General features: G+C 35.5%; 1 protein-coding gene and 1 long non-coding RNA gene across 4 annotated transcripts; one reads left to right on the top strand and one right to left on the bottom strand.

Moving 5' to 3' along the window:
• Positions 1-43,454: 43,454 nt before the first annotated feature.
• PLSCR5 (phospholipid scramblase family member 5) lies at positions 43,455-58,556 on the bottom strand. Its single transcript, XM_059165059.1, has 7 exons — positions 58,394-58,556; positions 56,045-56,208; positions 51,735-51,777; positions 50,490-50,710; positions 48,125-48,286; positions 45,785-45,946; positions 43,455-43,554 (listed from the first exon to the last, which is right to left on the bottom strand). Exons 1-7 carry the CDS (start codon positions 58,554-58,556, stop codon positions 43,516-43,518), a joined length of 954 nt encoding a protein of 317 aa, XP_059021042.1. The 3' UTR covers positions 43,455-43,515.
• A 6,003-nt stretch (positions 58,557-64,559) lies between these two features.
• Positions 64,560-133,963, top strand: LOC131825031 (uncharacterized). 3 transcript variants are annotated; one of them, XR_009351093.1, is made up of 8 exons: positions 64,560-67,840; positions 80,861-80,964; positions 81,753-81,846; positions 100,882-100,967; positions 111,979-112,106; positions 117,027-117,157; positions 130,554-130,678; positions 133,016-133,963. It is a non-coding gene; the product is annotated as an uncharacterized LOC131825031 (long non-coding RNA). The 3 variants fall into 3 exon arrangements; XR_009351095.1 differs by lacking the exon at positions 100,882-100,967; XR_009351094.1 differs by lacking the exon at positions 117,027-117,157.
• The last annotated feature ends 4,209 nt before the right edge of the window (positions 133,964-138,172 follow it).

Below are 138,172 nucleotides of genomic sequence, written 5' to 3'. Positions count from 1 at the left end.
CATATCTCAGTGATTTGCAGAGTAAAAGAGAAGACAATAAAATATAAACAATAAGTTTAGGGTTTAAAAAACAAAAACTACAATTACTGCTAACCATGCTTAAAAGTAATTGTGATCAAATATCAAGATTATTAACTATGAGGATGTAATAAGAGACCTAAAGGAGGGTCAGGTTCATTGGACTAAACCTTTGTTAGTTGAAAGCGTAAACTTTCTCAGGAGCAAAAACAAGAGAAGAGACATTTTTATGAAACTCTAGGAACAATTTGAAACCCTATTAACTGAAGAACTTAATATTCAGATTATAAGCGTTCATGCTTATGAAGTACAAATATTTGGTTACTGAGTCAGAGGCTGAACTTGCATGTCATACTTTTTTATGAGTGTCAAATGTAAACAAAACAAAGGAAGACATTACAAATAGAGACCAGCAGAAGGTCAACAGTGCCTTCAACTCTTCAGTAGGTCATTATAATAAGTCTATCCTATGTCAGCCTGAGTTTGGCATATAGATTATATATTAAAAAGGTCAATGGGGGGACGCCTGGGTGGCTCAGGTCATGATCCCAGTGCCTGGGATCGAGTCCCACATCGGCCTCCTTGCTCAGCAGGGAGCCTGCTTCTCCCTCTGCCTCTGCCTGCCATTCTGTCTGCCTGTGCTCGCTCGCTCTCTCCCCCTTCTCTCTCTGATAAATAAATAAATTCTTAAAAAAAAAAAGTCAATGGGTAAAACCTCAATTACTTAATTACACTGCGTCATGTTTGCCTTCTGCTTGGTCTCTCATGTCCCTTTACTACTTATTTGTACTACCTACAGTCAAGTTACCAGTGGAATCAACATTGATAACAAGTAGTAACAAGGCAACCACGTATCATGGTTTTTGTTGGAGATTAGTTTTACTTTCCCCAGTTCAGTACTGGCGGTGATTCAACATTTTAAATATATATATATATATATATATATATATATTTTAGTTTTATTTATTTGAGAGAGAGACACAGTGAGAGAGCATGAGAGGGGAGGACAGAGGGAGAGGCAGACTCCCCATAGAGCTGGGAGCCTGATGTGGGACTCGATCCCAGGACTCCAGGATCATGACTTGAGCCGAAGGCAGTCGCTTAACCAACTGAGCCACCCAGGCGCCCCCATTTTAACTATATTTTTAAAAGAAGAACACTTTAAACTTGATCTTTCCAAAAATAATATGATGCTATGTCTTTTGTAGAAAAAGGAAGAAATTGTTTGTTATTTGATGTTCAGTGTAGGCTTGTAAATTCAGATGGTGAACTAAATTCAATTGCAAGGCAATGTTTTAAATTCATACCAGAGAAGGAATTACATTTATTTTTTTGGTCATATATTCATCTGTAAAGAGATAATAGTGAAGAAAATTTTTCTTAGACATGTGTGATAACTTAAATATAGTGATATTTTAAGGAATGCAATTGTACTTATTAGCCTGGTAAAGAGATTCCAAACCATTCCTTCATTGAGTATTGAATTTCTAATTCATTCTTTAGACTTACAGGGTTAATGCACATTGGAGCATTAAGCAGGTGGGTTTAATCTGGGTTGTGTAGGTGAGGAATTCAAACAAACAAGGATAGATGTTAGATTTTTAAAAGCTAATATTGGAAGGAAATCTTTTAAATGGATTTAAATATTCACTTATCCCTTTTTTCTTTCAAATAATTTTATGAAGCTAAATTATCAGGTAAATTTCAGGGTCAATGAGCTTGATAATTTTAATTCATCAATTAATACATCTTGCTAAAAAACTTTTCAAAAGGATTGTATCAAATTTGCTTCCACCTGAACATTTGTTTGAATTTCTACTTACAGAATGAACTATTTTTTTAAAGAATAGATTTTCTAAGTTAAAAATGATATGCATAGAGTTATTAAGCTTTAAGTTAGATGCTGAAATATAATTTTAATGACATAAGATAGTTTCGATAGGGGTACCTTGGTGGCTCACTTGGTTAAGCATCTGACCCTTGATTTTAGTTCAGGGTCCTAGGATCCAGCTCCATGTTGGGCTCTGTGTTCAGCAGGGAGTCTGCTTATCCCTTTGCCCCTCCCTCAGTTCATGCTCTCTCTCCCTCAAATAAATAAATAAATAAAATCTTTAAAAAAATAAAGAAAAAAAAGTTTTGATAAATGTAGCATCCCTATATAATCATTTAAATAATTAATATAATCAGAAATTATTTCTTATAAACATATATACAAACCTTATTTTGTTATGCCAAATGTTATTATCAGGCAATGATAAAAGCACAAATGTTTTGAAAAGGAAAGTTGCAAACCATTTTATATGGTTGTCATATACATAAGGATATTACTTAAAATAATAGAAGGAAAAATTAAGATAATTTCCCAATGCTTTGTGTTCTTGTATTTACTTTAAAAAAAATGATTTAATTTATTTAATTGAGACAGAGAGAGGGATAGAGTGAGCACAACCCTGGGGGAGGGGCAGAGGGAGAGGGAGAAGCAGACTCCCCACTGAGCTGGAAACCAAGAGATTATGACCTGAGCTTAAGGCAGATGCTTAACCGACTGAACTACCCAGGTGCCCTTTGTTTTTACTGTATTAACTGTCTTCAAAACTCGTGTAGGGGTGGGATGGAAAACCAGAAATAATATCTGTTGTGATTTAAGAGATGACATGCTTGGTGTTCAGAAAATGCTCATGAGGGATGTATGCAGTAGTGACATTAAGAGAAAAATAGCAAGTGCCAAATCCAAGTGATGACTCTAGGGAGATTTATTATAAAACTAGGGTTTTTTTTTGACACATCTTATTCAGATGTTCTTAGAATTTTTGTATTCGAAGAGACGTTAGGCCCTTTGAGTCAGTCCATTTATTTGGAAAATGAGGAAACCAAAGTGCTAAAAGTTTAATTTGGTGAAGTAATATATAGAATTAGTGGCATATGGATATGTAGCAAATCAATGCTACAGATTAATGCTTGCTTTAAAAAAAATCAAATTGTAAATAATATGAGTATTTTATAAAATATATAAAAATGAAAAAATTACGAATAAAAATCAAAGGATAAATAATATAGACATTTTATAAAATATATAAAAATATATATATTACTAATAACTATCACATATTAATGACCACTATAACACAATGTATTTGTCTCCAGTCTTCTCTGTATGTACAAGTATTTTATATTTATAATAAAATTAGACTCAGTTGGTACAATTTAGCATGTCCCTTTCATTTAATATATAATTATCCTTTAAAAATTTATGGAAGGGTTGCATAATATTTCATGTAATAATTGTACCATAATTTCTTTATTATTAATATATATAATGTTGCGAACAATCTCCTACATCAAACGTGAGCTTCTAGAATGCTTTGAGTGTTATAATCTTAAATATGAAATTATTAGGCATCAGTGCTATTTGTCCTTGGTTAAATATGTGTACAAAATGGGTCTAGTCTGCATAGAGAAAAAATATTTGGGCATTTATTTTTGCATTATTTAGTTATAGATACAGTGTAAGAGGATATATGCACCACACAACTTTCTGTATTACAGCAGTTAATTGGACAGTAACAATAGTTTTAGGTAAAACATTACATGGCATGACCAGGGCCCATATCAGTGGTTGTGTGATTGCAGGTTGCTGCTGTAACAAATTGCCACACATTTATCAGCTTAAAATAATATAACTTTGTCATCTCACAGTTCTGCAAGTCAGCAGTCTGGGTTGGCTTGTCTTAGTTCTCTGATCTGGGTCTCACAAGGTTCAATCAAATCTTTGTCAGCTGGGTTCCTAATTGGAAGAAATCCATTCGAGTTGTTGGCAGAATTCACTGTGGTTGTAGGCAGATTTCAGTTTCCTTGTTGGCTGTCAACTGGGGGCCTGCCCATGGGGGTCCCTAAACCTCAGAGCTAGCGATTGCCCATTGAATTCTTCTTTTGCTTGAAACCTTTTGGACCTCCATCTCTGCTGTGCCTTTGTAACTGTCTCTTCTGTTTTCTTGTGCTTTTTAGGCCTCATGTGATTACTTGGACCCACCCAGATAATCCAAGAGACTACCCCTATTTTAAGGTTGGTTGATCAGTAACTTTAATAACTTTCACAGTAGTACCTAGACTCCTGTTTGATCAAGTAAGTGGAAGATGGAAAATTGGGGGGGGGAATCTTTATAATTCTTTTTTTTTTTTTAAAGGTTTTATTTATTCATGAGAGACAGAGAGAGTGAGAGAGAGAGAGAGAGTGGAGCAGGGAGCCCCAGGTGGGGCTTGATCCCAGGACTCCAGGATCATGACTGGAGCCGGAGGCAGATGCTTAACCAACTGAGCCACCCAACATCCAAACTTTAGAATTCTATCCACTACGGGACCTATTCTGATTGCTTGAGTACCATGCCATGCCAGTTATACTTTTGATTTTAATTCCTCAATATAATCTAATGCTGATAGCAAGGAGTTATGTCAGAACCTTGGCTGTTAGCCCTATTCCTCTACTCACTATTACTGGTTGAGGAAGCACCAGTTATTCCCCTGCATGACTGGGTATTGGGGTCCAAACCTTGCAGTTATAGCTATTTTATCCTGTGGACCAGTCCTGACTTCCCCTTGGCACTCTACCAGGGGTTCCATGAGGCTGACTCCCTCTCCCAGTGGACAGCCTCTCAGGGGTAAATCAAGTTAAACTTTACCATATATTGTGCCTATAAAAATAGTTAAAGCTTTGGGGTTTGGGAAAACGCTGCTTGTTTATTTGGTACTTATCCTTGGGCTCATAGATAATAAAAAATATAGGTCTCTTTAGCTCCAAATGAGATAGCAATAGGTCTCAGTATGGTTTGCTATGGAAAGACCTTTTTTTGATTAGAGTGAAAATTCAGAATCTATTCTTCAGAAAAGTTTGAGGCTTCAATAACCATAGAATTAGCTCTGGATGTGGGATACAGAGAGATTTCTGAAAAATAAGAGTATTACCTCTTTCTCCCCCTTCTTCCTCCTTCTCCCCCTCTTCCCCTCCTTCTTTTTAACAGAGAGAGAAGTGCAGGGATGAGGTCAAGGGGCAGAGAAAGAATCTCAGGCAGACTCCCTGATGAGCACAGAGCCCAACTCAGGCTCCATCTCGCAACCCTGCAATCATGACCTGAGCTGAAATCAAGAGTTGGACACTTAACCGACTTAGACCCCTAGGCATGCCTCTCCATTTATAATTAGAGCTGAGCCATTCTTTGCGAATAATACTTCAAGGACTCTCTCACATATTGTCTGGAATTATCCTTTGCAGAAGAGATGGATCATTTTATTCAAAAAGGAGTACTCATGACATGTGAAACGGAACACCTAGATTCAGGCAACAGGTTCAGTTATCTTTGTCCTCTTCCCTCCCTCCATTCTTGGAAAATGCAAAACACAACCAGATTAGTTTCCTTTGGAAAAGAGTAGCCTGTTTTTTTTTTTTTTTTCCCATGCATCCAAAACCAGTTACAAATGTTACTTCTCATTTTAATGGCTATTTTTAAAAAAATATTTTATTTATTTATTTGACAAAGAGAGATCACAAGTAGGCAGAGAGGCAGGGGGAGAGAGAGGAGGAAGCAGGCTCCCTGCTCAGCAGGGAGCCTGATTCAGGGCTCGATCCCAGGACCCTGGGATCATGACCTGAGCTGAAGGCAGAGGCTTTAACCCACTGAGCCACCCAGGCGCCCCTTAATGGCTATTTCCTAATAGGAATATCCTATAGGATATTCCATGTTGTTTTCCTAATAGGATATTCAAATTCAACTTTTCCTCACTTGCATCCTCTTTTTCTTTCTCTCCATCCTCTCTGCCTCCTCTTCTCCTCTATTTTCCTTCTCCTTATTTTTTGTTTGTTTAAAATTCCTGAGATTTTTCTCCATTGATCTTTTATAGCCTAACCTAAGTTAAAACTTTTGCTATTGTCTTTCCAGCTGCTGACATTTGCCTCACCATGTTCTTCCTTATAGTTTTCTGTTCTTATTTTGTAGATTGTTTTTATGTCTGGGAGGATATTGAATATGGGGTTTGGAGTCTACTTTTTTTCAGCGATGTATCTGTTTTTCCCAAGTTTTGATTTTCTTTTTGTTTGTTTTTATCTCTCTTATCTGGGGCCTTCCTCAAGTATCTGATGATATTTAGATAGCTCACAGACACAGATGCCAGGGGGAGGAAAATAACGGATTTCCGCAGCAGGCCTTGTTGTCGCTTTGCTTTACTGTATGGTAAAGGAGTAGAAAGCTGCATTTTTTTTTCTTTGAGGTGCCCCCCAAATCTAGTTTCTTTTTCTTTGACCCTTCTGTTACTTTGACCCTTTGAAAATTTTGTGACCATCTGCATATTGTGAAACAATTACAGCTTTCTTGCATCTGGATGAGAAAGAGTAATTAGAAACCTGAATTTATGTACCGTACAAGGGAGAGAGAGTCTGAGAGAGGAAGAAAGAAGGACATGAAAGAGAAAAGTGCATTTGGATATCCTGTTAGGTGAGGACCACAGGTTTACCTTGTTCATTAGAAGAAGAAATAACCATCACAACCAGGTTTGGATTCACTGACAGGCTAGGCTGCCTAATTCAGACGGTAGTATCCTTTTCCATAGACAACAGTTCAAAGTAGCTAAAAACTAACTTCTATGTAGGTTCTGATCATTGAAATCATAGCCAAACAAAGCCACCAAGTAGCACACCCTCAGTCACACAGCACTTCACACTGAGCCGCTAACCACCACTGAATGAAATCCTCCCATTTTCTAGGACAGGTATATATCTCCAGTACAAGCCTTTATCAAGCATTTACCAGGTCCAAGGTTACCTAAACATGGAAACAGCCATAAATCCTCTCTCCAACATCTGGCTGTCACAGTTGGATTTTCAGAGAGCTGTCCACAAATGCCTTCACTGTGTCCTCATATTCCCAACAAACTTTACTCTGAGTATAAGCAAAACACGGTCTTCTCTTCTCCATTTGAAAGAACTACCTCAGACTCCAGTGCTTAACACAGCTAACTGGAGAGTGAAAGAGATAATGATCTACATCTATAGATTTGTGGAAGGGCAACAATTGAACTACTACTTCTATTAAGACTCCTGTTTCTGCTGCTACTATTTTTATAATGACTATTTCCACTACTACTAACTGGTTTTAATAGGAGTCTAGAGGTTCCTTTTTTTTTTTTTTTTAAGATTTCATTTATTTATTTATTTGACAAAGAGTGAGTGAGAGAGAGAGTATAACCAGGAAGAGCAGAGGGAGAGAGAGAATCAGGCTCCCCCCTGAGCAGAGAGCCTGATGTGTACCCATAGTACCCATGGGTACCCATAGTACCCATGATCTGAGCTGAAAGCATAGCTAACCTACTGAGCCACCCAGGCGCCCAGGAATCCAGAGGTTCTATCTTAATTACATAATAAAATGAGAAATGTCATCATTTTATCATATTACTGAGAGTAAAAAAAGTTATAAGAGCTTCTCATGACAGTCTTGGTCCCTATTCAAATTCAAATTGTTTATTGCAAAATAGATTATGTTGGAGGCTATCTACATTTGGCTTTATGGCATTTGTTAATAACGAACTGGAGAAGAGTTACCAAAAGTGATATAACTCATTTTATTGGGGTTAGTGAAGATAGCAAAGATAAGAAATGGAGGTGAGCTTTTGTACTTTTCTTCCTTCTACTAGTTATTTGTCAGAATAGGCCTCTAGTCACATTACAGATTTTTGGTTGTCATTTAGAAATATCACCAAATTAGTGAGCGTATATTGATGTAGGAAAGACTTTAGGGTTCAAAGCCTGTGGCCGAGAAAGAATTTCCTGAGACGGTCTTTGGTTCAAGAAGGTGGTTTACTAAAGCACAGCAACAGGACATGGGCAGAAAGAGCTGCACTGGGGTCATGGAGAATGTGGCCCATTATGTACTTTCAAGTTGGGAGGGAGCTAGGGATAGTGTAAGCCTCCCCTGTATTTTGGAAATAAGGTTTCCAGGATCCTGAGGGGGCTAGCTACTGTTAAGAAAAGGCCATTTATTACTGTTTAGTAGAAACTCAGTCATGAGGCTCTTCAGATGTATATTGGTGGGTCATGTGCTTGGAGGGTGATTGCCAATATATATTGTAGGGTTAGAGGTAAAGGAAGTTTCCAAAGGAAGTTTTCTATGTTAAAGTAGACTTATAGAATCCTGGGGGTCAGGATAAGATTGCCTTTTACCCTCAGTGAAGTATTAATATTGAGGTAGCTGAGTTCCTAGAGGTATGTCACTCTGCCTGTTTCAAGGACTTATCAATGGGTTTTATGTAGTAAGGAAATGTAATCATTTTTCTTCTACCTTTGTTTCTCACATCACATATCATTTAGTCCTCTTCTATGACAGTTACAATAACTGAATAGAAATAACATTCACTAGTTAAAATTGGTTTTTTAAAAATGATATATTGAGGTGTGATTGAAATATAAAAAACTGTACATATTTAATGCATTTAGCTGTATGAGTTTGAGCATAATGTACATCCATGAAGCTGTCACCACAATCAATGCCATAAACAAGTCCATCACTTCCAAAAGTTTCATCCTGCCTTCTTTATCACTATTTTTTATAAGAACACATAATATAAGATATACTGTCTTAGCAATTATTTACTATACAATATAGTGTTATTAACTATAGGCACTATAGTATACAGTAGATCTTTATTCATCTTGCATAACTGAAACTTGCACCCTTTGCCTAATAACTTCCTATTTCTCCCTTTTCTGTCTCTGGCAACCATGATTCTATTCTCTGTTTCTGTGAGTTATACTTCTTTTTTTTTTTTAAGATTTTATTTATTTATTTGATAGAGATCATAAGTAGGCAGAGAGGGAGGCAGAGAGAGAGAGGAGGAAGCAGGCTCCCCGCCAAGCAGAGCAGAGAGCCCAATGCAGGAGTCGATCCCAGGTCCCTGAGATCATGACCTGAGCCTAAGGCAGAGGCTTTAACCCACTGAGCCACCCAGGCACCCCGTGAGTTATACTTCTTTAGATTTCTCATATAAATGGTATCACATAGTATTTATCCATCTGTGTCTGGTTTATTTCACTCACCATTATGCCATGTATGTTCATCCACACTGGCACTAGTAACAGGAACTCCTTCTCTTTAAGACTGAATAATTTTCCATTGCATGCATAAACCACATTTTCTCTATCAATTTCATCCATCAGTGGACATCTAGGTTTCTTCCGTGTCTTATCTATTGTGGTAGACAACAATCAGACAACAAAGAGAAATAAATACTGCATTGAACATGGGAGTACAGATATATCTTTGAGATCCTGATTTCAACTCCTTTGAGTATATTTCAGATATAGGCTTGCTGGGTCACATTATTTGTGTGTGTGTGTGTGTGTGTGTGTGTGTGTGTGTATTTTTTTTTTTTTTCCCTGAGGATACGACATACTATTTTCCATTGTGGCTGCACCAATTTACATTTCCACCAACAGTATACAAGGGTTCTATTCTCTCCACATCCTGGCTAACATTTCTTTTTTTTTTTTTTCTTTCCCTTTTTAATAGTAGCCATCTTATTTGGTGTGAGGTGATATCTAATTGTGCTTTTTTTTTTTTTAAATTAATTTATTTATTTTCAGAAAAACAGTATTCATTATTTTTTCACCACACCCAGTGCTCCATGCAATCCATGCCCTCTATAATACCTCTATACACCTCTATAATACCCAACACTTGGTACCCCAACCTCCACCCCCCCCACCACTTCAGATCCCTCAGATTGTTTTTCAGAGTCCGTAGTCTCTCATGATTCACCTCCCCTTCCAATTTACCACAGCTCTCTTCCTCTCTAACACCCCTTGTTGTCCATGATATTTGTTATGCTCCACAAATAAGTGAAACCATATGATAATTGACTCTCTCTGCTTGACCTATTTAACTCAGCATAATCTCTTCCAGTCCCGTCCATGTTGCTACAAAAGTTGGGTATTCATCCTTTCTGATGGAGCATTTGACAAAATCCAGCATCCGTTCCTAATTAAAACGCTTCAAAGTATAGGGATAGAGGGAACATTCTTGAACCTCATCAAATCTATCTATGAAAGACCCATAGCAAATATCATCCTCAATGGGGAAAAGCTTGCAGCCTTCCCGTTGAGATCAGGAACAAGACAAGGATGCCCACTTTCACCACTCTTGTTCAACATAGTATTAGAAGTCCTAGCAACAGCAATCAGACAACAAAGAGAAATAAAAGGTATCCAAATTGGCAATGAAGAAGTCAAACTCTCTCTCTTCCCAGATGACATGATTCTTTATATAGAAAACGCAAAAGACTCCACCCCCAAACTACTAGAACTCATACAGCAATTCAGCAATGTGGCAGGATACAAAGTCAATGTGCAGAAATCAGTGGCTTTCTTATACACTATCAATGAAAATACAAGAAGGGAAATTAGAGAATTGACTCCATTTACTATAGCACCAAGAACCATAAGATACCTGGGAATAAACCTAACAAAGAGGTAAAGGATCTATACTTGAGGAACTACAGAAAATTCATGAAAGAAATTGAAGAAGACACAAAAAGATGGAAGACCTTTTCATGCTCTTGGATCGGAAGAATAAACATTGTTAAAATGTCTATACTGCCTAGAGCAATATATACTTTTAATGCCATTCTGATCAAAATTCCACACGTATTCTTCAAAGAGCTGGAGCAAATAATCCAAAAATTTGTATGGAATCAGAAGAGACTACGAATCGCTAAGGAAATGTTGAAAAACAAAAATAAAGCTGGGGGCATCACATTACCTGATTTCTTTTTTTTTTTTTAATTTTTTATTTTTTATAAACATATATTTTTATCCCCAGGGGTACAGGTCTGTGAATCACCAGGTTTACACACTTCATAGCACTCACCAAAGCACATACCCTCCCTAATGTCCATAATCCCACCCCCCTCTCCCAAACCCCCTCCCCCCAGCAACCCTCTGTTTTGTAAGATTAAGAGTCACTTATGGTTTGTCTCCCTCCCAATCCCATCTTGTTTCATTGATTCTTCTCCTACCCACTTAACCCCCATGTTGCATCACCACTTCCTCATATCAGGGAGATCATATGATAGTTGTCTTTCTCTGCTTGACTTATTTCACTAAGCATGATACGCTCTAGTTCCATCCATGTTGTCGCAAATGGCAAGATTTCATTTCTTTTGATGGCTGCATAGTATTCCATTATGTATATATACCACATCTTCTTGATCCATTCATCTATTGATGGACATCTAGGTTCTTTCCGTAGTTTGGCTATTGTGGACATTGCTGCTATAAACATACGGGTGCATGTGCCCCTTTGGATCACTACGTTTGTATCTTTAGGGTAAATACCCAATACTGCAATTGCTGGGTCATAGGGCAGTTCTATTTTCAACATTTTGAAGAACCTCCATGCTGTTTTCCAGAGTGGCTGCTCCAGCTTGCATTCCCACTAACAGTGTAGGACGGTTCCCCTTTCTCCGCATCCTCGCCAGCATCTGTCATTTCCTGACTTGTTTATTTCAGCCATTCTAACTGGTGTGAGGTGATATCTCATTGTGATTTTGATTTGTATTTCCCTGATGCCGAGTGATATGGAGCACTTTTTCATGTGTCTGTTGGCCATCTGGATGTCTTCTTTGCAGAAATGTCTGTTCATGTCCTCTGCCCATTTCTTGATTGGATTATTTGTTCTTTGGGTGTTGAGTTTGCTAAGTTCTTTATAGATTCTGGACACTAGTCCTTTATCTGATATGTCGTTTGCAAATATCTTCTCCCATTCTGTCAGTTGTCTTTTGATTTTGTTAACTGTTTCCTTTGCTGTGCAAAAGCTTTTGATCTTGATGAAATCCCAATAGTTCATTTTTGCCTTTGCTTCCCTTGCCTTTGGCGTTGTTCCTAGGAAGATGTTGCTATGGCAGAGGTCGAAGAGGTTGCTGCCTGGGTTCTCCTCAAGGATTTTGATGGATTCCTTTTGCACGTTGAGGTCCTTCATCCATTTTGAGTCTATTTTTGTGTGTGGTGTAAGGAAATGGTCCAATTTCATTTTTCTGCATGTGGCTGTCCAATTTTCCCAGCACCATTTATTGAAGAGGCTGTCTTTTTTCCATTGGACATTCTTTCCTGCTTTGTCGAAGATTAGTTGACTGTAGAGTTGAGGGTCTATTTCTGGGCTCTCTATTCTGTTCCATTGATCTATGTGTCTGTTTTTGTGCCAGTAGCATGCTGTCTTGATGATGACAGGTTTGTAATAGAGCTTGAAGTCCAGAATTGTGATGCCACCGCTTTGGCTTTCTTTTTCAATATTCCTTTGGCTATTCGAGGTCTTTTCTGGTTCCATATAAATTTTAGAATTATTTGTTCCATTTCTTTGAAAAATATGGATGGTACTTTGATAGGAATTGCATTAAATGTGTATATTGCTTTAGGTAGCATAGACATTTTCACAATATTTATTCTTCCAATCCAGGAGCATGGAACATTTTTCCATTTCTTTGTGTCTTCCTCAATTTCTTTCATGAGTACTTTATAGTTTTCTGAGTATAGATTCTGTGCCTCTTTGGTTAGGTTTATTCCTAGGTATCTTATGGTTTTGGGTGCAGTTGTAAATGGGATTGACTCCTTAATTTCTCTTTCTTTTGTCTTGCTGTTGGTGTAGAGAAATGCAACTGATTTCTGTGCATTGATTTTATATCCTGACATTCTACTGAGTTCCTGTATAAGTTCTAGCAGTTTTGGAGTGGAGTCTTTGGGTTTTCCACATATAGTATCATATCATCTGCGAAGAGTGATAATTTGACTTATTCTTTGCCAATTTGGATGCCTTTAATTTCCTTTTGTTGTCTGATTGCTGAGGCTAGGACCTCTAGTACTATGTTGAATAGCAGTGGTGATAATGGACATCCCTGCCGTGTTCCTGACCTTAGTGGAAGAGCTTTCAGTTTTTCTCCATTGAGAATGATATTTGCGGTGGGTTTTTCATAGATGGCTTTGATGATATTGAGGTATGTGCCCTCTATCCCTACACTTTGAAGAGTTTTGATCAGGAAGGGATGCTTTACTTTGTCAAATGCTTTTTCAGCATCTATGGAGAGTATCATATGGTTCTTGTTCTTTCTTTTATTGATGTGTTGTATCACATTGACTGATTTGCGGATGTTGAACCAACCTTGCAGCCCTGAAATAAATCCCACTTGGTCGTGGTGAATAATCCTTTTAATGTACTGTTGAATCCTATTGGCTAGTATTTTGTTGAGTATTTTCGCATCTGTGTTCATCAAGGATATTGGTCTAGAGCTCTCTTTTTTGATGGGATCCTTGTCTGGTTTTGGGATCAAGGTGATGCTGGCCTCAGAAAATGAGTTTGGAAGTTTTACTTCCATTTCTATTTTTTGGAACAGTTTCAGGAGAATAGGAATTAGTTCTTCTTTAAATGTTTGGTAGAATTCCCCCGGGAAGCCGTCTGGCCCTGGGGTTTTGTTTGTTTGGAGATTTTTAATGACTGTTTCAATCTCCTTACTGGTTATGGGTCTGTTCAGGCTTTCTACTTCTTCCTGGTTCAGTTGTGGTAGTTTATATGTTTCTAGGAATGCATCCATTTCTTCCAGATTGTCAAATTTGTTGGCGTAGAGTTGCTCATAGTATGTTCTTATAATAGTTTGTATTTCTTTGGTGTTAGTTGTGATCTCTCCTCTTTCATTCATGATTTTATTTATTTGGGCCCTTTCTCTTTTCTTTTTGATAAGTCTGACCAGGGGTTTATCAATTTTATTAATTCTTTCAAAGAACCAGCTCCTAGTTTCGTTGATTAGCTCTATTGTCTTTTTGGTTTCTATTTCATTGATTTCTACTCTGATCTTTATGATTTCTCTTCTCCTGCTGGGCTTAGGGTTTCTTTCTTGTTCTTTCTCCAGCTCCTTTAGGTGTAGGGTTAGGTTGTGTACCTGAGACCTTTCTTGTTTCTTGAGAAAGGCTTGTACTGCTATATATTTTCCTCTCAAGACTGCCTTTGTTGTGGCCCACAGATTTTGAACCGTTGTATTTTCATTATCATTTGTTTCCATGATTTTTTTCAATTCTTCTTTAATTTCCCGGTTGACCCATTCATTCTTTAGAAGGATGCTGTTTAGTCTCCATGTATTTGGGTTCTTTTCAAACTTCCTTTTGTGGTTGAGTTCTAGCTTTAGAGCATTGTGGTCTGAAAATATGCAGGGAATGATCCCAATCTTTTGATACCGATTGAGTCCTGATTTAGGACCGAAGATGTGATCTATTCTGGAGAATGTTCCATGTACACTAGCGAAGAATGTGTATTCTGTTGCTTTGGGATGAAATGTTCTGAATATATCTGTGGTGTCCATCTGGTCCAGTGTGTCATTCAAGGCCTTTATTTCCTTGCTGATCTTTTGCTTGGATGATCTGTCCATTTCAGTGAGCGGAGTGTTAAAGTCCCCTACTATTATTGTATTATTGTTGATGTGTTTCTTTGATTTTGTTATTAATTGGTTTATATAGTTCGCTGCTCCCACGTTGGGGGCATAGATATTTAAAATTGTTAAGTCTTCTTGTTGGACAGACCCTTTGTGTATGATATAGTGTCCTTCCTCATCTCTTATTATAGTCTTTGGCTTAAAATCTAATTGATCTGATATAAGGATTGCCACTCCTGTTTTCTTCTGATGTCCATTAGCATGGTAAATTCTTTTCCACCCCCTCACTTTAAATCTGGAGGTGTCTTCAGGTCTAAAATGAGTTTCTTGTAGGCAACATATAGATGGGTTTTGTTTTTTTATCCATTCTGATACCCTGTGTCTTTTATCAGGGGCATTTAGCCCATTAACATTCAGGGTAACTATTGAGAGATATGAATTTAGTGCCATTGTATTGCCTGTAAGGTGACTGTTACTGTATATGGTCTCTGTTCCTTTCTGATCTACCTCATATCTAGTAACAAAGATGTTACTTGCCTTTTCCACTCTCTCTCATATAATTATACAGTGGAAATTTCTAGAGGTTTGTGGTATGTGATGATAACATCATCACTCTGACAACTAATGGAATGTGAATTTGTACTTTTTTTTTTTAACAGTTTCTGTTTTAATTTTTAATTCTGATAAATGTCAGTAGGTAGAACCCATGTAATAAAAAGATCTTTGGAATCTTCATTGAATCTGGCTTCTGTTGTTACATTTTCAGATGCCTTAAATAGCTTCTCTGTGTCCAATCCAGCTTTTTTTGTTTGTTTTTTAAAGATTTTATTTATTTACTTGACAGCCAGGGATCACAAGCAGGCAGAGGTACAGGCAGAGAGAGAGGGGGAAGCAGGCTCCCCGCAAAGCCCAGGAATCTGGGATCTGGACCTGAGCCCAAGGCAGAGGCTTTAACCCACTGAGACACCTGGGTGCCCCTGTCCAATCCAGGTTTTATGGTGCTATTAAGCAGGAAATACAGGATGCATTGTAGTTAATCAATATTACCTGGACCTGGAACCTTTGTAGTTTTTTTTTATTCTATTCTTTTTATGATATACTGAATATTGTATGTGTTGTGTTCATATATGTGAACATTATGAATCATGCATCATGTAAGTTGTTTAACCAGGATAAATTATAGGTATAGATAGGTTAAATATTTGTCATTTGTGAGCAATTATACTTTGATAATTTTTTTAAACACTTGCCATATTTACTTCCAATCTTTTAAAAAAATTATAAACTATTTCAAACATAGGAAAAATACAGAGAATAATATAATATGTATAATATGTATAATATAATAATATATAGATACATACATATTGAGGGGGCTAAGAGCCTTCATTCTAGATCCAGGCTACCTGGCTCTGTAGTGTGACATCGAGGAGGTTAGTTAACCTCTCTGTTCCTCTGTGATTTTTTTCCTCCTTATCTTCTGAGATAAGATTAGATCAACTTACGGAAATAGGGAGATATGACCTATCAGTATACTCACATCTGAAGTATGATGAGGATATCACAATGCAGGATAAACATACTTAGAGAGTTTCTATCTTTTATATATTCCACTGTGTGTGTGTGTGTGTGTGTGTGTGTGTGTGTGTGTGTTGCATTTTCTTTCTTCATTCATTCTTCAACAGACACTTTGGTAGTTTCCATGTCTTGGCTTTGTGAATAATGCTGCAATGAATATGAGGGTGAAGATAGCCCTTTAGATGGAGATTTCATTTCTTTTGGCATATACTCAGGAGAGGAATTTCTGGGTCATATGGCAGTTTTATTTTTAATATTTTGAGGAATGTTTATAGCATTCATTAGTGGCTATGCCAACTTAGAGTTCCTTTTCCCCATATCCTCACCAGCATTCCTTTTAATTTGTCTTTTTTATTATAGCCATTCTAACAGGTGTGAAGTAACAATCTCACTGTGGTTTTGATTTCATTTCCCTGATCATTACTGATATTGAACTTTTTATGTACTAGTTGTTAGGTTGCATATATTCTTTTGAAAAATGTATATCCAGGTCCTCTGAACATATTTAAACATTTAACTACATAAGATACAGATTCAGTCATTCCATCCACTACCATAACATTCCTGTTAGCTTGTGTAGTTACTAACATTCTTAGAAATATGGTGATTGTCTTTAAACACTCATCTGTATGCTTTATGGAATCATCACATCCATTCACTGAAATATCACTTTTTTAAGCATGTTAAGTAAGAAGCACACTTAGAAATATATGCAGTGAGAAGCACATCTGTGAACTGATATAACACTGTTCTCTAGTGCTGAGCTTGAAACCTCTTAGACTCACAATCATCTCTTCCATGAGGTTTAACAATCCTCTATGTCCATTCCAAAACAGTCACATCCATTCAATAAAGTTCCATTCCAATCAAGTTACGTTACTTACCAAGCAAGTAGTAGCCCCATTATTTTTTCTCTTTAAAAATTTCTTCATGTTTTCTTCTCAGTCCTTTCACCTATTTCTCCCACTTCTACTACCACCTGATTCTGGCAACCATCAGTCGTTTTCTGTATCTCTGAGCTTGGTTTTCTGTTTGTTTATGTTTGTTTTTTTGCTTTAGATTCCACAAAAAAGAGATAACATGGTATTTGTCTCTCTATGTCTGACTTACTTCACTTACCATAATCCCTTTGAGGTCTGTCCTGGTTGCTGTGCATGGCAGGGTTTCATTCTTTTTATGGCTGAATAATATTGTCTGGTACACATATATACCACAGTTTCTTTATTCATTCCTTCATTCACTGATGTTTGGTAGAATTTACCAGTGAAGCCATCTTGTCCTGGACCTCTGTGTTTTGGGATGTTTTGAGTACTATTTCAATATCCTTTCATGTAATTGGTCTGTTTAGATTTTCTATTTCACCATGTTTCGATCTTGGTAAGTTGTGTGTTTCTAGGTATTTACCCATTTCTTCTAGGTTGTTTAAATTGTTGGCATATAATTGTTCACGATAGTCTCTTATGACCCTTTGTATTTCTGTGCTATCAGTTGTAAAGTCTTGTCTTTCATTTCCAATTTTAAGTCCTCTCTCTTTTTTTCTTGCTGAGTCTAGCTAAAGACTTGTCAATTTTATTTATCTTTTCAAAGAGCCACCTCTTAGTTTCATTGATCTTTTCTATTATTTTTGGTAGTTTCTTTTCCATTTATTTCCACACCGATCTTTGTTATTTCTTTCCTTATACTAACATTGGGATGAATTTGTTCTTCTTTTTCCAGTTCTTGAGGTGTAAACTTACATTGTTTATTTGAGTTCTTTATTATTCCTGAATGTAGACATTTATTGCTGTGAAATTCCCTCTTTGAACTGCATCCGGTAAGTTTTTGGTATGTTTTATATTTTTTTCATCATATATAAGGTATGTTGTATTTCTATTTTCATTTGTTTCAAGTTTTTTTTTTAATTCTTCATTTGATATTTTTCTTTAATCCATTGGTTGTTTGGTAGCATATTGTTTAATGTTTACATATTTGTGAATTTTCCAATTTTCTTCTTGTAATTTATTTCTATTTCATGCCATTGTGGTCTGAAATGATGTTTGGTTTGATTTCAGCCTTCTTAAATTCATTAATAGTTGTTTTGTGGTCTAAAATATGCTTTGTCCTGGAGAATATTCCATTTGCTCTTAAAAAGAATGTCTATTCTGCTGCTTTGGGATGGAATATTCTGTAAAGGACTATTAATCTTTCTTAATGTAAAATTTCAATCCAACAGTTCTTTATTGATTTTCTGTCTTGACGGCCTATCCATTGATGAAACTGGAATATTGAAGTCCCCTACTATTATTGTGTTGCTATTTTTCTTTTTTTGACTTTTGACATTTGTTTTATATATTTAGTTGCCTCTATGTTGGATGCATCAATATTTGTAAATGTTTTATCTTCTTTTTGGATTGACTCCTTTGTCTTTATGTAATGACTTTCTTTGTCTCTTATTGCAGTCTGTCTTAAAGTTTATTTTTTCTGATGTGGGCATAGACAAAAACTGGGTGCCAGACATGTGTTCAAACTCCTTTCTGGGATGCTGGTGACTTGGAATGAGGCAGAGGGAGAGAGCCTAAAGATGGTGCCTGCTGCCTCTCTGTCAATGGAGACTGTTGCAGCTTGCCTCCTGGTGTGTGTTAAAACAGAAGCCTGCTCCAAAGTCCCCCATAGCTATTGTGATAAACTAATAATCCTCTTTCATGGAAAGATTGGGCAAGATTCAGTTTGTTTTGTCTGCATTGTACCCTGTGGAATTAGCCATGGTGAGTCACATGCGCCCTTTAACATCTGTCTCTGAACTCAGTATGGCTTTGTGGGTCTCATGGCTGCAAGCCCTACAGGCTTTTATTTTTATTTTTATTGTTTAAATATTATTTCAGAGAGAGAGAAGCAGAGGAGAGGGAGAGAGAGTCTTAAGCAGAATCTGTGCTGAGCACAGAGCCAGACATAGGAATCACGACCTGAGTTGAAACCAAGAGTTGAATGCTTAACTCACTGTGCTACCTGGCACCAGTTCTACTGGCTTTTAAAGCTAGATGTTTTGGGAGTCCATCTCTCAGGTAGAAATATTAAAAGTTTGGTGCAAGATGTAGGGTTCAAACTCTTCACTCCTCAGGGAGAAGCTGGAAGTTGTGAGTTCTCTCTTGTATTTTTGTCCCTGCACTAAGAATGGGATTTATGGTAGGATTGTGTCATGTCTCGGCCTCTTTTACTTGTTTCAGTGTGTGTATGTGTGTGTGTCTCATTCATCTCATGTGTAAGAGTTACTCAGTGATCTTCTGGATTTCTTTTAGAGGGATTTTTTCCATATATAGTTGTGGTTTTGTTGTGTTTGTAGGTGAAAGTGAATTTAGGAGGCTTTTATGTGGTCATCTTGAACTATAACCCCTCAGTCTTAATCTTTTTAATACTTCTTTTCCAGATATCCTCCAAATTTCCAGTGTTCTTAGAGTTTGGAATCTATTGGTATAGTGTTTATATGACCCAGGATAGAGGATTATGACCCACATAATGCCATAGCTACCACTTCTGTTATGGACATTATATTCCTATCAATTCTTCTTCTTCTTCTTCTTTTTTTTTTTTTTAAAGACTTTATTTATTTGACAGAGAGAGAGATCACAAGTAGGCAGAGAGAGAAAGGAGGAAGCAGGCTCCCTGCTGAGCAGACAGCTTGGTGTGGGGCTCGATCGCAGGACCCTGAGATCATGACCTGAGCTGAAGGCAGAGGCTTAACCCACTGAGCCACCCAGGTGCCCCTCTATCAATTCTTCTTAATACAACTTTGGTTTTTCAATAGTTGCTCAAGCTTATATTTAAATAAGACCCTTATTATTCTATTATGTGAAATTACAGTACAATCTCCACTTTGAATTCTCAAAGATAATTTTTACTCAAGTCTGATACATTACATGTATCTGTTCAAAATTTTCATTTATCCCACAATAAGAAAATATTTTTCAAAATTAATACATATAAGGCACAGTGTTTTTTGTGTCACTGAGGATAGATACAAAAAATGGTTCAAAGGCAGAGCTTCCCATGAAGGAACTTATAGTCTAGTAAATAATATGAATCACAAACAGAAGGCAAATAAATGTCATTCTAAAATGTACAGTACAATGTGCTAATTTGCATAATATTGTTGACATTATATATTGACAGGAATAGAATGGAGAAAGCAAATCAGACTGAACAAAAATTAGAGAGCAATTTTGAGACAGAAATGATTTTGGCATTCAAAAATGAAGAGCAATTGGACAGACAGAGAAATATGAAAATGTGCCATGGTGAGGGAAGAGTATAAGTAAATGTAGAGAAATAGAAGTACCCCAAGCATAGCTAAATCTGGATAAAAGACATCAGCCTAAGATTATGAAAAATCTAGATGTTTTCATTCTTTTTGCTTTAAAATTAAAATCGAAACACTTCATAATGGTGTTTTAACTTCTTAACAGTGACATTTCACTGTCTCCTCCCTTGTGAAGCTAACAGATGTATAGTTTGTTTTGTTTTTGTTTTTATAATTGTCCGCAATGATATAAAGTGCAAGAATCAAAGTCTGCCACCACTGTGATGATTTTTAATGCCTTCCCTGATTTCACTACTGTCCCATTTACTCTCTGAGAAATCAAAATATTCCATACTGCAAAAAGATTAATATTTTGGCATCCCCTGGAAACTACAACCAGTCATAAGCCAGTGAGTGATTCATGCATGCAGATGCTTTCTGCATTCATAAATGCACATAGTAAACCTATTCTATTAGAATGGGAGGATAGAACTATAACAAATATATCAAAAATAGAAATATGTTTTATTTCCCACAATGGAGTCATAAGACTTTGTAGTATAGAATTTACTTTGGAGCCAATCACTATATCCCTATTTTAATAATTATTTAATGCACAATTTTTATATATTAAACCTTTTGCCTGGTATTTATTATTGTAAAAATGTATGTTAATTATAATAGAAGACAATATAGTAATGTTTTTATACATTTGACTCGTAATAATTACATAGTTAATTCATTCATAATGTTTATTAAAAGTAGGTAAAGAGAGAAATTATTATTTTTCTGTAGGCTACAAAATTTATAATATATTTGTTTGTAAGAATTTTTCATTTCTTCAGAAAGAGAAATATTAAAATATAAGAAAAGAACTCGTGGTTTGTTAATTATTTATATGGATAATTCATATATATTTATAATTTTTCTTCTTTTCTAATACTATGATATAATACAGAAAAAGAATTAAGCCTCTTTTTTTCTTTTGCAAAAACACAAATGTGGCTCCTAAGTCTTGTGCCAAATTACACCCTGAATGGTACATTTATGAAGCATATGGAAACCAACAAAAATTTGTTTTAATATTTTATTTATTTATTTGACAGACAGAGATCACAAGTAGGCAGAGAGGCAGGCAGAGAGGCAGGCAGAGAGAGAGAGAGAGAGGAGAAAGCAGGCTCCCCGCCGATCAGAGAGCCCAATGTGGGGCTCGATCCCAGAACCCTGGGACCATGACCCGAGCCGAAGGCAGAGGCTTTAACCCACTGAGCCATCCAGGCGCCCCTGGAAACCAAAAATTTAACAAAGTATTATATATCTTTGCTTACCCTTTCTCATTGTGGCTAATGATATATTTATTGCTGTTATTTACCTTCATATGAGAGTTGAAAGAGTTAATATTTAATATTTTCTAATTAAAACTGGCAGTAAATATTTTCTGGAAAAGGAACTACAACTCTTAGTTCAAATAGAAAAATTCAGATTTTCTTTAGATTATAATACTAAACCACAGGGGTCCCAGGAATATTGTAATGTTACTTTCCAAGAATTTGAAAATTCATTTGTTTTCACAGCCTGCTATTCTTTAGTGGATGTATTAATTTTTCCAATTCCTCAATATACACTGTTGTTTTGTTTTAGAACTCTCTTTTGTGTTCTAGCATGTATTTGTTTCCTCTTTGTTCAGCAATTTTTATATATCTTTGTTTTCCATTTTGTTATGTAGCTGGTAGTCTTAAGTTTATTCATATTTAAGAAAGGAAGGTGGCTAACTGTTTTCATTTTTGTTTGCTCTTGTATGCTTGTTTCTCTGTTAGCTCTCTCTCTCACCTTTAGGACTAGGATTAGAAGCTCAGAACTGAAATAATGCCTGTAACCCATAGGGCAAGCAGATGGGGAAACTACCCTGAATGCTAAAATGAGGAAAGGTTCACTTTGTGGCACTGGAAGCCATCTGCAGTATTAGAAATCACGTGCTTATGCAGTTAATTAAAACTATTCAAGTGCTGTTTTTGGATATCTGGAAATATAATACTGGGCTGAAATGCTCAATGTACATGGCGGAAAGGGATGGGTTAGAAGTGAAGTGCGTGTGGGGCACCTGACTAGGATACTACTTCAATAGATAGACTTTCAATAAACTCTGTTTTTAAAGAGCTTCTACTCCCACCTTCCATGACCTTACTCTTTGAGCTAGTTACTTCCATGGGATATGGCCTTTTCTCCATTGTAGACTGTTCGTGTGTACACTGGGCTGCCTTTTGCTTATTTTGTTTTTCCACCACTATCTTCACTTGCTGTAATTTTATTAGATACTTAGGAGAAAGAGGAGATAAGTTCTTATTTTTAGTTGTTTTGAACTGAAAGAGACATTTTGAGACACTTGTTTTTAAAAAACAATGAATTAATTATATGGAGAATGGATTGAAGGAAGGAAAGGCTGATGCGCCAAGGACATAAGTAAGTGGGTTTAGGAAAAAAATTAGTGATGGTAGAAATGGAGATGAAGAGAAGTTAAGAGGTAAAAAGAAGACAGAATTTGTAGCATTGCATTTCAGCTTCTCCTTTTGTAGGACCAATTAGGCATAATTTTTTATTTAATCATTTATCTGACAGAGAGACAGCAAGAGAGGGAACACAAGCAGGGGAAGTGGGAGAGGGAGAAGCAGGCTTCCCGCCAAGCTGGGAGCCCGATGTGGGGCTTGATCCCGGAACCCTGGGATCAGTACCTGACCTGAAGGCAGACACTTAATGACTGAGCCACCCAGGCACCACTAGACATAATTTTTATATAAAAACAATATGTAGAACTCCAGGCTACATGTCTCTCCAGAATTATTTTCTAACTGTATACAAAATTAGATTCTAAGTAATTAAAATTAGATCTACTGACTTTAAATGATACATTTATATTTTCTGTAACCTAATATGGAGCCAAAATGTTTGGATTTACATGTAAAGGGTATGAAGCAATTCACTGAAAAACAGGAAGCCATTTTCTAATTTTTCCACTATTCCTCATTTCCTTTCTATAATTTCATAAAATAATATCTGGTGCTCAACATTTTAATTCGTATTAATCAAACATTTATGGTTTTGATTCTGGAAGAACTACCTCACTCTTAATAGAACAAGTTTATCACCCTGTTTTTGGTGTATTATTTTTGGTGGATGATTCTGTGGGCTTTGCTTACATTGTTACTTTCCATAATGCTTCTGCAGGATAATAAGTCCTACCTAACAGACCTGACATTGCCACCCTCTTCCAACCATCCTCAAGGTTGCTGATATTTGCTATTACTTCCAAGTTACTTCTGTTACATTAAAGAAAACTCTTCATTTTCTCTGCTTCCTATATTTTCATCATGCCCAAATGCACTAATTTAGGACTCTTAACAGAAATCATTTAATACTACCTTCTTTAAGACCTGATAATATTTGAAAAGCTAGATCCAAAGAAAATAACTAAACATGTCTTTTTTTTTTTTTTTTTCCGTAACTCTGTAACATTGAGCATGCTCAATTACTGCTCACCTCAGAGCAGTCATTTTTTCTCTTAATTCTTATAGAATTGTGTTCTTTTTCCTGCTGGCCTCTAGGCAGTTCCACTCTATCCATTGTGGATTCTTCTTTCTTTTTGTAGTTTTGAAGTATGGTGTCTCAAGGCTTTCTTCCACTTTTAACACTCTTCTTCTCTTTATGCAATACAATTTCCATGGGTTAAGGTCATGCACTCATGGCTAGAATCCCCAAATTTATTTATTTACTTTTTTAAGAGTTGAACAATGGAAGTTTAATCTTAGACTGTGCATATCATATGATGTTTCTATTTTATTTTATTCTACTTTATTTTTATTTTAGTATAGTTAACATACAGTGTTATATTAGTTTCAGGTGTACAATATAGTGATTCAACACTTCCATAAATCATCCAGTGCTCATCACAAGTGCATTCCTTAATCCCCATCACCTATTTCACCCATCCTCCCTCCCACCTCCACTCTGATAACCATCAGTTTGTTCTCTTTCATTAAGAGTCGGCCTGTTGGTTTGTTGCTCTCTTTCTTTCTTTCCTCTTTGTTTGTTTGTTTCTTAAATTCCACATATGAATGAAATCATATGGTATTTGTCTTTCGTTTGCTAACTGATTTCACTTAGCATTATACTCTTGCTTCATCTATATCTTTGCAAATGGCAAGATTTCATTCCTTTTTAGGGCTGAATAATATTCCATTGGATATACATGCCACAAACTTTTTATACATTCATCTATCACTGGACATGTGAACTGCTTCCATAATTTTGCTATTGCATTTTCCCCAAGTGTTTCTTTAAATTCCAGTTAGTTAACATGCAATATAATGTTAGTTTCAGGTGTAGAAATTAATGATTCATCACTTACATACAATATCCAGTGCTCATTACAAGTGTCCTTAATACCTATCACCTATTTAACCCATCCCTCCACTCCCCCTCCCCTCCAACAACCATCAGTTTGTTCTCAATAATTATGACTCTGTTTCTTTGCCTCTTCCCCCTATTCATTTGTTTTGTTTATTAAATTTCATACATGAGTAAAATTGTATGGTATTTGTCTTTCTCTGACTGACTGATTTTGCTTAGTATAATACTCTTTATGTTGTTGTTGTTGCAAATGGCAAGATTTCATTCTCTTTGATGCCTGAGTAATATTCCATTATATATATATATATATATATATATATATATATATATATATATGCCACATCTTCTTTATCAGTAGATCCTTGGACTGTTTCCATAATTTGTCTATTGTAGATAATGCTGCCATAAACATTGGGGTGCATGTATCCCTTTGAATCAATATTTTTGTATCCTTTGGGTAAACACATAGTTGTACAATTGCTGGATTATGGGTAGTTCTATTTTTAACTGTTTGAGGAACCTCCATACTATTTTCCAGAGTGGCTGCACCAGTTTGCGATGGGCAGAAGACATGAAAAGACATTTTTCTATAGACGACATATGGTTGGCTATTGTAAATAATGCTGCTATAAACGCAAGTATGCTTGTATTCCTTTATTTATTTTATGTTATTTTTTTTAGTGTTACAAGATTCGTTTTTTATGCACCATACCCAGTGCTCCATGCAATACATGCTCTCCTTAATACCCACCACAAGGCTAACCCACCTCCTCACCCCGCTCCCTTCCAAAACCCCCTGTTTGTTTCTCAGAGTCCATAGTCTCTCATGCTTTGTCTCCACCTCGGATTTCCCCCAATTCACTTTTTCTTTCCTTCTTCTAATGTCCTCCATATTATTCCTTATGCTCCACAAGTAAGTGAAACCATATGATAATTGCTTGATTTATTTCACTTAGCATAATCTCTTCCAGTCCTGTCCATGTAGATTTCTGGTGGAGGCGTCATATTCCATTGTATATGTGTGCCATATCTTTTTTATCCATTCATCTGTTGAAGGGCACCTTGTCTCTTTCCACACTTTGGCAATTGTGGCCATTGCTGCTATGAACATTGGGATACATATGGCCCTTCTTTTTACTACAACTTTATCTTTGGGGTAAATACTCAGTAGTGCAATTACAGGGTCATAGGGTAGCCTTGTTTTTGCATGTATTCCTTTAAATTGATGTTTTTGTATTTTTGGGGTGGATACCCAATAGTGCAATTGCTGGATATAGGGTAGTTCTATTTTTAAATTTTTGAGAAAAACTTTATACTGTTTTCTAGAGTAGTTGCACCAGTTTGTATTCCCACCAACTGTGCAAGAGAGTTCCTTTTTTCTTCACATCCTCACCAATACTTGTTGTTCCTGTGTTTATGATTTTAGCCATTCTGATGGGTATGAGGTAATATCTCATTGTAGTTTTCATTTGCATTTCCCTGATGGGGAGATATGTTGAACATCTTCTCATGTGTCTGTTGGTCACCTGGTTGTCTCCTCTTCCTCCTCCTCCTTCTCCTCCCCATCCTCTCTCCTCCCCCTGCCCCTCCTCTTTCCTCCCTCCCCTCCTTATCTTCCTTCTTCTTCTGTTATATTAGTTATTTTAGAGCTCAACACTCCACTCTCAGCAATGGACAGATCATCGAAACAGAAGATCAACAAAGAAACAAGAGCTTTGAATGACACACTGGACCAGATGGACTTCATAGATATATACAGAACATTCCACCCTAAAACAACAGATTACTCATTGTTCTTGAATGCACATGGAACTTTCTTCAGAAAAGACCACACACTGGGTCATAAATCAGGTCTCCACTGATACAAAAAAATTGAGATTATTCCTTGTGTATTTTCAGAACACAATGCTTTGAAACTGGAACTCAATCACAAGAAAAAATTTGGAAGGAATCTCTGTGTCTTTGAAGAAATGTCTTTTCATTTCTTCTTCCCATTTTTTAATTGAATTATTTGTTTTTTGGGGTGTTGGGTTGCATAAGTTCTTTACATATTTTGGGTATTAGCCCTTTATTAGATATGTCATTTGCAAATATCTCCTCTCATTCTGTAGGTTCTCTTTTAGTTTTGTTGATTATTTCCATCACTACACAGAAGCTTTTTGTTTTGATGTAATCCTAATAGTTTATTTTTGTTTTTATTTCCCTTGTCTCAAGAGACGTATCTAGAATGTTGCTACAGCTGATGTCAGAGAGATTACTACCTGTTCTCTCTTCTAGGAGTTTTATCGTTTCAGGTCTCACATTTAGGTCCTTAATTCATTTTGAGTTTATTTTTTTGCATGGTGTAAGAAAGTGGTCCAGTTTCATTCTTTTGCATGTAGCTGAACAGTTTTCTCATCACCCATTTGTTGAAGAGATTATATTTTTGCATTTAATATTCTCTCCTCTTTTGTCAAAAATGACCATATACTTGGGATTATTTCTGGGTTTTCTATTTTGTTCCATTGATCTGTGTATCTATTTTTGTGCCAGTATCACACTGTCTTCATGACTACAGCTTTGTAATATAAATTGAAGTCTGGAATTGTGATACCTGAGCTTTGCTTTTCTTTTTCAGTATTGCTTGGGCAATATTGTAGTTCCATGTAAATTTTAGGATTTTTTTATTTTAGCTCTGTGAAAAATGCCTTTGGCATTTTGATAGGGATTTCATTAAACATGTAGATTGCTTTGGTTAGTATAGACATTTTAACAATATTTGTTCTTCTAATTTGTGAGCATAGAATGTTCTTCTAATCCATTTGCATTGTCTTCAGTTTCTTTCATCAGTGTTTTATAGTTTTCAGAGTACAGTTCTTTCATCTCTTTGGTTAAGTTTATTCCTAGGTATCTTATGGTTTTTGGTACAATTGTAAATGGAATTGATTCCTTAATTTCTCTTTCTACTACTTCACTATTGGTATAGAAATGTAACAGATTTCTGTATGTTGCTTTTGTATTCTGTGACTTTATTGAATTAGTTCATTAGTTCTAGCAGTTTTTTTTTTTTCATTTCAAACGTTTTTTTAAAAATTTTTTATAAACATATATTTTTATCCCCAGGGGTACAGGTCTGTGAATCACCAGGTTTACACACTTCACAGCACTCACCAAAGCACATACCCTCCCCAATGTCCATAATCCCACCCCCTTCTCCCAAACCCCCTCCCCCCAGCAACCCTCACTTTGTTTTGTGAGATTAAGAGTCACTTATGGTTTGTCTCCCACCCGAATGTTTATAGCAGCAATGTCCACAATAGCCAAACTATGGAAAGAACCTAGATGTCCATCAACAGATGAATGGATCAAGAAGATGTGGTATATATACACAATGGAATACTATGCAGCCATCAAAAGAAATGAAATCTTGCCATTTGCGACAACATGGATGGAACTAGAGCGTATCATGCTTAGCGAAATAAGTCAAGCAGAGAAAGACAACTATCATATGATCTCCCTGATATGAGGAAGTGGTGATGCAACATGGGGGCTTAAGTGGGTAGGAGAAGAATAAGTTCTAGCAGTTTTTTTGGTGGAGTCTTTTGAGTTTTCTGTATATAGTATCATATCATCTGCAAGTAGTGTCAGTATTACTTCTTCCTTATCAATTTGGATACCTTTTATTTCTTTTTATTTTCTGTGGCTACAACTTCCAGTATGATGTTACATAAAAGTGATGAGAGTGAATATCCTTTTCTTAGGGGGAAGGCCCTCCAGTTTTTTCCCACTGAGAATGATGTTCACTGTGGTTTTTCATATATGGCCTTTATTATGTTGAGGTACAATCCCTCTAAATCTATTTTTATGAGGGCTTTTATCATGAATGCTGTAAATGCTTTTCTACAAATGTTTTTCTACAAATATTGAAATGATTTTATATTTTTTATCCTTTCTCATATTGATGTGACATATCATGTTGATTTTGATTTGCATATAGCAAACCACTTTTGAATCCCACCCAATCATGATGAATTATTTTTTAATGTATTGTTGAGTTCTGTTTGCTAATATTTTGTTGAAAATTTTTGCAACTCTGTTCCTCAGAGATATTGGCCTGTAGTTCTCTTTTTTTGTGATGTCTTTATTTGGTTTGGTATCAGGGTAATATTGACCTCATAGAATTAATTTGGAAGTTTTCCTTCTTTTATTTTTGGAATAGTTTGAGAAGAATAGGTATTAACTCTTCTTTAAATGTTTGTTAGAATTTGCTTCTGAAGCCATCTGGTCCTAGACTTGTACTTGTTGGGAGTTCTTTGATTACTGATAGAATTTCCTTGCTGGTCATCAGTCTGTTCAGATTTTCATTCTTCCTTCTTCAGTTTTGGAAGGTTTCTATGTCATTTATTTCTGCTCTAATCTTGATTATGTCCTTTCTTCTGCTGGTTTGGGTTTTGTTTGTTGTTCTTTCTCTACCTCCTTTAGGTGTATGATTAGGTTGTTTATTTGACATTTTTCTTGTTCCTTGAGGCTGGTATTGCTATTAACTTCCCTCTTTGAACAACTTTTGCTGCATCCCAAAGGTTTTAAACTGTTGTGTTTTCATTTTTGTTTGTTTCCATGTACTTTTTGATTTTTTTCTTTGATTATTGGTTGACCCATTCATTGTTGAGTAGCGTGTTGCTTAACTTCCATTTTTTGTGGTCTTTTCAGATTTTTTTCTTGTGGGTTATTTCTAGTTTCATAGTGTTGAGGTCAGAAAATATACATGGCATGACTTTTTTTTTTTTTTAATTTGTTGAGGCTTGTTCAATGGCCTAATATGTGATATATTCTGGAAAATATTCTATATGCATTTGAAATTAATGTTCTAAATATATCCGTTAAGTACATCTGGCCCAGTGTGTCATTCAAAGCCACTGTTTCCTTAATGATTATCTGTTTGGATGATCTGTCTATCAATGTAAAGTCCCCCACTATTATTGTATTATGATCAATTAGTTTCTTTATGTTTGTTATTAAATGTTTTATGTATTTTGTGCTCCTATGTTGAGAGCATATGTATTTACATTAGTATATCTTCTTGTTTGATTGTTCCCTTTATTACTATATGGTGTCTTCTTTGTCTCTTTTTACAGACTTTGTTTTAAAGTCTATTTTGTCCAATAAGTATTGCTACTCTGACATTTTTTGCCATTAATTTGTGTGATAAATGTTTCTTCATCCATTCACTTTCATGCTGCATGTATCATTAGGTCTGAAATGAGTCTCTTATAGGTAGCATATAGATGAGTCTTCTCTTTTTTAAAAGATTTTCTTTATTTATTTGACACACACACACAGAAAAAGAGATAGCAAGAAAGCATGAACAGGGGAAGGGGCAGAAAGAAGAGGGAGATACAGATTTCCCACTAAGAGCAGAGTCTGATGTGGGACTCAACCCCAGGACCCTGAAGTCATGTCTGAGACAAAGTCAGACACTTAACCAACTGAGCTACCCAACTGAGGACACCCAGGTGTCCCGAGGTTTATTATTATTATTTTTTTAATCCGCTCTGTCACCCTATGACTTTTGATTGGAGCATTTAATTCATTTACTTTCAAAATAATTATTGATAGATATGTATTTATTATCATTTTTATTACTGGTTTTGTGGCTGTTTTTGTAGTTTTTCTCTGATCTTTTCTTTCTCTCTTTCATGGTTTGGTGGTTTCTTTAGTGATATGCTTGGATCTTCACTCTCTTTATTGTTCACATATTTATTACCATTTTTTGATCTGTGGTTACTATTCGGTTTATATATAACATCTTATGCACCTATCAGTCTATATTAAACTGATAGTGACATAATTTTGAACTCATTCTTTACTCCTCTCCCCTCCATGTTCCAGATATTTGGTTATCATATTTTACATCCTTTTATTTTGTGCTTCTTTTTATCGATTTTTATAGATATATTTAATTTTATTTTGCTTTTGTGCTTCCTATTTTTCTTACTCTTACTTATGGCTTCTGTTTTCCACTCACAGAGTTCCCCTTAACATTTCCTGTAGATCTGGTTTAGTGGTCATGAATTTTTTTTAACATCTGTTTGCCTGGACACTTACTCCCCTTCTATTCTGAATAATAGCCTTGCTGGATAGAGTATTCTTGGCTATAGATTTTTCCGTGTTACCACTTTGAATATATTGAGGCACTTCTTTCTGGCCTACAAAGTTTCTGCTGAAAAATTATCTGATAATATTTTGGGGTTTCCTTTTTATATCTATCTTCTTTTCTCTTGCAACCTTTAACTTTTTAAAATCACTATTTGTTGCCATCTATCTATTTATTTATTTATTTTTGCCATTTTTGTTATGTGTCTTGGTGTGGACCTACTTGGGTTGAATTTTTGGAGGGATCTCTGTGCCTCGTAAATCTGGATCTCTATTTCCCTCCCCAGACTCAAGAAGTTTTCAGCTATTATTTCTTGAAATATATTTTCTGCCCCTCTTTCTCTTTATTTATTTATTTTTTTTCTTTTAGGATCCCTATAATGTGAATGTTATTATGCTTGATGGGAGTCACTGAGTTCTCCATGTCTGTTCTCCTTATGCAGTATTTGTTTCTCACCTGTTCATTCTGATTGCTTTCCATTACTCTATCCTTCAGGTCTCTGATAGTTTCCTCACCTTCCTGAAGCTTACTATTTATTCCATCCATTTTGTTTTTAATTTCATTTATCAAGTTCTTCATCTCTGATATGTTATTTTTTTTTTTTATCTCTTTGCCAAGGCTATCACTGATGCCCTCAGTGAAGGCAGTCTTTTCTGAAGTCTAGTGAGTATCTTTATGATCATTACTTTAAATTTCTATCAAGTATATTACTTATTTCTGTTTCATTTAGGTCTCCTGCTGTGAGTTTGTCTTGTTCTTTCATTTGGGACATATTTCTTTGTTTCATCATTTTTTTCTACCTCTCTTTGTCTATTTGTGTGTTAAGGAAGTCAGTTACATCTTCTGCTCTTGAACATAATGGCATTATGAAGAAGAGGTCTTATAGTGCCCTGAAGTGCACTGTCCCCTGTCCATCAGAACTTGGTGCTTTAGGGGAGTCTCCTATGTGTATTGTTTTCATTTGCTATTATGTCTGAGTCACTTTTCCTTTCAGTCTAGGCACTTACATGGACTCTCTGCCTGTTGTGGGCTGTGCTTGCTCTCTGTGATGTTAGTGAGACCCAGGCCAGATGGCTCTGAGGGGACATGGCTGCAGGAGAGCTCATGAGTGGGATGGTGGTATTAGCCAAATTTGCACTGAGCCACTAGTCCTTGGTTGGATCCCCTGAAGAATGATGGTGCAGGGTGTGTGTGCAGAGTTAACAAAATTTGCACTGAGAATAAACACAAGGCCAGTAGAAGAATTCTTCTGTGGGGTGCATGGGTAGCAGGACAGTTAACAAGTACCTTTGCAGTGATACCTCTCAGAAGGTGGCCCTGTGTTTATGCTTGGAATGGAGGGATTAAAATGGCACCTGCCAGCTCCTTTGTTCCCAGAGAATTCCCCAGTGTGCTCTGAAGTCAGACGTCCCTTCTGTTGTGCAAGCTGTTGTTTCTATGTTGTCTCACTTTGGGCAGTTGTCTCTTTAAGGGTGGGGCCCAGCTATCATTTGTCCGGGTTCACCAGGGCAGAGTCAGCTGATTTTACAACTCCAGGTTCCAAGTCCAACTGGTTATATAAACTCACAGAATTTAGCCCCTGTGGTTTTCAAGGCCAGAAGTTATGAGTATTCATTTTTACCCTGTGGGCTCCCTGATGCTTTCCTCTCTTTATGACTGCAGTTCTCACCCTCCTTTAGGTCGCTTCTTTTCTACATTTAGTTTCAGAGTTTGTTCTGCCAGTCTTCGGATCACTCTCCTATTTGTTTACTCAAATATGTGTGATACCTAGTTATAAACATGGGACAAGGTGAGCTTAGAACCCTTCTACTCTGCCATCTTCACAAATATCTTCAGGTCCCAAACTTAAACCTTTGAAATAGAGCTTTCTCCTGACAGATACCTGTCTGTATTTTTCACTACGATGTCCCATAATCACCTCAAAACTCACCTCAAATCACCTCAAAACTAAACCAGTAAGAGATGAACTTCCTTCCTTAACTTCTCTTCTGTCTGTATTCTTATATGGATGGAAAATAAACTAATAACAAAATATAATGTATACTAATAATAAATTAGATTCAAAGTTATTTCAGAGTGTTAAGTTTTGTCCTATTTAGTAATTTGACCCAAGGATATTTATTTTTTTCCTATATGCAGGGCTCGCATCATCGATGTCATCTCAAATCAGACTATTATTGCATTAGGTGGAAGGGAATATTGACAGCCTAGAATTAAAATATGTTGGACAGGGTCATAGATCCCAGGAAATCTGATTTATGTTTATAGGTTAGACATTATGACAAATAAATCAATAAAAAACTGAAATAGATATGCATAAAAGATGGACTCAATTTGAACACAATTGAAAAGATTAGGAGTAAAAAAAGAAAAAAAGTGAGTTATTCTTTTTCTTAATTTTAATTCTAATATTTTCTGTTGTATAAATTCAAAAACTGTCACTAATTTTCTTTTATGAGGCAAATCTGAATAATTTCCTTTAAAGAGAGTTGCACTTTAACTATTGTATGTGTGTGGGTGAGAGGTAATTACATGTATGTATGCATGTAATGGGTTTTGTTCAAACATTTCTGAAATATATAAGGTAATAATTAATTACCTTGTTATGCTGGTCCCAACTCTGAAATAATCACTATTAAAAATTAGTTTTCATACAGATGTAGGTCTATAAGATAGACCTCCATTCTGGCTGTCATGCTTTTTAAACATATAACTAAAAATATTTTGTATGACTTTTATGATTGCATACCTGTGCTTCTGCTATAGCAAATAACCTTTAAACTTTTGCACTTCTCTCTCTTTTGTCTTTTCACACCGACCTACATGTAATTATATTTGATTTTATAAAAAAGTGACCATAATTCTGCATACTTTTGCAAAGTAGCTTGCTTTTCCTTCACCTATTATAATATAGATATTTTCTATCCTATCTGTCCATATATCTATGTATTTATCATCCAACAGACTTACAACTTAATTTTAAGACGAGAGAATTCCATTCTATGTACACATCATAACCTATTAATTCACCACTGTTGAGCATTTTACATATTTATTAATAGTCTTTAAAGGTAAAATCTAATATGATAAAAACATCTGTGGACATGAAGTAAAGAAAGTCATTTACTTTTTTTACTTCTCATTTTCTATAATTTTAATATGGGCGAGTTTTACCTGGTCATCTCCAAAGTTATGCACAGCTAAAGTCCTCTGTTTTCTTGTGAGGCCCAGCTCAGGTCATTCATATGTGTGGGATTGCTTTGAAATACTCTAAAGAATTCTACCAATATATAGCTGATATTACTACCATTATTATGATTTTGCAATCACTCAGTGAATTGGAAACTTGGGTTAAGGACAATAGACTAGGCATCTGCTCAGGCATCCCAGAGAAACATGGCTGTACTCTAAAGGACTCAGACTAGTGGTAGGTTTATATAATAAGTAAAGCACAGACAGATTACTGAAGATTTTGAATGCCACATTTGGGATTTGGACATAAAAATAAAGTATATACTATTTTGTTAGCTTTGAGAACGAAGTTGTTTGCAACACTGGTTGTGTATTTGTACTACTGGGAAGATTTTTAATAAAGAACGCATAACCCAGAACACACGCCTAGGGATTTTGGTCTAATTAGTCTGGAATGAGGCTGGGCATTGGTACTTAAACATTTCTCCATACTGGTATTTTTAAAAATGTGATTTTTACATTCAGACTGGATTGAAAAATCACCCTTATAAGTTGGTTTCTTTATATTTTACATTGCATTTCCCCCAGTTCTGTTCCTCTCCTCGCACCACTCTGGACAAAATATTCATTATGACTTCTGTGTCCTATTGCTTTATTATCTGAAAAGTCTATTTAAAAATGGTGGAGCATCCTTGAGCAGACCTAGTCACCCTTGTGTGATATGGAATCACCAAAGCTTGAAGAAATTTGGTCCGTGTATGTGCCTCAACTTTGCCCATATATTTCCTGTGAAGATGATCAAGATGCAACATGCGAGTTCTCAAAGTGAGGAGATTTCCTGCATGATTCTAAATAATTTTAGATTTTATGTAGTGATCATTTAGCTTTTATTTATTTTTAAAAATTTTTTTATTTCTTTTCAGCATAACAGTATTCATTGTTTTTGCACCACACCCAGTGCTCCATGCAATCCGTGCCCTCTCTAATACCCACCACCTGGTTCCCCCAACCTCCCACCCCCCTAGACCATTTAGCTTTTATTTTTTATTTTTTATTTTTTTAGACCATTTAGCTTTTAAATGAGGAATAGCAAATCAAACTTGAGAATCTACTTTCAATTATATGCTTAATCTTCATGGTTGCCTTTATTTAACTATTTGATAAGAGAATGTTACTCAGTTTCCTTGGAAATATAGGAATATATGCATTTACTGTATTAATTGAAAATGTATTCAGTCTGTTCATCAAAAACAGTAACTACTAAACCTTTGTGTTGCACGTAATGCATATATAAAACTAACTAGGGTGCTTGGGTGTGCCTCAGTCAGATATGTGTCTGCCTCTCAGTGTGCTATCAGTCTGGCTCCTTGCTCAGCCGAGTCAGCTTCTCCCTCTGCCCCTCCCCCTACTTCTACTCTCTCACTCTTTCAAACAAATAAATAAAATCTTTAAAAATAAATACATAAGAACCTGTCCATTTCTTGTTTAATAAGAAAAATGACATCAAATTTCACCCTTCTATATAAAAAAATCAGTGCTTTTTTTTTTTCAGATTATAGAAAGAAGAAAGTGAATACTCAATAGAAATTTGTCTTTCCATGTGTCTGCTGGTATAGCTAAGCAGAACTAATAATGTGAAGCGTTGCTGCCATCTGCAGCATGAAAGACGTATTAAAGGCATGTTCCCCAGAAGTATATAACTGGGTTTTGAACTGCTTATTTAAAAAGTAAGAACTGTTCAGTTTCTCTATTAGTCTTTCTATGTATTTTCTACTGCTAGCTTTAAACCTACTTAAAAATGTAATAATGTATTTTAAAACATTCCAAGCATGTGTGAACTTGATATAGGTACCAAAATGAATACTGACATTATATTTGATTATGCTGAAATTAATTTTGAACAAGCAGTTAAATGATAGACTAAAATAGCCTTTATCATTCATTGATACCAGGAAATATTTTCTGAATCTTTTGTTTCACAAAGTTTTATAGAAATTACTCCAATAAAATTTAAACTTTTTTTCAGGTAGGTTTTTTTTTTTTTTTTTTTTCCAGGTTTACCCATTTCTTTCTTAATTGTTATATAGATTAGTAATACAGGTATCCACAAAGAGGACGCCAGAGTTATACTGTCAGGGAATGAAAGATTTTAAGTTGTTGTGTAGATGTTGCTTTCCCAAACAGAGATAGCACATAGTGTTGAAAATATTACTGAGGCCTTAGGGTGATGACAACATTTCTCTCCTAGGTTTCTAAATTCTCTTTCTCTGTATTAAAAAATTGTTCTTTGCCATTTCTTGTCCACTCGTATTCTCACCATAGAAGGTAGCAAAAAATTAACAGCACTGTGAAACTTGTAAGTTACTTAAAATTCCTGAGCATTAATTTTCAGACCTGTGCTTTTGTGCCTATAATAAACATTTTGTTGTGTTGTTGCACTGCAGTTAACTGAGAACTGAGTGTTAGAAGTTGAGCATATTATCTACAACATGCTCATTAATGTTAGCTTTTGTGTTTTCTTTAAAAAAAAAAAAGAATTTATTTATTTATTTGACAGACAGAGATCACAAGTAGGCAGAGAGGCAGGCAGAGAGAGAGAGGGAAGCAGGCTCCCCGCTGAGCAGAGAGCCCGACATGGGGGTCAATCTCAGGACCCCAAGATCATGACCTGAACTGAAGGCAGAGGCTTAACCCACTGAGCCACCCGGGCCCCCACAGCTTTTATATTTTCATGAAACAAATCATTTAGTCATGTTTAGTTGTGTCCAAGAAAATAACAAATTTTCATATTTTAAATATCTTATATTTCTATTGTAATTGATCATTATAAACTTGATATTTATAATTAAGTAGAAAATGCCAAGGAAATGCATTTTCAATTATTTTGATAATTTCAATTATTTGATAATTATTTGATAATTTGGTATTTGGCAGATAGTCATAAAATACTGACTCAATCAACAAAACCTAGTATGATTATCTCCTTTTCTTTGACAAGATTTTTACTTTGTTTTTTCTCCTTAAAATAAGTCATGGGTTCCTTAAATTACATAAATTAAATTACTTGAATCTGTGATGCCTCAATTGAACCCCTGGACAGATGGATAAGCTATAATACATGTCACTAAGTACAATGATAATTTGCTTTTTGACCAAAAAAGTCATAGCATAAGAAATGAACAAAATCCATTTGTATTCAGCAAATTTTTATTAAAAAGGCCTCTTCTTTTAAGATAATACACAGATTCCAGATGTTAGAAGAAAAAATAAATAAATGTTTATAAAATAAATAAATGAAACAAAAAAGAAAAAAGAAATAAATGTTTATAAAATACATAAAATAAATAAAAGAAAAAAACAGAAGAAAAAATAAAAGTTTATATAAAGAAAAATTGCTAAACTTGAGAACTCAAAATATTATAAACAATAGGTTCTTCCCCCCCTCATTTTAATAACCAAACTATAGCAGAATGTTACAATAAGAGTCAATTGTGAAGTATTAGTACTTTATATCATTCACTATGCTTGATTCTCATTTTGATACCAAACAACAAATCTAAATGTATATAAATAAACCTCAATGAATGAGAATTGTAGTGAACTGCTTTGTACACTGCTGGGCTATACTCTGATGCTTCTGATCACCTATCAAAACCTCTCTTTTGTAGGGAAATGCGGGTCACTTATCTAATGAGTTTTAATTTCCTACCTCCAGGATGTATGGATAGGGAAGGATATTCAAGGTTTTTGTTTCTGTTTTGTTCTGTTTTTCTCCAGTACCTGTTGGTTCACTTGGACTCAGTTTCTGAGTTCCGTCTAGCTTGTAAATAATTTTTAATACCACCAAAAGATGCTTTGGTCAAGTATAGACAAAACAGATCGAGGAAAAGCTATTCTTAGAATCATGATGTAGCACTACTATGGGAGGACAGTTGCAGCACAGCTGAGTGGGAAGGGGTGACCTCATTGCCCAGGGCCAGTCTCATTACATGCATCCTCAACTCATGGGGCCTCTTCATTCGTTTTTTTTTTTTTTTTTTTTTAAGATTTTATTTATTTATTTTAGACCTAGAGAGAGATTGAGGTGTGGGCAGAGGGATAGGGACAAGCACACTCTCTGCTGAGAGTGGAGCCTGATGCAAGACTCAGTCCTATGACTCTGGGATCATGACCTGAGCCAAAATCAAGAGTCAGAGGCTTAACCAACTGAGCCACACAGGCGCCCCAGGGTCTCTTCATTCTTGATGATAATTACCCTATTTCTAACTCCTTTGTGTTTGTGCTGTGGTCTTGGTGTAGCATTTTTTCTTTCTTTCTTAAGCAACTCTACACTGAACATGGGGCTCTAACTCACAACCCCCAGATCAAGAGTCACGTGCTCCCCTGACTGAGCCAGCCAGGCCCCCTGCTCTTGGCTTGGGATGTTCTCTTGGGTGTTCACTTCCTGACTTTGACCCCACCTGGCCAGGGGGCACACACTCATCTCATACATGGTTATCCACTCTTTAAGAGCTCTAATCTCTCACCCTAAATGCATTAAGTGCTTCCTCTTTTTGTGCCTGGATGTACATTCTTTTATCATTGCACCTGTAATACTGTATCGTACCACTTATGTGAATGGTGTGGCCATTCCTTCAGCTTCCTACAACAGAGACGGGGGCTGGGCAGAAATGGGGACTTATCCTTGATTTGTTAATACTCCTTACATCTCATGTCCAATCAAGTGCCAGGTTTTTTTAATTCCTCTTCTACACTTTGCCTTGCAAGGCTTTGTATGATCTAGCTCCTGGCCACTCATACCTTAGTTGCACAGACTACCTGGATTTCTCAAAGTTGCTCTATAGGCTCTTTCTCTGAGCCCTTGAACTCACTTTTCCTTCTGCCTCGAACTGTTTTTCCACATATTCTAATGAATTGCTGCTCTTTATTCCCCTTTCTCTGCTCAAATGCAACAGTAGCTCCATTTTTCTCTATTTCTCTTTATTCTGAATTACTTTTCTTCATGAAAAAACTGATTGTTCATCATAGCAATGAGTAACAATCAAAACCAGTATTAAACCTGTTTAATCAGTGATTGATTACAAAAGTGCACACATGTATGAAAAAAATTCAGTAACATTCCCTGCAATCTACTTTTGAAAAATCAGGTAATCAGCCACAGCTTTAGTCCAGCGAACATTTTTGAGAGTCAGCCAGTCAGAAACAGTCTTACTCTGGGAAAAACATTTCTGTAGCTAAAGGTAACACTCCAGCTTCTATATCTCACACTTTTCCAAAACCCTGTATAAGCTTTCTCCTTTGCTTTGTAAGCTATGTCTTATAAATTCAGCACTCCATGCTCAAGCAAGCAATAAATTCACCTTACTGTTTTAGATATTGAGTGATGGCCTCTATCAGTATTTATGATCACCTATAATTATGTGGTATTTTTTGCTATCTGTTGGTTTATTGTCTATTTGTATTAGTATATAGGCTCCAAGAGGGCAGGCACCTTGTTGGCTGGAACTTCATGCTGGTGTCATGCCTAGTACATAATAACAACATCATAAATATTTGTTGAATGTATCTTTAGAGTAGGAATAATTGCCACTTAGCATAGTATCTCCATTCTCTAATATAGCACCTAGTATATAGAAGGAACTCTGTAAAATATTAGTTAATAAGTGAATGAATACACTCATTGACCATGCATGTTTTAAAATAATTTTTTAGGGGTGTCCTTGAAATAAATAAATAATTATTCAGATCTCTGTGGGTCTCTGTATATGTCTTATATACTCAACTCTCTCTTCAGAAGTACACTAGCTGAAAAAATGCCCACTGGCCTATTTGCTATATCCTTTTGGAAGACTTCAAGGAATGACCAAATCAGTATGTTTAAGTCTGCTCTTTATCCCCAAACCAGATCCTCTTCTTGTTTTCTCTGCGTCAGTAAGTGGTGTAAGGCTAGAAATCCCCTTTCTTCCTCAAATCTTCAATTTCCACCCAGTATCAAATAATGGTGATTTTGTCCCCTAAATATATCTTGAATCTGCTCACTCCTTTCCCTTCATGTGAGTGCCACATGTCCTGGCTACCAATAGCCATCACCTAAACTACTTCAGTAACCTACTAATTGGTTCATGAACATCCTTTCGTACACTCTCTCTAATCTAATGTTTAATCATTTAACTCTTTTCTTATGAACTTTCATCAGACACTTTGCTGATGAGACAGAGTCTAGGATCTTTCACATGGCTTCCAGGCCCTGTTCATCCTCGTCTTGTACCATATTCCACCCCATTACCTAAAGTTCAGTCACTGGCCTTCTTCAAGTCACATGAGATTGTCATGTCCTCCTCCTCCCCCATCACAGAACTTTTGCAAATGTTAGCACATAAGCCAAACACATTCTTCCTTCTACTCCACTTATTCTTTGTATATTAAATCTCCATTACTCCCTCACAACCTGACCAAATCAAATACCTCTGCCATACTTAGCACCTTGTCCATCTCCTATAAATACTTATGTTTTAAGTCTAACCTTTGTGTGTGCCATTTTTGGATTAATAATGATCTCTTTGAACTATAAACTCCACCAAAGAAGGTGGTACTGTATTTTTGGCATATGGGAAAGGGCCAGTAGATATTTATTAAAGAAAGAAAGAAAGAAAGAAAGAAAGAAAGAAGGGCATTTGAAGCTGGCCATGTCTTTCCTAGTACATCTCAGAGTAAACAGGGTTGGAGCCTGTGTTCTGAGAGGGTAGTGGGGCCAAGGGAAGTTAGTAAGCCAGAAAACTGTAATGTACAGAGGACCTTCCTCATTTTAGAACTACATTTTTTTTTTTTTTTCTGAAAATGTTACTGAAGAGTGAAAGTCTTGCTAGTCTCTCATGGACTCATGTTTGGTGGGAAAGGAAGAAGAAAAAGCACGGAAAACATGTAGAGATCAATTTCACTTTTAATGAGGAAAGGAGATGGGATGGATCTTAATCTGTTGCAGTGGCCAATTCAGGAGCAAAGTACCTCAGCGGGTTTTTGTTATATAATATATAATATAGCCAACTTTGAAATAAGTGCTACATTCTAAGAAAGATTTTTATCTTTAGGGAGTCTTGTTAGAAGTAGACACTTTAAACTTTTTACTGATTTAGGATTCATTTCAATATATTTTTTTTAATTCAAATGTTTGCCATGTTAAAATGCAGTATTTATAAGTAGTGTTTTTCTCCTATTTTGCCCCACCATGAGAATGTCGAATGCTGCTGTTTTGACATAAATTAGAAATAAAAAGAAATAGTTTAGAAATAAAAAGTATAAGGGGCACCTGGGTGTCTCAGTGGGTTAAAGCCTCTGCCTTTGGCTCAGGTCATGATCCCAGAGTCCTGGGATTGAACCCCGCATCGGGCTCTCTGCTGGGCAGGGAGCCTGCCTCCTCCTCTCTCTCTCTCTGCCTTCCTCTCTGCCTACTTGTGATCTCTATCTGTCAAATAAATAAATAAAATCTTTAAAAAAAATAAGAAAGAAAGAAAAAGTATAAGAAGCTATGAATGCAGGTTCATCTTTAAGGAGAAAACTTGGGGAGGGGGAAAGATAGGGTGCCAGGCAGGCTTCCACATACTGCCCGATTTTCCTTTGTTTTTACTGCATTTTGTTCCCCTACCAGGAATTCATATGAAGCGTTGTAATAAGCCCTTAGAAAATGCTGGCTATTTTTCTCCATCTTATTAATTAAGAAGCATAAGCTTTAAAAATGACACTTCCTTAGGTGGCTATGAATAAGTCACACACACATTAAGATAGATCAAGGGGAAGGAGAGGAATCACTGCAGTACTTTCTTAGTACCAGAAAGCTGAGAAGGTTGAGAAAGACTATAGGACCAATTTACAGATGCATGGTTAGCATTGAGCAAAGTTAGACACAAGACAATGGCTATCACACACAGGATCGCCATTTGCTTCTGTGACTGTACTGTTCCAACACTCAGGTCCTCCCCGTGACACTGAAAGAATGGATGGGACCACCAAGAGAAAGACTAGGTTTGAAGCATAGTTATTTTTTTGGTGTCAGTGCTTATTAAACTATTTTGCTCTACTAGTGAAACTTTTACAGTTTGTTTCAGCGTGTCAATGAAGGGCACTCTCAGAAAAGGTGATTGTTTTCCTTTCCATCTTCTACAACCTAGAGCCCTGACCCCAGGACTAAATTGCTATTTGTTGGCAGTCTTGGAACTTAACTGACACATCCAGTGTTTTTTCTAGATGAGAGATTTCTAATTCCAAACAATTAACTTAGTAACAGATACTTGGAACACATTTCTGTAACCAAGTGGGGGATTGTGTGGAGTTTTTTTAAACATCTTTCTAAGTGGATAGAAATTTGGGTAGTATTTATATGACTCTAAATTAGAGTCCAAATGGCTACATGTTGCTTTGCTTAAAAAAAGTACGTTTTCCTCATTTTGGAAAGGGAAAAACTATAATCATTCTTAAAAAGAAATTCTAAAAATTTCTTCTTGTGTGGGCTTTGGAATGAATAGATAACTAGATATAGTTCTCTAGAGGACTCCAAAAACGTTAAAGCAGAAGGCCTTAATTAATTGAGTTGACTATATGCCCTGACTTCTGCATTTGCCTCATGTGTTAAGGTTTTATTTCTTTGTTTTTGTTTGCTTGTTTTTAAGTCACAGAATTGTGCATTTTTCAGAGCCTTACATCCCTTTCTTGACTGAACTCACTGTAAACAGATAAAGTTCCTGCTCTGTATCACTGATTTTGCTAACTGAGAAGTCTCTTTATATGCTTATTTAAATCTCCGGTGTGCATATGTGTTTACAGCATACTTTGGTTTATAAATATTGACTTCCTTTTGGAAATATTAGTTCCTTACCACTAGAACAAATTGATTTCATCTATCTCACTCCTCATCTTTAAGCATGTTACTTATCCAACTTTCAGCTTTTCTGATATAAAGTAAAAATGTCTCACTACAATAAGATTAATAAACAAAGTCAAAATTCTGTTTATGAAAAAATATTTTAGAAATCCAGTCTCTTTGATTAGTAACCAGCCTTAGTACCAGAAAACTTCAAAGTGTTCTCTAAACATTGAATTTTCATCAGTGATGCTGCAAGCCTTAGTTCTCATCTTTCATGTTTACCCATGCAATAAAAAGAAGAATGACAACCTCTCAAAGCAACACTGTGCTTGGCCCAGTAATCTTGCCATTAGCTATCATGCATATACAACGAGATAATTGCTTCATTGCATTATACTTTAATAAATACAATAATTAACATTTGTTACCAAAAAAAAAGCAAATATGCAAACCATTTAGAAATGAAATCCAGAGCCCAAGGGATTTCTAGAAGAAAATGAAAAAGAGTTAGACAGCGTCAAATATAGAAATCTTCAAAGGGAAAGAGATCATTTAAAGTTTACCTACTGAAATAGGTTCTTGCATATTTTATTGTTTTTGTCATCTTGCTTGTTATAATCCAGCCAGTGAATGTTCAAAGAACATAAAATCCTACAAATAAATAAAGTGTATATGAGTACATTTACAGAAAGGCAACAATTAAGACCTGGAGTCTCACATGTAAGCTTTGATTATATAATGCAATTATGTTTCCCAGAGGTCTTGCAGCAACATGCGATTTAGCAGTAGGAGGAAAATAAAACAGTTTTAAGCTCAATGATACTTTCTAGTTTTCAGAATACAAGCTACTTGGAAGTCTTATCTGAATCAGCAGGGTATCATCAGCCAAAATCTTGGGGGATCAAGACAGTGCAGGCTTTGCAGGGCATTGTGTCAGTGCAGGACGTTGCAACAGACACTGACTCTTGAGCAAGTATTACATACATCATCAAGGACTATGTGGTTAGTAACTAGGTAGTCATCTCAGAAGTACTGAAAACTGTAACAGGAGGATTTTGAGAAGGGGTAGTTAGAGCTATGGGTTGTGGAATGGTAGCATCAAATGAGAGGAGACCAAACATTAGGTTAGTACTTGTGAATCTTGCTGTTTGGATCAGTGAATATTCTCCCATCAGCACTTTTCCAAAGGTCTCTCTGTCAGCACAAGGTAACAAAATGGGGACACCATTTAAAAATTAAAAATATAATTCTTCCTATCGAATTATATGTAGAAGTAAGTAATTTATCTTGGAAATACATGAAAGAAATTGTTTTAAAAGCTATATTGCACCCCACCCCACAAAAAAAGAGGAAAAAAGAAATGTCTGGGAACATTCAGTATTCTCAGTAAATCTACTTCTCTCTGAGACAATGGAGTTAAAAATTTATTTTTTTGATGACTGGGCTGTTATCTGAATAAGAGCTTCTCCAATTTATAGTGCATAGCAAATTGTTAATACATTTTTACTGTCAGCCTGTTAGATAATATAAGTGGGTAGGGCAGATTAAAGATGATCTGTTTTTTAAATATAAACATTAAGTGCATAGCTTAATCAGAAAGGCCAAATTAAGGTGTTGGAAAAAGAGCCATGTGTGTGTGTGTTGTGTCTGTGTGTGTGTCTGTGTTTGTCGGTGTGCATGCATGTTTGGAGGGATTGGTGTTGCAGTGCTGAATGATCAAAAATGGGAAAGGTGAGCAGGAAATGGAAAATTAAAAGCCCTGTCACCCGGATATAGAGGAGAATAGGAATGGAAGAAGTATTAGGTCACAGGCAAGACTGACTGGAACTGGTTAGATTTATAGATGCAAATGGGAATTGAGGGTAAGTGACTACTTAGTAAGTATTAAAAACCTAGCACTACACATATACGAATTTTACCTTCTACCAATGATAGGGAACCAAAATAAGTTTAATTCCTGGAAAAATATATATTCTGTATTAAACTCTAAGTATCTATCAGCAATGTCACTAGGGAATTACTTTTAGTTAATCTATTTCCCAAGTGTCTTTAGAAAAAGCTGAGTAGATAGAGCCATTTTTTCCTCCACAACAGCACACATTAACATAACCTTAAGATTTAGGATCCTAAAATGCTGAAGAACAACAAAATATGAGAGAAAGAATGTAGGTTTTTTTTTTTAAATTCCATGACTTTTTGCAGAGCATTGACCATGATATACAATGAGGGAGATATTAGAGGAATAATGATGAACAGGAGATGGCCAAGCATTTGGCACAGGTATCACTTGAATTCTGTTCTCCTGTCACTAATCTCCACACCAAGAAGAAAATATTTTTAATGGAGTTTTAAGTTAGAAAAAAAGGGACAAAGACATGATATCTCTGTAATAATGGAAGCTGATATATATTAACTCACCCCATTGAATCCATGTATCCATGTTTATATTGGAAGGGCAAGACAGCTGTTTTTTTCACATTCTGAATGTCACTTAATTCATTGTTAAACAATGAAATGGTCCTGAACTTTACTCAGGATAAATAATGTGCTATTTACATATTTTTCAGTGAAAGTGAAAATGAGTGAAAAATATCAATTGGAATTGAAAGAGAAGGGTAACTAAGGTTTTGAAGAAACGGTGAATAGGATGTAGCAGGGCACTAGTTCTTGAGGGAGAGGGTGTATGAGGGCCAGTGGAGAAGGGCTGCCTATTAGAAATGCCTGAATTCTGACTTCTGAAGACTTGGTCCCAAATTAGCCTTCTATGCATACATAATCCTCCTTGGGGGTAAAAGTGATGCTGTGTAAAATGAGATTGGCTCCATACTGATTAACAAGAAAAGGGAAATAAATCACTCATACTCTTTAAGACCATACTTACAAAGAGAAAACAAGCACCTATCATCGCTGCTTTGACTGTTACATCTAGATCTGCAGGAACATGAATTCCGAAGTTGTCAGCATTGGTGAAGACATCATTGACAAAACCTGACCAGTATTTCGAAATCTTCCCAATTGTAAGCTTTTCATTAATGGTCTTCACCTTTGAAAAGAAAATAAGAGATGTTAAATCTAAGAGTGAAACAAATGGTTTTAAGTATGTTTGTTTCAAGAGAGAGATGAATTATTTTATTTATCATCAGTGACAATTCCATGTCATTCATTCCTTTATAGAAGCCTAAGTTTGTAGACTTAACTTTATAGTTCACTCTTCAGGAATATTGCTTTTCTGACAGTTGTCTAATTCATCCTAATTCCTTTTTTTTTCTTTTTGTATGCAGATTGAGAATATAATAGCTATAAATAATCAAGGCCAGGCTACCACAAGATGGCAGCAGGTACATAGACTCAATTACATGGTCTAACCTTGAAGGTAATTCCATTACCTGAGGTCCAGATTTCAAACCTGAATTCTTCAATTATTAAAAAAAAAAAAAAGAAAATATTTTTGATAAAGATTTTAGATAAGATTTTTAGAAGAAACTTCTAGGTATAATTTGTAAACTTAAAAAAAAATATTTTGTTTATTTAGTTAACAGAGAGAGAGAGATCACAAGTAGGCAGAGAGGCAGGGAGGAAGCAGGCTCCCTGCTGAGCAGAGAGCCAGACGCGGGGCTCGATTCCAGGACCCTGAGATCATGACCTGAGCTGAAGGCAGAGGCGTTAACCCACTGAGCCACCCAGGCACCCCTAATTTGTAAACTTTTAAATTTTTCTTGCTAAGATCTTATAACTACTAACATACTTAAATATTATCAGCCATTGCTTAATCTCATTTTTATATTATACTAAATATTTACCAGGTCATTCCTTTATTACTAACTCCAAGTCCTATTTTTCACTAAAAAAGAAAAATCCTCTGGGCAAATATATCACACAGGAAATGCAGTTTGACATAAAAAATCTATAGTCCTTCTCAACTAGAAGGCCTCTACAATTAAACTTTATCAACTATTTTGCTTGCTCTGATTCTCGTGCAAAGGCTGAAAGTGATTCAGTATAACCTTTCACTTTCAGTATGGTGAGAGAAGATAGAAAATAGAGAAAGTTACTTAGGACATTCATTACTACATTTACTAAAACTTTTTAAAATTTTTTAAAAAACATTTTATTTATTTATGAGTGAGAGAGGATGAGAGTGAGCGATAACACAAGCATTGGGAGGGGCAGAGGGAGAAAGAGAAGCAGATTCTCCACTGAGCAGGCAGCCTGACCTGGGCTCAGGCTCAATGTGGGGCTTGATCCCAGGACACTGGGATCAGGACCTGAGCAGAAAGCAGATGCTTAACTGACTGAGCCACCCATGCGTCCCAATACTAAAATTTTCAAGTCATAATCATAGGGCATATTTTTATCCTTTAGTTTTTTTTTTTGTTTGTTTGTTTGTTTGTTTGTTTTTTAATTTGAGAGAGAGAGAGAGAGAGCACGGGGAGGGAAAGAGAAAGGGACAAGGAGACTGCCCACTGAATGAGGAGGTTATCCTTAATCTTAGGAAAGTCATGCTAAGTCCTTTTAGAGTGGAGTGGAGTTAGAACAGCTCACTTTGCAGAATTTACATCATATTCGGGGTGAACAGTGTTCCCTGAAGTCCCTCAAACTGAACGAACATCCTAGGTGGGATATACATGAATATGTAAAGAGAGAAGGAATGAATAGCAAATATACCCTTTAAATTCAATCTGTTTTGCCTAAAATGTATTTCTAGGAAAAGCAGTTAAGATAGCTCATATTCTTACAACCAAATTTGAAACTTCCTATTTTTTTTAACATTGCGTTTACACAAATACGTTTATGTAAGCGTAGATTATTTTACAAAATGAAGCTAGCAGGTCTTCTGGCCATAGCTTCTAAATTAGTGATATTTTAATGGAATGTGATTTTTAGATGAGATCTGAACTGGGATATGTAACTACCAGAGCTACAGGAAAGAAGATATAATTTACGGTGATTCTAAACTATATGTATTTGCTTTGTACCATGGGTGCTGTAATACCACACACATCAAAAAGTTTTAGCATGTTTTTTAAAAAAAATTCTTAATATCTCTCAAATTATGAGTTATTATTGGCATGTAGAATATGGACTTATTACATTATTTCACAAGTATATTGTCTTCTAAATTTATTTCAGAGATATTTCAGGATTTGAATATCTTAAAATTGAATTATGTGGCAAAAAATCAGGACCTAATTGAAAACATCCTTCATTCTGTCATCCATACCTCAAAATCCACATCGCCAAAACAGCCACATGGTGCACAAGGACCAACAATCTTCAAAATATCTTCTTTGTTTGCATTTTGGATTGTGAATTTAGGCAGAAAGGGGTCCCACTTCTGTGCAACATAACCAACTATAGTACCAGGAGGGGCTTGGATTTCTAACTGTAAGAAGAGATAATAATAAAATAAGATTTTCCTAGGGTTATTGTATTTTAATTTTAAAATGTCAATTTACTTCTAAAACAGTAACTTTTATACAATTATTTTTGTATTCTACAAACTATTCTGAATATCTGCTATAAGGAAACACAGCAGTGGATTTTTTTTCCATTATTTTATAGAAACAAAGAAATGCACTCTCTAGATATGCTTGGCATTATTCACTGAAGGTACATGTCTTTAATCTTTCTTCCTTGAAGAGAACCTATCCCAGAATTGTCTTCTGACCCTGGACACTGGCTTCTTTGCCATTTTTGTTCTGAGTGTGGCAGTTGGTCAGGCACTGAAGCTGTTTCCCATGAGGTATTTCCAATCTACTCCCTCTCCTGTGTTGCCACAACACACATCTATTTTTATCCCTCACTTACCAATTATTAGCTATTCATGATTGTTTTCCCTTCAGGCTGTCAACTTCAAGCTTCTCTGTGTTCAATTAAAAACAAATGCTTCTTGTGAAGGTACCGTTTTACATACCAGTTTGATTTCTGTTTCACTTCTTCCAAAGCGTTACAGACTAACAATTGCATTTTCAGGCTTTACTTTAGTATTTTACCCCATTACCTTCATTTCCTTAATTTCTTTATTTTTCATCATATTGTACTTCAACATATTTATGTAGTCAAATCAAATCCATTGTGAAATAAACTAGAGGTGGGTAAAAATAATGAAAATTGTTTGCTTTTAAATCAAACCAACTCTTATAATCTGTTTACCTTTTGTCTTTTTTTTAATTTATTAAGTTCATAGTCTTATGTGTATGCATTTGGTGTTCTTGGATCACCAGAGGTGGTTTCAATGAGCGTGCTTAGAATTATGTAGATCTGACTGGTTCAATCACTAACTTGTACAGCTGATGGTAATGTAACATTGTGTGTCAATTATACTTAAATTTAAAAAAAAAAAAACATTGAAAAGAAAGAATTATATAGATTTGTTCTGGGGTCATTTTTAAAACAACTGGTTTGATTTTGACCACATTTTTAAAAATTATTAATGGGTATCAAGGTATACCTTTTCATTTATGTGACATTGGACTACTATAAAATAAAACATCAATTATCAGAAACTTTCAAACAGATATATTATACTGACCATACCATCTTAGAGCATATTAAATCTTAAATATCCTCAGTAGGAGGATGAAGATTTGGACTCCATGTATGACTACCTTCTCCATTTTATCACTTAACCAGGCAACTGCCTATAAATAGTTGGAGAATTAGTTTCAATATGTATTACAAGAAACTTCCTCAGTTCACCCCCATTCATATTAATATTTATTTCTCATCATGCCAAGTAGAGTACTTAAACATAGGTCTTCAATAGAAAAACTGGTTTTTTTCCTTTTTTTTTTAGAAACTGGGCTTTGAATAAGGACAGTGGATCAAGCCCCATTCATAATATTTCATGGATGTGTAAGTTACTTCCAATGTCTAAGCCCCAGTTTTCTCAGTTGCTAAATGTGGAGAGTAAAACGTATTCTTTCTAGCTGATACAGATGTTATGGTATCAAAGAGAATAAGGTAAGTGAATGTTCCATATTGACTTAACTGCATTATGTCAATGAAAGTTATTATTGTAGATCTATTAGATAATGATGAAAATCTATTATATATTAAAATAATTAAATGATTCCCTTCAGAACAATAACATAGTCTTTGTTCCCGTTCGAAGTTTGTCATAAATGGCTGAATGGGATAGGAGATTCTGTATGAAAAGTAATACCTAACCAAGAGAACACTTTGGAAGGGTTTGGTATTACTCAGCCCTTTCTGAACTTTGCTACAGTCAGAGAATGCAAAGGGTAGATTTGCTTAATGGTGGATCTCATAGATGTTAAAATTATGTGCCTAATAGACAGATTCAAGAGGATGTGTTCTATTTATGTGACACATTAGCTGTCTTTTCCCATTCACCAGAAGCCACTAGAGTTTTTGGTTGGAAACAAAACAAAACAAAACAAGACAAAAACAAGCTAGTGAATCACCAAATCCTTCAGCTATTCTGCTCTTAAAGGAGCAACCTACTAAATCAAACAGTCCCAAGGTGAATTGCCTCATGGCCCCAGATGGATGTCATTTATTAAATATTTGTTAATCTTTTCAAACGTAGAAAAATAAAAGTACACATCCAGCCCATGACTAACCTCTTGCAGGTAGCAAGGGCACCAGCAGCTGTTACACCTCAGAGGCCTGTGTACTGCAATCACCTCCTGACCTGAGTTATCCGTGATCTTTAGACTGCAAGATCGCAGCGTGGAACAGAAGGTACGATTAAAGCAGATGCTTTCCTCCACTGCAAAGTAAATTCTTTGTCCCAGGCTGTTTTTAATCTCATATTTGTTGGAAGTCTCAGTGCCAAGTATCACTAAGGGAGGAAAAAATAATTCATCAAAACAATGCTATTGCCTAGTATCATATCTTTAAATAAGTAAAGAAAAGAAAACGGAGTCACTGACTAATTATTAACTGTATGGTATCTTCTCCACGCAAATCTATTTCCATGCTCTAAAATTTGAGGGCTTAGCTATGGAAATCAAAGTACTGAGAACAAAGCTTTGCAATGATTAAATTTTGATTCCAGATATATGACCTACTTGGAACACATAGTGCCGCTTTTCAACTGAAGAAGCAAGTCTGAAAAGAATTGAATCCTAAAATGATCCTTCTATCATTGCTGTGGAATTTACTGGGACAACTCACAGCATAGTAATGGTTTTGTTTTAGGATCTATTTGGCTGTATATCTACAGCTATGTGCCATCCTGCCATCTGCTTATTACAATTTTGACATATTTTAGATATGTATAGAATATTAAGAATAAAAAATACTCAAGCAATCTGTATTCAGTTAGTCATCATTGTAAATCTGTGTATTGTTAAATAACAAGCCATTTGATGAATCACTGATTCAGTGATAAAACATTGGATTTTGTTCGATGGGTTTCTGTTATTTATTTTTGGTTTTGTTTCAAGTTTTTATTTAAATTCTAGTTAGTTAACATGCAGTGTAATATTAGTTCCAGGAGTAGAATGGGTTTTTGTTATTTAGTTTCAAGCTTGATTTCCATTTCTGAAATTACTAAAAAAATAAATTATTTACAAGCATGGAAATGACCAAACATCTTTTATTATTTTAAAATAAAAATAATGTTAGATCCCTGATAACAATATTACTAAAGACTTGGAGAGTTTTATGCTTTTATGTTTATCTGTATCAGACTAACAATTTGCTTTCCAGTATTTATTTTAAAAAGTAGACCTACTGATCTTTTTAATTTAATTTTATCAACATTTAACTTAATTGTTTATGGTGTATTTAAATGTAACAAAATTTCTGAAGCCTAAAATATTTTTAACAGTTTTAATAAGTATAGAATATAACATACTTACTTCCAAGAAGCTCCACCTGCTGGTGTATAATTATCAGGTCTAACTGTAAAGAATGACATAAAGGAAATAAAAAGCATTACATCACACTTTGAAAACCTTTGGAGATATTACTATCAACCTATTTACCACATGAAATTCTGTAATTTTCATATTCTTTACTAGGAAGTGGTTGAAAACAGCTCACATTTTATAATGAAAACGGTATCTTTTGTATTCAAGTAAAAATAAAAAAATTACAAGAGTTTTGAAAATTCCAAGGCAGAATTGCCCAGAATAAGAATAAGAACTGTGGTTAACTCTGTGTTCTTTCTGTGATAAAGGGATAAAAGAGTAACTGTTAGAAATAATACTTGAAGATTTTTAAGCAGTCTCTAAATAATTATGCCTAAAAGTTTTTTAAACTCATTTTTTTAAACTCATTTTTTAAAGCAATGGTCTGAATGTCTGTCTCCCCTCTCCATCCTGCCTAAATCCTCTTTCACTCTCAACTCATTCCTCACAGAAATAAAATGTCTTTGTTAAAGCTGAGAGAGATCCTTCTATAAATTGTTCTCACTCATACCTTCCTCTGGATGAGAAAAAAAAACAACCACAAGAAATCCTATTGATGCCTACAAAATATCCATTTAAGCAGAATAAGTTTTACCACTAACAGCTGACATAATAAAATCTGCTTTATGTAATTAAAAATGAAGTTAGCTTACAGAGATAAAGTAACCATAGATAGTTAAGAAATAACTATATTTAAAAGTATACAATGCAAATATTTAAAGGAAATACTAAAATATGTTCTTGGAATGAATTTTATTTTTCGCTAAGGTAAATTCATGAACCATGAAGACAATTGTCTTCTCCAACACTTCATGTTCTATTTTGCCTCTGAATTTTACTTTATTCTCCCTTAACATTAATAAATTCCCTGGTAACCATTTAACTGAAATGTCATTAGTAATATTTGGTATTGATTGGGCATCATAAACCCAGAAAATCTGAAGTTACATTACTTCCTATATTCTCCTTGAATATCCTGAGGTGTAGGTAAAACTAATGCCTCATCCTCTATTTAAATCTTATTATTCCTAAGTGAGCTCATGTAGCCTTTTTTTTTAAGGTTCACAAAAAATATTTTCCATAAATAATTTATGATTTATGAGGTTCTAAAACCTATTTTAACAATAATGACAATTTTTGAATATTAGAATCAATATTTTGTAGTGTATTATTATTAGTTCTGTTCTCTTTTGAGGCAAATGGAGAGTTGAGAGAAGAGAAAAGTTCAAAAAGGATATCCACGATTATTTAGCAGTGGATCCGTTAGAGGTAACTTAAGTATGGAGAAGAACTATGGGGGCAAGACTGAAGTTTGAATCCAAGAACTTTAATGTTAGTGGCATCGATCAAGTTTTAGTCTTGAAATTTAGAGACTATCAATTGAGATCCACTGCACATTGGGAAGGAAAGTCGTACCCCTCTGCTTTTTAATAATAGTAGCTGTTTATTTAGTGGCTACCGGGAGGTAGTCACTGTGGTAGATATTTTGACATAGTGTTTGATTTAATCCTCATAAAAACTCAAAGAGGTAGATATCATTACATTTTATCCATGGAGAAACAATCCCAGAGGGAGTAAGTAGTTGGCCCAGGATCGTAGAGCTTGTAAAATTGTTGGGCAGGGATTTAGACACAGATCTTACTACCTGCCACCCATTTTGATGTGCTTTCTACTCTGTTGTATTGGCATCACTAAACTCATCTTAGGAACTGGGATAAGCAATTCTTAAGTGATACTGTGGAACTTCTGAGTACCTTTTCTTCCTAGTTTGTCTACCCTTATACATGCCCCAATCTCTGTGATAATATTTGATTTGATCTATCTCTGTGAGCAAAGCCCCTGGATTTGAGGGTCTTGTTTTGTTCTTGTAGTTTCCTTCAAGTAGTCCTGGGCTCTTCTAAACTATGGTCCAAATGAGTCCTTTCCCTCCTTGGCTATTAAATAATGGGCTAGGAATTGTTGGCAACTTTAGACAGATTGGATCATATATTCAAGTATCAGGGCAAGTCAAGCACTGAAGTATGAAAACCATAGAGTGAAAATCTAATGAAAGCTTTGGATATATAGCTTAAGAATAAATTCTCATATATGATTTATCAGGTTTACAGGTAGCAGTGATTCCATTAAATATATGTACTTCAAAATAAATTGGATCTACACATGTGTCTTTGTAGAATTTAACTCACTACTTCTACCTCCAGGTAGGTGACTAAATTCTAATAATTATCATTTGACACTAATAGGATAAAATGATATTGACTTATGAATATGTTAATCCAGAGAGAAATCTCTAGTTTATTCTTAGGTTTAGCTCTATATGAATAGTGTAAATATACACACACATACATAGATATACATTCATATATATACATGTACATATATCATGTGTATATATGTATTTATGTTTATATACATACCTGAAGTTTTATTGTCAAATTGTTAATGGAAACAAGATTTTCATTAGTCATAGGATGGACTTGATTAAAGGAAAATAAATGAGTTTTTACATTTTAACTTTGATTTTTTTTAATTTAGAAGGATTTTTTCATATATTTTGTATGTTTTCCTGTTTATTGAAGGATGTACTATTTTCAAATATTCATTATCTATATATATATCTTACAGACTTGTGGTATAAAACATTTAAAATGCTCATTTATCCTGTTATAAGTACACTGCTTTAAAGTAAGCAAGTGTTCTTTTAGGATAAGGTGAATAAATTACCCTTCCCTTTGAAATAAACTATTCACCAATTTGTGGCCTATTTTTATTTCCTGAAAAAGATTACCAAAGGTATATGTCTGGAAAATTGACTTCATTTTAGAACTGAAGCCAGTGGGTTCATATCTCTATTTATGGAACGTAAAAAAAGAAATGTATTCATATCAAGCATCTGGCTCCGGGTGTGTCATCATTCATGGATGGAAGAAGAATATGTGATGACCATATGTGATCATCAAACCTCAGCCCTCTGGCACTGGTATATCACTTTTATACTTGGCAAAACCTTGTCTGACAACATTCCCAAACAGCTTGCAGCAGTTAATCAACTCTAGTCAGCTATTACAGCTGATCCTTTCTGCAGATGGAAGATGGTAGGTTAGCTTTTCCAGCTCTTTTACATATCTCCCTGAGCTCTCCAGTCTCTGAAGTACATTTGTCTGCCAGTGGGTTTCTGGAGAAGGCATCTGCAATTATAAACATTTTCCCAGGAACATATGCTGCTTGCAGCTTAAACCCTATCAGGCATAGCAGAAATCTCTTGTACCTTAAGGGAATTAACACAGAGATTTGATTTTGATAAAGGAGATAGACTTTATAGTTTGAAAGAATGCCAAAGAAACTGAAAATAGCAGCAGATGTGCTGACATCTCAATATTAGTGTATTTCTAATCTTTTGCAGGATAAAATACAAAAGCAACATATATATATATGTGTATATATATATGGCTCTTTATGTGCCACATAATTCAGATGATGGTATTTCTTGATTGATTTATTATAAGGATTGAATCACTGCTCACCCTCCAATGACTATATATAATACTAATATAATCTTTTAAGCAAATCAGCCTGGAGATGAAACAGTATCAAAGACAACGATGTTAACTTGGTAATTTGCTTTCCCTTGCCTTTATAGCTACCTTTTGAGATTCAGTTGAAGACGCTGAGTTCTCAGATCATTACTGATGTCTCTCCTGTGTACTTAGATCCTTAACAACCTTTCTCTCCTCTACGCACCTGCACACATTATGATGGTGTGTTTATCTGGCTTTAGTACATAGCCTTGCCCTTTTTGTCAACATTTTTTGCAAGCCGATTAGGTTGCAGAATGTTTAGGTGAGAGAGCCTAGGTTTTATGCTTTTTATATGTCTTGATGATAGCAAGTACTCAATAAATATTCTTTAATTAAATAACTGTAGGTGACTAGATGTGTCAGACAATTCCTTGAGGATACATTTGCTTATACCTTGAGCAATGAGCAAAAGGAGGATAAATGTGCTAAACAGCTCCATCAAAAATGTTTAGTGTCATCACTCTGCCAAATAAATAAGGATAATAGAAGTAGGAATAAAAAAGAATACATTTGTTTCTAAATAATAGAGATAATTTTTTTCATAATTTCATAATTTATACTGCTTTTCTCATTTTGGTAAGTGATTCGTTGAAGTTCTTCAACTGTGGTTGAAAAGCAAGAAACCAAGTCTGTATTCATTTTAAGGGGTAAGCGTGTGTAGAAATAAAGAGATAAAAACACCTGGCTTAAATATTCTAGACCAGGAGGGAGACTGCCTGGTGGAGGGAGAGCTGGCTGCCACACTTGGTTCCCTGGGTTGGGAAGTGAGACCTGAAAATTGTGGTCAGGGTCTGGAGCTCCAGGAAGAAAGCCAGGCAAACCTCTACTTCTTTGGTTCTGCGCATCTGCAAAAGAATGAAAATCTCAGCCCATATTTAAATTTAGGCCATTTCATTGAGGTTTTTCTCATAGTATTTGTTACTTCTGAATTCAGAGGGTCAATAATCTCCTGAGTTTTCCCTACTCACGGTTGCCTTCACTTAACCCCTAAGCCAGAGAAAAAAGGAATGCGGAAGACAGCTGATAGAAGTTGTATGAAAATATTGGATAATTCAGGCAAAATAAATGATTCCACAAAAATATATTTTTAAAAGCAAGTTAAACTGTTCAAAGAGCTGAAAAATTATAAACTTCAAAAGGAAAATAAATGGTAAAAAGAACTAGATATTCTCTACTCATAAAAAGATAAACATAGATAACAGTTTTGAACCATAATGACCAGTTTCAAGGCATATTCTCCCTTCTTCAGATACTATGAGGGTACCTTGTAATTGCTGAGAATATTTTGTCTCTTTTTATCAATCCCACTGTTGTGTCTAGGTTTAATTCAGTGGTCCTTACTCTTTAGGCTCTACCACAACCACCTGGAAGTCTTGTTAAAAGACAGATTCCTGGGCCCCACTCCAGAGTTTCTGATTCAGGAGTTGGCAGGAGTGAGGCTTCAGAATTTGCATGTCTCTTAAGTTCCCAGATGAGCTAATGCTACTTCTCTGACCGTATTCTTTGAGAACTAATGGGTTAATTCTACATACTAGGAGAACATTCAAACTAATTTATGAGCTTAAGGACAGTATAATATCTAAGGAAACTTTGATTTCCCAGTATTTTGTATAAAAACATCCAAACACTTTTGACAGTGTGAATCCCTTCGTAGCTTACTTAATATTACAAACAAGAAAATATTTACAGAATTCTAAAATGTTTGGTTTTGATTTTTAAATCACCTGTTTTCTATATATTGCCAGGTAAAAATGTTCTAATTCTACTTATCTGCTAGATTAAAATATAGATATTTGCTATTTATTCTGCATTAGTCCGGAAACTGTAGAATTATGCATAAGATGTAATAATGTGTAGAAAAATCTTCTTTTTTTTAAAAAAAATCATAAATTACTGCCTTTCTACTATCACTTTTCTTTTTTCTTTTTGCATGATTGCCTTTTAGATTTCTCCCTCATTAGATACTATTTTTTTCAAAGACTATCAGAGTTTTTATTCCTCATCTTTATTAATCCATAAATTATTGGAGTTCTCACAGGTGCATTCATTTAGTTTGATAATACTATGCTGTCTTAGATTGAGTGTAGGTATGGGTCAAGATCTGTGATAGATATTTTCAAATATTAGAGGGACCATTATGAAAACAATTCACACTATTCTAAAGACATATGAATGGGAAGGACAAGAAAAAGGGTCTACTATAAGGAGAAGTTTATAACAGCTGCACAGAGATTTGAGTAAGTACTCTCATTGTACTTATACTAAAGATGGAGTGACATCTATATAATTCACAGTAGATTAGAATGGTTTATCTCTCCCGAATTCATGTTAGTTGTGTGTATGTGGGGGTGTATTTTCCAGAATTTTTAAATCTCTAAAAAATAAATTTGAAGAAAGGACTGAGTTTCCTTTGGTGATAGTAAATCCCCCACTATTAAGAGAATTCAAGCAGAGCTTCAATGAGTTCTTGGAGAGGAATAAAATAACAAAAAAGCCAGAACAAACTGGTGGAAGGAACATGGGCATCCAAGTAATGGTCCTTTGGACATTGACATAAACCATTTGCAGTAATAATCAACTCATTAAGTTTGTGTATACATGTAGTGTTAATGAGAAACAATTGCCAGGTGATTCATTTATTTATTTAACCTTCAGGTTGCAGGAGTGGATGAAGACAGGTGTTTAAGTTTTTATTGATCTGTGACATTTAGAATTTGGACATGCTTTAGTGTTAGGACCATAGGGGAAAAAAAAACTTATCATTTGGCCTCATTAAAATAGAGCTCCATATAGGGGCGCTTGGGTGGCTCAGTTGGTTAAGCTGCTGTCTCTTCACTTCTGTATGTGCTATGATCTCAGGATTTGGGATCAAACCCCACATAGGGGCTCTGTGCTCAGGAGGGAGTTTGCTTCAGGACTCTCCCTCCCTCTGCCTCCCTACCCTTGTTCTCTCTCTCTAAAATAAATAAGTAAATCTATAACTAGATAACTAGTTATAAATAACTAGATAAATAAAATAGAGTTCCACACCAATATTAGCAGTTTGCTTCTCCACAGGACCCATCCTGAACTTCTCAGATCTGGGCAGACAAAAAGCATAGGGGCTCAAGTACTCCTCCTCTTGGAGAAGTGGAGAAGTGCCCTGAACGGAACCTCCATCAACAAACTGGGGAGGAAGACTGTGTAACACCATGTCTAATTTGGGAGAGGACCCAAACGGCAAGGTTAACTGGAAATAGTAACATGGAACAAACAATTCTTTCTTTAGCTTAGTGCCAAGAGCACTGTTGTCATTGACTTTCAGAGAAAAATAGAGGTCAATTTATGATCTAGAGAGAACCAGTTCCTAATGATAAAATTTAAGATAGAAGTTCATCCTGGCTGTGAAGGTGTATGACTGTTGACCAAAAAGGGGACTTTATGGGATGCCAGAAATGTTCTATATTGTAATTTTATTGGTGGTTACACAAGCGCATCCTTGTTTTAAAAAAATCATGAACTTAAGTTTGATGCTCTTTATGCAGTGGACTGTATGCATGTTATCCTTCAAATAAAAAAAGCACATACAGGGATCGATGTCGAATAATAGCTGGCAGAAGATCATTAGATTCTCTCTCATCAATTGTGTTAGAAAGATTAGCAAATTACTTCAGTTCTATCTTGTAAGCTATATCTGCTGTGACAAAATGCAGATTATTGAGTGTCTTACAAGTGACTCTACATTCTGGATGCAGGTCTTTGGGTCCTTAGACCTCAAAGCAGGTCAAGAAGCAATGATGCCCTGGGGGCCCAGGGTAGATCATGTCAAAAGTCTGACTGGAGTCTCGGCTGGAAACTCTTGTCACCACGGTGACATCACTTGCTTCCTTTTCTGAGATTTCAGCTCATATTGAAACAGCTTTTAAAGATGGCTTCTGTTCAGTTTAGATCATCCTGGAAACTCCTGTCTCTCTCAAACTTAAAATTTGGGACCAACGTGTTCTTCAATTGTGTTTATTTATACTAAATCAAGGGACTTCAGACCACACAAGTGTTTCTTCACTTCTAATGGCTTCCAGTATTCAGACTGCTCTGGTTTAGTGGTGCTGATTCAACTGCCCACAAAATGTGTGAAATATCCAATGACTCTGAATTCTCTGGGAAATAATAATTGCCACTATCATTCATGAGCCAGAAGACTTTCATGATGTTATGAATAAGGTCCTGCAACATATTTGAAGAAAACCGTCTACCAAAATGTTTTAGGTAAATAATTGATGATAGTCTGATTAGCCCTCTCAAACCAGATTTCTGATTCAAAAGGGAGCTTTGTTTTCATTTCCTTTAAGTAGAATAGAGTCTCTAACAGATGTTTTGCCCACTTCATGTGTTAAATAATTTGAGTATGTTGCAGGAGTATTAGTTTTCCACCTGAAGTTTTGCCTCTAAGTTTAGTGGTGAGTTTTTATCATTACTGAACATCACTGTTTTTTTTTTTTTGGTAGATTAATCATATTTTGATCTTACTATGCTTTCCAGTCACAAGTTTCTTCAAAGACTCAGACCACCAGTTAAAGAAGGAACGCCTTTGAATTTCTATCTGGCTTTGAATTTCTATCTACTCTTTTAAAAATGTATAACTAGCTTATAAATATTTCACATACTCTGCAACTCTTTACCTTACAGGCTACGGTTGTTGCTATAACTCTTATAAAGTGAAGAAGTGTTTTGGATTAAGTGTTGGTGTCAGTCTTAAATGAAAGAATAAGGCTTATCAAGATTTTTGTTGTTGTTCATTTTCAAATATAAAAACGAGGCACGTGTATTAAAATTCATGATTTTTTTGTTTCATGTCTATAGTTTACAATTTGTTTCAGCTTTCTCCGTGATACTCAGGGACTGGTGTACATTAAATGTTGAAGGAAAATGAAAAGATTACCTCCTTTGTTCCATATTAAATAGCATCCCAAAGTGTGTTTTGATAAAGGAAACAAATAAGCATATGTACTTCTTTGAAAGCTTCATTAATTTAGTGGTGGATTTTTTTTGGTGGACTCTATTATCCTATTTGCAATTAGGTTAAAAGGTTTCTGCCAATTATACTAATCATAATTCCTCATGCTAAAACTTTTTATTACAGGCTAGAGTTTAATGGTTTGTTTTGATAATGGAGTGAAACACATTATAATCTCATTTTTATAAATTTCAAAGTGTTTTTAGTGAGATTGAAACTTATTGCCATCAAAAACAACCCTATCTCTTGTCTTTTGAGAATTTATTTAAAGTAAGACAGAACTAATGATATTTATGCAGTTTTAGAAATTTGAGGCAAAAATTCCCAGCTTCCTGTCCAACAAAGTCCCCAATTAATCTACTTACTTAGATTAGTTATTTTCTGTTTGCTTTTTTATATATTATTTACTGTCAAAGAATTTTGGGAGATTTTTTTCATAATTCAGTAATATTTACTTCTAGTCCATTAAATTATTAGAATTTACCAACAACACATATTGAATTCTTTGTAAGTGGCTATATCACAACAAGTGGTGAATTTAAAAATACCAAACTGTACTTTAACACTTTTTAACTTATGTGTGAAAAGTTTTCTTCAAATCCTTTTAAACTTGGAATGCCAACCTGTCCTTGTGTTTGGTATTAAATATTGCCCTTCTAAATTCTGCTATGCAGCTTTTCTTATTAATTCACTAGATTTATATTCATGATAACTAAAACATTGTTTTTATCTTAACTTTTACCTTCAATCAGATAGTGTTTCTTTTTTAATTTAATGGAACATTTTCCTTGAAGTTAAAAATTCCAGTCTTCAAAATTGATAAATGACAGATTTCCAAGTGTCGACCTCACTGATTGTAAAATCCCTACAACTGAGTACTTTCAGTCATAAATAAGGAAAAATTTATTAGCTAACTATATTTACTCTTACCTTTAGAGGCCATGAAGATGTTTGAGTCACTTCTTCAAAGGCAGCTGGGTTAAAAGAAAAGGCTTTTCTTGTTGTAGCAAGGAGAAAAAACACAGCATGCATAAAAACTTCAGAAGGTGTCTGTGTACTTCATGTCAGCTTACAAATAACAGAGGAAGTGAGTGCCTTACTGTATCCAGAGTGATGTATTTTACCACTTCGGACAACAGAGGGAGACGAAGCTATCAGCAAAGGTAAACGCAAATCATCATACTCTCAGGGTCTGAAGGAACAATATGAATATAATAAAAAGAGGAAAGGAAAATATGCAAAACTCATTTTAAGAGTCTTGTATTCATGTAGATATTGTTTTTTTTAATATTTCTTTGAATGAATATATATATGCCTTTGCTTTCACTATTATATAAAAAATACTCTATTTTTCTAGTTTCTAGAAATCTCCTGGGCTAGAGTCTATGATACATTATTCCATCCTCTGTAAGTTTCTGACAGTTATAAACACAAAATTTTATATTTTGAAAATTAACTTTAATATTATTTCTCTCTCAGGATTTCTTCACATTCCCTCCCCCAAAAGCAAAGAAGCAAGAAGAGAATTATTCCTTATGATTTGTATAATAAGTAAATCTATGATTTCATTTCTAATTGAATTTGTTAAGTCAGAGGAATCTGAAAATACAAACCTTCAATAACCTCACAAAGTTAATGGAAACATACAGGTGATATTTAACTACCTTGTATACTGGGGGAGAAAAGAAAGCATTATCACCTTGACTCGACAGCTCATCTTCCTCAATGCAGGTGACAATTGCCCTGGATGGCATGATTTGCAAAGGTTGAACTTTCAAGATATGCTACATTATAAGTAACACTGTCTACTTCTAAAAATAGCTAAGTGACCTGATAAGCCATGGAGCATGATGAAAAATTGTAGTCAGCCTCACAGCTTGTTGATAGCCAAAAGTTTATGTTATTATTGGTAAAGAGATATTTCTTTTTATTGTTGTGACTGTTTTGAAGTATTTGGGGTTGAAGAATTGCCATTACCTGACTTGTCATTTTGCAGAAAAGGTGAATAAATATAATTATTTGTTAAAGATTTATTTATTTATTTGAGAGAGAGAGAGTGCACACTGTCAAGCAGACTTACCTTGCAGAAAAGGTGAATAAATATAATTTATTTGTTAAAGATTTATTTATTTATTTGAGAGAGAGAGAGAAAGAGAGAGAGAAAGAGAGAGTGCACACTGTCAGGCAGACTCCCAGCTGAGAGGGGCTAGGTCTCAAGACCCAGGGATCATGACCTGAGACAAAATCAAGAGTTGGAGGCTTAATTAACTGAGCCACCCAAGTGCCCCAATATGATTAGTATTTTCATTAAATTATATGTTTCCTAGATTTCTTACTATTTTTTATGGGCATTTGAAGAAATATTATTCCAAAGAAACTAAGTTGTTTTAACACTATCAAACTTGATGTTTTAATTTATGGCCATAATGAACAAATTAAATTTGATTTTCCACAGAGCACCAATTTTGGAATGAGAATCTGAGTGAATTAAATATGTATTTTGGCCTGTACAGTCCAACCATCCATGTACGTGGATATGGCCATATGACTGACTCCTGGAATCTTTCAGTATTTAACCTGCAAGGGAGAACATCCAGGTCACTTAACCTGGTGTAGTGTAGGGACTGCCCATTTCTTTCTTCACTCTTTCTCTCTCTGTCCTCCCCAAAACAGCACAGACACTGTTTTTTCTTTCCAAAGACCCAGCAGATACCAATCTGAGGTTTCCCCCACCTTCCATTCCTTTATGTTTCCCAGCCTTTCTCAAATAGAGGCTCACAAATCGTCCTGATGGACCTCTGGAACATTCGAGTGTCCTACTGTTCAGTGCTTCTGTAGCCAGGTGGTGTTGCTCCAACTGGCTTCGGCTTCTCTCCTGCGGTCTTTGCTGTTGTCATTTCAATTCCAGCTGCATGGCGCCCTCAATCCCCCTCCCCATCTCCTGGCACCTGTTGCCTCCGCAGAAGCACACAGAACCCTCACATCCACCTCTCTGCTCTGTGTGCTCTGAAGCCCTGGACTGTTTCAAGCAGCATTAAAACCAGTTTCCCTTTGCTATCAGGCTGCAGCTTTCTGGTTTGCTGGTTTGATGCCACGAAATACAGCCAATACAAGGTGGGCGTGTCCAAAAGACATAACCCGGGGCTTGAAGACCACACAGTGGCATTCGTACAAAAAAGGAGACTTAAAAATGAGTATCAGAAAACGTAAGTCAATGGGCCTGCCCCTTCTTAGGACACAATCCTCTCCTGAGCCTTTGTTCTGCAGCTCTGCTGCTTGAACATTCTCCTTTTCTCAGGATGTTCTGCCCCACCTGTCCTTGTCCCTTCTAAAAGAAGGGCCTCCATACCCACCCCCAACTTCAGCTCCAGCCAAAAGGAAACGGAAAAATATAAAATCATCCCCTACCCATGGCCTTTCTGCAGGACATATCAGAGATCTTCCCAAAGATCTGTTTATTCAATATTACATCCTTTTAAGTTTCCCCATTATTTATTTAATAGTTAGATACTTGACTCAAATTCTCATGTCTGAAGAGACTCACCAAAATACTGTCTCAGTAGAAAGGGAGAGACTACACATTAATTAAATCTATCTAGTGGAAGATAAGCTCCCCGTTATGACAAAAACAGGATCATGCTTCAGACAGCATCTGCTGGGGAACGGATGAGGAATGGAGTAGCATATAAGCCTATAGGTCTGGGGCAGGACCAAGGACCAAGTACTGAGAATAATTAGCTTTAGGAATATTTCATGGTTATTTTTGTTTTACTATGAAATTATGTATTCCTAAAAATTAAATACATACACATATAAACATATATATATGTATGTACCTACATAATCAAATATATATATATATATATACATACATATGGAATGAGAGGGAATCATTTTTAATTAATTTATATAAATATTACTGAAATTAATTCCAAAACGTATTTTTATTCACTTGAAATTATGTTTTCTAAAATTCATTATAATACATGAAGTTACATTTGCTTTTAACCACTCCCTTTTAACATTTGGTTAAAAGCAATTAATTCCAAAACGTATTTTATTCACTTGAAATTATGTTTTCTAAAATTCCTTATAATACATGAAGTTACATTTGCTTTTAACCACTCCCTTTTAGCATTTGGTTAAAAGCAAATGTAACTTCATTATTATAAGGAATTTTAGAAAACATAATTTCAAGTGAATAAAATATGTTTTGGAATTAATTTCAGTAATATTTATATAGATTCATGTATTATATCATATATCATGTATTATAATTAATGTTATTTCTTTTTATGGATACTATGGATATACATTTTATTACATTTTATATTATTACATTTTTGGCCACTGTCCTTTTAATGGGAATTTTGATTATTTCCATGATATAAGACAATGGTTTTTATGCACATGTATGGCAGTCTTTTTTAAAATTTTTTTAATTTTTTATTTTTTATAAACATACATTTTTATCCCCACAGGTCTGTGAATCACCAGGTTTACACACTTCACAGCACTCACCAAAGCACATACCCTCCCCAATGTCCATAATCCCACCTCCTTCTCCCAACCCCCCTCCCCCCAGCAACCCTCAGTTTGTTTTGTGAGATTAAGAGTCACTTATGGTTTGTCTCCCTCCCAATTCCATCTTGTTTCATTGATTCTTCTTCTACCCACTTAAGCATGGGGGCTTATATGGCAGTCTTTTGAAGGTATATATCAAGAAATGAAAATGCTGGCTTATGGAGTATGAAGATTCTAATTTTTACTAAGAATCATTACAGAATTTACCAAGTACTAAGCAAATACTAAGAAATTACTAAGTATCACTAAAGATCGTTGGAGAATTGACCTCCAGTGAGCTTGTACCAATTTACCTTCCCAACAGTAATTGGTAAGTGCTCCCATTTCCACATAGTCCTTCTAACATTGGTGTGGGTAGTAGAGGGGGGAATTAACTAGGGACTCCAAAATACTGATATATAAGAAGTCAACATCTAGAAGTCTGAACTACATTTTAACTAAGTAATGTGAACACTTTTGTTGCATGTATTTGTATTTTCAGCTATTCCCATCATACCATACCATGTAAGAATAATTAATAACAAATTTTACGAATAACTGGCTAGAACAATAACATTATTAATGTAAACTTGGGGAATGTTCTTTTCTAGGTATGTGTACCTCCTACTTCTGTAGCCATTTATCCATACTTTGTGAATTTTCTATCAAAGTGCATTTCATTACAAACTTATTCAAATCTGTCCTTTTGAGGCAATGCTTTATTCATTCATCCAATAAACATGTATTAACTTCTTACTATGTGCATAGCATTATAGAGTATACTCAGCTGTAATGATATGGCCTTCACTGGGGGATTGTGTATGCCAGTGGAGTATCACAATATAGGATTGCAATATTCTTTTTATTTTTTAAAACTAAGAGTAAGTTACAACCTCTTGAAAATAAAATGGTGTAACTTATCCTCTCTGAAAAGTGAAACTAACTGGAATCAATAATGCATCATTCAAAAGAGCAATTCCTTGTTTCATACACATCTAATTTTCCTTTCCTCTGTTCCTTTAAAAAGGGAAAATAATACCAGTAAGATATTTTTTCTTAAATAATGAAAGGATAGTAAACTGGATCATGCCTCTTAGCTGTTAATAAAAGGTGGATTTCTGGGTGCCTGAGTGGCTCAGTGGGTTAAGCTGCTGCCTTCGGCTCAGGTCATGATCTCGGGGTCCTGGGATCGAGCCCCGCATTGGGCTCTCAGCTCGGCAGGGAGCCTGCTTCCCTCTCTCTCTCTCTCCCTCTGCCTGCCTCTCTGCCTACTTGTGATCTATCTCTGTCAAATAAATAAATACATCTTTAAAAATAAATAAATAAAAGGTGCATTTCTTACCCCTGCTCATTCTGCATATTTAAAAAGATATTGATCCAGAGGATTAGAAGAAAAGGAAAAGGATCCTGGATACAGAGAAGAATCTGTGAAAGTAAGATAAAGCTGGTTCTGGAGCAGATCTAGAGGGGTCCGCGTTCACCAAGATGACATGGAAAAGACTCCTCATTTAGAGTCCTGTGCACAGACTCCTTGGGACAGATGGCCCCCCATAATCAGTAGATGGTAAAGCCCAAGGCAGAAGCAAAAGTTTAATTTGTGTATAGAAGTTCTTCCTAAATTTTCAGCCTTATTTATTTTCTTCAGTTGGAACTAAGTTAAGCAGAATGGAGTTCTTTGAAGTATCCTGCGTTTTTTGTGCTTTGTCTTCAGGCATTTGCCTGATCTCTTATACATAATGCAAACTTTTAATAGTCCATAATGGTTTTTTCCTTTAAAGAGTCTTAAAGTAGGGGGAATTCTGACAGCTTCTTTCATTCCAGGGTATATTACTAGGAAAAGAGATTAAATTACAAGCAGAAAACTTGTACAAATATATGGCATATCAACAACTACTTATTTAGATGTCCTTCAAGAGGTATGTTTATGCGTGTATCTGAGAGAGAGAGAGGAAGTTGAAGAGACAGAGCCAGAGAGAGACAGAAAGAGGGAGAGAGGGAGAGAGAGCGAGGGAAATTGAAGCTACAAAGTAGATGGAGGAGAATTAAAATGTTAAAAATCTTCAGAGACCTCAGTGTTCCCCACCAACAGCTACTTCGTCGTTTTGAAAATCTCTTGACTTCTACCATTATTTTACATATACTTACCTTGTACCTTGCTCCTTGTGGTCACTTTGTCCTCCCAACATCTGCCTGCATGTCAGCCATCACCAAAATCCTGCACCAAAGCCTTCGGTCGCTGCAGCTGACAGCCCAGCAGTGCTCTGCATACAGCTGCCTCCCCTGACAGCAGCCATAACATGCACCGCAAGTGCGGCTGCAGTTCAGCGTCAGCTAGAGCACAGACGCTGGGTTCTGCAGCACATCTTCTCCTTTGCATTCCCAGCTGTGAAAATAAGCTCCAGCAAGCCTGGATCCCCCCCCAAGAGCACTGTTCCCAAGAAACTGTGATAATGATTACAACAAATATCCATGAACCATATAGGCAAAGTCCATTAATTTATGCTCCATAGTGCGTGCTTAGTGTTTCCTCTGCTGCTCTGCATAGACTAAATCATCCAGAGAATGTTCCTGCATTTAAATGCATGCTTTGCGAAGTGGTGGCTGAAAGTGGGGTGCGTTCCATTGGACATGGAGAATTTTGCTTGGCTGAATGGGGGTGGAGAAGGAAGGCCTGTTTTTGTTAACTCGCATCCTTTCTTTTTGTTGGTGGTGCCTCATGCAGGGCCTGACCTGTTGTGGGCATTTGTGGAATGTTAACTGCAGGAATGATGGAATCCAAGTCACCAAGAGCCTTGTCTCTTGTTTGGACCATCTTCTTTCTGTTATTTTGCCTACAGACAAATGTAGGAACTGTGAAGAGTGGATGAGAATTATGATCATGCTCCTGACTTCAAGTTGTGATTTGAATAAGATTTATACAAGTAAGCTATGGTGTTTGGGGCATGTCTAGAAATAACTCTGTGTTTGCCTAAGTGAAGTATATTTATGCTTTGCGTGATTTTGTTTTTTTCTTTTGAACTCTCCTTAGTCATGTTTTTCTCAGGTCACTAAGTAGATTCTACTGCAACAGAAATATATTTTGTCAATATAAATGTATTTTGAGCCACATATGTAATTTAAACTTTTCTAGAAGCTACATCAAAATTCACAAGCAGGGGAAGTTAATTTAAATAATATATTTTATTTAACCAGCTATTTCAAACATAAAATTTCAACATGTGGCATTCTCCAATTTCCAAGGGCTCAGTATCCACATGTGGCTAGTAATTACTGTATTGGACATGAGACTCCTAGTGTATTTTTCCAGCAAAAGATTTGGCTGGTGGCAGCTGAAAGGTTGTTTATCAATCTTATTTGTTTATTTAAATACATATAAGCTTTAAGATAATTTTGAACTTCAGTTTTTTAATTTACATATTTTAAAATAAAAGTAGCACATTGATATGGAAAACAAATTCAGGTTACACTGGAAATTATAAAATAAAGGTTATCTTCTTTCCCACACCAGTTTGTTCTCCCCAGATAATTAGTGTGAACTCTTGTGTGCGTATTTTCAGGTCAAAAAAATATGCTTATAATATGAGAATATCTTTATCTATCCCTATGAAATCTTATACAAACAGACCTGTACTGTGCTCAGCTTCAATAGTAAACAGAGAAAAATAGAATGTGATATCATTATATACTGCTTAGAATGGCAAAAATTAGAAGAACTGACACTACCAAGTGATGCCAGACACGGAGCAATGTTAACTCTTTTATGAGTATGTGTTTTGCTACCATACGTTGGAAACAGTTTGACATTATTTAATATGTTTGAAGAGACACATATTCAATGCCCTAGCGATTCCATTTCTAGGTATATAGGTATATAGGGGTATATAACCCCGAAGAAACACTTGCTCATCTACAGCATGAGATATATGTAAGAATGCTCATAGAAGCATCCATCATTATAACCCCAAATTGGAAAAAAACGTTGGTTGGTAAACTGGTGCCCTACCACAGAGAGTAAGGAGAGACCAAAGAAAGAGGCAGACCACTCCTGATTGGTAGGTGGTAGTTTGAATAAGCAATGGAATTTACTTGCAAGGCTTGTCTTGGGCTACTGCAGGACGAGTAGATCCCTGCACCTTCCTGCCAGATTCTTAGGTGTATATAGAGGTCTTAACTGGGTCTAGTCACCTATACCATCCAGATGGTCTCAATACCTTCCTCTCTCAAGACTGTGTTGCTGGGGCAGGGTCTTGTGGGGAGGGCAAGCAGGAGGCACATTCCAAGGACTGGGGAGGGAACTTCTGTCAGGGACTAGCTTGAAGGTCACCCAGAGATTATAGCCTGTTGGTGACCCCCTTTAGCACAACGGCAATGTTCACTCAAAAAAATTGATAGTTTCACACTTATATAATGAAATATTACACATAAAGTGAATAAACTGCAGCTATTTGGATGTAATATGTGTATTTATTTCGATCATGACATTGAATACAAGAAGAAAGTCACACACACAAAAAAACTTATGTAGGGTGATTCCATTTCTATAAAATTTGAAAGAGGTTAAACCAAAGGCACACAGAGGTACTAAAACTTTACTTTAAAAAAAAATACAGCAAATATCAGATTTGTAGTTACCTTTAGGGAGGAGAGAAAAATATGTAAACAGGCAGAGACCTACAAGAGGATCTTTAGGTCCTGGAAACATGCTAATTTTTAACTGGTGTGGTGTTTATACTGGTGCTGGCACTCTAGAGAGGAAGCTGGTAGTATTTGATTATATACTAAAGTACGTACTTCAGTGAAATTCTTCCACAGGTCCATAAAGGGACACTCATGACAGTGAACAGTTGAAGGCAACTCAGGTGTCCATAACTGGGACAATGTATAAGCAAAACATGATAGATACCTGCTGTGGAATAGCATATAGCTATTAGAAGTAATTTATTAGGTATACACACATTAACTGGCATAAGTAGTGGCAAAAGTGTTTAATTAAAAAAAAAAAAAAGAAAGAAAGAACAGAACAAAGTTTATTCAGTTGTTGGGGATTTACTGATACTGCTTTTCTTTTCTCAATGATTTTGGACCTTGGCTCTCTGTCACATTTTCCAACGCTATTTCTATCTTATATCTTGAAAAATAGAATACACACATAAATGATCCCCCCAATTTAATGCCTTTTTACCTTCCTCCAGTGATCTTGTTTCCTATTCTACCTCAGTCTACCTTAAAAGAAGATGTATCTTTTACAGGTATATCTTAGCTATTTTTTTTAAAGATTTTATTTATTTATTCATTTGAGAGAGAATGAGTGAGAGAGAGCATGAGAGAGGAGAAGGTCAGAGGGAGAAGCCGACTCCCCAAGGAGCAGGGAGCCGGATGTGGGACTTGATCCTGGAAGTCCGGGATCATGACCTGAGCCGAAGGCAGCCGCTCAACCAACTGAGCCACCCAGGCGCCCTATCTTAGTTATTTTTATAACTAGTAAGTGCAGTCCTTCCATAATGTCAAATTCATGTAGCCTGTCCTCTGTTTCTGGCTCATTCTCTCCGGTACTTTCACGGAAACAAACTTTTGATACACCAGCGCCTTCAATCCTACCCATCATTGCTTCCCTTTGATGTCTTCATTCTCTTGCTCATCCAGCCTGAATTCCATGGAGAACTATTATAATTACATCCCTGAATATACACATTTCTTATTTCATAATACCCACTTGGCCAAAAAAAAAAAAAAAAATCCTGGCTCAGTCCAACTCTTCTATTCTAGGCCTGAACCTAAACACATACAAAGGACACCAAAAAATGATTCTTAGTTTCACTTTTTTTTATATTTATGATCTCAAAATCAAGTGGCTCTCAATGTTGCCAGATTATTATTTCCTTGATCCTCTTGGATGACTATTTCATACCTTCTCTCAAAGAAGCATCAGTGCCTTTTTTCCTATCTTGTTCTCAGCTTCTAATTGTGCAGCCAAGTTCACTGAGAAAATGGGAGCAATCAGAAGATGACTTCACGGGCACGTTGTTGGCTCAGTGGGTTAAGACTCTGCCTTCAGCTCAGGTCATGATCTTAGGGTTCTGGGATTGAGCTCCACATCGGGCTCTCTGCTCTGCGAGGAACTTTCTTCCCCTTCTCACTCTGCCTGCCTCTCTGTGATCTACTTCCTGATCTACTGCCTGCCTCTCCTTGTGATTTCTCTGTGTGTGTCAAATAAATAAATTAATTTAAAAAAAAGATAAAAGAAATTCCCACTACCATAGGTAGTCACCTGCCAACAACACCTGTGCACAGAGTCTGTCTTCCTCCATGTGGCCATACATAATTCATCCACGTTGCTCCCTGCAAGTGTGTACTGCATCTCAGCCTCTCTTGCAAACTCAAGGACCCTTAACTAGTATTTTCCTCCTTTCTCTCTCATATCAAGTATTTGTTCTTCGCATTACTGTACAAACTGCCATAATGACTTCCACATTAAATTTTTCTTTATTTGACCCACTCCTCTACCAGCCATAGCTCATTTCTCTGCTTCTTTTCATAGCAAAACTCCTCCAAAAGAATTTCTGTATTTGCAGCCTGTGATGTCTGACCTTCTGTGTCCTCCCAAACCACTCCACGCAGGCTTTGGCTTTAACCATTCCACAATTAACTACTTTTGTTAAGGTTGAAGGTAATTCCTATATTCTTAAACCCAGTCATTAATTTCTGTTTTTCCTTTTCTCCTTTTGCTTGACCTACTGGCAGTGCTTGACAGAGTTGATCATACCCTCTCCTTTATACACTTTCCTTAAGAGGTTTTTTAGCCTTTTTTTTTTTTTTTTTTAAGTGATCACTACTCAGGTCTGTTTTGCTGGTGATACCTCCTGTTTCAAATGTCTTTTTTGGAGTACTCCAAACCTAAATCCTTAATCATTTTCCCCCATATCTTTTATACATGTGATTACTCCAAAATATATTTCTAGCTCAGGCTATGCTTCTGAACTGCGTACTTGTAAAACAACATCTCAGACTCAGGTTCAAACTGAACTCCTGATCTGCTTTACCCATCTAGTCTATGATAATCTTTACCTCTCTAGTTAGGCCAAATCTTGTGGGTCATTCTTGATTCCTCTCTTTACTTACACATTCTGTTTCATACAGGGAATTCTTTGACCCTTTCTTCAAAATCTATCAAGAATCCAACCAGTTCTTACCAACATACTTCCGTCTTAGTCCAGCCACGATAATCATAGGACTGGATTATTATGGTAGTCTCATAAATGGACCCTGTTTCTACCCTGGTCCCCAGTAGTTAATTCTCAATGCAACAGCAAGAATGACCCTTTGAAAACATAGGATCAGATCACTCCTCTCCTCAAACCTTGGAATGATCTAGAAAGACCCTGTACCATCTGTCACATCTGATCCTCTTCCCTTTATTCACTCTAGTTTAGTCTATTTTAATCTATTCATTTTAATCTATTTAGTCTATTCACTCTATTTACTCTATTTATTTTGTTATTTCTAGACCATATCTGGGATTCTTTTCCTTTAGTTTTGCTCAAAACATTCCTTCTAATTGGAATATTCTTTTGCAAGATATTTGCAGGTTAACGCCCTCTTCTCATTTACGTTTTTGCCTAAATATCACTTTTAGACAAAGTCTTTACTAATCACCATATATAATATTCTTACACAACCGCCATCCCCCAGAAGTCCAGCAGTTTCTTTTCCTTTCTTGGCTTGAAAATTATAGACTCTATTTCTATTCTTTAGAGCCTAACTTTACATATTGGTCATGTGTATATAATAAAGTATAAAGTTATTTTCCATAACTATGTAGCTTAATAACATTTGGTCTTAGTTCTATATATAAAACATTCAATGCTTAGCCCTTTACTATAGTTTCACTGTATTATGATTGGTGGCTACATGTGTCTTCATGTTGTGTTTTTATAAAGGGCTCCTGGGATTGTGTTTTATGAATTCATGCATATTTGAAAATTTCTTTCTGTTGTCTTTACACTTGCTTGACAGATTGGCTGGGTATAACACTCATGAGTTATGTTTCATCTCCCCTTAGAACTTTGTAGATTCTGCTTCTATTTTTTTTTTTTAAATATTTATGTGGTTGTCCTAAGACAATAGGCATTTCCTGCTTTGTAAATCCCTTGCTTTCCTTGCCTACATGACTGAAGAATTCTTTCTTTAGCCTCGCACTTCACAAAGTTGACTATTACGTGTTAGATGGCTGTTTGTTTTGTCGCAGTGCTGTAGGAAAGCATGTAATCCTTTGATCCTTGCATTCCTATACTCTTTTATGTAAGGAAAATTTCTTTTAAGAACATTTTTTTCTGTTCCATTAGTTGTTGGTCTCCACTTCAGACACAAGTATTCTCCTAGGTTTCTTCATTTTCACTTGCTCTGTTTTATTACCTCCTTTTAATTGTTTTAAGCACTTTGTTTTCTCTTGTGTTCACATTATTGTCTCAAGAATCTATTATCATTCCTATTATTAATTTTTCTATATAACTTCTTTTAATCTAGTTACCTGAGTTACCTGTTAGTTTCAGATGATTTCTGTGTTCTGTAATGCTGTTTCTGCTCCCTCAATTTGGTCTTTTAGCTCTCCATTTTCCTATTATTAAGCTGTTTTACCATGGTAAACTTAGTATATTGATATCTTGGATCTGTGTTTTCTTTAAATTCTTCTTTGGCAAAAGCAGTTAGATATTTTTCTTTCTTGGGTGACTTTTTCTTTAAAAGTTGTTTTTTTAAAAATTTCATTTTACTTACACAACTGTTTCTTCCTCTCTCTGCTTCCACCAGTGTCTTTCCTTTCTCCCTTTCTTTCATCTCTCTCTCTCTTCCCCACTTTATTCCTTTTTTTTTTTTTCCACCCTTTCAATAGCCTTTTGCAGTGCTAACATGCTTCTTTCTTTCATCCATCTCTGTCATGACCTTCTGATTCCTTTGATGCAGTGTGGATAAATCCTCGATGATTTTCCTTTCCAACCTGATATGAAATTCACAGAGCTTCAGTTCAACTCTCACTATTTTGCAATCTGTTACTTTTATGTAGCATCTGATCATGAAAGTCAAGAGGAGAATTCAGCCTGGACTCTGTGATATCTTATTCAGAGGCTTTGGTCTCTGGGCCCCTTTTTCCATTTTTGTGAAATATTTTGTATCAAGTTTCAGTGTTCTAAGTTGCTATGTATCCCGTTTCTGTTCTGTGGTGGATAACCTTCCATACCAAGTAAAGTGGGATCCTACAGCCCTCCTTTGCTTCTGAGATGATTAGGCAGGTTAGTTCTCTTGTCACTTCCTCCAGCAGCCATTGCCATATACTTCCCAACCACTGAGACAGAAATACAGCTGGAAACTTGCTTTTGCCCACACAATTTCCAGAATGATTAGTGTACTGCCTGTGGCCATTAGAGTTTAAGGGATTGGGACACTGCATGGTAAAGGTGAACAAGAGACTGCAGTTAAGGTGTGTAGACCCATGGCCTTTGGTGTAGCCATTTCACTAGGCTTCATTCCCTTTTCCCAGACAATCTGCCTTGCTTTTTAATTCCTTGTCTTTGACTGCTTTGCCTCCTGGCTGGACACAATTCTGGGAAATAGAATTCATTTTATTTTTCTTACAAACATCCTTCTCGCTGGGGAAATCTAAATGAATAGTCTTAGATATTTTTCTTATTTCTTATGAGACTCTGATGTGGTAGGGAGGGGCTATATAAACCTTTTGTTTACATTTTTTCTAACCCTGACTAAGCAACACTTCAATATGCCCTTCAAAGAAAATATTTTAAAATCATGGGATTCAAGGCACAGAAAGAGATCTTAAAACCATAGTTTCCTAACCAGTAACCTTGGTAGCTTTCCATTTCTGTGTAATTTTTGATAGTAAGTACTAATATTTACTTGTCAAGAAGAAAAGCAAGTTGAAAAAAATGTTATGACTGAGTTACAACTAGTTACAGAGATATTCTCTGACTCTGAAATTCTGACTGCCCTTATAACTATATTTCTATTATACTTGTTTTTCCTGCTAAATCCCACAACATAATTCAGAGATGTCAAAAGTACTTATTTCAGTCTTTTGGGTCATTTATGATTTAAGTAAACTAGTATTTTTAATGCTAATTCTTAAAAGTTCTTTATAAACAATTTAACATATTTTGGCCAGTTAATTAGGAGCAGTGATTTTGATTCACAGTTTTGTGCTGTTATAAATTGAGAGATTCTGTCCAGGTTTTTTTTATGAAGGAGCAAAGGGATGTTTCATTAAATTTCAAAGGCCTGTCTTGTGTCTGACCATCAATGTGCTATTATTACACTTAATGTCTTGTTCTTCATGAGGGAAATCTTTTTCTTTTTTAATCCCCTGTCACTTTCCAAATCATCATTTTTGAGAATCTACCAATCAAAGGAAATTGTGATTCTTTGAGCCTCTCAGCTGTACTCTTTGTTACCATGGAAACCACGCCAAACTGTTACCATGGTAACCTTCCTGAAACCATGATTTCTCTCATTATCAGTTTTTCCTAAGATTAATAAATTCATTGGAAGTTTAACATAAATAATGCTGTATTTGTGTATCATTTAGGGTTCATTTTTAACTCTCACTTATTTTAAATTATATATAGCTGAATGTATGGTTCATGATGGAGGAACAAGCACGCTCAGGTGGCAATATTTTAAGCAATTGATTGAATGTCTGAGGAGAATTAATTTGACCTTGCTGCTGATAATATTTTCTCTTTAGTGGCATGTATTTAGTAGCTTAAGGTACTTTTTCCCCACATACAGCTTGGCTCTGCAGTATTATATGCCTTGATATTATAAACAGTATTTTTGGTCTTCAGTTTGTATAATCCTACAGATAAAACACAGAGGACATGGTTATGGATAAATAACAAAAGGTAAATTATAGATATCTTGGGAACATAAAAGCAATTGTATCTTTATGTATTTAATGTGTGGTGAAAGAAAGTGTGATTTGATTAATATAATCTTTTTTTTTTTTAATTTGACAGAGATCACAAGTAGGCAGAGAGGCAGGCGGGGTGGGGTGGGGGGTTGGGGGGGGGAAGCAGGCTCCCTGCTGAGCAGAGAGCCTGATGCAGGCCTCGGATCTCAGGACCCTGAGATCATGACCTTGAGCTGAAGGCAGAGGCTTTAACCCACTGAGCCACCCAGGCGCCCAGAAAGTGTGATTTGATTAAAGAGCTAATTTGATATTGTTAGGAGTCAATTGCTACTGTTTAAATGGGTAATTCAGGAAACTGAATAAACATGCTTCAGAATAATTTTATAAATATTTTCAGATATTTATAATATTTAAATATTTGAATATTTTTTTTCTAATACTTTATTTTTTTATTTTTTTTTATTTTTTATATACATATATTTTTATCCCCAGGTCTGTGAATCACCAGGTTTACACACTTCACAGCACTCACCAAATCACATACCCTCCCCAATGTCCATAATCCCACCCCCTTCTCCCCAACCCCCTCCCCCCGGCAACCCTCAGTTTGTTTTGTGAGATTAAGAGTCACTTATGGTTTGTCTCCCTCCCAATCCCATCTTGTTTCATTTATTCTTCTACCCACTTAAGCCTCCATGTTGCATCACCACTTCCTCATATCAGGGAGATCATATGATAGTTGTCTTTCTCTGCTTGACTTATTTCGCTAAGCATGATACGCTCTAGTTCCATCCACGTTGTTGCAAATGGCAAGATTTCATTTCTTTTGATGGCTGCATAGTATTCCATCGTGTATATATACCACATCTTCTTGATCCATTCATCTGTTGATGGACATCTAGGTTCTTTCCATAGTTTGGCTATTGTGGACATTGCTGCTATAAACATTCGGGTGCATGTGTCCCTTTGGATCACTACATTTGTATCTTTAGGGTAAATACCCAATAGTGCAATTGCTGGGTCATAGGGCAGTTCTATTTTCAACATTTTGAGGAACCTCCATGCTGTTTTCCAGAGTGGCTGCACCAGCTTGCATTCCCACCAACAGTGTAGGAGGGTTCCCCTTTCTCCGCATCCTCGCCAGCATCTGTCATTTCCTGACTTGTTGATTTTAGCCATTCTGACTGGTGTGAGGTGATATCTCATTGTGGTTTTGATTTGTATTTCCCTGATGCCGAGTGATATGGAGCACTTTTTCATGTGTCTGTTCGCCATCTGGATGTCTTCTTTGCAGAAATGTCTGTTCATGTCTTCTGCCCATTTCTTGATTGGATTATTTGTTCTTTGGGTGTTGAGTTTGCTAAGTTCTTTATAGATTCTGGACACTAGTCCTTTATCTGATATGTCGTTTGCAAATATCTTCTCCCATTCTGTCAGTTGTCTTTTGATTTTGTTAACTGTTTCCTTTGCTGTGCAAAAGCTTTTGATCTTGATGAAATCCCAGTAGTTCATTTTTTCCCTTGCTTCCCTTGCCTTTTGCGTTGTTCCTAGGAAGATGTTGCTGCGGCAGAGGTCGAAGAGGTTGCTGCCCGTGTTCTCCTCAAGGATTTTGATGGACTCCTTTCGTACATTGAGGTCCTTCATCCATTTTGAGTCTATTTTTGTGTGTGGTGTAAGGAAATGGTCCAATTTCATTTTTCTGCATGTGGCTGTCCAATTTTCCCAGCACCATTTATTGAAAAGGCTGTCTTTTTTCCATTGGACATTCTTTCCTGCTTTGTCGAAGATTAGTTGACCATAGAGTTGAGGGTCTATTTCTGGGCTCTCTATTCTGTTCCATTGATCTATGTGTCTGTTTTTGTGCCAGTACCATGCTGTCTTGATGATGACAGCTTTGTAATAGAGCTTGAAGTCCGCAATTGTGATGCCACCAACGTTGGCTTTCTTTTTCAATATCCCTTTGGCTATTCGAGGTCTTTTCTGGTTCCATATAAATTTTAGAATTATTTGTTCCATTTCTTTGAAAAAGATGGATGGTACTTTGATAGGAATTGCATTAAATGTGTAGATTGCTTTAGGTAGCATAGACATTTTCACAATATTTATTCTTCCAATCCAGGAGCATGGAACATTTTTCCATTTCTTTGTGTCTTCCTCAATTTCTTTCATGAGTACTTTATAGTTTTCTGAGTATAGATTCTGTGCCTCTTTGGTTAGGTTTATTCCTAGGTATCTTATGGTTTTGGATGCAATTGTAAATGGGATTGACTCCTTAATATCTCTTTCTTCTGTCTTGCTGTTGGTGTAGAGAAATGCAACTGATTTCTGTGCATTGATTTTATATCCTGACACTTTACTGAATTCCTGTATAAGTTCTAGCAGTTTTGGAGTGGAGTCTTTTGGGTTTTCCACATATAGTATCATATCATCTGCGAAGAGTGATAATTTGACTTCTTCTTTGCCAATTTGGATGCCTTTAATTTCCTTCTGTTGTCTGATTGCTGAGGCTAGGACCTCTAGTACGATGTTGAATAGCAGTGGTGATAATGGACATCCCTGCCGTGTTCCTGACCTTAGCGGAAAAGCTTTCAGTTTTTCTCCATTGAGAATGATATTTGCAGTGGGTTTTTCATAGATGGCTTTGATGATATTGAGGTATGTGCCCTCTATCCCTACACTTTGAAGAGTTTTGATCAGGAAGGGATGTTGTACTTTGTCAAATGCTTTTTCAGCATCTATTGAGAGTATCATATGGTTCTTGTTCTTACTTTTATTGATGTGTTGTATCACATTGACTGATTTGCGGATGTTGAACCAACCTTGCAGCCCTGGAATAAATCCCACTTGGTCGTGGTGAATAATCTTTTTAATGTACTGTTGAATCCTATTGGCTAGTATTTTGTTGAGTATTTTCGCATCTGTGTTCATCAAGGATATCGGTCTATAGCTCTCTTTTTTGGTGGGATCCTTGTCTGGTTTTGGGATCAAGGTGATGCTGGCCTCATAAAATGAGTTTGGAAGTTTTCCTTCCATTTTTATTTTTTGGAACAGTTTCAGGAGAATAGGAATTAGTTCTTCTTTAAATGTTTGGTAGAATTCCCCCGGGAAGCCGTCTGGCCCTGGGCTTTTGTTTGTTTGGAGATTTTTAATGACTGTTTCAATCTCCTTACTGGTTATGGGTCTGTTCAGGCTTTCTATTTCTTCATGGTTCAGTTGTGGTAGTTTATATGTTTCTAGGAATGCATCCATTTCTTCCAGATTGTCAAATTTATTGCCGTAGAGTTGCTCATAGTATGTTCTTATAATAGTTTGTATTTCCTTGGTGTTAGTTGTGATCTCTCCTCTTTCATTCATGATTTTATTTATTTGGGTCCTTTCTCTTTTCTTTTTGATAAGTCGGGCCAGGGGTTTATCAATTTTATTAATTCTTTCAAAGAACCAGCTCCTAGTTTCGTTGATTTGTTCTATTGTTTTTTTGGTTTCTATTTCATTGATTTCTGCTCTGATCTTTATGATTTCTCTTCTCCTGATGGGCTTAGGGTTTCTTTCTTGTTCTTTCTCCAGCTCCTTTAGGTGTAGGGTTAGGTTGTGTACCTGAGACCTTTCTTGTTTCTTGAGAAAGGCTTGTACCGCTATATATTTTCCTCTCAGGACTGCCTTTGTTGTGTCCCACAGATTTTGAACCATTTTAAATAGTTTAAAAATATCTTCTGATATGCATCCAAAGGGAGAAAAATTAAATAGTTAAAAAGAAAAGGGGACCAGGATTGGAGGTTAGATTATAAAATCCATTATTTTAAACTTTTTTATGGTTTGATGTTTATGTTTTATATGCTAACCATTATAAATAAGGATCAAATCAAGATTTTTGTTCTGTAGTTTTGAGTGGTATTTTTCACATAAAAAGGAATGTCTAAGAATTTTTATTTCTTTCTAAATTGAATACAAACATAAGCATGTGTGCTAGGTTTTCTAGGAGAGTCCTATTCCTCATAAAACTTCATCCCAGATTGTCCCTTTGTTTCCATTTCTTCTATGAGGGAGAAAGTATGGACTCATGTAATCAGTGGAACTAAGGCCCTGGATTTGGAGCATGAACACGTGGAAGGGCTAGCACGTGCACTGCCTCTATGTGATTGAAGGTGGGACCCCTGGGAGTCTGAGTACCAATAACAAACAGATGCCACCTTCAAAATAGAATCAGATCAGGAATTTTATTTACAAAAACATTATTTTTAAATTTGTGGCTTCAGGGACCCAAGATGACCACACTTCAGTTTACCAGTCGGCCCCCAAGGACCAGTGTGTGTCATATAGTAGGGATAGAAGGAGACAGTCCCGTTGGGTTGGTTGCGGGGAGAGGGATGAGATAAGCAGATAGCTGTTCTGACCGTACCTTCCCTGGACCTTCTCATCTCCCGCCTCTTCACTGGCCAGTGACAAGAAGCCAGAAGACATGAAAGCTCTGTTTTGTAGAATAAGTAAATTCTTTTCTCTGGGCAGAAAACAGAATAGGTATAAGTGGAGATGGTCAGAGAATGGATTTTTAGGGGAAAAAGGAAGATATCTGTCATGTAACTCCTATCTTTAGAGATTTTGTGATTTTGTTAGAATTGGGATTTTAGGGGCACCTGGGTGGCTCAGTGGGTTAAAGCCTCTGCCTTCGGCTCAGGTCATGATCCCAAGGTCCTGGGATCGAGCCCCACATCGGGCTCTCTGCTCAGCAGGGAGCCTGCTTCCTCCTCTCTCTGACTGTCTCTCTGCTTACCTGTGATCTCTGTCTGTCAAATAAATAAATAAAATCTCTAAAAAAAAAAGAATTGGGATTTTATTCTCATCTGTCAGACAAATTGTTATAATGAATATATAAATCTGCCATGTCTACAATGTGAGTAGTCTTTTCTTACTCATGGCAACATTGTGTACTGAGCCACCAGCAAGGTGATGGGTTCCTGCCTTATGTTTGAGTAAAAATTCAGAATGAGGAACCTGACTAGACTCCATGCATGGTGTCTTTCATTTACAGTGTCACAATGATCAAGAAAAAGGAGCTACTCTGAATTCACATTTCATGGCATCACGAGGGTCACAGATGGAATCCAGAAAGTGGAGCTGTCTCATCAATATGCTGTAGGTCCCCAACCTCACCATCTGAAAATTCTTTCAAAGACCATTTCCTTCCTTCCTTCCTTCCTTCCTTCCTTCCTTCCTTCCTCTTTCTTTCTTTCTTTCTTTTCTTCTTCTTCTTCTTCTTCTTCTTTTTTTTTTTTTAAAGATTTAAAGATTTTATTTATTTATATGACAGAGAGATAGAGAGCACAAGTAGGCAGAGCGGCAGGCAGTGGGAGAGGGAGAGGCAGACTCCCCAGTGAACAGGGAGCCACCCAGGGTGTCCTGCCCCCAGTTCTGTTTTTTTAAAGAAGAAATCTTTATGGTATTGTTTCTACAGTAAGAATCATTTTGTTGTGTTTCCTCAACCAGGGGTATAAATTTTCTGTAGAAAATGGTCTTTGAGGGGTGCCTGAGTGGCTCAGTTGGTTAGGTGTCTGCCTTCAGTTCAGGTCATGACCCCAGAGTCCTGGGATCGAGCCCCACATGGGCTGGCTTCCTATTCAGCAGGGACTTGGCTTCTCTCTCTCCCTCTGAAGCTCCTTCTGCTCTTCCCCTGCTTTCTCTCTGTCAAATAAATAAATAAAATCTTAAAAAAAATTGGGGGCATCGCTTGATGAAAGAGGGAATACTTGAGGGAAGAAAAAAAGAAGGAAGGAAATTCACATGCTTTTAACATCTTTTGCATTAGATGCTGTGGGACAGAATTAAATATATATATTTAATTTAATTTAGTTAATCACAACAAACTGATTTTTCAGTTTGTAATTTTTCCTTTATTTTAAAACTGCTGTGTGTGTTTTGTATAGAATTTGGTTCCAGTCTTCTATGATTGCTGTTCAGCTGCAGGCAATTTCGAGGCATAACATACTGGAATCTAGGAGAAGAGAGGAATGTGAGAAGGTAATGGACTACCTAGATCAGTGTATTTCAATATGGGAAATCCTCATGTCCCAAGAACAGGCCTCTGGGATTTCTGAGGTGTGAAGGGCAGGGTAGGATTTGGGGGCTCGAGTGAGGCCCGGTGGGGAGACTTCAGATGCCTTCTTTTCTTTCAAACAAAAAAATTTGATGTGATCTGCTTTCAAATATTTTCTTAAAACAAAACAAAACAACAACTGGCCTAGAAATTCTGAAAAAATGTATGATAAGCATCTTAATATTCAGTCAAAATCACCTCTAAGGGGTGCCTGGGTGGCTCAGGGGGTTAAAGCCTCTGCCTTCGGCTCAGGTCATGATCCCAGAGTCCTGGGATCAAGCCCACATCGGGCTCTCTGCTCAATGGGGAGCCTGCTTCCCTTCCTTTCTCTGCCTGCCTCTCTGCCTACCTGTGATCTCTGTTTGTCAAATAAATAAATAAAATCTTTAAAAAAAATCACCTCTAATATGTTAGTGACATAAACCTTTCAAACTATATTACAGTTAAGTAGAGATGAAGGAATAATCAGCTTGCTATTCACATAAAAAGCAGTATTGCTTATTTTGCTCCACAAAGGTTCATTAACTCATTTTAAGCCAGACACTTCATTAAACAAACATGTGACCAGACACAAGCAGTTCTTTCAGTAAGTGAAAGTGAGACACCACGGAGTAGAATGTGAGCTCCCAGGGTAAAGATTCTTTTCACATTCTTTCTTAAGAATTTGTCTATTCTTTTGGGGCTTTCTCTTTGATTGCTGTCATACATTTATCAAGAGAACAGCTTTGAGGAATTTGTGGAATTAGTAAGCAACAATATTCTGTCCATTTGTTGTATGAGTTCTTCATTTCGATGACAAGGCTGAATCTAGAAGGGATCTGAAATTTTGCCCAGGCACGTGGAGATGTGCATTCTACCTACTCGGTTACACGGACAGCCTTAAGTGACCCTGCCACCAAGACATCTCGAAAGAATAAGGGAAAAAGAATTGAAATAGATTTTTTCTCATATGATCATCTTTATTCCATGCATTTCTTAATGGAAATGTCATTGACGTATAACACTGTATAAGCTTGAAATGTACAAAGTGTTGATTTAGTACATTTATGGATTGCATATAATTACTAACAAAGCTTTAAGGTAACATTCCCCATTACATCCCATAATTATTTCTCCTTTGTGATGGGGACCATTAAGATCTAATCTCTCAGTAACTTTGAAGATGATGCTACAGTATTGTTGACTCTAATGCACCACTGTGCATGAGCTCTCCAGGCTTACTTAACTACCAGTTCCATGTTTGTACCTTTAAACAGCATCTGCTCAATTCTCTCACCCCCTAGACTTTGCTAACCACCATTCTACTTTGTTTTTTGAGTTCATCTTTTTTAGATTTCGCCTCTAAGTGAAATCATACAATATTCGCCCTTCTCTGACTTATTTCAGTTAGCATAATGGCCTCAAGGTCCACCCAGTTTGTCCCAAATGGCAGGATTTTCACTTTTCATTTTTGTTTATAAGTAAAATGGGTTTACCAAAGTAGGAGACCCTAGGGGCTCTCTCAGAAGGAGCGTTCCCTTTTGTTAGGGTGTCAGGAAAGGAGAGTAGATAATCTACTAGTTTAAACAAAGAAAAAAAGCTACATTTGAGAGTTTCCAGTTTTAAAAATTGTTACGTTTAGTTAAAAAAAGGGGGGCCGGATAACAAAAGTTTTCACCTAATTTATTCTCTGGCTGATTTAATCCATTTATATTTGCATACATTAGCATACAAGAGAACTCACTCAATGAAACCAATTATTTAAGTTGAGCCAAACAATAATGGCAAGGAAAGAATGGGGAAAATTATAGTAGATTTTAACTGTTTAAGTATTTATAGGTAAGGAAAAAGTGAGGGCTTGTATGTTCTCTCTGTTTAATATTTCCCCTCATATTTTCTATTCTTTATAACTAGGAAGAATCTGAGAACTGTTACATTGGCCTTTCTAAGTTGCTTTTCAGAAGGCTAATTAAAGTAAAAAAAAAAAAAAAAAAAAGCTAAAGGCTCAGAGTTGTAAGGGGTCTCCAGGGTTTAGGTGCTTCATCTCCTTACCCTCAGGCACATTTCACAAGTAATTTGGGCAGATAAACCTAGAGAAAAGGTGATTCCACAACCCATTTCTAGTAATTCATTGTAATGTTTAATTGACCTGCCCTTACTGGCAGGAATTTCTTACATCTGTGTGAAATGCTTTGTGCAGTCCTTTAAATAATCACATGAAAGAAAATCTGAAGCAGTATTTGTTCTATTTATGTCTGGGTCAGTTATAACCAGAGCCTTTGTCGCCTTCATTGGAATAGAAGATTCTTGAAATATGTCAGTATTTGCCTTCTCCACTTCCTCCCCTACCTACTATCACCATTCTTTACTTACACAAGCCCAATCTGACTTCTGTTTCCTAATTCAAAGACCTATCACTTCTCTGAAGTAACTGTTTCCAAGGTAACACATGACCCTCTGGTTTCCAAACCTAAAAATGCTTTGAAATTTACTCGTTTGACCTCTCTTGGCATTTGACTGGGTCGACAACTCCTTTATTTCAAAACACTTTCCTTCTTTGACTGGTTTTGCTTTTACATTTCTGGGGATTTTCTGTATTTATCTATCTTTTAATTTTAGTGTTACCTATGCTCCAGCCCATCCTTGATCTCTCTCTCTCTCTCTCTCTCACTCGCTCTTTTTCCCTCACCCTATACTCTCTCCCTGAACAATTTTATCCACATGCTGGTTTTAGTCTCTATCAACTCCAAATCCATATTAGTTCATACCTCTCTTCTGGTCTTTAGATTTATATAACAAATTTTATAAAAGTGTACTGATGAGTCAAAAAGCCCTGATGTTCCATAAATTGTACATATACACTATCACCACCTCCTCAATGAAAAAATCAGTTTTCAACACAAAATCTCCATTATGTGCCATTCTGTTGGCCAGTCTTCATGCTGCACATAAGACTTAGAATCAAGTCAAATACACACATGGTCTCCAGAAGCCTAGGTCCAGAGACCCTGAGCTTTCTCTTGGGTTTTCCTGCTATCGTGTCCTTCCCCATCATGGTTCATACCACATTGTGCCATATCTGTCGTTTCCTCATGTATACCTCTCACTTACAGTGGCAAAAGGACAGGAACTCCTTCTGTCCTGTTATGTCTCTTTCTAACTTAATATTGACTTAAATGAATGGATTTTCCCAAATGCCATTTATCCACCAAAGTATATAAATTTGATGTAAAAAGAAAATTCTTATTTGCCTTCCAGAGTTTCATTTTCGTACTTGTGTAACTATTTTTCCAGCAGGTCAAGAACATTCTATTTATTTATTTTTTTTATCAACCTTAAAAACATAACAGTCAGTTATTTTACTAGCAAAAGGAGTTTACTTAGGAACAGCAGAAGAATTGCAATTGGGAACAAGCAAGCTATGACAAACCATAGTCAAGTCTGAAGAAACAAAGGGAAGGACCGGTTTTATTATATTTTAGGAGGAAATGGGGAGGGTTATTTTGAACAAAAATTCACTGGAGAAGAACAAGGGTTTGAGGTTGTGGAGTTTTCTTGTTCACTGTAAATGGTGGTTAATGTATTGTTGCCAGGGCTGGGAGAGATCTTTCTTTTTCTTAAAAGCAGGAGATAAAATTACTGTGTGGAAATCGTCCTTCCTTGTCAAGATAAGGATTATCTTCCCTCTTGGTTGTTATGCAGGCTGCAACTAACGGTCTGTGTGTGAGAACGCCCCCTGCAGGGCTTCTCCGCTCAATTTTAAATGAGGTTTCCTTTACTCATTTTCCCACTTTCAAAGTATGCACTGACATCTATGAACATAATAGACTCATGTAAAATACAGATGACTTCTAGTGAATGTATGGCCTCTGAGACCAAAGAAATATATTTATAGAAATATAACCTCAGATGTTAAAGGACTACCAACTTAAGAAAGCATCTAGAATTCATTTTTTGGTACCATTCCAGCTAGGTTATGAAAGAAGCCACAATTTAATTGAATCTGCAAAAAATTGTTACCATGTGTTTTTATCGAGCTTATTTTTGTAATAAAAAAACTTCTCTACTGATATTAGCCTATACATTACTGTGAAAAATCTTGATCATAATTTCTAAGATTTTTACTTCTATTGAGGCAACTGTATTCCATAAAGTCTTTGACATTGTGTACAAATGTTGGTATATATACCTAACTAATTATATAGAGTAGGCTCTGTAGCTTTTGTCAGAATCTCAGAGAGGTCTGTTTTCCCCCAAATGTTAAGGACCGCAATGACGGACTCTTTGTTCTACATTATATCTGGAAATTATCAGTTAAGAAAGAAGAATTTTTTAGGGAAGATACCAAATGAATACCTTAGGCCAAAAAACCCCATCTTTTTGTTTTTGAAATTTACACTACACAGAAACACAAGCTCTCTTGATGCTGACCCTACAAGGGCATTTCTATTTGTATCTGAATAGATTCATTCCCAAAATTGGAGAGTAGCCCATGTTCCATTACCATGTAGCCCACAACATGCTTGAGATTGCTAATTAGGGTGCAAATTGTGGTAGTATTTCTGGTGACCTGGACATGTGTTCAATAGAAACAGAAATGAGCCCCTCAACTCTTTTCACATAGGCCAGAAAACATCTGCCAGATGGTTATAGCTTTCAGTAACTATTAAACTGGATCACATTTGAACAAATTACTTAGATATATAATGTTGGAAAGCTTATTCTGAATTTCCTAACATATCCATGGAGATTAGTCTTAATGAAAAACTACATTACTCTACCTCATGTATTCGATTAGCCTAAAATGGATAATTCCCTCTCACTTTTGCCAAAGTCAGCCCAAAAATGCCTTTATCCACTTTCATATAATGTTAACAAAACATCTGGGAGATTTATTGAGATAAGGATATCTATTAGGACATCAAAATTAATTTCAATTCCCGGAGGTATCTTATTTTAATTAACAAAACCATGATCCTGTTCTATTAATTAGCATGCTGAAGGAATAAGTTTGAGATGAATTTAATTCTAGCAAAGCATTTATCTTCTAAAATAATAAAAAGAGCATTAACCATCTCAATCCAATTTGTTTTATACTTTTAATAACAGTCTTGAAATTCCATCTAGAAGAGTAATATAACTAATATTCATTATTTTTAATTTAAATCTTCATTTTGGGTGTGTGTATTTCTTATAAGCCTCATTATTAGTGGTACCGTAGTTCTAACATTGTATCATTTAAAGATTATTAATGTGAGCACAAGTTCATTTAATATGTTATATTATTAAACTTTCTGTTGGGTGTAAAGCTCACATTTATTTCACACCTAGTGTTTTTTCCTCACTAACTTATGAAAGTATCTAAGGATGCCAGAGTACAACTAGGAACAAGGCACATAGAATTTGTAAATAACTCCTGTTCTGCCCATACATATAATTTCTGTGTAATCATATATTTTACTCTAGATTCCCATTATTGACACATTCTTGTATTTTAAATACAGCTAAAACATTTTAGATAAAATTAAATTAACAGATTAGATTAATAGTGCATCTGGTACCATATTAAGATTACTACTATAATGTAGCATGCTGAACAATTTCACACTTTGTCTCATGTCAAGTCACAAATGATAGCTTCAGGTTATATAAGATTAGGGGAACTGGATTGTAAAACCCTAAATGGCCTCTTTTTGAAACTCCTCATAGAACTTTTTCACTTACATATCCATTTTGTTGCAAACGGGCTTGTATTTGAAGGCATCATAGAATGGTTTTCAAATAGAACATTGGAAAACAGAGTGTGTGTACTAATATCAGAATACAAGAAAAAAAACCCAATATTTTACATATGATTGCTGTTTTTCAATCTTTCGTACTTCTAGCCTGAACCATAAAGAATCAGATAATAAATATTTTAGCCTTTATGGGCCAAGAGGCAAAATTGAGAATATTATGGAAGCCAGTATAAAGCAAGTGAGAAAACAGAATTACACAAAGCTTACTGATTACATTCAAAACATAATAATTAAGATAATTTTTGACAATGCAAGTCTACTAATGAGAAGAATGGAATTGTTTTTTAGAAATAATACTTCACTTAATTGGGATTCAAATTAGTGTTTCCTGTTATCAAAGTTAATTGCAAGCGTTTATCTGTCAATGCTGATCTATAATGAGATTTTATGTATTTCAACTTTGGAAAATGGTTTTTCACAGAGATAGGTCTGGCAAATATTGATATTAACCCATGAACATATGGAAGACACATACAGAATCTTCTTAGATTCTTCTCTAGATATTGGCCTCTTAGCATGACATTGCATTTGATTATTCATGTCCAGTTGAAGTTTGAGGGGAAGCGTCTCGCTTACAGAGGTAAGTCAACTTTGAGATATAGAAATTTCCTTTGAACTTGGACTATTAGAACTTTGTTTGAACTTGCAATGTGTGTCTCCTGCAAAACTATGGTAATAAAGGTATTTCTTTTCATCTTACCTTCTGGCAATGAAGTATATAAAAGAGCTTGACATTACTTGTGATTCAAACAATATTGCCATCAGAATGACTTCATGCAGTATAAGTTCTGTATGTAAGTACTATTATTAGTACTTATAATTTTGCCTTGTGATTTTAGGTCACATTAGTGAAATATTATTAAGCCTATAGCAAAGAGTTGTTTCCAGTTCTGTTCAGCATTCAAAAGTAGTGGCGCTTTTCTTTTTTAGAGATATTTTAAAGATTTTATTTTTTTAAAAGATTTTATTGTTTTAAAGATTTTTTTAAAAGATTTATTTTTTAAAAGATTTTTTTAAAGACATTATTTACTTTTTTATTTGAGCATGTAAGCTCACACGAGCAGAGAGGAGGGCAGAGAGGGAGGGAGAGGGACAAGCCAACTCCACATTGAGTGTAAATTGGTCACAGCGTTTGGTCTCTGGACCTGAGATCATGACCTGAGCCATATCAAGAGTCGGATGCTTAACCGACAGCCATCCAGGCCCCCTGAGGGTGGTTCTTCTTGATAATAAAAGTTTTAATCTTGACTCTAAGCTCAAGAAAATCACAAGGAAATGTCACTTTTAAGCTATATAATTGCCCTGTGGTAGAGCAAGTCAGTGTAGTCAGTTTCTATTTTTGGCACACATTCATAGAATTGATGATAATCACATCCGTGAAAGCCAATGAAGATCAGTGTTGACACGACTCTTAGTGGCTTACCTAATATAAAGTCATTTATTCTTTATGTACTTATTCACAGTGTTATTGTGCTAGTTTGGGTGTACACCAGTGTGGGATTAGATGTGCAAGAAATGTACTGAAGAAAACCTGAGAGGCACAAACAAGAAGGGGCTGGATTAGGTAGGGAGAGACTTCAGACTTTCATGCAGTTTTCACTCCTATCAGGGAGGAATGGAATGAAGGGAAGGTTTACACTGCAGTTTGAAGAAAGTTTCAACTACCCAGTCAGGAGTACTTGAGCCAAATTCACCCATCAGAGGAGACCCTTCTGTGTTCCGTCTTTGACTGGAAGCATCCTGCCACAGTCCACCACTGGTTCCACGCAGATTTACTTCTTCATACTTATTTGGGGAGACTCTCCTCCATGGTTCTTCTGAATCTGTCTTCCTGAGGGGAAACTTGATGAACTACAGATGAACTACCCAGACACTGCAGTTGATCTTGGGCTACAACTGGAACTCACTCACCCCTTTCCTCCTACACAATCCATTCTAAATCTCCCTGCCCTCCCCTATCACCTTAGCATATTTTGATTATTTATGTAGTTGTGTGATCCAAACTTCATTTCTGAGAGTCTGAATGCTCAATGATCATACCTTCCGCAGGCCTGCATATATCTGTTCAATGGGGCAAGGGAGTACCAGGAATTGCTCAACTGGAAAACTTGAGTTTTACATGTGTTACTCTCTTCCCCATTGTGTAAAAGCAACCCTACCTTCTCCTGCCACTCAGAGTCACTTACCCTGTTAGTATGGTAGCTTCCATTCTTGTCTGCTAGTCCCCAGACATAACGGGTTCTGGTGGACAAGGTGCCTTGCTAACACCTGTAGCTTATGATATAATGGTATTCTTGCCAAGTCCAATAGTAAGAGCATATTAGTTTTTGGGTTTCAGGACCTCTACTCCTGCACAGGCTAGTTGTAGGGATGGAAAGCACAAAATTCCCAATGGATCACTGGAAGTAAGATTACGTAGGATGACTCTTGCTTTTGCGTTTTGGTTCTTAAGTCTATTTTTATCATTGGAAACACATGCCATATTAAGAGCTCTGATTTAATGCATATGATACACACAAAAGGATGGCATTCTGTTCTTTCAGAGAATTGCTCCTGAACTAGTACTGAAGTTAAACTTTTAAAACTGTTCCAGTATTCTGTGAGGTTGGCTGCTTCTAGATGGTTTGGTATGTGATATGATTATTGGATTCCATGGTACTGTGCTCATCCCATATCTCTTTCACTGCAAAGTAGGTCCTCTGGTCTGATGTCATCCATATGAAATCTATAAATCCTAAGATATTGGTGCTTACAGAAACCATGCAGGTAAGAATACCTAAACCATATCCAGAAGAGGCATCTGTCTCTCTAAGAGGAATTGGACTGCTGGCCTTTCCAGTACTCCATATTGAGTACATTGGAAATGTACCTGCAAGTGGTCTATTGGTCTCCTCACCTGCAAGTGGGCTATTGGTCTCTTCACGTAGGAGAGTTGTCTTGTTGTTAAGAACCTTGAAGAATCTTTTTGAAAGCTGAACTAGCCTCCCATAATTTCACAGATTTTTAAAAATACTTTTTAAAAGATTTTATTTATTTGGCAGAGAGAGAGAGAGAGAGCACAAGCAGGGGGAGCAGTAGGGAGAGGGAGATAGAGAAGCATGCTCCCCACTGAGCAAAGACCCCCAACATGGGGCTGCATCCCAGGAGCCTGGGATCATGATCTGAGCTGAAGGCAGACTGAGCTACCAGGCACCCCATAGTTTCATAGATTTTGGCTTAACCAACTGAGCCACCCAGGCCCCCATAGTTTCATAGATTTGGGCAGAAGACATGAGACTCTTGGATCAGGGACAATAGACAGTTTAATATGTACAGCTCTAATGATATTCAGAGTATCATCATTTTTGTGTTGGCTTCCCTAGTCCTAATTCTAGAACAGGTTTGAAAGAAGAAGAAAACAGAGGCAGTGAGTTGAACTATAGGACAAAACCCCCAAACTTAGGGAACTAGGTTTTAGAAGATAGGATTTAGAGTGATTTAATGGCACCTAGCATATGGTCAGAACTCAAAATAGACCAGTAGTAGTAGTTGTAGTAGTTGTATAAGGGTTTACTTCATATACCAGGGATCCCAGTAAGATTTACTATTTGTTGCTAGAATATAAAAATGTCACTTAAATTTTTTTGTAGAAAGTAGATTTACACATTTTCACAAGACAAAAGAAGGCAAACACAAAAACAAACCAGAAAGGAAACAAAACATCCTCTGCAGATTATTCCTTATTATTCCAGATTATTCAAGATTAAGCCACTTGGATTAAAAAAAAAAAAGCAAGAAAGAAAATACGTACTGGAAACAGTATGTATTTTCTTTAAAATGTGTTAGAGCTTTTATTAAGTTCAGTATTTGGTAACTGGTGGTAAATCTGGCATTTACCATGACAGAGAACTTATATTTATTGATAATTTTACTTTGGAGGCTAAATGTAAATCCATAAACTGCACAATGAAGATGACTATGTAAGTCAAAAAGAAGAAATTATGAGGAAAAAAGCAGTATCACTGTTCAATTTTGTAAGTTATAATTGTATTATTAGTTCTAATATGTGATATATAGAAGAGCAAATGATATGGTTTCCAAAATCTTTATAGATTCTGAAAAAGTTAAATGACCTTCAGGATTCTCATTGACCATTAAACTGTTTCAGATTTCAGCCCTTGTTTACATATAAAATTTACTTTGCATTTTTCTTAAATAATTTATAATCTATATGATTTTTTAAACATATTGTAAATATGATAAGTAAATAAAAAAGCACCGGGACCAGGCAATATAATATCAAAATTTTTTTCTTGGAAACCTATTTTGAAGTACCTTGCAAGATTTAGTTGGCCATATCAATCTGATCTCCTAGGAAATTATCTCAAATTATAGGTTCCAAGGTAAGCAAAGGCCATACTTCATAAATAGAAATGATTTCCTAACAGAGCCCTGCTTTTGCAATTCATGCAATAGTCATCTTCCTGGGCCCCTCTTCTTTAATTCATGTAGTCCTGGGTAAAACAAAACCCATTTCATGCCAGTCCTCTGCTTGAAACTTTCCTTTGGCTTATGGACACCCTTAAAAAACAAGAAACAAAAAACAAAATTCTAAAATTCTTACGAAGGCCTTTCAAGCCTTATGAGTTCTATTTCTTGCTAGAGTATCCTCTAAAATCCAGCTACTATTTGTGGTAGAAAAAATAATGTCAGGAAATAACCAAATACTTACCAATCAGAAACTGGTGTATTCACATAATGGAATATTACGGAGCTGTAGAATCTCTGTCTTTCTCTCTCTCTCTCTGCATGGTATGTGTATGTATTATCTATGTATATATCATGTATATCACATAAATGTATGTGTATATCTATAGATGTATTCATCTGCCCATCTAATCAGGATGGAACAAGGGGTAGGAGGTAGGATGACCTCTAGACTTCACTCAATATACTTTGTTCTGTATCTCTGACTTTTCTACTATTTACTATTTCAGTAACTCTAAAGCTAATTTAAATTGAAAAATTCAATCCCTAAAAAGTCAAATTCAAAATGCAATAAACGAATCTGTGTTATTTTTTGGTAGCACGATCACAGAGTAGAAATGTCATTCTTTCCTGAGGATTTAGACTCTCCTTTAGCTTCTATATCCCAGAATAGTTCAAAGTTTTCTACTGGATCCTTTTGAAATCAATTCATGTCCCATCACCTGGGGATCTCCCTGGGTCAGTGTGGCATAGAGGAACACATGCATGTGCTTGCTCACAATCAAAATTTATATGCTCAGATGACCCCTGCTTGATTTCTTACGTTCACTGATCTCCAGTCGAGAGCTAGGCACAGGCTTCAGTACTGGTGAACTCCAGATCGTGTTCTCCAGGTGGTTGGGGTAAATCCCTCCTGCTTGTTTTGTGGGTAAGAAACATATTTTCCCCCTCCTCAAAGGACTGGGAGATTGCATGGCCCTCTGGCTATTCTCTCCAAAAATCTAATCTCTCCCAGTCACTCCTGAATGTTCTCATCGCATCTTACATATATTTGTATGGGTGGACTGAGGTGTCCCCCTATTTGGGGGATGTCGCTTAGCAAGCTCAGAATAACTTCTCTGACCTCCGTTTTAAACACAAGCAGAATTATCCTTTTTTGTTGACAGCTTTGGAACTTCAACTGAAAGTAAAAGTTTAGGTGATATAGGCATAATGCTTGAATGGCTCTGGACACATTTCTGTAACAGTCACTGAGACTAGACCACAGAACTTTGACAAACCACCAGACTGCCAGCTTTGGGCTACTCAGCTACCTTTAAGAATAAATACCTAATAGAGTACTTAAAGCTGTTTGGTGATAAAGACATGTTCTTTTTGCAAAATATCAGTGAAAGATAAATATAAGTTTTATCAGAATGGTATGAAGAATTTACTTCTTGCTTGTGACGTTCCCACACACCCTAGAGTCAAGAAAATAGAAAAAGAGATAAAATGCTTGATTTTGAATTAAACCGTCATGGGAAATAGATAGATAACGTCTATAATGTTAGCAAAAAGTCAAGAAATAGATGTGAAAGCCTGCAAATTAAAGATACAAGTAAACCACCAATAAAGAAAGTAAAAAATTGGAATTGATTCTCATGGGGGATTAAGAAATGGTAATAGGAGAGTCCTCTGATAATACAGAGAAGAAAGTAATTTAGCTGGTAGGATAGGCTTCCTCCTCTCTTTCTAATAATCTGTATAGTTTTCTATTGTGAAATGCTAAATGTTAGCATCATCTTATTCTTAAATTTACATAATGAAATAAACTTAAAACTATTGGGCAAAATAAATTAACCTATGCATCTGCTCTAAGTATAATCATGGTTGTGTAATAGGTAAATATTTGGATTAGAAATTCTAGTTAACTATGAGCAAATATTATATGAAGAAATAGTAGATGCAATGGAGTTATAAAAAGGAGCTAAAAAAACTATGACCAGTGCTCATTACATGCAAATGCCAGAACTAGCTGGACCTCAAACGCTTTATGGTGCCCTGCAAAACTCCTTTTTACCACAAGTAGACTTTTTTTTTTTTTTTTTTCCTTTGAGACAGTGAGTGAGCGAGTGAGAGCAGGGGGTAGGAATAGGGAGGGACAGAAGAAGAAGGAGAGAGAGAATAATAAGCAGGCTCCACACCCAGGGCAGAGCCCAACACAGGGTTTGATCTCAAACCTTGAGATCATAACCTAAGCCCAAATCAAGAATTTGATGCTTAATCAACTGAGCCACCCAGGCAACCACTGAGAAGACTCTATGATCTTCATATATCCTCTTAATGACTCACCTTGCTTGATACAATTTAGAGTGATGCACAATTAAGTTTAACTAGAAAGAATAATTGACATCGAAATTACTGGAAAAACAATTGTCTACCGATATATACATACACTTTATGTAGGATAGAAATAAATATATTTGCTACTTTGAAAGTTGAATTATTTCCTTCATGTCTACTCATCATGTCGGGTGCATGTTTTTCTCTTTCTACACTGTAAAAGCATATGCTCAGGAGTTGAATGCTACTTTTTATTGAGAAGCAAATCCTTTAAAGAGGAGTCCTTTTCTAAACAAAAACATGTTAAAAGGAATTGACTCAGAATTGATCAGATGGTAGATATCAGGTAATTTCGGCTACATGGCCTTTCTATTTAATGGGCGAGTTGAAATTGCAGTCAGCCTCCCAACGTCTGTGCATTCTTCATACTCAGTGCAGCTGCTATGCAGTTTGTCCAATTGTTTAAGTTTAAGACGTCCAAGACAATTATGAAAATCCAGCTTCTCTTGTCAGTGTTCAGGAGCTCAGGCATAAGCCACCCAGTGCATTGCATTTCCTTGGTGACAATGACTGGTTTAGGAACAGAGGTGTAACCTAAGTGGCCAAGTGAATCCAATACAATGGGATTTTGTTGTGTTCTTAGGGCAGAGGTGTTTTTCTTCCTCTTCAGCTCGTCACGGACAAGGAAATACTTGATTTTGACAGGTAGTGGTAACTCTCTTAAAACCACAAGGTTAGAAGCTGCTTTAGGTTGCATCTGTTGGTGGCAGAATGTAGAGACCAAAGGAGTTTGTTCTTAATGACATAATAGAACAGACAGATTATTCAACCCTGGGTTGCTCGCCATGTAGGCCGATATACATCCTTTTTGTTTGGGCCATTATAAATTGGCTTTTGGGATCTCTAATTAAGGTCAAAGTTTGGTTCTCTAATATGAAATAGCTAACATAGAACACTTAGCTAATATTGCTTTCTTGCTTCTTCTTTTCTGCTTTTCATCACTTTCATATAATACATTGAAAAGAACTATAAATATTCATAATTTAAAAATTAAAGGAGAACTTTCATAATTGAGCCACCTAGTGGTTAGATGCATGTGTTACAAAGACAAAAATTACAGATTTTGAGATTTCACAGCAATTTTATGAAATAACATTTAGGAGAAAATTTTATTTTTAGAATATATAATATAAAATATAAATTATAATTTGTATAATTAAAATTATTTCAAAGTACATATGTAATACTAGTAAATAATGACCAATAAGTACCAATGTTTATATGTGTGAGCTTCTCACTCTCAAATGAACAAAATTCCCTGTAAAAATTTTTAATGATCCTTTTCCCACCTTTTTCCTACAACAGACCATCATACAAAACTTAACCTTAGTTTCTTTACAGCTTATTTATCTTGCGAGATTAGGGTTATTGATATTTCCACAGATCACTGATGTATGGAACAATGCTAGCCAGGCATCCTAAAATTCTTGGTTTGCCTATGAATTAAAAGAAAATTACTAATAATGCAAATTTTCTCCATGAAATAAGTTTCTTTTTAGGAATAGTTTGCAACATCAGTGGTAACTAGAAAATATAGTATTATTTCACAAATATATAATTGGTCCTCTATTATAATGTTTGAATCACAGTACCATATTTGTTCCATCAGTTTTTCCGGGATTACAGATTTTGGCATCATGAGCATAAATAGGCTCAGAGCACAAGAATCTTCATAAATAATTCAGCATGTCTTCTTTTATCTTTGCTTTATAATTTTAACTATATTTGTGTGTATATATTACAAATATATATTTATATATGTATATTTCACTGTGATGTTCACGGTAGCCTAAATTACTTTATATGTGGTAAATCATAACTATTTAATATCTAATGATTTCCTTAAAATGCAATACTACCGTCTTTAACCATTATTAACTTGTTATACAAATTGTCATTTAGTCTTAATTATACTTATTTTTTACATTCATTGTTTCCACTTCATGTTTAATTGATAAAACATGTTTTTAAGGTCCAAAATGCTGCTATTGGTCAGTTTTGGGAATGTGGTGGTTGGTTTGCTCTTCTAAGAGAAATGTTAATTTTGTAATAAAAAAAAAAATGCTCTTTTTTTTTTTTTGCCTCTTTCTAATGATTCAGGTACCCATCTGTGGAAGGATTGTGTTTCTACTCTCTGAGCACAGAATACAAGAATGTTAATAAATTTCCAAGAGTATTGTATCTTTGATTTGGTTTATATGTTAATGAACAGGAAAGTTCCACCCATTATAATCTCACAGATCAGTGCATGAACAACTAGTACATATGTTAGGGCACTTCGGAATATCGTTTGTTTAACTTCCTTTGCTTATAAAAGTATGGAACTTGAGGGTACCTCCTTAGTAGAAAAGTATATCACTTGCTTTTATCTTTATCACAGTATTTAATCAAATATTAGCTCTTGGTTCTTTTAAGTGTTGTGGAACTAATTATTTAATTATCAATAATATAGACAATTGAAAATTCTCTTAAAAACCACTCTGGGCCCAGCTGTCAGGAGAGCTGGAATGTCTTATTTCCCCACTATAGGTGTTTCCACTAAAGCATAATCAGATTCCCTCCAACCCTAGGGCTATTTGCAGTTTGGATGCCAGGAACAGCTGTGGAGTCCAGAAGGCTTTTCTAGGATTCTCCCACCAGGGAGGGGTTTCAGGGAATAGTTGGGCCCAGTTATAGATTTGGAATAGATTAGGTAGCTAGGGCTGCTCTAAAATAATTTTCTATAATATGTAACTGTTTCAAGAAGGAGAAAATTAACAAATCCTTCACACGCTGAAATTTAAATTTAATAGAACATTGTAAAAGTGGAAAAAAGTATGCGTTGCATGTAAACCGGATTACATGTGGGAATTGACACGCTCAGCGACAAAATAAAATTAATATCTCCATACTTAAATAGAGACAGTAGGTTGGATTTTAGATGATATTTCCTTTACTACAGAGACAGTAAAGCAGTACTATAAAAGTAATAAAGTGCTATAGAGGAAGTGGGCCTTTATTTACTCCCTATTTTATGCACTTTCTTTAAATCAAGGGGATTTCCTCTGTCAAATGCTTGCTTATTTGCATTTATATGGTGAAATGTTGCCATCATGTGGCCACTCCATCTATCACATCTTTCTCTTTCCTCTGAGTTAGCCTGAGTTTTGGGCTATTTTTATATGATGCATGAGTATTTGGAGGTAAGTATGGTGTCTGTTAGGGTCATTATTACAATGAAATGACAAATATTTAAGCTTATTAATTTAAAATAGACTTAAAATATTTTACTGTTATTCTCACACAATGGGATTTTAATATGTATCTTCTGAAGCTCTTAGAAATCCCCTTTCTGTGGGCAGATTATTCAAGTTATGAATCTTAAATAGCTATTTGCAACTGTTCTTTAAAGAGTCCAGATGACTTTCCCTACCCCGTGTTTGTAGTTGTTTTGAATGTCACCACAAGTTACCAAAATGTCCATTTATTTGTATATAATTTGGGAACTATTTCTAATGCAGATCACATTTTAAACAATAGGGGGCATTATGATGTCATGTTTTTGGTTTGCTCTCTGATGGCAAGTATTTTATTTCATAGTAAAATCCTGGATTTTCCTTTTGATAAGAATACTTCTCTAAATCCAAAAACATATTTGTTTTATTTTGACAGTATTGGCAATGAATATGAGCCTCATTATATATCCTTGGGAGACCTAATTTCCTAAAAGAAAATACTATACCAGTTTATCACTATTTCAGTAAATGCATACATTTCTAAATTGCTATAAAAATCCAAACCAACTTATTCTTAATCCAGATAAAATAGTTTTTTTTAATATAATTTTTTATTTTTTATAAACATATATTTTTATCCCCAGGGGTACAGTTCTGTGAATCACCAGGTTTACACACTTCACAGCACTCACCAAAACACATACCCTCCCCAATGTCCATAATACCACCCCCTTCTCCCAAACCCCCTCCCCCCAGCAACCCTCAGTTTGTTTTGTGAGATTAAGAGTCACTTATGGTTTGTCTCCCCCCCAATCCCGTCTTCTTTCATTTATTCTTCTCGTACCCACTTAAGCCCCCATGTTGCATCACCACTTCCTCATATCAGGGAGATCATATGATAGTTGTCTTTCTCCGCTTGACTTATTTCGCTAAGCATGATACGCAACCTCTCTGGAAAACAGCATGGAGGTTCCTCAAAATGTTGAAAATAGAACTGCCCTATGACCCAGCAATTGCACTACTGGGTATTTACCCTAAAGATACAAACGTAGTGATCCAAAGGGGCACGTGTACTCAGATAAAATAGTTTTAAAACAAACTGCTTGCTTCCTTATTAAATTGAGAAATGTTGGCATTTTAAAGGGCTCCTAAATCAATCTGTTTCATTATATATTATCATAAATAAAAACTTTTCTTTAGTTAAGGTTTAAGTTTAAAAATTGTGGAACTAGGTGGGCCTGGGTAGTCCAGTCCATTAAGCATCTGCCTTTGGCTCAGGTCATGATCTCAGGGTCTTGGGATCAAGCTCTGCATCAGGTTCCCTGCTCGGAAGGTAACTTTCTTCCCCTTCTCTCTCTGCCTACTTGTGATCTCTCTCTGTCAAATAAATAAATAAAATCTTTAAAAAAAAATTGTGGAACTATGGGGATGCCTGGGTGATTCAGTCAGTGAAGTGTCTGCCTTCGACTCAGGACATGATTCCAGGACTCTGGGACTGATCTCTGAGTCTGCTCCTTGCTCAGCAAGGATTCTGCTTCTCCTCCCTCTGCCCTTCATTTCTGCTCGTGTTCTCTCTCTCTCTCTCTCTCTCAAATAAATAAATAAAATCCTTTAAAAAATTCATGAAACTAGGTTCTTAGTATTGCAGAAGTTTGAAATCTATAGACAACTAGGGTGAAAATTGTTAAAACACAAATATTTAAAATTATTATTATTATTTTAAAGATTTTATTTATTTATTTGACTGACAGAGATCACAAGTAGGCAGAGAGGCAGGCAGAGAGAGAGAGGGGGAAGCAGGCTCCCCGATTCGGGGCTCGATCCCAGGACCCTGGGATCATGACCTGAACTGAAGGCAGGGGCTTAACCCACTGAGCCACCCAGGTGCCCAGTATTTAAAATTATTAATTTTATGAAGTTAATTAAGGAGTTCTTTAAATGTATAGCATTTGGGCATTTTATCTTTTCAAGCTTTACATGGATTTAAGTTTCAATAGGAGATAGAATAAATCAGGATTTAGTAGGTTAAATATTTAAGCTTAAAACTGAAAGTTTTAGATGGAAGAAATATATTTCTCAATAGGAAGCATCTCTTTCATGTTTCATGAAGCAGAGAGAAGGAAACTGAAGATAAGACAACTTCAAAGATCATTTCTGTCTCCATCCAAAACTGTGTAACAGTTGTCAGTGTTTTTTTTAAGTTTTATTGAAATTATATATATGCATATATATGTGTGTGTATATATATATCTACACACAGAAGTATTGCATTACTATATTATCTTTATCTCTTTTTAAAAACTTAAAACATTAAATAATAGTCTAATGTTAACTTTTAATTTGCTTTCCCAGTCTCAGTTGGCTACATCAGGTAAGTGTAACCATCATTATGAATATGTTGTATATACTGAATTTTTAGTTATTCTGGTAAAGGTCACTGTGATAACGTTTATTTTTGCATATTTCTGGGCATTAGAACCCATATTCAATGAAATCTTTATGACTTTTTTAAAAATCACGTGCTCATATCTTGAATATAGCCATTGTGGGAGTATTTCAGCAAATTCAACACATGCCTGCCCCCCCAAAAGCCTGTCACCAGTACACCAATGAGTATTTCTTACCTGAGACCACTATCCATAACTATTGATTAGAATAGTATTCTTCTGCAGGATTTTTCAACCCACTGCAGAACATTTAGCATCTTCCGCCCTGGGCCATAAACACCATGATAGAAAATCCTAGTCACAGAAACCACTAAAAATGCCCCCATATGTTTCTAAATGTTCCCTAGAACATTTAACCCCTTGCAGAGGACACCCAATGCTGCAGGGATGACTAAGCAATATGTGGCAGTAGGTAATGAAAACTCTCAGCTGGGAAACTTAGACATAGAAACAGTGTAGCAGGTTAGGTTTAGAAAAAAATAAGTTGGGACTGACTATAAACAGATTTCAATTATAGTCTACATTGTTTCAATTTTCCATCATCTTGTTAGTCTGCTTACTGATAATACCAGAATGTGGATGGACCAAAAACTAGAAAGCCAATTAAGGAAGCTATAGTATATATCTGTTGTTTTGCCAACCAATAGCATTCATTTTTCTTTTGATAACAGGACTTCAAGTGCCCTCCAGACTTCAGAGATGTGGTGCCCAATATGGTGGTCACTAGCTGCATAGGTCATTAAATACTCAAACTGAGGTTAGTGAGAGGGAGGAAATGAATTCATAATTGAATTATGTTGGAAATGTAAAATATGCACTGAATTTTGAAAATGTACTCTAAATTAAAAAAAGAATGGAAAATATTTTAATAATTTTTAAATTTTGATGAGATGGTGGACTAATGTTTTGGATATATTGGATTACAGTATTTTGTATCTTATAATTAATATACTGACTTCATCTATTTCTTTTTATTTTTTTAATGTGGCTACTAGAATATTTACAATTATATATGTAGTTTACATTTTATTCCTATCAGACAGTGCTGCTCCAGAAAGAATCATCTACTTTTCATTGTGGGTCCATGCATTGAACACATTTTTTTCAGTTTAGTTATTTTTTACTAATCTCTACACCCAATTAGGGCTCATACTCACCATCCCAGAGACCAAGATTTATACGCTCTTCTAGCTGAGCTGTACAAGTACCATAGTTCTGACATTTTTGATTCCTTCATAGCTGTGGAGCTAGGCAAATGATTTAGTCCTGGCCAATGAGAAGACACTGTGTCCTATCTCTTTGGGGATGGTTACATGGCCTAATTTCAACCAAAGAAAGTGATTTTACAGGATTTTAGCTCAAACTTCTGGGAAAGACTAGTTTTTTTGTTTTGTTTTTTTTTTTGTTTTTTTGTTTTTTTATGAACTTGGAACTGTTGCTTCAAAGTCTAGAACCCATTGAAGCCATATTATCACCTTGAAAAAACTGTCGTGCTCGACAGAAGCCAACACTGGAGTGTAGAGCCAAGAATTAGAGAGAGAGATGGACTCTGGGCAGTAGAGTACTTTGGGCTCAAGCCTGTTTGGATTTTCTGCTACTTAAAAAAATATATATATTTGAGAGAGAGATTGGGAATGTGGGAGTGGGGTTGGAGGCAGAAAGAGGGAGAGAGAGAATCTCAAGCAGATTCTACTCTGAGCGTGAGCCCAACACAGGCTTAATCTCATGATCCTGAGATCATGACCTGAGCTGAAACCAAAAGTCAGGAACTTAACTGACTGAAACACCCATGTGCTCCAGGTTTTCTGCTACTTTAAAAACAAAAATTCCTTATGGGTAAGAGGCAGAAGATATTTAAAAGTTAGCGCTTAGGCAGTGGCTGCAGGAATGGAGAATGTCATTCTATGATACATTGCAGTGAATGTAACCCTCATTGACTTAAGAATTCAAGGAGTAGAGTTAGGGAGAAGTTAAGAACATCAACCTTGTCAACTGATTCTATCAAGTGGTAAATGTAAATTTTATTAGCATGTGAGATTGAACTTACTTTGAAATTTAGTCTTTTCTAATGATATACTAAATTCAAATCCTCAGTAACCTGGTTGGCAGCATTTAGAAGTAACTCTTAGTTTACTATGTGACCTTCTATTTGGTCTTTATTTAAAATGCTAGTGTATAATTAGTGAGATTAGGAATTCTGAAATATATATTTTTCAGCTCCAAACTAGTGATACATAGATAAAAATCAATATGCATGCAAGTGTTACAGCATTATATCATCAACCAACCACCTAATTCTGCTTCTCTTGTAAGAGAGACTCACACATTCATGGTTCAGTCACTGTGTGCGACTGTTACTGATGAGCTCAGAGTCAAGTGAGACATTTTTCTTTTTAGTCAAGTGCTTCTGATAGTCATAAACTTTTAGAAGGTGTTGCACTTTTATTTATGGTAAATCATAGTTTTTTTAATATTCTAAGTTTCAGTTAAATTTCTATTCCTCAGTAATCTTGAAATATTTCAGATTTTAATGGTTTATTAAACTCTAGATTTTTAAAATCTAATTGTTTAGATCATAAAGGTAACATGAAAAAATATTGAATAGCTGTGCTTTAGTTTTTATGTGTGCCCTCTGATTTATTATGATATTGAAAGACTTGGCCAAAGGGTTTTTCTTCCCTACCTGCCACCTTGATAGGCTATGACAGAGCTGATCACTGGGAAAAAAAGGTAGAAAAAGTTGACGAATTTTTTATTTAATGAAAGTTAACTACAATAAAATAAGCTTTCTTATTATGATAGAAATTTCTCAAAGGGCCCCCAAAATAATGATAGTAAAAAAATAAGGTCCCAGGGATTTATTGGTTATATTCAATTCAGATATAAGTAATTGAACAAGTACAGAGAGTTCAGTGCTCTTGACACCAACAAAAACATTACCTTGTGAAAGAAAGATAGGTCTTTCTAATTGTATAATAGTGGAAAGATACTTGCATAATTACAGGACTCCACTGACAGCTGCTTACCATGTCCGCTAGCATACACTGCAGGTGGTAATTTACCCATGTGCTTTCCCTTCATTTGAATGGAAAACAGTAGGGGGTGGACTTATGAATCCCATATAATTGTAGACATTTTAAGCAACTATCACTGAAGTTTTCTTCATTTTAATATTGTGTAAAAATATGACTTATTATTTTTAACTAGACTTCCCTATCTGACAGAATCTTTTAAATACTATGCCTACAATTTTTGTTTCCTTATTTTTTCTCAGAAATTATTACTTTTTGTTTTCATATTCCAAGGCATAAGTGAAAGGTAACAATGGGAACAAAATCTGGGTTAAGATATAGGTCTAATGAAAATGTTGGGTAAAAACTTGTCTTTTTTATTAACATTCCTAAATGTAGTAAGTACAGTAGCATAAATATATCAAATATACAGTAATAATACAGTAGCATAAACTTATCAAATATACTCTGAGTTCAGAGGGCTTGAGTTTATAAAACTGCCTTTAATAATCATTTTATTTGCAATTTTTTTCAAAAGTGATTTAATAATATCCATGTACATGGAAGTTCCTGGCTCTAATCTCAACTAGCTAGAAGAGACCAAGACCGGGAAATAAACAAAATGGCTCCTGTACAACTATAATTGCTGGCTTAAGACTTCAAAGTCAAATCTGCACATGGTCTTAGAAGAGGTCTTTCATTTTACTTTCTTTCTTTCTTTCTTTTTTTTTTTAAGATTTTATTTATTTATTTCAAAGAGCGAGAGAGGCATGCTTGCACATACATGTGAGTTGGGAGGGTGGGATCTAGAGCAGAGTGGGAAGGAAAAGGACAAGCCGAATCCCCACTGAGCCCTGAGCCTGACTGGAGCTCCATCCCGAGACCCCAAGACGATGACCTGAGCTGAAACCCAGAGGCCGCTGCTCAACTTTCTTACAAACAAACAAACATAAGCAAATAAATGAACATCTTTATTTCCTAGTACAGGGACAATTAAAAACATCAGAGAAGAAACTAAATAGGAGAAGAAAGGTTTATTTTGGCCACTTACAGACTCAAATCACATTTCAACTGCTTTTTTTTTTCTTTTTAATTTATTTTTTATTTATTTGCAGCATAACAGTATTCATTATTTTTGCACCACACCCAGTGTTCCATGCAATCTGTGCCCTCTCTAATACCCACCACCTGGTACCCCAACCTCCCACCCCCTCGCCACTTCAAACCCCTCAGATTGTTTTTCAGAGTCCATAATCTCTCATGGTTCACCTCCCCTTCCAATTTCCCCTAACTCCCTTCTCCTCTCTAACTCCCCATGTCCTCCATGCTATTTGTTATGCTCCACAAATAAGTGAATCCATATGATAATTGTCTCTCTCTGCTTGACTTATTTCACTCAGCATAATCTCTTCCAGTCTCATCCATGTTGCTACAAAAGTTGGGTATTCGTCCTTTCTGATGGAGGCATAATACTCCATAATGTATATGGACCACATCTTCCTCATCCATTCGTCTGTTGAAGGGCATCTTGGTTCTTTCCACAGTTTGGCAACTGTGGCCATTGCTGCTATAAACATTGGGGTACAGATGGCCCTTCTTTTCACGACACCTGTATCTTTGGCGTAAATACCCAGAAGTGCAATTGCAGGGTCATAGGGAAGTTCTATTTTTAATTTCTTGGGGAATCTCCACACTGTTTTCCAAAGAGGTTGCACCAACTTGCATTCCCACCAACAGTGGAAGAGGGTTCCCCTTTCTCCACATCCCCTCTAACACATGTTGTTTCCTGTCTTGCTAATTTTGGCCATTCTAACTGGTGTAAGATGATATCTCAATGTGGTTTTAATTTGAATCTCCCTGAGGGCTAATGATGATGAACATTTTTTCATGTGTCTGATAGTCATTTGTATGTCTTCATTGGAGAAGTGTCTGTTCATATCTTCTGCCCATTTTTTGATATGATCGTCTGTTTTGTGTGTGTTGAGTTTGAAGAGTTCTTTATAGATCCTGGATATCAACCTTTTGTCTGTATTTGCAATAAATTGCAAATATCTTCTCCCATTCTGTGGGTTGTCTCTTTGTTTTCTTGACTGTTTCCTTTGTTGTGCAGAAGCTTTTGATTTTGATGAAGTCCCAAAACTTTATTTTCGCTTTTGTTTCCTTTGCCTTTGGAGACATACCTTGAAAGAAGTTGCTGTGGCTGATATCGAAGAGATTACTGCCTATGTTCTCCTCTAGGATTCTGATGGATTCCTGTCTCACGTTGAGGTCTTTTATCCATTTTGAGTTTATCTTTTTGTACAGTGTAAGAGAATGGTCGAGTTTCATTGTTCTACATATAGCTGTCCAGTTTTCCCAGCACCATTTATTGAAGAGACTGTCTTTTTTTCCACTGTATATTTTTTCCTGTTTTGTCGAAGATTATTTGCCCATAAAGTTGAGGGTCCATATCTGGGCTCTCTACTCTGTTCCACTGGTCTATGTGTCTGTTTTTATGCAGTACCATGCTGTCTTGGTGATCACAGCTTTGTAGTAAAGCTTGAAATCAGGTAACGTGATGCCCCCAGTTTTATTTTTGTTTTTCAACATTTCCTTAGCGATTCAGGGTCTCTTCTGATTCCATACAAATTTTTGGATTATTTGCTCCAGCTCTTTGAAGAATACGAGTGGAATTTTGATCGGAATGGCATTAAAAGTATAGATTGCTCTAGGCAGTATAGACATTTTAACAATGTTTATTCTTTCAATTCAAGAGCATGGAATGGTCTTCCATCTTTTTGTGTCTTCTTCAATTTCTTTCATGAGTGTTCTGTAGTTCCTCAAATACAGATTCTTTACCTTTTTGATTAGGTTTATTCCCAGGTGTCTTATGGTTCTTGGTGCTATTGTAAATGGAATCGATTCTCTAATTTCCCTTTCTGTATTTTCATTGTTAGTGTATAAGAAAGTCACTGATTTCTGTACATTGACTTTGTATCCTGCCACGTTGCTGAATTGCTGTATGAGTTCTAGTAGTTTGGGGGTGGAGTCTTTTGGGTTTTCCATATAAAGAATCATGTCATCTGCGAAGAGAGAGAGTTTGACTTCTTCATTATCTCAGCTCCCAAAACACATTTTTTTTTTAAATAGAGAGAGCACTTCTATGCATATGTGTGGGTTGGAGAGGGGCAGAGGAAGAGGGGGAGAGAGAATCTCAAGCATGGGGTCTCTATCCCAGGACCTGAGATCATGACCTGATCAGAAATCAAGAGTCAGTAACTTAACCGACTGAACCACCTAGGCAGCCTGCTCCCAGTTTTAAAAATAAATTGACATCATGATGAGTAAACATATTTAATGACTAGTACGGATGTGGGGTGCCTTTCCCTTTGCCCCACCCCTGCTCATGCTCTCTAAAATAAATAAATCTTTAAAATCAAACAAACATGCTGGTCAAGTGCTGAAGTCTGGAGCTTATCTATGCTGACCGTTAATATCTTAGCTATTGAATCCTGTAGAATTCCAAGGTGTCTCAGAGCTGTGGCTGCTGAGTTTACTGGGAAGCCCTCAGCAACAAATGGCAGTGTTATTTGCCAGGCGATATGGAAGTATATATATCTTCAAAAACTAAAGGATGAATGGGTGTAGAACCTATTTCTAATTCACTTTAACAACCCCAGCTGGCAGAGAAGAGCACAAGTTGTTAGTAACCCAAATAAGTAGGCTTTGGATTTAATGTGTTTTAAAACATTTTATCAGAAAATTTAACAATTTGGAGTCATATCAGTATATATTTTACTAAAGTTCTGCTTCTGTAATTCTCCTAAATTAGGAGACAATGTATGTCACCAATATCCACAGGGTGGAGAGAAGAGAACATGCTAGTCCAAGGACTTGGACTTGGCGTGGCCAAACAAACTTTGGACTACCAGTTCCATTTACTTGTTCTTGCAGATAAACAAAGATGCTGAAGAGATGGAAATGTGTTGATGAAAGTAAAAAAAAAAAAAACAACAATAGTATTTTAACAGATGTGGTGTCCAGTTATGAATTAATAAGACATTTTGAAATTTGGGGGGGTTTGTTCTTTGCTTTTTGGATAATGCTTGCATTTTTGTCAAAATTCAGTTTTATTTTCATTTACTTCTTGTCTTCCTGCCTATTGGTGTCCTATTTAGCAGAAGAGATGGATGAAAGTATTTGGAAGAAAACAAGATGTGAGTGTGGCAAAAAACCTAGTTACATCAAAGCCTACAGAATACCAAATTATGGGTTTATTTTTACCTACTTTTTATGATCAGTACAGATAGAAGCCTCCAAATGGTAACAAGACACAAGTAATATCATGAAACAAGTGAGAATTATTTTGCCTAACTTTTCAAGATACTGCATTGTACCATGAGACATGTTTTTAGATACTTAGAACTGAGTGTGAAATGAATATCCTGAACATTTACATTTTAATTATAATCATGGTAGGTAAAGTCCTTTTCATCGTGTATTAAATTAAGTTAATGAACTTGGTGAGCAGAACTTGAACGAATCATCAGTTTCACTCCAATTCATTATAAAAGCTAGGGCTCGTTAATTCAGATTTCTATTTTACTTTATTTAAAGGAAGAGCAAAAAGTTTACTTCCACTAACCGCTCAGCTTGTTTCTTTACCACATAAGTGGTCATCTCTACGTTACAAATCACAGTCAGCGTGCAGTTTGGCATCTTACTATTTGTGTTTCTAATCTAATTCAGACCTGACTGCACTTTACAAAATGGTGAAAAGTTTCTCTTTCCCTCTGTTTCTTTTTCTTTGCTTCTTTACTTCCATAGTCTCATTGAGGCATAATTGATATGTAATAAATCCCACATATTTTTTTAAAAATATTTATTTATTTATTTATTTATTTATTTATTTGATAGACAGAGAGAGATCACAAGTAGGCAGAGAGGCAGGCAGAGAGAGAGGGGGAAGCAGGCTCCCTGCTGAGCAGAGAGCCCGATGTGGGGCTCGATCCCAGGACCCTGAGATCATGACCTGAGCTGAAGGCAGAGGCTTAAACCACTGAGCCACCCAGGTGCCCCATCAATCACACATATTTAACATGCATGATTTGATGTTTTGACATACACAGGTATACAGACACACACACACTGAAGAAACTATCGGCAAAAGCAAGACAGTGAACATACCCATCACCTGATAAAGTTTTCTTGTATCCCTTTGTCACCCTTCCCTCACCACCCCCCCACTCCCATCCCCAAGCAACCGCTGATCTACTATGAAAGTATTCTTTATTCTGATAGTTTAGTATCGTGGATTCTGATTTTTATAAGGATATAGGAATGTCCAGTTTAAGGTGTTGAGTGTACAGGTGGATCAGCTTTATACAGTAAGCAGAACAGCATGAATACACTTCAACCAAGTAGATATAAGCTAAACAAATCCAAAATAGAATAAATATACTCTTTAATACTGATAGGAGCCATTTGATAACTATGGTAAACTAATGTTTGTTTTGACTGTTTTATTGACTGTTTTCAAGTAACTACTCAGAAACAGATCCTGGCACCTTTTATTTTCCCAGGGTAAAAAGACCATTGAGTAAAATCAAAATTCCCACCCTTACATGAAGATGTGTATTTGTGGATCAGTGCATAATGGATAGAAAAACTAAAGTAAATATTTACCCTCTGAAATCTGGGTCTGGTTGTTATTAAATGTTAAGGAATTCCCATTAGGTGGTATGAATTAGTCTTCATTTCTTAACCTTTTTTTTTTCTTCTCTTCTTCTCCTTATTCTCATTTTGGCCAGAGGCTGGAAAACAAGTACTTTATGGTGTTATTATAGTCACTGCACGCTTTCTAGTGAAGAGACAAAGGGCTGAGCAGCCTATTTCTGTCCTAGGCATGGGAGTGAGGAATAAAGTTATGTTGGTCTCTGTGTGTGTGTTTCTGAAGAAATATAATGAGAATAGAAATAGAATTCCATAGCTGGTGGTCTTATGTTTCTCAGTAAAGTAACAATAACACTTACAAAGTTGTGTTAAGGTGGAGAGGACATGCATAGAAGAATCCTGGTACATAATATGTAGTACTCAAATATGTTAGTTCTTGTTATTACATAAAAACCTTTATATTTTAAGGCTATTTGAATCAAAATGTATAAATACCTCCCAACCCCAACCTACTTGCCCTTTAGAAAATGGTTATTGATTTTTGAACTCTGGAAGCTACAGCCGTATCTGTTCAAGAAAATCTCCCGGATTGGCAGGCTATTGAGTTAGCTGCCTGGAAACAGCCATGAGTGGGGTCACTTCTGATTAGAAGTGACATCTAAGACTTTTTAAAAATGAGTTTCTTCCCAGCCTGCTCATGTACTCCACTTTATTGTTTATAGAATTGCAAGCCCTTTTACTTAAAATAGCACAGACACTGCATTTACTTTCTGGTGACAATTAATACAATTAAGAATAATTAAAAGTTCAGGCACTACTAATTCCCTCATAAAGTGTCCTTGAAGCGGATACATCTATGAGGGTTTAAAATGACACTAATTTCACACGGTATGCTGGCAGTTCCTCATCCTTGAATTATTTATCTTTTGTGAGGCGGTAAGGACAGAAATTGAGAGTTCCAGGACAGGCAAGTACATGATTTAGGATCTGACAAAAGTATTGTTCTGGTGGGGATGGGGAGGGGGGATTCCCCTGGTCCTTCCCTATAGTAATTCATAAAGCACAGATTTAAGATAAAATCTTTGTATATAACCACGTAACAAGTTATGTGGTCTGACTTGTGGAGATGGAGGCTGCCCCCAAATCTGTTTCCAACCACCTGTCATGGAATGGTGGAATGAGTATTTTATTTCTTAGAATTGTCAGATTCAAAGATCAGATTTTAAGATTCTTCTTAATAGTACAGATATTTCTGAGAAGAGATAGGAACTCACATTTATTAGACAACTACTATCTGAGTTATGTTTATATTCATTATTATGATTCTGCAAAATGCTGGCCCAGTGCCCTAAAAGAGTTCAGTTACCAGGAAGCCTGACTTAGTGTCAGGTTGAGGAAATGTCAGTAGAGGATAGTAATGTCATGTGTGTGGGGCGGGGCGGGGCAGGGGGTCCTTAGAGAATTCAAAATCAAACTTAGAGAGGCTTCCTCATTTTGCCCTGCATGTAACTGCTCAGAGGTTCTGTTTATTTGACCACTTTGAGGTCACATGGGGTAGCATAACTTTGGACATAATCATGTTGATACGGACATGTCTGTCAACCCAACGGAGAAGGTGAGAATTGAGGGGAGGCTGTGTATTTAGTCTAATGCTTGTGCAGAATTTGCCTTCCCTTCCACTGACCTTCACCGGTCTTCATTCAGTAAAGCTTCCCATCATGGCTTACTCTGTGATCTTCTCATTTCCTGCATGCTTTAGGGAGGGAGGTCTGTGTGGAAATGTCTTGTGTTATCAGACTAAAAGGAAGTCATGGATTCTGAACTAGCTATTTTAGTTCAAATATTACATATTTCTTGTTTTTCTCTTGAGAATGTTTTCTTGATTTTCTGGCAGAATTCAAGATGAATACAGAAAACAAACAAACCCTTAAGATTCTCTAAACAAGGGTTTCTCCTACTAAGATTTTAAAATATTTTCAAGTTTCTTCTCATCTGTTTTATGAATTTAGACATTCTAGCCAGGTCAGAACATTCTTTTAAATGTCTTTTTTTTTTTTTTTTCTATTAACTTTTGATTATGGTAGTCCCTATTAAGTTAGCTTGGTGGGAATATTTTAATAATTTAATATTGACTCTTAATAGGATTTCTGGTACAAAAGTCAAGGCATCTGACCCTGAATCAGAATGAAGGTACCTGGTCAAAACTGTTAACATTGACCATAAGCGGGGGTTTTATGTATTTTCTGTTACTGAGATGTTCGGTGACTGGAACAGGCTGAGTGGCATATTCTTAGTATGATGACTAAATATCCCATTTATTCTCTTTTAATCCAAAAAAAGTTAAAACTCAACCCCAAAGTCTATTCAGAAAAGTCCTTTAATGGAAGATTCTGCTTTTTAATAAAAATATTTATGAAGGAGAGTAAGTCACTAGATTATATAAAGCACAACAGGTTTTTAAGAAAGCTTTCTTATGAAAGTAAGTTGGACCAGTACTGATATTTGGGATAATGCATCCTGAGTTCATTCCCATTTGGAAATAAAGAAACAACTACCCTTTGAGATACAGGTCTTTTGGTCATGAACTCATGGGATCTAAAGCCATAAATCACTTCTAGACTAGAGAAATTAAAACTGCACTAAGTTGAAATGGAATTTTCTCTAATAAGAGAAATTATGAGCTAATTATGAGCTAATAAGCTCAGTGCTATAGAGTAACTTAAGAAAGAAAAGCTTAAGAGAGCTCATAATTAAAATGGTGATCTAAAAATTCTGATAAATAAGAAAATCTCCAACCTTGTTTTTTGCTTTCAGTTCTTGAACTCAGACACTATTTGCTTTCTTTCCATTTCCTTACCCGACCTCCAGGCCTGTTTTTCCAGTCATGTTCACGTATGAAGTGTGTTGACCTCTTATTATGTAGATAGTAGGCTAAAATAAAGTAACGTGCATTCTCATTTAATCCTTACCGTCATCCTGTAATGTACGAGAGGGTGAGCTCTGCTGGAGGAAGTCTGAGAGGATGGATGGTGTGCCATTTTTAGGCCAAAGCTTTTAGGAAGTGGGTAATCTACACTCCATGTTCTTTTCCACTTTTTCCAACAGGGTGAAGATTACAAAAATGCCTTTCAAGATACTGGAGCCGCAAGGCAGAAGAAGACTTTGTTGCCAAGGAGAAAATCTGTCCCCAGACCAAGGAGCTCCTAAAACACTTCCTCTTGTGTGTGACCCTGGTACTGTTTGAACTTACTTGTTAAGGCAGTAGTATTATAGTAATGTATGCTTATTTTCATTGTTTCCTTGCTTCCTTTCTCCAGACTTTATAACATATTCTGTTAGGACCTCTTAACTCTCTTCCTGTTGATGTAACATAGAAGATACAAGTTTCTATTTGTTATTAGAGTAGTTGTTCTTATTATCTTTCTTCCACAAACCTTTCCATAAGTTTTGACACATGCTATTTATACTGATTATGAAATAATGCTAATTTATGGTTATCCCTACCTTGAGAAAAGAGGTGAAAAGTTTAATATGTCTTAATCATTTTGTTAAAAAGTTGCTGATAGCCTTTTCAGTACATATAATTAAGAATGCAAAATGAAGATTCAGACTTAGACACATATTTTGTAAAGACACTGTATGTGTAAATGATTAGTTTACTACTTGGTCATTTAAAGAAAATGTGGTGCTTTTCACCAGTTCCAAGCTATGAAATAAACACTATGTATGAGTAAATTGGGATTTTATTCCTTAAGTGACACTAGCTGGATGACATTGACCAAGTCCCTTACTTTCAGTCAAACTTAGCTTCAAAAATATGGAAACATTTGATAACACTTACTCAGTGTTATCTCTCTATCCAAAAATGGCCTTGGTGCTCTCCATGTATTAATTCATTTAATCTTTAGTAAAACACTATGAGATAATACTACTTTGGCCCCATTTTACAAGAGGGAAACAGAAGAACATATATTAGAATTATGTGACAATAATCACTGAGCTCACTGGTAGCAAATTGGAACTTTGAACTGCCAGTCTATCTCCTGAGTAAATATTATTAATCAGTTTATTAGTGCTTTTCAAGCAGGAGTTCATCAGAATCATCTGGAAAGCTGTTATAAAACACAGATTTCTGGGCCTCACCCTCAGATTTTCCGATGTGGTAGGTCTAGGGTAGTACCTGCGAATTTGCACTTCTGACCAGTTCCCAAGTGACGCTGCAGCTACGGACCCAGGTGCCACAGGGTGAGAAGCATTCTCAGAATTTTGTATTTAAAAACATAATCGAAGGTTGAGGTTCTTGGGTGACTCCGTTAAGTGTCCCACTCTTGATTTCGGCTCAAGTCACGATCTCAGGGTCATGGGATTGAGCTCAGCATCAGGCTCTGCACTGAGTGTGGAACCTGCTCACGATTCTCTCTCTCCCTCTCCCTATGAGGCTTCCCCTTCTCTTAAAAAAAGACAACACATGGTTGAAGGTCTATCAAAATGGTTTTTTGTCTTTTTCTTTAGAGTCATGAAATACTTTAAATTAATTAAAGTATTGAAATGAAAGAATTGTCTTATTTGAGCTAGAAAGTATAGTAATTATGTGATAATTCATTTTCTTAGCTGATTACCATTTGAATCACACTCGTACTTTAACATTTTATGTTCATCTTTGGAAACACTTTAATTCTGGTTTACATGCAAATTTATGTGGTCAGGTTTTAGTACTTGCCACCTTGTTCTATTTTTTAAAGTTTTCTTGGGAAAAAAACAAAACAAAACCAAAAACCACTTCTTCCCCCCAACAGCTTATACTGTGTGGCTATCTGACAAATTCTGTTTATAATCTTTGAATTAAATTTTGGATGTCATGTTTAATTTTCCTTGGATGTTCTTTATAAAATCAAAGATGAATTTTTGAAGAGTTTAAAAGGAGATATAGAAAGTAGAGATAGAAAGCAATACCAAAAACATGTGAGAAAAAAACATGAAAAATAAATTAAGAGAATCTATAGACTATAGAGGAACATATTTAAAAAATGCAAATATAAATAAATTTAAAAATCGGTCACATATGCATGTATACATATATATAGGTGTATATACACACATATATAGTGATTTAATACACAACATGCTTTCATGTATTGAAGCTGCCATGTAAATTGTAGAACATTTTATGTTGGGTCTTTTTCATCAGTTCTATTATAAGTTTTAGTTTATTTTCCACTGAGAAACTTTGATCCCTATTGCCTTAGGTTACAAGTGAGTAACTCTGAATAGAAACTGATGAAATAGAGACATTAAAGCTTGTTGATTTTTCTAATGTTAAGAGTTTCTGTTTTAAGGATCCAAGAAGAATGTTCCTTAGGATCGTTTGTCTTCCAAAGCATCTGTGGCTTTGGAATCATGCACAGGGAGAGAAATTCTCAAATAGGAGAAGGATGTGGGTTAGAATGGCCAAGAAAAAAAAAAAAAAGAATTAAAAGGTAAAGTAAGTGAAAGGACCATGTCCTAATTAAAACCACTTTTCTATCTTTCAAAATCCCCCAAATGCACACAGATGAAAGCAGGGCTGCTTGTTTTATTAGTTGCCTAGCCAATCAATACCATCCTGGAAGCAACAACTGTATAAACACAAAGCCTCCAGCAAAGGCTTTGTAGAGCCACCTGCACTCTGATCTAAACTGAACCCGAGTGACATTTCAAACATTCTCATGAGAAGTTTTCTGCTTTCTCAGGATACGACATTCCACATTGCCCATGAGTTTATTGAAGTATGTTCAGCAGCATTTTCTTATTCTGGTATGTCTAGTGCAGTGTTTTCTAATCATAGCTGGAAAAAGATTTCAGCCTTGATACTGAACATACAAAGTTCAGCTGAAAGGCTGTACTCTTTTCAAAGAACATGTAAGGAATTACATCTGCCCTGATGATTACTATTGCATGTGTTCCTAATCAGTATCATTATATCTTTCATTTTTTTCCACATTAAGATAGCGACTAACAAAGTTGTATTTTGTTATGACATTTATCTTCTTGTGTACTACTAGAGTCAGGCAAAATAGGTACTATAGCAACTCAAACCAAAATGTGCTTAAAATAATTAGTACAAACTTTCAGAATATGTTCTTTGAACAAATCTAAAGCATTATCTGCTTGTTATTGCCCAATAGCTTAGTGTGATTGGAACTTTTAGTTAAAAATTGTTTATAGTTTAAAAAAAGTATTTAACACTCAATAACACTTTCTCTTTGCCAAATATTGTGGCAAGATTTTACTCATTGACTTATTTGTTTTATTATTTTATTATTACTTGTTTTATTATTTTATTATTACTTAAGTTTTATTCATTGACTTACTTTGCTAACAGAGCAAAGTAAGTATTGTCATGATTTTATGAGGAAAGTTAGAAAAGTTAAGCAACCTTCCTCAAATCCTACCATCAGTAGGTGTCTGAGCTAGAACTTGAATAGGATTTTTTTTACACTCACTGCTAATTTCAGTAGCTACACATTAACAGTTGAGTTGATGGTCTATTTTTTGAATTTTGGCCTTTTTTTACTTAAGATAAATTGTGTGGTAATTATCCATTTGTAGTACCTAAAAAAAATCCATAACTGCTAATTAAAATAAAATCAACTAAAAAGAAAACTTAAAGGACATCCAGCCATCAATTAAAATAAAGTACAGCATTAATTGCATACATTTAAGCATTTTTGCATCATAACTACCCTTATATATGAGGCCACTAAGATTTTGTTATATATTAAATAAAATATCTCAATTAAAATACATCTTAGCTATTATCTTCATAAAACTTATAGTTTTACTTGTATATTAGTGAAGTGGGTATTCATTAAAGAAAATGTTGGTTAATTGAATTTACTGGGTATCAGATTAATTCATTGATTATTATTCCATTAATGATGAATGGATTAACTGATTTATTAATTCACTTATAAGCATAGGAAACATGGCAATAAACATGATAGGTTCAAACCTCTCTTCCATAGAGTTTATATCCTAGCAGAGGACATATATGTGACAGCAACCAACTAGAGAAATAATTATTTAATTAAATTTGATGTTAACAGGTTGAAGTGCAGAAAGCTTAGAAAGCATTGACCCCAATACTTGACCTGGGGTGGAGAAGGGGTCTGGTAAACTTTTGAGGGAATGATAGTAAACTAAAATATGGATTATAAAGAGGATTTAGTTGGTAAAGGGAGAAAAATAAAGAATAGCAGAAGTGTTATCCTACTTAATTCTCTTCATAAATATGTACCTGTATTATTAACATCATGAAAGGCCCAAGTTTTGTGGGAGAGACAGGAAGCTCCTAAAATTTGGGGAAAGAAGCTTCTTAAGAAAAAGACAAGAAGATCTTCCTTTTATAAAATTTTACAGAAATAAAAGACTTTATGATCACATTGTAAAGGCCCTCCCCAGGGCCTCAAAAGGAGTCCATTGGTCCTTCTGAGGGGTGCTGAGGCTTAACCTTCATTTTCTTTTTTTTTTTTTTTTAAGATTTTATTTATTTATTTGACAGAGAGAGATCACAAGTAGGCAGAGAGGCAGGCAGAGAGAGAGAGAGGAGGAAGCAGGCTCCCCGCCAAGCAGAGAGCCCGATGCGGGACTCGATCCCAGGACCCTGAGATCATGACCTGAGCCGAAGGCAGCGGCTCAACCCACTGAGCCACCCAGGCGCCCTTAACCTTCATTTTCTTATGGTAATTTTACCTTAGGTGACTGCCCCATTTTACAGATGATGAAACATAAGGCAGTAAGTGACTACATCTGTATTCCTATATAGGTCTTTCTGATTCCTGAAGAATTGTTTCTAACAACTCTATCATACTTTGTCAGATACTTCATTAGCAAAACCAGAAATTATATGAGAAGCTTAGGCATGGCAGTGGATATGTTTTATACATTTCTTTGTTCACCTCAGCATAGCTCCAACAAATGGAGTAAAATATGTATGCCAAACTCAGTCAATTTTAAAAAGTTCGTGTCCTTGAATATAATAAATTTTATATAAGAGTGAGCAGTGGTACAAAGGGCTCAGGGTGAGGGATGCACTAGGGAAGGGTGGGTGTTGGAGGAGGCTTTGAGAGAGGAATCTTGCCAGATGAACATGAACAGTCTCCTTGAATTCACAGAAACAAACACCATCTCTCATCCTGAACAATTCTTTGGTAATGTGGATCCAGGAAGAATAGCTAGAAAATTATCCTGCCCTTTCTTTGGGAAACTGGTGATGACCTGAAATAAGACAGATCATGAACCATGTGTAAGTGAACTTCCTCACCTTCAGTCTACTGTAAAAACACGGTGTGTGGTTAATGATATACCTGATTTATACATGAATATTCCAAGAAACTCTTTCCAACAGTACAGCATACTTTCTACCTCTTCTACCCAGTATCCAATTCACTTTACCTATTTGCTGGTGACTGAACTTCTTTCAACTAGGGGCAAAGGTTTCCATTTCACTAATTGAAAGAGAGGCTCAGGAAGTCAATGCTAGAATACTAATTAATAAGGTATTTTAGCTAGAGCTCATTTACCTTAATCAGAGATAGTAGATTCTGTCTGGATGGAATCCATCTAGAAGAATGTTTCAAGAGAAAGAGTGAATGGGAGAGAGAGGGAGAGAGAATCTGAAGCAGACTCCGTGCTGAGCAGAGTCTGATGTAGGGCTCAATCCCACAACCATGAGACCATGATCTGAGCAGAAACCAAAAATTGTGCACTTAATCAACTGAGCTACCCAGGTGCTCCCCTCTTCCCCCCTTTTAAAACAGTCCATCATAGTTAGACAAAACTTATCCCCAGATGATATATATGAAGAACAATCACCTTCAGATTCAGTATGACCAGAAAATCTAATCCAAAATAAATAAAGATGAATCCACACTTACACAAGTGCTAATAAATTTAAAGAACACCAAAGAAAGTGGGAAGATTATAAAAAAAATCCCAGAGTGAAAAGAGAACTCACCTACAGAAGAATAGCAATTAGAATGAAGGATGATCTATCAGCAGCAACTCTGGAATCTAGAATACAGAAAAATATACCTTCAAAGAGCTGAGAGAAAATAACCATCAGCCTCGATTTCCAGCAAAAACACCTTTGAAGATATTTTTCAGAAAAATCAAAGATATTTTCAGAAAACCAGGATTTTTAAAAAAAAATCAAAACATTTCCCGAAAACCAAGATTTTTTTTTAAAAATTGATATTTTCAGAAAAAAAAAACATTCACTACTAAAAGACTCTCATTTTAAAAAAATTTCTAAGAGATATTTTTAGGAAGAAGAGATTGAGTTTCCATGCAAAAAGGAATACGGAATGAAGATAACTAAGACTAGCTGACAAAACAATAATGATTTCCATACATAATATATAATTATAACATAAATTAATGCCCTGTTTCCAAAAAGTTTTTCAGTTTATCAGACCTCCAATATATTGATGCTGATACTTTTTCACTGCCTCTTCTTACTTCCATAGCTTAATCATTACAAATACTACTATGCAAATACTGCTATGCACATACCCTTGTCTTTTGACTTCACTTATTTCTTTGCACCGTAGTAGCAAAGCCAGCATGTAATTTGTTTGACTCATCACCAACTCAATACCTGGATCTCTGCAGCTGAATTGTAGGAGAAAGACAAGCTACTATGCTGATTAAATTTGCTTTAAATTAATGACAAAAAACTTAAGTGAGACTTAAATATTGCCTGGCAATCATAGTTTATTTCTATTTTCTATTCCTATGCGTCTATTTTCTATTCCTCTAACACTGTTTTTGCTGACTATTACTTATTTTTCCTCTAGCTGTTCACATCTTTATCATCACCTATCTAGTCTCATTCCCTATTGTTGACATTGCTTCTGACTTCACTGGGAAAATCAAAGTATTTTATTTTTTATAATTAATTAATTATTTTAAAGTTATATTTATGAGAGAGAGAGAGAGAGAGGGAAGAGTGGAGGGGGAGGGTCAGAGGGAGAGAAACTTAAGCAGACTCTGCACTGAGTACAGAGCCTGATATGGGGCTCAGTCTCACAACCCTGAGATCATGACCTGAGCCGGAAACAAGTCGAGTGCTTAACCAACTGTGCCACACAGGAACCACGCAAATCAAAGTATTTTAAAGAAAAATCTGTACACATATGTTTCATCCACAAACTGTCTTCTCATTTAGTCCTATCAGTGGACTCTATATATTCCTATCTGAAACCTCCTCTCCTCTTGTGTGTTAGGTCCCATCCGCTCAAGCTACACAGGGACATCTTTCCAACCAAATTCTTTTCTCTGTTTCCTACATGATCAGTTTTTCTCTTAACTGTGTTGTCCGATTGCATAGAAACATTCTCTCTCTCACACAAACAGAAAGGAAAGGAAAGAAAACCACAAAAAATCTGGACTTTGTTTCCTCTACCAACAACCACCTCATTTCTTTGCTTCTGTTCACAGCCAGTTTTTCTAAAGAACTTTCTGTATTTCATTCTCCAGTTCTTATGCACACACACCCCTTTTTTTGCTCTTAAAACAGAAAAATGCTCTTATTATATGTGTATAGCTTGATTATTTTTCACAAATTGAATACACTTATGAAAATAGCACCCCGGACATAATAATACCTGCACCCCAGAGGCTTTCTTTATGTTCCCTTTGAGAAACAATTGCCTTAAATTGTCAGTTATCCTGATTTTTAACACCATAGAGTTACTGCGTTTACTTTCATTTTTATTTAAAAAATTTTTTTAAAGCCGAACTCGTTCAGCTTTATTTGAAGATATTTTTCATAAACAATTGTGGTATTTCAGGTAGGACATATGCAGACAGTCATTGACAGTATACAACAACTTTCAAACTCCCTTCTTCAATGGGCTATCAAAATCAGAAAGCTACTGTAAAACCCAATGAAGTCTTCAGGTGATGCTCTGAACAGGGAAAGTTTAGCGTGAGGTTTGACAGTTAATGTTTGGCATATTGCTCAACAACTTTTCACAAGCTGACCCTGACTTTCAGGAAAAGAAATGAAAATGTCAGAACTATCAATCTGAAAATCCCATAAGCTACAAAAGAAGCTCTTTTGAAGGATGTCATCTCCATGGTGACACTGCAAAGTCCAGATTGCCTGACACACTGGGAACCATTTTGGGGGGGTCAAGTTCCAACAGGTCTCTGAGCTTAAGGGAGTCAAGTCTATGTTGAAGACAGAGGGAGAAGAGGATATAAAAAATGAATTTTAGTTTATCTACACCCTAAGGCAACTGTGCCAAAGTGGCTGACGTATGTAAAAATCAAGGAATCCCTCCTCCTGGGTACCAAGAGGAAGTTTCTCAAAACTAGAAGAGAAAGGTGCTTTTCTCCACTGTATCAGTCTAGCTTCCGAGATACTGTTAGTGACATCTGCTCTTCCCCACAAACAACAATGAAGTGTCCTGTCTGCTAATGTCATAGCTTTAAAAAAAAAAAAAGGAAAACAAAATTCTGCATTTAAAAAATATTTTATTTATTTATGAGAGAGGAAAAGAGAGAGCAATGGGGAGGAGCAGAGGGAGTGGGACAAGGAGACTCCACACTGAGCACAGAACCCAAGGCGAGGCTCATCTCAAGACCCGAGATCACAATGTGAGACAAAACCAAGAGTCTAACATTTACCTGACTGAGCCATGCAGGCACCCCCAAATTCTGCAATTTTATTAGATTGATTAAAAAGAGAATTTCCAACTACACAGTCACCAGAAGTACAGTTAACAAACATGCGCACACTTCATTTGGTATCTCCTACTTTTCTTTCTATAAGTAGAGTTACTCTTCTGTTTCTGCCTTTTCATGCTTAAATTATGATATATACATTTTAAAATCCACAAAGTGTCATTTAAATAAGATGCAATGCCACCCTTGTTGTTAGTCTTCCACCAAAAGTGTTCTCGTCAAGTCATACATAATCCCACATTGCTCAATTCATTAGTCAAATATCACCCTATCTGACCCTCTGATCTTTCTTTTATTTTGTATGTGTTCTTCTTTGTTTCCCTGACAGAATACTTCTGTCTTGCAGTTTTCCTCCTTCCTTCTGCCTCATTTTTGCTGGTTCCTTCTTTTCTCAATTTTCCCTCATTGTTCATGTGTCCCAGGCTTCATTTCTTGGTGGGTTAAAGCCTCTGCCTTTGGCTCAGGTCATGATTCCAGGGTTCTGGGATTGAGCCCCGCATCGGGCTCTCTGCTCAGCAGGGAGCCTGCTCCCCCCTCTCTCTGCCTGCCTCCTCTGCCTACTTGTGATCTCTGTCTGTCGAATAAATAAATAAAATTTAAAAAAAAATAAAAAATAAAAAGTAAATTAAAAACATCAGAGTGATACTGACTCCCAGATTTATATCTCAGGCCCAGGAGTTTTCCCCTGAAATCCAGATTTGTATATGCAATGATATACCCAACAGCTCCACTTGGATGCCCAATAGGTATACTAAATCCAATAGGTACAAAATTGAGTTCGATTTTTATTCTCCACAACCTGATCCACCTAGAATGTTTTCCATCTCATTATTAGCAGCTTCATTCTTCCAGGTGCTTAAAGTCAAATACTTGGAATTAACCTTGACTCTTTGTCTCACAACATATCTAATTTGTCAGCAAATTTGTTCACCTTAAATAAAACATGTGGAGGAACACAGACTATTTCTTTTATTATTATTTTCTAATTAACATCCAGTGTTATATTAGTTTCAGGTGTACAATATAGCGATTCAACAACTCTGTACATTACTCAGTGCTCATCACAATATTAAATCTCTTTCACCAATTTCACTCATTCCCCACCAACCACCCCTCTGGTAACCATCAGTTTGTTTTCTATCGTAAAGGGTCTATTTTTTGATTTGTTTCTTTTTTCCTTTTATTCTTTGCTTTGTTTCTTAAATTCCACATGTGAGTGAAATCATATGGTATTTATCTTTTTCTGATTTATTTCATTTAGTGTTACACCCTCTAGGTTCATCTGTGTTGTCACAAACAGCTTGATTTCATTTTTTATGGCTGAGTAATACTCTACTGTGTGTATAGATAGATAGATATAGAAGTAGATATATAGATATGACTCATTTTCTTTATCCATTCATCTGCCCATGGATACTTAGGTTACTTCCATAATTTGGTTATTGTAAATAATGCTGCAATAAATATAGAGGGGCATTTGTTCTTTCAAATTAGTGCTTTTTGTATTCTTTGGGTAAATACTCAGTAGCAGAACTACTGAATCATAGGTAATTCTGTTTTTAATTTTTTGAGGAACCTCCACTTGTTCTCCACAGTGGCTGCACCAGTTTGCATTCCCATCAATAGAGAACAAGGGTTCCTCTTTCTCCACATCTTCCCCAACACTTGTTGCTTCTTATATTTTAGACTTTAGTCTTACTGACAAGTGAGGTGACATTTCACTGTAGTTTTGATTTGTATTTCCCTGATGATCAGTGATGTTGAACATTGTTTCATGTGTCTGTGGGCTATCTGTGTGTCTTCTTTGGAGAAATATCTGTTCAGGTCTTCTGTCCATTTTTTAAACTCGGTTATTTGTTTATTTGGTATTGAGTTGTAGAAGTTCTTTACATATTTTGTATATTAACCCTTCATCAGATGTCATTTGCCAATATCTTCTCCTAAGAGAAGACAACTGGAAGGTTGTCTTTCAGTTTTATTGATTGTTTCCTTTGTTGTGCAGAAGTTTTTTTATTTTTATGTAGTCCCAATATTTTTTTTTAATTTTTAATTTTTTATAAACATATAATATATTTTTATCCCCAGGGGTACAGGTCTGTGAATCGCCAGGTTTACGCACTTCACAGCACTCACCAAAACACATACCCTCCCCAATGTCCATAACCTCACCCCCCTTCTCCCAAGCCCCCTCCCCCCAGCAACCCTCAGTTTGTTTTGTGAGATTAAGAGTCACTTATGGTTTGTCTCCCTCCCAATCCCTGATATGAGGAAGTGGTGATGCAACATGGGGGCTTAAGTGGATAGGAGAAGAATAAATGAAACAAGATAGTCCCAATATTTTTGCTTTTGTTTTCCTTACTTCAGAAGCATATTTAGAAAATCACGGCTATCGCTGATGTCAGAAAAATTATTGCCTGTTCTTTCTTCTAGGATTTTCATGAATTCAGGTCTCATTTTTAGGTCTTTAAACAATTTAGGGTTTATTTTTGTGTGTGGTGTGAGAAACTGGTCCATTAAGGTTTTTGCATGTTGCTGTCCAGTTTTCCCAACACCATTTGTTGGAGAGACTATCTTTTCCCCACTACATATTCTTCCTCCTTTGTTAAAATATTAATTGACCATACAAGCTTTGGTTTATTTCTGAGTTCTCTATTCTGTTCATTGATCTAGGTGTCTACTTTTGTGCTAGTACCATACTATTTTGATTTCTACAGCTTTGTAGTAGATCTTGAAATCTGGGATTGTGATGCCTCCAGTTTTGTTCTTCTTTTTAAAGATTGCTCTGCTATTTTGGGTATTTTGTGATTTCATATAAATTTAGGGTTATTTGTTCTAGTTCTGTGAAAAGTGCTATTCAGTTTTTTTGATAGATATTGCATTAAATCTGTGGAATGCTTTGGGTAGTATGGTCTTTTTAACAATATTTGTTCTCCCAATCCATGAGTGTGGAATATTTGTTTGTGTTGTCTTCAGTTTCCTTAATCAGTGTTTTATATATTTCAGAGTACAGGTCTTTCACATCTTTGGTTAAGTTTATTCTTAGATATTTTATTATTTTTTTTTTTGGTGCAATTGTTAATGGGATTGTTTTCAAATTTCTCTTTCTGCTGGCTGCTTCAGAAATGCAAAGAGTTTCTGCATATTGACTTTGTATCCTGCAACCTTTTTAAACTACTGATTCAATTTTGTTGCTGGTAATTAGTGTGCTCAGATTTTTTATGTCTTCTTAATTCAATTTTAGGAGATTATATGTTTTTAGGAATTTATCCATTTCTTTTGGGTTGTCCAATTTGTTGACATATAATTTTCATAATTTTCTCTTATAATTTTTATTTCTGTAGTGTTGGGTTCTCCTCCTTGATTTCTGGTTTTGTTTGAGTCCTCTCTTTTTATCAGTCTGGCCAAAGGCTTATCAATTTTGTTAATCTTTTTAAAGAACTAGTTGCTTGTTTCATTAATTTGTTCTATTGATTTTTTAAAAATTTTTAGTTTGTTATTTTAGCTCTAATCTTTATTATTTCCTTTGTTTTACTGGTTTTGAGTTTTTAGTCTGCTGTCCTTTTTCTAGCTCCATCATGTTGTTTATATGAGATTTTTCTTGCTTCTTGAAGTAGGCTTATTTTGCTATAAACTTTCCTCTTTGAGCTACTTTTGCTACATCCCAAGGATTTTGAACCATTGTGTTTTCATTTCCATTTGTCTCCAGGCATTTTTTAAAATTTCCTCTTTGATTTCATGGTTGACCCTTTCATTGTTCAGTAGCATGTTATTAGGTGTTTACAAACTTGGGATTTTCTATCTTTCTATTGAATCCACTCTTAAAATTTTAAAATGTCCCTTCTAATCTTCAATAATACTTTTGCCTTAAAGTATTTTTCTGATATCTTATAGGTTTTTTGGGGATGGAGGGGTCAGCATATACATGGTATATATTTTCAAAACTTTACACTTATAATTTCTGTGATTTTGATTTTATTTTTAAAGTGTTTCTCTTATAAGAAAAATAGGTATTTTTAATAGACTTTTCTTGTGAGTAGCTCCTCCATTCACATTTTATGCAATTTCTTTTCTAATTGGGTTTAAATCTACTACTTATTATTTGTTTTTCTTGTTTCCCCTCCTTCCTGTCTCATTTTAAATAAAGCTTGTTTTTTAAAAATTATGTCATTTCCCCTTCCATGAACTTGTTAATCATATGATCTTTTATTCTTTCCTGTGATTTTTCTAGACCTACACTGTTCAATACAGTAAATGCTAGACACATGCAGCAATTTAAATTAAATAATGTTAAAATTTCAGTTCCTCCATCACACTTGCCACAATTCATGTGCTCAAAAGTCACATGTGGCTAATGACTGTAAAATAGGACAGCACAGATTATGAAACACATCTATTATTGCAGAAGTTCTATTCAGTAGTGCTGCACTAGGGATTTCAGCATGCATTCTAGACTCATTACAGTTTACCTTAAATTAGTACTATTTCCATTTCCTGGGTAATGCAAGAACACTATGAAACTTTAACTCTATTTAACCCTTATCTGCTTTTGAGATGTTATTCCATAAAGTTGAATTATTTCGATATTTTATCCCCACATGGCTTTGAATATTAAAGACAATGTTTATTTAGAGTTTCTCAAATATCTTTCCTGTTGTTTTTTTATTCCTTTCTATATGATTGTGCCTTTTTTCTGGGATAATATCTTTTCCACTTAAAGAACTCTCACTAGTAATCCCTTATAGCACCTAGAAATATTGCTATATTGTCTTCTGGTTTCCATTTTATCTATTGAAAAATTGGTTGTCACTATTTTATTTTTAAAAATCTGTTTTTATAGATTTTTTCCCCTCCCTTCTCTTTAATTTTCAGAACTTTTACTATAATATAGTAATTACTATAATGCCACCCTTTGGTGGCATTTTTTGTAGATATTTTCCTGATGTTTGCAGATATCTTTTTTTTTTTTTTTAAGATTTTATTTATTTATTTGACGGAGAGAAACCACAAGTAGATGGAGAGGCAGGCAGAGAGAGAGAAAGAGGGAAGCAGGCTCCCTGTCGAGCAGAGAGCCCGATGCGGGACTCGATCCCAGGACCCTGAGATCATGACCTGAGCCGAAGACAGTGGCTTAACCCACTGAGCCACCCAGGCGCCCTGTTTGCAGATATCTTGAAGCTCAGGTGTAATGTCTATTTTCACAATTGGGAAATTCTCAGCCATATTTTTTTTTCAAATATATCTTTAGTCCATTCTCTCTTTCGTCTTCTTTTGCGACTTCAATTAAATGTAATTCTATTTCCCATTTCCCATATATGCTTTCTTCTCTTTCTATTTCTAAATTTCTGTCCTCTTTTCTTTCCATGCTTCATTCTACATGTCTTTCCACTGATATATCTCTAACATGACTAATCTGTTACTAAGTCCATTCATGGAAATTTTACTATTGATCTTTTTCTTTCAATTTTATAGTTTCAATTTAATATATTTTTTAAAAGATTTTATTTATTTATTTGACAGACAGAGATCACAAGTAGGCAGAGAGGCAGGCAGAGAGAGAGGAGGAAGCAGGCTCCCCGCTGAGCAGAGAGCCCGATGCGGGGCTCGATCCCTGGACCCTGGGATCATGACCTGAGCTGAAGGCAGAGGCTTTAACCCACTGAGCCACCCAGGCGCCCCTCAATTTAATATTTTTAATAGTAGTCTGTGTTGTGATAAAATTGGTCCTAAGGCCTAAATGTGTTCCCACCTTGCTTCTGCAAGTCAAGGAAAGGGGAAGGAGTTAGTGTGCCTAACAGAACTGCATTCTCTGACACTTTTTCTTTTCTCATTGACGATGATAATCTCTATATCTGGTAAAATGTGTTAACTAATATATTGAAATGTTGCTTGATGCTACTGGAGGGAGACATTAAAATAGCAATGAGTATTTTTTAATCTACTCTCGGTCTTCTAACATTCAACATTGGGAGCTGTATCACTACGGGCAATTACAAAAATTGCTTCTAACAGCCCAATTCTAGAGATACGACTGTCATTTTTGCTACTTTGCCCAGACTAAATGACCTCAATTCAGAATATTCTGATGTTTCCCTGATGCTCCTAAGACTAGAGTTGTTCTTTTTTTAGAGTAAGATTTATTGAGGTATAATTTACATACAGTATAATTCACTCATTTTAGTATACAATTCTATGAATTTTGACAAATGCACATCACTGTGTGACTGTCACTAAAATCACAATATAGAATAGCTCCACCGCATACAAAAATTTCTTATGCTTATTTGTAGTCAACTTTTTCCTCTCAGCTCCAGCTCCTGGAAAACATTGACCTATTTTTTTTGTCCTTATAGTTTTACCTTTTAGATAATGTCATAAAAATGGAATCATACATTATATAGACGTTTGAATCTGCTTCTCTCATTTAGCATAATGCACTTGATATTCATCTATGTTGCTGGGTTATTATTAGTTTGTTCCTTTTAGCCAAGAGTTTAAATGATATAATCAGCAACTGTCTCTTACTTGAACTCTTTTAAAACTGATTTATAAGTTGGAAGTATATAAATACCTACTTTCAAATCCCTGAGCATAACATCTGTCTGTTTCATTGGAAATTCACAAGGAGAATAAAAATTTAGGAAAAGCAATAAATTAAACTAATTAAGCAATCCAAATTTGAAGAATCTAAATATGTTCATTCTATACCTTTTAAAGTTAAAAATAATGCCTTTATAAGTTTAGACTGTGAGTATATAATCTACAACAAGCATCTGGATCTGCCAAGAATGTTTGTATTCTCTCCATGCTTTCAGTAAAAGTTTAGGTTAGATGATTGAAAATTAAACATTTATCTGATTAATTGTTGGTTGAATAAATATCGAAGGACTTAAGCATTCACTATTCTTTATAAAGTATTGCTGTTATTTTATCCCTCAATCTCATATTGTCTGGTGATAAGAATATACAATCTCAGTCATATGACAATATTTTATTAAATTTTAATTTGATCTTACCTTTTAGTGTAACAAATAGACAGTAGAGTTTCAACTGTAATGCCATGCACGTATCTTTTTTCCAATTGTGTTTTATTTTCATTGATCCCATCACATCAAGTATATGATATTGAGCAGTATGTTTCATCCCTACTAATTGTAACAGGGTTATTCAAATGCATTAACCAGACAGTGCCTGCACATTATATTTGAAGTGAAAAAAAAATGCAGTCTTATGTTTTAATGGAATTTCAGAATTTTTTAATGCTTTCTGTGTTGTGGAATTAATTATACGATCATAAAATATTTTCTCCTCAGAAGGAAGATTTTATAATTTGAGTGAAGAACTCAAAGAGCTCAAGTAGAGAATGATAGGATATTTTAAAAGGAAATCTATATATAAGAATTTTCCTACCACGATGAGATATACCGAAAAACAAAACCCTTTGAGTGGTCCCATCACACAGTTGTTATCACACCATTTTGCAAAAGCATCTTTCCCTTTTTGTCCCCTTGCTGACAAGCCTTGTATATTTTATTTGTATGCAAGTGAATGGCAGTTTATTGTGTCCCAGAGGACAGGGTATTAATGATCATTTGCTTCCTGCTGTGGGGCCTGTCATAATTTTGTAGGCAGAAGAGTGACAGAAGTAACGGCCAATCAGTATGCTAATACTGCCCGAGAATGGGTAGTTAGTCTATTTTAACCAACGGTTTTTTTGCCAAATCCTTAGGTAATTTTCATTAAAAAAATGCAATTTTTGATAGCATTGCAAATTGCTACATGGAGCCATTTGAAGAAACCATATATTTCTTTTGTGTGGCATCAGACTTCTGTCTCAGCAGGTGCCTTCTAGGGAAAAAAAGAAAGACTTCTAATGTGAAAGCCCATTTTGGTCAGCAAGAATCAATCACTAAAACATTCAGCAATTTGTTATATCAATATCTTATCATGGAGAATTCTTTGCAGCATACGGAAATTAAATCTAGTCTCTGACAAGTAAATAGAAGGCAGAATCTTTAAAAATATTAGTTGAAAGCCAAATGTAAAAAATCCTGCAGATTTATACAGTGTGATGCCATTCATTTTTCTCTTTATTGTTCTGTTTCTTCAATTTTAGTGACATTTGTTTTTTTAAAGGAAAAGATATGCCTAAAGATGTTTGCTTTCAATGATAGCATGTAAATATTCAAATATTTTAGTAGCCATTTTATAGCGTACAACCTATAGTGAATGTACTGTTGACTAGGAAAAAAAGAGTTTCTTAGAATGATTTCTGAGTGTTGGCACAGCACGTGAACACATGATTACAGAGGGGATTAGTGGATTAAGGTATAGACAGTTGGTGGCCTTAAGGCAACAGATAAAAGAGCTCCACTTTCTCTCCATGAAATCACATTTTATTTTTACCCACATACAAACAATGCCAGATATGTAAACTAATAAAACAGAATTATTTTGAGACCACTATTTTCACTTAAATATGTTCATCATAGAAAACAAAACAATAATAAAAAAACAATAACAATTTCACAGATGCATATATCTGCATGAAATACAAGGTAATATAATTTAACATCACAAATACGTTTGAGACACTCTGATTTACCCCTGGGGCTGGAGAAAGAATTTTTTTCTGTATGTTAAAGTTTGAGCTTAGTTATTTCAAAATACAGACTTATTAGACTATGGTGATGATCAATGCTATCACCAGAAAAATATGTTTATTATTTTTTAATAAAAATTAAGTAGATATCATATCAAATGCAATTTTACTTTTTGGAAAACAGAGAAACCTTGTTTGCTGCCTGCTGTTTTTTTATATATGCAAATCTTTATACATTACAGAAAAACCTAGCTGCCTTCTACAATCCCATAAACATTTTGCTGTTTTATGAGATGTTTGTAATAAATGTGATTGATGATTTTTTTTCACAATTGCCTATTAGAAATACACTATTTTGTGATTAAATACTTAGAGATAACTCAATTCCAAGTCATGAGAATACAGGCTATGAAGTGACATGGATACCAAAATACATGTTTAATCTAGTATTTAAATTTACTTGTATATTTATTTTAGATAGTATTTTTCCTAGTTCACAGAGATTTTGCATTTCAATCAATTGCAAACCTATCTAAAAAAAATAGTGTGGCTTGGGGCAGGGAAATAGCTTTAAGCTGCGCACACATATAGTCACAAGGGTGAATAGCTATAATTATATTGGAGTGCATCCAAGAAATCAGCTATTCTGTTTACACTTATTGCCTCTTCAAATTTATGTGCACCTCAAGCAAACATACTGTAAATTGATTTTAATACTAAAAATTGTTGACCTTAGTATCATAGTTTATTGACTATTTTTCATGTTGTTGTTATCTTCCCCAAATTTAAAATTTAAATAAATAAATTTAAAAAATAAAATTGATAATAATTTATTATAATTTCAAACTATAGCTTTCCTCTTTAAGAGTCAAAAAGCCCATTGACTTACTGTGGTAAAAGTCAACTCATGAAAACATAAAAATGAAGTCTTGTTCTAAAATCCTTTAAAATTAGAATGCTCTCCTGTAGGCTACATTCAGAATGGACTGCTGAGGAGGTCTGTGGAGTTAGCCTGGAAGCAGCGTTGAGCCCCTGCCTAAACATCCACTGTAGGTTGGACTTATAAGAGAATGGATAAAGACAAAATTTGAACTATTCTTGTTTTAGGTGATGGAAGAAGAAATGTCATATTTATCCAGGTATTTGCCAAAGTCCAATTTTACCATTTACGCCTATGAAGTATTTCAAAGATTCTTTTTTCTCCCTTTAATTTACCTTGAAAGAGAGACATTATTGTCTCTTTCCATGTTTAAGCCCAACAACAACTTCTGAATTTTCCTTTGGGTTATACTCTTTTGAATTTCATACATTTAGCATAACAAGGCAGGCCTGAAAATGTCTTCTATCTTAGGTTTGTGATCTGACCCAGAAACCAAACTGGAAGCTTAAGGAAAGGAACCATGGGGTAAGAAACAAGCCCGATGATGGTTTGGGCAGAAAGACTTCCGTGGCTCATCAAGATTCATCTTTCAACAGGTGTGGACACTGGGTTTAGACACCATAGCCATAATTAGTAATAATTTTTTTCCAGTTTAAAAGGGTATGTATGATGTATGTATGATGTATGACATAGTATATGTTTAAGGTATATGATGGGATGACTTGATATTCATATATAGGAATGTTTACCACTATAAGGTTAGTTAACACCTCCTCTACCTCACATAATTATCATTTTGTTATTGTCATTGTTATGGTGAGAACACAAAATCTTTATCCTCATAGCAACTTTCACACATACAGTTCAGTATGGCAGTAATAAATTTTACTTCCCCATGGATTCAGCTGTTTTGCATATATCTTTTTTTTTTTTTTTTTTAGTTACTGAGCAACAGCAGCAGTAGATATTTGCAAAAGATTTTATGTTAAATATCTCTCCATTTCTCTTTAAGTAACAGAAGGCCATGCCCTTTGTTTCCATATTTACTAAGAGGATGTCCTTATACACTATCCTGGAAGAAGAGCTACAAGTCAGTTAATACGTCCTTCCCTTACCATAATCATTTATTCAAGATAATGTAATATTAGGGGTATCTACTTGGCTTGGATTTGAAGACTGTTCAGCCATTAATGAACTGAGTAACTGGGGCAAGTTACTTAACCTCTTTTGGCACCGGTATCTTAATTTGTGATTCAGTAAAATAGTAGAATCTACATTACAGGATTATTTTAAAGATTAAAGAAGCAAAAAAGCATAGCTAGAATTTTAAATAATATCTTTTACATATTATGTGCTATATAAGCATTTGCTTTTAATAGTACTAAAATCCATTTATTCAGTCACTCATGTAGTCACTGAATCTATCCACCTTTCTACTGTATTATTAATTCATTCTGGCACAAAGCTAAGCACGGCAGAGGATTCTGTAATGCATATACAGGGTGGCTTATGTCACTGAAGAGTCAGTTGTCTGATAGGAGAGTTAATATAAATGCCAATCTGTAACACATGATTAAAAATGGTAGGTACTTAGACAATATTGTGAGCGTTTAGAGGAAGAAAAATAAACTACAATTTATTATGTCATAATGTCAGGCTCTGTGCTAGGCACTTACATACACTACCTCATTAATCCAGATCCTAGATGGGATGAAAAAGATTTTATCCTGCAAATGATGATTAATGAGTCAAAAAGAACTGGTTGGTTTTGAATTTAAAGAGAAAGGAGAAAATCATTCCATTTTGAGAAGTGTGCATACACTGTAACACATAGGCCAGGACAGGGAAAAGACAAAACAGCTCTGTTTGGTGAGAACAGAATTTGCAAGGAAAGAAATAGCTGCTGTGCCATCACCCAGGGGTTCTAGAATAATGTAAGGGAGACATTCCAATGTACCAGCAGTGTATATTAGATTAGTATAATAGAAAATGTGTAAATAGATTAGTAAATAGATTAGTATATTAGATTAGTATAAATGGAAAATGTGACAGCAAATACGCAAAATAAAATAATACAGATATTTTTATGCAATGTGTTTGATTATAAATATTTTCTGCCAAACTAAGTGTTGGGAAGGCAGTTAATAAATTTATCATTTTTATAAAAGTCTGATTTTTAAAAAAGTTTTTGTTTGGTTCTTGTAGGAAGACAATTATCTATGAATATTTCACATTTCTAATTTGAGAATAGTTGAACAAGGAGATATTCCAGATAGTAAAGTTTATAGACATCTGTCCTCCAGACATGGTTCAGGGTAGTAAAGATAGAAACATCTCTTCCACATCTCCAGAAAATATTTGCCAATATTACAGAGTGAAGATAACATTCCTCTTTCCCTGGGGGAGAGAGAGTTGAGAAAATCATTAGCAGCCCTATATATGATCAATTTCTTAATTTTTAAGTTTCCTCTTCTATAATGCTCCCCATTGCATGTGCAAGTACACTCTGGCCCCTAATACATTGTCCTTCAGGGATTGCAGCTTGGGAAACAAACACAAAATGTTGCTATAGCTGCTGCTTTTGCTTTCAGTAATAAGTGTTTGTTTCTGACCCATAGGTTTTATGTTTTCTGTAGATAAAATATGTTATCATGCCATACATTTATATATATATATATATATATATATATATATATATATATATAAAACTATATATAACACATATATAGTATTTGTGTTATGTGTGTATGTATATTTTAAATATATATATATATATGAAAGTGACCTATTAGCTTATAAATAGGGTACATTTTCAAACTCTTTACAGTTTCTGACCCTAACAGTTCTTGTCACAGAGACTGTGTCACATAGTATCTCAATCCATCCTTCCCTCCCCAGCACTCAGCTAATCTGTTTTCTATCCTTTTCCATAGAGATGTGGCCTTGTAATGAAGTATTACCAGTGGAAGATACAGAAGAAATGGTATACCATTTCTAGGGTAAGAAAGTTAAGAACAGACAAGTCTTATCTATGCACTTTCTCTTTTCCTTCCTGCGGACTCTGGAAACTTTGTTGAAGATGGAAGCATCTCAAGATGAAAGGGATCTGTGTCCTGACAGACCCTGTGGTCCAACTATATTGGACTGTGGTATGATCAAACATTGTCAAGCTGCTAAAATCTTCCAATTGTTCGTTATAGAAGTTAATCTCCTTTGACTTTGAAGATTTGATTTTAAAAAATCTCACTGGTCTCCTTTGCAGAATACTAGAGAAAAATTCATTATTCTGTCACCTGGTAAGTAAAGAGAAAGGACACACATATACTTTACTTTCTTGTACCTGTAGGGGTTTGGTTAGCCAGAGGGAGCCGTTTGGTTGTAAATTTAAGATTGACCCCGCCACTCCCAGACGAACTTGCTTGCAAACCCCGGATATAAGAGCAGGCCAAGCTGGATGGAGACATCCAATCAGTGAGGCGCACACATATTTGCTATGGTGAATTAGAATTCAATTGGCCACCATATTGCTGACGACGGTGACTGGGAAGTTTTCCCTGTGTGTTACAATCTCATTGGCCACCTGTGTGTGGGCTGGGATCAACCACCTCTATAAAGGTTAGTCTGTGAGGCAGGGGAGGAGTAGTAATAGCCTGGGGTCGTCGGGACCAGCATTGTTGGAGAGTGTCATGGGGAGCCTGGGGATCTTTGGAAGCGGTCTCGCTGGGAAGCATTGCAGCCAGGAGCATCGTGGTTGGGTAGGGGAATCGTTGTTGGGTAAGGGAATCGTTGTCGGGTAAGGGAAGTTGTCAGGGTCAGTGTCCTGGTCGTTGTTCCCTCTTTGTAAGAGACAGCCCCTACTGGTTGGTTTGATTTTCGATGCTTGGTGCAAAATAAAGCTTTGCTTGACTTTCGCTTTGTGTCAGTCTCATTCCTTTGATCACAGACCCTAACACACCCTAACAGTACCAAGTGTACTTTAGGGTAACTGAATAGTTAATGAAGAAAAATTCCTCCTTTTAGATGTAATTTACTAATGCTAGATTTAGAATATTAAATGATATTAATGAGTTATGGTTAATTTTTTAGAGATATTATAATTAAAAATAGTCCTAATGCAGGCTGTCTGTGTGACTCAGTAGGTTAACTGCCTTTGGCTCAGGTCATGATCCCAGGGTCCTGGGAGGAGCCCCACATTGGGAAGCAGGAAGTCTGCTTCTCCCTCTCCCTCTGCTTCTCACCCCCTGCTCATGCTCTCTATCTTTCTATCAAATATTTTTAAAAAAATAGTCTTTATGCTTAGCAATTAATATTGAAATATTCATGGATGGAAAAAAAAGCTTCTTTTAGTGAGCTAATTTTTCTATAAACTATAAATAAATACAGAACAAGAGTTCTCCAATAGGATATTAAAGGGTTATATTAAACAAATTTTCTTTCTAAAGGTATATAAAAGCATAACTGAAGAATTTCTTAAAATGAAATTTAGGAAACCATAACAAATAAGAACTTGAGTTTTAAAAATTAGAGTAAATGCATTGAACATGCAAATGAAAAATGTAGAGAAAGAAGAACAAATACAAAATGAAGCAGAAGACAGGGATTAATAGAGGTAAAAGGAAAAGTTTTAAAATTAGGAAACAGGTAAAATGTAGAACAAATAAATTCAAACTAGCTAGCTGAAGTAACTGAAAAGACAAACTACTTGTTAGCCCAAATAAAGATATAAACAGTGAAAAAGAACAATTAAATAAAATTAGAAAAGAAGGCTACTAGCCATGAAAATAAGAAGCTAAAAGAGCAAAAAACCCCCCTCAAAACCCATAAGACCCTTGCGTACAAATACATCTAAAAAAGTTACACATGCATACTGTATGTTATAAACATATAAATATTGAAATGCAAGGAATTTCATTATTTAGAAATATGTTGTTAAAAAAGAAAATTGTAAATTATCAAAACTTATTAGGGAGAAGAAATTACCTATGAAAAGTTTAGAAAAGCAATTAAAGAGTCTCAGTTTAAAAAAAAAATTAAAGTTACCAGAGCCATATGGTATCAGATATGATGGAAATCTCCCCAACTCATTGGATGAAGCCATTATTACCTTTATACTGATGCTTGAGTAACTAGTAAAAATAAAACAGAACTAAACAAACTCACACCAAAACTATAGACCAGTCTCATTAGTGTAGGCACAAAAATTAAATAAATTTCTGGGAAATCAAGACTAAGTATGATTAAAAAAAAGTATACATTGCACACGTTAGTATTTATATCAGGGAAAGCAAAAATCTTTAAATATTACTCAGCCATAAAAAAGAATGAAATCTTGCCATTTACAACATTGTGGATAGAGCTAGAAAGCTTTATAATCAATGAATAAGTCAGTCAGAGAAAGACAAATACTATATGATTTCACAAACATATGGAATTTAAGAAACAAAACTACTGAATAAGGATGGGGGAAAGAGAGGCAAACCAAGAAACAGACTTTTAACTACAGAGAACAAACTGATGGTTACTGTAGGGAGGTTGGCAGGGTTGGGGGATTGGTTAGATAGGTGATGGGTCACTGAATTCTACACCTGAAACAAATATTACACTGTATGTTAACTAACTGGAATTTAAATAAAAACTTATAAAAAATAAATGTATGTGTGGAAGTATAAAAAGAAATCTTTATATATCAAGAAACCTTTCAACCTAATCTGTAATATCATTCAATCAATGAAGAAAAACCATATGATCATTATTTATATGTGCTAAAAATTATTTGATAAGCTCAGAAGCTATTCCAAATTAAAATTGCTCATGAAATGGGCAAAAGAGGCTTATACCAAAATATCATAGAGACCCCTAAAGTCATCAACAGACATCATTGTAAATAATAGAATATTAAACCTATTTCTACTAAAACCAGGAACAACACACAAATGATTGCTTTCTCCCTTAATATTCCATATTGTTTATGGATTTAGTAAATACAATAAAATATGCAATTAAAATTGTAAATATTTGGATCTAGAAATAAATACCAATGTACATGGATCCTTTACATGTGATTAAGCAGATATTTCAGTTTGGTGTGATACAGATGGTTTATGCTCTAAATTGCAATCATACAACTTACTGTTCATCTTGGATGAGAAACAAATCTAGACAGACTCAAATGTAAATATATAAATAAAATCAGAATTTTAGAAAAAATTTAGAAGACATCAAGCAGGAACATGAAATGATTCTCTACCTCTCTGGGTAGCAAAAAAAAATTCTAAATTATAGTAATAAAGTCGTATCACTTAATGCACTTCATATTGGGAAAATTAAATCAAGATAACACCTGCTGCTCATAGAGATGTAGTATTCTCACACCTTGCTGATAGAAATATGAATTGTTGCAGCCCTCTTGAAAAATAAACAGATCTTTGTATTAAGCAATATGACCCTGGAGACTGCATACCAAACAAATTAAAATACACCATAAAAGTATTTTCTTACAAGCATGTCTCTTATAACATTTTTCTGGTGGAAAGTAAAAAACAAGTGGCTGTGCATGAAGGTAGTGGAGAAAGATTGAATAAAAGTTACTATAATAATGGCATGATATTCATACCATGGTGTATCTACCATCTGTGTTAAAGAGCATTTAAAAGAAGGCAGTAATTTCCATATTAAATGACAAAAATATGAAATTGAGCAGTGGAAAAAATGTGATCCTATTATTAGATCATAAATGACAAATATATATATATATTTATTTATTTATTTATTTTTATAAAATTTGCCTACCTATAGCCTGTGTATCATCTATCTATCTCTATTATGTACCTATGTAACTTTATTTCAATGAAATATGAACACTACATAAAGTATGAAAATGTACACAGTCGGTTTTTAAAACTGGTTACCTAGACTTTAATTATCTTGGAAAATGAAGGGTAGAAGAGAGGTTAAAGGAACAGAATAAGAATCAGAGTAAGAATGAAGGGGAGAGGGAAGAGGAGATCTGATATATATTGTGCTTACAAAGATCATGAATCAGTCATTACAATGTTAATAATGATTATCTTGAAGTTATGGGTATTCAAATGATTTTTACTCCTTTAAATCTGTAGCTTCAGATTTTTTGTAACATGGATGTGTTCTTTTCATAATCGGGAATTCAGTGATTTTTATTCGTGGGGAAAGGGAAACACAACAATACTTAGCAAAAAATCCTGTTTGAGAAATGTTTATGAACAAAAACTTTATTATAAGATTGAGAACTGAAACTGAAATCCCAAAGAACCAGGGTTGGGTAACCCTCTCTAAACAATGACTGGAAGAAAAGTGCCAAGGTCCAGACTCATGGGACAGGTAGCTAAATATTTCCAGGAGAAAGGCACAAGATTATCAGATCTTGATGCCATTATTCTTTACATAACTAAGATCTTATTATCATTAAGCATGCTAAACTTCCCATGTACATCATTCTGCAGTAAAAAAAAAAAAAAATACACTGCAGGGCACCTGGGTGGCTCAGTGAGTTAAACCTCCAACTCTTGGTTTCAGCTCAGGTCCAGTATCTCAGGGTTATGAGATGGAGTTCTGACTCAGGCTCAGTAGGGTGTCTGCTTGAAGATTCTCTCTATGCCCCTCCCCCCACTGGCTTGTGTACACACTCTTTCTCAAATAAATATATCTTTAAAAAAATATCTTGCTTATGTTCACATATACCTACCTTAATGAGAGTTGTCTTTTGTCTTGTATTTCTTTCTGGCATTTTAGTAGTAGTTAACTGTCTTGTGGTCTAGACCAAAGTGAAATTGAAAAAAATCTGTTTCTTAGACTATTATAGAAAGGAAATTTAAATCCTGATGGGATGTTGAAATCATGAAGATAAATAATGTACTTGAGGGTTCTAGCTGTGCTGTCTCCAGTAATATTTTTACCTCTGAATTTACCTTCCACACTACAACATAACACTGAATTTTGGAGAGGGCTAATTAATGTCTTTAATTACATCTCTACTCCAGATTTCTCCTTTGAGCTCCATAAGGCTTTATCCAAAACTTTACACGGCATGTATTCTTGAATACTTCAAACTCCAG

This window comes from Mustela lutreola, chromosome 2, assembly GCF_030435805.1.
Source record: "Mustela lutreola isolate mMusLut2 chromosome 2, mMusLut2.pri, whole genome shotgun sequence".
Taxonomy (NCBI): domain Eukaryota; kingdom Metazoa; phylum Chordata; class Mammalia; order Carnivora; family Mustelidae; genus Mustela; species Mustela lutreola.
This window is presented reverse-complemented; position numbering and strand designations above follow the sequence as displayed.

What these genes read in the sequence shown, in the direction of transcription:
- PLSCR5 (XM_059165059.1), bottom strand. Translation starts at nt 58,556, where the DNA reads ATGGTGTTACACAGTCTTCCTCCCCAGTTTGTTGATGGAGGTTCCGTT. An exon ending in GCAGGTGGAGCTTCTTGGAA is followed by an intron (nt 50,711 to 51,734) that starts GTAAGTATGTTA and finishes TTCCTCCCTTAG; the next exon opens with TGATACTTGGCACTGAGACT. An exon ending in TAGGTGCTTGTTTTCTCTTT is followed by an intron (nt 43,555 to 45,784) that starts GTAAGTATGGTC and finishes ATTTATTTGTAG; the next exon opens with GATTTTATGTTCTTTGAACA.